The sequence below is a fragment of the Anarhichas minor genome, unplaced genomic scaffold, assembly GCF_050575085.1.
Source record: "Anarhichas minor isolate MPS153535 unplaced genomic scaffold, ASM5057508v1 ptg000026l, whole genome shotgun sequence".
Lineage (NCBI taxonomy): Eukaryota > Metazoa > Chordata > Actinopteri > Perciformes > Anarhichadidae > Anarhichas > Anarhichas minor.
The window spans coordinates 13,919,138-14,063,316 of record NW_027466472.1 but is presented as its reverse complement, the minus strand read 5'-3'; the positions used below and the strand labels follow the sequence as shown (position 1 = coordinate 14,063,316).

The 144,179-nt window shown below is 42.5% G+C and overlaps 1 protein-coding gene across 1 annotated transcript; it reads left to right on the top strand.

Annotated features, from left to right (window-relative positions):
* Positions 1-51,765: 51,765 nt before the first annotated feature.
* On the top strand, positions 51,766-106,167 carry dph1 (diphthamide biosynthesis 1). Its single transcript, XM_076100269.1, is given in 13 exon segments — positions 51,766-51,797; positions 51,799-51,857; positions 53,374-53,523; positions 61,199-61,262; positions 82,352-82,473; positions 85,659-85,813; positions 87,400-87,521; positions 90,259-90,327; positions 91,031-91,187; positions 96,403-96,503; positions 101,575-101,653; positions 105,451-105,585; positions 105,946-106,167. Coding segments are annotated over 13 exon segments (1,311 nt in total). The 5' UTR covers positions 51,766-51,780; the 3' UTR covers positions 106,027-106,167.
* The last annotated feature ends 38,012 nt before the right edge of the window (positions 106,168-144,179 follow it).

The window sequence follows — 144,179 nt, the reverse complement described above, 5'->3', positions numbered from 1 at the left end:
AAAAAAAAAAAAAAATGAATCTCAACGAGCTTTTGCTTGTTAAGTACGTGCTCTGTCTCTGGCTGAATGACAATGACGAGGCATCCGCTTACCATGATACACATTCCATTGTGAATAAATGAATATGTGAGCACACTGCAAAACAAAAGGCAAATGGAGGAATTAATTCAATGGCATGAAAAGCCGGCATTGCCAGATAAGCCATAAGGCTTCGCTGCCGAGGTATGAAATATAACAGCGTTTGCTTGAGCCGCATTGATACGATGACTGGATCTACATGTCACAATCTATCCATGCAGTGTCGACTGTTGGAGGCTTCTAGCTCCGGCCAGAGTGTCTTGCATCATTAATTCAGCATCTCCCTGGCGCGGTGTTTTGGCTGCTTCCTCTGCATATGGGCAAAGTAAATGCCAGGACAAACGGAGGTCAGAGTACGACAGAAAGAAAAACTTTCACGAGAAATCTAACTTTCCCTAACAAAATGTACACACATTCATGCTTTGCCTTGGACAAAAAAAAAATAGTTTTTTTCCATAGGTATCTGTAAAGTGAACCCATGTGTATCTGATGAACCCAAGCCTTGCTCTGGTTTGAAAAGTTTGGCTGAGGCAAGGAGCTAAAGAATAAATACATACCTATGTGTGTCTAGTCTCAACTACAGTGGGAAAGATCAGAGAGGGAATCCAAACCAAGATCCACATTCATCCAGACCTTCAGCAGTGCATCAGAGCCAGCAGCTGCACAGGGGGTGGGAAGCTGCACGCCCAGCTCCAGCAAGGCCACTCGGCTATCAGGACCGCTAAAACTGATGTGTTGATGGGGAGGTGTTAGAAATGGACGGTCCTCCTGCTGCCAACTACCTCTGGGTCGTGAAGCAGGGACGAGTGTCGGGGATGGGAGAGCTGCAAAAAGAAATATTGCAGCAAGACAGAAAGAGCTGTATGTTTAGAGTATGAGCGGCACTGAATAGCTCTGAATGCTGGGTAATTGGAATTGGAGAACCCTTGATGAGAGGGAGAGGATCCTACTCACAGCTAAGGGAGACATTTTCCACTGCCACATACTTTATTTCATACTGTAACCACCCTGGACTGCTGATGGAGCCCTTGCATTTGCTCTGGCTTTGTCGCAAACAGGATTAAAAGTGTTACAAAGCGCTGAGGTGAGGGCAGCAGGGCAGCATTCAGTTTTTTTTTTTTTGTATTCTTACTCCATAGAGATGATGAGAAAAGAGAAGACAAGAGTTTTAAGTATGTGACTTGTCCACTGGACACGCTGCTTCGCCTGAATGAGCCCATACGGTGACCAAAATGGAAAGAGTCCTTATCACTCCGAGTAAACAAAGCCAGCTTGGGATGTGTAGAGTTTCCAGGACGGAGAGACTTTTCTTGAAAATGAAACTGATGTGAGGCCAGCAGCATGACCTTGACATTTGAGTTTGCTTTTCTTTTTAAAAAGAGAAAAACGAATGGGCCTACAGGGCATCGGCAGTGTAAATATGTTGACTAAAGCAGCAGCTTAAGTGGACAAACTGCCAGACATAATTTAAAGAAAATACACATTAGGAAAACTGAAGACGGTTAACACATTATTTTTCCAATGACTGATTTTCTTCATTGTACAATGAAGACCCAATAATGGATTCTTTAAAGAAAAAGGAAGAACATAAAGGTAAAAACTCAAACGATAAGTTGACACAGGAGGCCACATTAAAATGCAGCTCAGCAAATACTCACAGTCAGAGAGGAAGTAAAAATATGGGGGTAACACTTCAGATTAGTGGACTGAAAAGAAGAAAAAAAAGCTAATTTGAATGTGTTCCATCTATGGCTCTCTGTTCTTCCCTCTGAAGTGTTTCCAGAATGAAGGGAAGGTACATGGAATAAATATTTAAGCATGACAGAGGAGCTGGAATTAGTTAAAGCTACAAAGTACTGCTGTCAGAATTCCTTCTGCTCGGTCACACAGCTTTAGCCGGGCCTGCAAGTGACCTTGACCACATACATACATAAATGTATGAACACATGGAGAAAATATAGAAGTATTTACATTTAGATACACTGGTGGTCCGCTCGGGCTTATTCTCGTATCTCATGTCTCAACACACAACTTCAATATTTAATTTCTCAAGTGTCAATTGTGCTCTGGGAACACCGAGCGCAGATATCTGTCGTGATTACCTGAGCAGCACTAAACAGGAGATTTTTTTCTATCAAATGTTTAAAGATTGTACAGTGAGACGTTCACAGTCCACAGAGACTGATAACAAATCTCTCCAGTCTCCGGTTCTGAAATGGAGCTTTTTACAACTTCGATGCATAGAAGGGATAAATTATGTTATTATACTAGATGTTTTTAAATAAATATGGTGTCATGTTCAAAGAATCATGTACTACTGCATCTGTGAAAAAAGTATAAACCCTTTTTGTAAATTTGAACTGCTTGTTTTGGGGTTGGTGGTCTGACAGAAGCATTGAGTGTGCCTGCTGTTGTGATTGTATCTTGAAATGGTTTGCATGTATCGAATTACATGAATCGTAGCTTTCTAAAGAGATATCGCATTAGTACCTACCTTTTACATAGCAGTTGTGTACATGACACAGATGGCGGGCGGGCCGTCAGAGTGGCAACAGGTTAAGGCTTCTTAATTATGGTCAAATTATTTTGCAAAGCAATGAATACAGCCTTTATATTTATATAATATAAAATGTACACATACATTTGATGCCTGCGTAACTTCGTGGTTATCGAGTGTATGTTTCCGATGTGTGACTCAAAGGTTAAATTCTCAACACTGCCTCCTTACAGTGTGGTTTGACATATTATTTAGAGCTGTACGGCTGCACTCCATTTCTCTGTTGCTCTCACTGCACATCCTTCATTTCATTTGTCCATACTCAGAGAAAGACTGAGCATGCTTGCCCCTCTCTCTACAGTGGCCTGCCCAACAAGTCACACTGCTCCTCATATTTCTACCTGGGACCTGCAAGGTGCGACTGCAAACCTCTGCTATTAGACACGACGCCACTTTGAGGCAATTGTGGGTTCACCACATTTCTCAAAGGATCATTAACAGTTATTGTTAGAGCAGGGAAGAATGCACTTGATTCACTACTTCCCCTTTTAGTCTTTTATCTGCTCGTCAGGGGACATTAACCTTCTTTTGGTGACAAGTCCTTTCTAGCTGCTTGACCACCTCAAAGCACACACACTGATAATGTATAAAATCATTATTTTTACCTCCAAACCACACATTTCCTTCCAATTATTCTCTTCACATCTAATACATTTTAGTCCTCTCTGGGTTACCTAAGACAGTAATCAATTTGTGTTATCTGCCTCATGCATTAAGACTCGCATTAACACTATCATGCAGCCGAAACAATGGAAAGCATTAATTACTATAGATATGACCTTTAAAGTATCCGTTTCCTTTTTTTTTTTTTAACTCTGCTCGCTGTCTCTCTTGCCGATGGCACTGCTTTTTGTCCCTTATCCCCATTCCATAACTATGTATCATACCATATCATGCATTCACAATGCACTCTCGGTCCACCATCCGTTACATTGACCTTTGCCCACTGCGCAAGCGAAAGTCTAGCATAAAAATCTCTGTGGGGTCTCAAGGGGTAAAAGGCCATTAAGTGGTCTACTCGGAGTCTTAAACTCTGCCCCCCTTTGCCCCGTGCGAAAAAAGACGAGGGGCTTTTTGCAGATGCCACATGCATTTTCCTCTATAGGTCCCAGAAGAGAGCTTTACACTTTCAAGATCTTTACAACCCACTGACCACAGAGTCCACCAATGCTTGTCTTAGTCACGAAAAGACACAACCTTTTAAACCATCAACCGTATGACTGCAGACCAGCTTCTTAAATGTTTACAGTAAATGAGTTGTTGGCACAGAGATGCCATCCACCAAGAGGAAGTACTCGCTTTTATATTGTCTCCCCCTGTCTTCATCGTTGTTCAAAACTTAACTGTAAAAGTTAGTGGAAAGCTGTACAATCCACGGTCACAAGAGAAGCTGCTAACTTCTCTTTGTCTGCTGCTGGCAGACAAAAGATTGCAGCTTAGACTGATGGATCAAATCATGTTGAAAAGCACTTGTACCACAGAATAGAACCAGTTTCGATACAACTGCAGTCATTTTTGAAATGATATTGTCAAAAGTACCTTGCATGTGATTGTCAGCATACCAGATTGCATAAACTCAACATATCTTGTCGGAGCATAGACTGTGTAAAAGAAGTGGACGTAGTCATCGTGACATCACCTTTTGGTTTGTGGACCGCCACTTTGAAGCCTCAAGTTCGGAATTTTGGCCATCGCTATCTTGGATTGTGGCCATCTTGGATTTTTGCAACCAATGAACGGATGTGACCATATTTGGACTGCTGAGGAGTGACGTAGGGATGCCGTATACGGCTCTGATAGCTGTAATGACCTGTCAAATACAAGGTGGCCCGCCCTAAAGCATACCCTGCTTTATTGTTTATTTTACTCTAAATAGGACCACAATAAACTAAATGAACATCAGGCTTTATCGAAGAGGACTTGAAACTAGTTATTAAGATCATGAACTAAACTTCACAATGTTTTTACTGAGGTAATAAATGAAGTGAGAAGTTGCATACAGTCTGACTTCCTTTTGCAAGCAGAGAAGTCGCCCCCTGATGGCCAATCAAGATAGAGCAAGTTTACGGCACTTCTGCATAGGCTTCACTTTACAGAACCCGTGGTTGCCGCCTAGTCAGAAGATGCAACTCAGCTGATCCAGTTTTTAAAAGAAGGTGGGACATTCGCCACAGAACATACCGTAATTCAAATGAGTATTTCAGTTATTTAGCTTTGATCAATACACATGTGCATGAAGAAACAATGTATGTATAACACTTATACAAGCTTCAGCCAGCAGATGCTTATACGGCTAGGTATTAGTAATATTAAAACAGGAAATCTCAATTTTTTTTCTTATTCAGAGCCAAAAGCTTTGATTTTATTCCAAACACCTCCACCCACACTGATGCAGCAGAAGTAACCTCTGAAGTCAGTGAGATGGTGAATAGCCTCCAGTATGAGGAGGAAAAACCAAACTTGATCCAGCAGCCCCCGGGGCAATGGGTGTGTGTGTACTGGCCTCACCAACTGAAGAGCACGAGTTCCCTCTCTGGATCATTCTCTCTGGCACAGGAGCTCCCTGTATACTGTTTTTAGTATTTAGCCAATAGTGGTGGAGAGCTATACAGCTAACAGATAACTGTACACCTTCTCCTCATGTTATTTTCGGGCTTTTAAAGGTTTATTCAAGTATCAATCTCAATTATTTAGGCTGGCCATGGTCAGTGGTTGGCAAAAAAGAAGTGGACATAATTTATTCATGACAAAGTGCAGCTGTGTTGTAATCAGTGGAGGCTGGTAGAAACAAAGTGAGAGGAGGGTGTTTTGCTCATGGTGACAATGAAATGTACTCGGAGATGCTTTGTCTCCATCTCTTCCCATGTCTCGCTCCCTTTCATTACCACAAAATCGCACAGAAAAAAAGAAATGCCCATCCTCAGATGCTCTTACACTGCTCGACATCATCAATTTGTGATGAAATGTGGTAATTTTCAATTCAATTTTCGCTGTGCTCACTTTGTTTCAACTTGCCTCATCTACTTCAACAGTCAGTGGTTTCCCAGAACGACTTTAACCAGCTGCCGGAGAACGCCGTCTCATAACGGACACAACCAATGTTTCCCTTCTCTCCAGGTGGGACAAGGCTCATTCATTGTAAAACTATTAGATACGTCATCACACCCAGCAAATCTACATATAGATAGTTATGTTGTCTTAAAAATTAGTCAAGCTCACCCATCTCTCCATTTAGCATCATCATTGGCCAATACATGTATTGTATCGTGATCATTGTACTATATGAAGGATAATATGCTTGATATACTTTACATGCATAAGTAACATACCTGCATCCAACGTGGTTGGATGCGTTAGTAAAACTCACTTTTTTCTGTACTCGCGCACACACATTTGGGTATCTGGAGTGCCTACCAACCCACAAACAAATAAGTTACGAGCGTGGGCTGCCTCGATCAGGAAACAAATGATTCAACAATTCATTTGGATTTGGTTCTCCTTCCTATTCACATCATAGGAAGAACATACCACCCTCCATCTGTGTATCTCCACCCACGGCTTAAGAACTACCTTTACAAAGATGCATCATATTTTTCTTGCAAACCAATTAGAACAGACTGGGCTTCTTCGGGAGGGGGGCTTAAAGAAACAGGCGCTGAGACGGAGCGTTTCAGAGAGAGGGTGAATAAAGGTATAATCAGCCGGAGAGTATGAGAAAAAGAATGTGTTTTTTTTAACAATAAGGTATTTAGGCATGTTCTAGTAGAACCCATAATACAATTACATTAGCATAATATGTCCCCTTTAAGACAATAAAGACACTAATGGGCCTGATGGGTACAAGAAAAGGTCAACATTTCCCATTTTATAATTCACAGGATGAGGCATCCTCTTAATGATGGGGGTGGGGGGCTGCATTACATGAATCTGGTCGAAGTCACTTCTCTTTCTCGGCATAACCCTCTCTCAGTGCTGCACTTTTCACACCCCAGAGGACACACTGTAAGCAGGTATACTGCATACATACTGTCCTCATTAAACACCTTTATGATGGCGATGAAGGAAACAAAATGTCATTGAAGGAAAACATCAGGACGTAAATCAAGACAGCTCTCCAGAAACTATGGTGCATTACACAGGTGGCACGGCACCATTCATCACTCTCCCGATCCATGGCCTTCTGACGCCTTTAGGTTGCCTGACATCCCTTTCTCTCCGTGTTTCACTCCCAGCACAGTCAGCCATGTCATCTGTATCCAGCCCAGAGCCAGCGCACCAGAACAGCACGCCACAATGCATATACAGCCACAAAACACCTGTATCTCCTTTAATTAATCGTAAGAGCGGAGGGGGAACTGGGAGAGAATCATGTTTATGTATAACTTCTTTGATCGAGTGTGACGGTACGTGTGAAGGTAGCGATCAAAATGTAGACTGCTTTACGTTTTGCTGGCTATCCATCACCTAGATGTAGACAGATCAGATGATTAATGTTGTCTCCACTCAACACTGCCGAGAGGAGTAAGACATGCTACTCTTGTTTCTGATCAAAACACTGTTTTGTTTCTGATCAAAACACTGTTTTCTGATCCTCCCTACTGGTCCCAGTAGGGAGGATCAGAAAACAGTGTTTTGCAGTGATATTTGCAGTATTTGATGTGATTAGATATTATCACAGCAAAAATGGCAGCTGAAAAGAGTCCAGACCTAAGCAGTTTATAAGACCAGATATGTTTTTTTCTTTTCTTTTAATACACAGTATTCATTTAACTATCTAAACCTATTCAATTCCATTTAAACATCACGAAGTGGATTTGCTTTTGATGATGCTCCCGTGTGCGGGTCAGTTCTTTATATAATGATGATTAATTAGAGGCCCACACCCACCTAGCTTTGTGATGCTCAATGTTTCACAGAAGCATCACTCCAATGTTCTCTCCTTTCTCCAGAACCCCAGCTTCTCCCCTATGCTCATTCCTCTCTTTTCTAATCTAACAATAGACGGTTCCTATAACACAGAGATTGGGTTCATCAGCCCTTCTGTTCAGCAGTACAATGTCTCAAATTGCCTACTGTATTCCCATGCATTGTGTTTTTGTAATCACAGAGGTTAGTAATTACCTCATAGAGTAAATGGATGAAGTGTCTTGGCAGAAAATCCTGTTAGTCATTTAGATTGTGCACATTGTGTGAAAATTGTCCTTTAGAAGGGTTTATAATGACATATTCATGGCTTGTTTTTGTGACATGCATGTAACAAACGTTATCTAAAAATAAAATGATTTTTTGTGTGTGTCCGTAAATCCAATTGGAGTACGTTATCAGTATTTTACAACTGTGTAAATTCAGCAAACAAGCAATAAATATTGTTCTACTTTAAGAGAATGAAAAATAATCGAGCACATTCACTAAACTCAATCCACACGTACTTCACTTTTCTATATAAATCATGCTGCACAGAATTAAGGAGGTAATGAGGTTAGTTTTGTTGATTTTTCATCAGATAATCTGTCATAAAATGGTCATTGCTTTTGTGCCACGGAAGCTTTGTACAAAGAAAAGCGTTAGTTGTTCTCATGTTTGTAGAATCACCTCTGCGTGCTCTCGAAAAAGGGCAGCCTTCTTTTGGTGATGGAGAGAGAGAGCGAGAGAGAGAGAGAGAGAGAGGGAGAGAGAGGGCCATGTCTCTGTAACCCCTTTACACAACACTGCGTATTGATTAATTGCCAGTACCAGGGCTCAACCCCCTTCCAAGGACAAGTGGCTTCACACGCCCATCCAGCACACACACATACTAGTCACTGCCACTTTTGCTGTGAACAGGTCTCTAAAGTACACCGTATACCCGCCTTTGTGTTTGATGACAAATTTGGTAGAGGAGCAGCTGCAGTCAAAGCCTTCCTGTATACTGTAGCATGGCTCTAGACATGTCCACATAGTTTTCTCTACTTTTGGTGGGGCTGTTTTCCATTGTTAGGCTTAGCTCCAATTAAATGAATGTTAATGTTACAGCATAAAGTGGCATTCTTGACAATAGTTAACACAACAATGGCCCAGTGCACAAAGCCAAGTCTGTAAATAAAAGGGTTTTCTCCCAGTTTGCCATGGATTAATTGCACCCTGACCTCAGCCCGATCCAGCAGCTCTGAACTTCAAAGTTGACTGCGAACCTTATCGGCCTTATCGCCCAACATTGGTGGCCGGCCTCGCTAACGCTCTCGTGGCTGAATGGGAGCCAACTGTGGCAAACCGGTTTCCACAATCTCGTGAAAAGGCTTTTAGGAAAGAGGGAAGGCTGTTATCAGATTAATGCCAACTGTTTTGGAACGAGACATCCAAGAATCACATCTGGGTGTAACGTATGGGTGTGAACATATATTTGCAGTACAGTTTCCATTAAATGCATGACAAATAGCCTGCCTCAGTTTTGTGTACATCTGTCATATGCGCTGATGAATGTGCCTTTGTGTTCACGAGGGACAGGATTCTGGCACATAACATAGTGCAAATCGATGGTTCCCAAAGGCAACGATGTTGAAAGAATTAAGTTGGCCTACAAACTTTAAACCTCTGCAGAAACCTCAAATTATTTTTGACAAGCAAAACAACACCGCCTTGTTTCACAGTACACTGCTTTAATACATTGCATTAATCTTTGTCTCGTCAAGCAGCATTTATTTGTAAAAAATATTGTGTACATATAATCAGTGGACATATTCACTTTAACTTCAGCATTTCTTTCTCCCTCTCTCACCCCTCTCTTTTGATGTTTTCCTTTTTATTCATTTCTTTATCGTTTCAAAACACTTGGTTTTGTGTTACTATACCTGTGCATCCATATAAACGTCTAAATTGATCTGCGTGACCAAGCCTGCTATATATCACAGAACGATCCCAGATATCCCACTGTCTGCCTCACCCACCCACACACACTCACACACATGCCTGAAGGCATGTTTTGATTGTACAAATGCAAATGCACAAAAAGAAAGGCCCAGTGATCTAGGGTGTGTGACTATATGAGTAGCGGACGTGACGGGTAGAGTTATGAGGTTATGGGTGGAGGCTGCAGGTCAGGCGGTGGCAGGGGACGAGGGGGGCAGTGGAGGGACAGACTGCCACCAAGCAGCTGTTGGGCTCTGCTGGCCTGGTGTGAGTTATTTATTGCCGCAATGGTTAGGATCTCAGCTTGGTGTCTGGAAAGTGGGTCAGCATATTATCTACCTCCCTCCTTTGCGCCTTCTCTCAGTAACTATCTCACCCTCCTCATCATGCAGCCCTTGCACTAACACTGACTCTGTCTGACATCTGTGTCATCACATATCTAACATCTCTATTGCCCATTTTACCTCTCATCCCTGCCCATTTAGCCTCTTTTGTTTCCTCAAACATGGCTTGCTTTCTTCACGCCAACCCAAGCCCTTTCATTGTCACTCTAATCCCTCTTGTCCTGGCAGTCTCCTGATCGTCCCCTCATCATTGGTGCATCTCTGTAGTTTTACCCACGTAGCCTGAGCGAGAAAGCGCGGGAGAGAGAGTGGAATATGGATGGAGGTATAGCCGGTAAACAGCAGGAGAAGACTTCTGTGGCCCAGACACCCAATGAGCTTCATTAGCAGCCTTCCACCGTGATTCAAGAATCACATTAAAAATAATAAATGCATAGTGCTTGCAGGAGGGTACACACTCACATGCATAGCCTCACACTTGCACACTGAAATACACACAAATACAAACAAAGTCCCACGCTCAAAGGCTTTTCAACAAACACAAGTTCATGGACTCACAATTAAATCCCCCTGCTGTGTAAGAATATGCTTAAACATGCTATGAAAATCCATTCTGACTTTGTGAATCCTCCTCAAAGCACATGATCACCAGGCCATGATGCTATAAGTATGTAGCCTGCTGAGTCATCAAGGTTTCTCTTGGTTTGGTTTTTGGACCCTCAAGGCTCGAGAGCTGCCAGGTTCCCACAGGTCTGAAGAGCAATGCTAATGATTTGCAATCCCCTCTCCGACTGGCCTAAAGCCTTAATCAGAATCTCAATCGCAGCAGCCCCTGGAGCATGGGCGGGACCGGCCTATTCCCACAGCTTGGTTGCTAGGATACAACTCTTGGATCTAATAAAAAGGAGCACCTGTTTATGACTTGCACCTGCTTCTTTATGGGAGGACTTATTAAAATATATGCCAGCACCTGTCCTCTAATCTTTCTTTCCTATTAATCCTCATTTGATGAGAGCAGGTTCAATCTTTGCAGTAATTCAAATAGTTCGCAAACACAGTCAATCCTTCTTCCTCTCCAACGTCAACACAAATACTCCTATCAGTCCCTGTGCTTCTAAACAAGCTGCGTCTAAACAGTTTTTTCTTAACCTTTCATGTTTCTGGCCTGACTTGAAAAAAAAGAAGAAGACAAAAACATTGAATCTAGGCCATGCAAAGTCTGGATGTTTCATATTCTGCTTTTGGAAAACACACATGCACGCACATACCCAGCAGTGACGTTATGATAAAGAAAATTACGACACTGCAGCAACTCTTGGAGTTGTTAGTTTTTCAGATGCATCCTCTTCTGCCTCTCCTACTTTACCCCCCCCCCCCCCTTCTTTCGACCCTTCCCCCTCAGAAAAATACAGAACATGTGCTGGCCGTGTGGAGAGAATAGCTTTGGAGGGATTGCAACCAATTAAAAGGAGCAGTGCTACACTTTGAAGAACTGCTGCACACAAGACAAAGCGGTATGTTTGTAATCTAGCCCAGTGTCTCCTTGCTGGCCAGTGCTCATCAATCCTGGCTACAGCGGGTGGCAAAGGGGCAGGGAGGATTAGAAGCGACGCTTTGCACCAGGGTCACTTCATCATCACCCTGCACCAACCTACCTCTGCATGTCACGCCCCTATTGCCTCATCCACACACTGCACTATAAATGTCAGCATTGCCCACCTCACTCACTGGTCTGTGCCCATATACTGAGAATCAATCCCCTGTGACTTGATACATGTTTTTGTCCTTCTCTGTCCACTCTGCCGCTACCCCAGAGAGCACAAGGCTGCACTCTGCTGCATAATGGACATCAGTCATGGAAGCTCACTCATGCTGCGATGAGACTGTGACGGTGTTTATGGTGACATGCATTACAGGTGCTGGGACTCAGACAACCAATCAACACCACCTATTCAATGCAGTCCAAAGACATTTTCTCCAAAATACAACAGTGCAGTTATTCTCTTTGCATTATTAATAAACAACACCGTTCGTCAATAGAGCTTTAAATAAACAAGCTGTTTTATGCCCTGTGGCATGGTATGCTTTGCTAGTCCTGCTTACAGATAACATCTGTTGAAATAGCAGACCTGCAGGGCAGTGAACAGCAAATGAAGCCCAATGCAACAGGGATGGACCTACTAGCCATGCCGTGGTACATTGTCCCATTAGACCACTGCTCCTCTCCTCCGCTCCTCTCCTTTCTGACATGAACTTGCCACACGCCTGTGTCCCTTCCTAATATGTTTAAAATAAACTCCCTTTCCATCTGTCACCTTTTCATTTTGTTCTATTCTCCTAAAGGGCAATGGGTATTTGTATCCATTTGTTTCTTGCTTGTGTCCTTTTTACTTTTTTCTGCTCCTCCTGCTCCTCCACAGAAAGGAGCGTGTTTTTGTTTTTTGTTCAGTTCTGACATTTTCTAGTCTAAATATTTAATTTACTTTAAAAAATAATTAGACAGATTAATGAGTTGTGAAATAAATGTTATTTGCAGCCGTAATTAAAAGACATATGCCGACTGCAAACAAGCAAGCAAAACCAAGATATGCATGCTCGCTTCCTTTGAGAGCTGTGCCAAAGAACTACTGCTAATGCAGGACTGTCAAGCCCACTGAAAGACTGTATGTGATAGAAGACTATATGGTATACAAATAAAATTGATTTGACTCCCCAGGTGCAGTTCTTACTGCCTGTTCTTGACACAGCTGAATAACTAAACTAACATTGATTTCCTCTCTCATGTTCATTCATATGGATGCCTGTTTGCGTGATCACATTTGCCTTGCTTGTGCTGTCTAAGAGCCAGTGTGCTTGCTTAGGTAAAAGTAACCTTGTTGGCCAATTGATATAATGTCATTATGTTAAGTGTCGCTTTGTGTGTTATGCAAACTCTGCTGTCAGGCTGCGACAGTGACAGGTACTGAGAGAGACGGGAGGAAGAAAGCGAGAGACAAGGGGCCCTGCCATCTCTCTTATTAGCACATCCAGCTACTGCATGAGCAGCCATCTTGGACAAGTCAGACTATAGACACATGGCATGCCGATGGCTGTAGGGGGTAAGAAAAGCTTAAATCGTGCGAGAGCTGCATTGTTTTTGTCGGGTACCATGGACAGCTCCAGAGAGGATTTGAGGCCCTGTTCTTTCATAGTGCTGAATACGAATTGCAATGCTTCAGTCTTTATTTCAGTGAGTCAGTGTTATGCGTATGACAGAAATGTGAGTGTATGAAAGCCTAAACCAGCTGTGGCCTGAATGTGTCAGGTTCAAACGTCACTTTGTGTTTTGAATAAGGAATAGAGCATGAGCATGGAACAAGCACAGAGCAGCTTTATGGGGGCGCCATCAGCCTTAATGGAGCCTGAGAGGCAGCTATGTACACCACGTCCTCTCGGATTGTTCTAGCGCTTTTCTCTCCCTATCCCCATCATTTTCTCTTCCATCCCTCAGTTGCCTAAACACACATTTCAGAGCTATTAGAAAATGTCCGCCGGAGCAGGCACACGGGATAACGCTCGGGCACATCAATAATGACTTGACACCCATTTTGCTGCACACTTTACGACTATTATCAACGCTGTCATATTGAGAGTAATTTCATTCCTCTAGTCATAGTTGTGTTGCCTTCTTAGAGCAGATACAGTCTCAGTCCATTTTAAATGTGGCCACATCTCCTCAAAAGTGAACAAATCAGACCATTGTCCAGCTTCATGTCACTGCATGTCGTGACATTATTTTGCACAGCAGCCAGTGGCGTTACAACAACAACAACCTACGACTATGGCTGCCTCTTGTCTTGTACCTCACCATTCCTGTGTCTCACTCCCTCACCCTCTATAGCTCTATGTGCCTCTCAAAAACACATGAACATGTACATGTATGTACATACATACCCTTACAAATACCTCCACCATCACCATGACTACCACCGCACCACACATGCATACTCTCACAGAGGTTTTCCTCTGATGATGTTATGAAAATGCACATTTTTAATAGGCCAAACTATACCCGGCATTTTCATGTTGGATTTTTTTTTCTTCTCATCTCATTAGTATCTCCCTTCCTCTGCCTACGTGGAGGAGAGAAAAGAAGAAAGCAGACCGTGTATTGTTTGGTGCCCTTGATGAGGCTTGCTGCCATAAATGAAAAATAAACATGTCTGTCTGGCTTTCCTACTGCAGTTCTGACATCAACTACAAAGCCCCATGGAAAAGGGGAGAAAAAGGAAAATTAGCTCCTCTTGACATGATTGTGGCAATTGAATCGGGGATTGCTGTTTGCCTTCTGTCGCACAACAAGCAGTTGTCAGAAGATCATGTTTGGTTCTGCAGAGCTGTGTCCCGTGCACCCAAACACAGAGGGATGTATGACAAATGCCACTGAGCTCACCGCAAATACAGACCAAAGACAGGCTCTGTCTGCAAACCCAGGTGGAAAGCCCGCCACTGCTGGCTGGGTGATGAGTGCAAACTATGAAATGAACAATAAAAAAATGAGTGAAGTGACCGGCAGTGCTGATGATGAGTCTGTGGTTGGTCTGATAACAGTTGGTGTAATGCAAAAAAAAAAAAAAAACCTTCATTTCTTTAGTGGTCTACGGTGCAGACAGCACTCTCTTTGATGCAAGCAAAGGAGAAGATAATGTGAATAGCTTATTGGGCTACTGCTGCACCATTCTTTGAAAAACATATTGGACATGCATTTAGTTTAAGCTCTGAAGCTCGGCGGGGCTTTCTTCCTGGAGTAGAAGGGCCGAGTTCAGAGAGACATGAAGATGAGTGGCTGGAAGCAGACTAGGCCACACCAAAGAGCTTCCAAACTATAATGGCTGATTGAATAATATTGAATATTATCTTCAGACATAGTCTCACTTCCAAATGCTTACTTTAATACATAAGAACATAGAAAAAAAAACATAGTGCCATTTTATTCAGCATGATGTATTCAAATTATTCCTCGCAGAGATATGGTATGTGGGACAGAAATGGGGTGCTTTCAAGTAAGGCTGCAGGATCTCTGCTAAAATGATTTTTTAACTGACAAAATACTGTCATCAATATATAGATACAACTTTCTCCAATAATCTCCATAACCCTGTATATATTCTCACATGACATAAGTGCGTCTTCTTCAAGCTAAATATAAATGAAACTAGTCTCAGTATTCGTTCCTTCACAGCATGCCTCCAAATAAAGAGGATTCATCCCTAAATAGAAAATGTGGTCACAACTTGCAGGTGTTTTGTGAAGTGAGAATGCTCGCGCCTGCAGCTGCAACTGTGTCTGGGAAGCACAGACCAGTTAATCACAGCATGCTCCAAACAAATGGCTGCGATAGGTCAGACAGTTTACCTACGTGAGTTTAGACACCAGATCAGACATAAAGACACGATATTGTAGCAGCCCAGGTAAAATTGCAGTAATTGCGGGATCCAAAAACGTGATTATCAAAGCATTAGCTGTGAAGCCCAATAGTCAAGTAATTGTCTCTCTCTTTAGCAACACTTCACTGTGTGGGTATCTCATCATATTCCTTTCTATTTGTGAATGCGTACGATGCCTCTATCAGGGTAGATCATGGAACATTTGAAAGAGAAAGAAATCTAGCAGAGTCTGTTGGTGATAAGGAAGAATGCACATTTGACGTTTTACCCAGTGTCTAACCTTTAGCAGGCAGACTACAAACTATACAACATTGAGTATCACACAACCAGGATGAACAGATGCTGATGAGGAGCTGGTGCCGGATCAGGTCTAATAGAGAGGATTAAAAGTGAGATGAATGTGTGTCTATATTCATGAATTGAGGGTGCATCCACCCATGAGAGGCCTGCAGAGGGGAAAGTAAAGGAGGAGCGGTTGGTATGGTTGGCAGATGTGCGGACCACAGGTGCAGATTGGTTTAATGAGCAAAGGGAGGCCGTGTGGACTAAACTCCCTCATCTGTTGCCATCACACCTATGATGAGTCCATTCTGGGGTCAGTTCCGCTCCGTTTATCCCCCTCCAGGACAAACTAGATTTCAAACTCGGCCATATGGAGTCCGAGGCGGGATAGTGGAGCCCTTTTGGCTCTGACCTGTTGGGAATAGACCACTGATGGGCGGGGCTTACCTGTGCTTATTAGGGGTGTTAATATCATTAGGAGAGATTAATGAAGGGGATGGAGGATGCTGCTTTCAAAGGAGCTGAGTACCGTATGTGCCTTCTCAAAATAAACAGCAGCAAGTTGTTTATCATGAGAGGAGGGTCAAACACTGCACATGCTAGAAGAAACTGCACAGAGGGTCAAGCTCATAATGAATGGATATGGATGCAGCAGCAGGGATACTATCATGTAATCTTGCATAGACATGGCTTCTGTCTCGCCAAGTTCTGGTCTTTCAAACACAAGTAGGTTAAAAACAGTGTCGACTCAGTGGAATGTTTAAATCGCAACCAATGATGTTATGTTATGTTGAATCTGTTTGTGCCCAACTAGAGATGCCGTTTCCTGAGGCTAACATTTCAAAATCACAGTCAAGCGAATAGCTGTCTCAGGTTTACAGTACCTGAGGTCTCGCACTCGCACATTTTTGCTATAAGATTTGCGCCAGACCTCCGTGAACTTTACAAGACAAGTTCTGGCTCCTCGACATCAACACCCGTGTAGCCCTAAGATACTGTACTCCTCCATGGGATATTGACAATGTTGCATGCCAAAGAGGGCAGACAAGAGCGAAAGTGTAGTTGAGTAGGGCTGCTCGGGCTGCCTGGTGTGTGCACACACTTCTGTGCCAGCCTCTCGGAAGGCCCAGAAAGTAATTACATGGATTCAAAGTAGTAATGGGAAATATATGTCACCCACTCAGCAACGCAGACTAAGGTTTGAAATTTGTAATCAACCTGAATTTCCCATTAGATCCCGACGAGGCCTTTGTTGTGCCAGCGGGCTGATGCAAAGCTAAAAGTGTCTGGGCACAAGAGCTGACCTGGAGCTATCATTACATCTATTGTTATGCTGCACTGTATGCTATTTGTTTTTGCGCTGTTCTGATTTACTGAACAAACACATCAGCTGTAAGATCGTCGTTCCGCTTGGGGTCACAGGGACAAACGCAGGATCGGCGGTGGGTTGTTGGAAGCAGATAAAACTGCATTTGCGTTTCTACCTTTTGAAGCCTCTCTTGTCTGACATGGCTGGTATGGATGAGTTGCACAGCAAATAGACTTAGCCAGGGCAGGGCACATGTGGGAGATCACGCATGGGCATCGGTAGATGAAAGGTTTTGGTACCCTGCTTGTGACAACAGCAGTCACAGATCTCTGCTTTGATGGCGGCACTCTATCTTCAACACCCGCCCCATCCTGCTAACCTCCTGGCATTCTTGTAGAGTAGAAAATCGCCTCATCTCTCTCTCTCTCTCTCTCTCTCTCTCTGTCTCTCTCCCTGAAATGTCCGCGGTGCTATTTACCACTATCAAACTCCTTACTAACACTATATAGTGAACCCTCTGATCCCAAGCATCACTGTTCATTACCATCAGCAATTACAGATATCTGGGATTATTACACTGGGAGAAACCTTGCTCAGCATTGATTACAATGACAGTGAAATCGGAGAATTAATGGCTCTTAGTTATCGCAGTCATTTATCAACATCATGTCTTGTGTCTGTGTCGACGTATCAACATCATAGACTGTGGACGAAATATTGCTTGTTATAAATTAATATGTATCAAAGTCCATTTGAAGCGGGGTTTTCTATATTAGAGACAATATTGTCTATCTGGGGAATGAGGACTGGGTTACATCGCATTTTGGGAAACACTACCCTCTGTTTTAGAGCTGCCTGGTTTAAATAAACCATGGGCCCTTTTATGTTAGCCGAGACTCTCTCGGAGTCCGTTTTGAGCGTTTGAATTTAGTTACTCTCCGTGGATCCGGAGATGCCGATAGGATACAGGATCACATGGATAAATGGTCTTGCCCTCGGTAGGGGTATGGGGATTTATACGAGAGGAGATAGTGCAGGTCATTTAGGCCAAAGAAATAATAGCAGCCCTGTGGTTTACATCCCTCCCTGCATTTGACCTCTGAGCGGTAACACAGTATTCACTACAGATGGCCTGCATGCGCCTCGCTGCTCTTTGCTCACCCAGGTACCATCGCTGTCACCTTGTTACCCCAAAGTCACACACACCAGTCACACAGCCAACTGACAGGGCTGAGAGCTGCCGTGTGTGCCCAACAAGCCCGAGGCACACCTCAGTGCAGCTGGGGAAGCTCTTACACAACTCATTAGAAAAAAGCTCTTGTTCAATACACCGATGAATGCCTTCAAATGCAAATGTTGCCTTTGACTGTGCACTAAAAATAATGCTGTGTATGGCTACTTACTACTCACCTTAAAGTACCATGTGGAACACCTGACCAGAGAATTGAAGGGCAAAAGTGGATTTTTTTTATAGAGACAAGTCATGGTAATCTTCTGCAAGTCACACAAATCGTACAGTATACAATAATGTCTGCGCTTGATTATAGTGATAATATATGGCATGACCACCCTCAAGCCTCTTGGCTTGAGGTTGAGTTGGTCCTTTTGTTAAACATCAGAAGGGAGTTGCAATGTATAGTATTTTTCGAAACAGCTCGACTGGAAAACGAGCCTTGTTACTCTTGCTGTGTGTCAAATTGCATGATTAGAGAGCAGACATTTTTTAACTATGTGTAACTATAATATCAGGTCAAACGACAGACCAGCTTTGAAAAAATGAAATGAATGTCTATCGTGTTTGTAAGTCGTGTGTTGTTGTTAATGTCTGCGTGTTTGTCTTGCTCTTAATGAGATTAGCCATTTAAATAAAAGATGAATGAACTATGAATCAAAATGACTAAATTTACTCAAACATAGTTTTCTGACTAAATACTTATACTGCAATTTTGCATTGATATCACAAAATATAGGCACTTAGGTTGAATCATATAAAAGATACGTGACATTTATGATGTGATTTTCAAAACAAATCACATTGATTTAGACACAGTGGGGTACACAATATAAAATTGTGATGGTTATAAATATGCACAAAAATTGAAACACTTTTTTGTTTGCTTGTGTAATACTTTGCTAATGATTAGGAGTACAAATAACAAGTCCCTTCACATTCAGTTAACTGCCTACAGTGTAATTATCTACTTTATCATTACTGCAGGAAAAAAACTTGCAAGCAATTTGTGTATTGTGGATAAATGCTGTGTATTTTCTCTTTTTAAGATCCAAACTGTTCTATCGCCCACTCGCCTCCTCCCTGTCCATCACACCACCACCAACTTCCTCTCTCTGTCAAATGCAGTAACACGCCTCCTCGGAAGATATATACACACGGTCAAACGTATGGACACCCTGTGCCCTGCAGTATTTCAATCTGCAGAATCACAGCAGTGGAGAGAGAGAGGGAGACAGAGAGAGGGAGGGAGAGAGAGACAAAGAAAAAGAGAGAGAGAGAGATACATAGAAGTCGTTTTGCTCACAACAACAAGCATAGAGCACTGCTAACTGCAAGGAGCCTCCAGCACAGATAAACACAGACACGTATGCAGCCACTAGAAAGTGTGTGAACTAGTCCACTTGAATGCACGTCTGCATTATCTAATGCAGATGTAGCAGTGATTGACTAAATAGATGTAGCGGCACCAAATTGGATTTGTGATATACGTTTATGATGCGATGCGTTCCTTTCCATATGTTGGGGTTCATTATGCTATAATTGGTCTGTTTGCAGAAGGCTCGTCTCAAAAAAGCCAGACGGGATTCTGTCTCTCCCCGGTGAGAGAAGATGACAATTAGCTGAAACTGTGCTTGTGGATCGCAGGGAAATCTGGTGCTGTCAAAGCTTTGCCAACAGGCTTTTGATCCATGTTTTAATCATCACCCCTACCACCTACACAATGTGTTGGAATGTTGAATAACGCTTAAAGCTGCACTCATCAATAAATCAGTTATTGCTGCTGTAAACCCGGTTTACTGTTTTTTTTTGTTCCCACCCACATTCAAGCCCAAAACCCACTGCAGCTCGTCTGGCAGACTACGAGTGACTTTGAGATGTGAGGCTATGTCTAATTAGTGTGCTGCATGACTGCATCAGCTTAAACAACTGTCTATGTCAACAAAGCCAAGGACCTAATATGATGTTGTTTTCGTGCAAATGAAAACCATACAAATGACAATATAACAATGATAGTATTCTTTCTCTGTCTGTCAAGTCATCCTCAAGCGGGATTTTGCGTTGCCTCCCGCCCACATCCTGTGTTCGTCTCAAAACATTTCCCCTTTTGATGTACTCTCCCAGTCAGTGAAGTCGGCAACGGAGTGACAGAGACAAGAAGAGCAGGCTCTCTGACATGTACGTTCGCAAACTGGTGCCTCTTCGCGGTGTGTAAATACGCTCGACTGCTCACATGCACTTGTGCGACCGTACGCTAGGTGGAGAGGAGCAATGGTGCGAATAACTTTTTAGGTTATCAATAGTGTCCCCGTTGACATTCACCCATAATGCATGTGAGAGGAGATGCGTGTGTGTCTGCGCCGTGTGTGTGCTTTTAGATGTTTGGTTTAGTGTGCGTGCGTGTGCGGGGTGTTAATGTCAACACAGAGTGCAGTGGGTGAGGCTCATTGTCTTTGAAGATGTCAGAAAGAGATGAAAGGGCTTTCTCTCACCTCTCAGTGGTGCCGCCCCTCCGTTACCCCTCTCTACCTTTCTCTCCCTCCATAATCCAATGACGTGCCTAGCTTCCCTCCCCTACACTGTCGTATTGACATGCATAGGCCATACCACTCTCGTCTTTAAAGGAATATGGATTGTGCGGAAGTGAGTCCTGAAGCACTTTTGCCATGTTGAATGTCCCACAGGGTTTCCGAATGGATAGATCTTTCCTAAGAGAAAGTATAAAGAGAAGAACCCCCCCCCCCCCCACACACACACATGCACACATGCACACATAACACTGTTCATCTTTTAGCTCTCAATCCAGCTGCTCCCTACACTCCCCGAGCATCCCAACAACTGCTGCACTTCTACTTTCCAAGAAGATGTTTGCCACTTCCTTTTCCTACGTGCAAAGGCAAGGTTACCAAGGTAAAGATAAAAAATAGATAAATACAATTCAGTGTGACATGCTTTCAGTGCAGTCATTTGTTCCCGGTGTCCTTCCCTTATAATCCAATTGGTCTGCTGAACTAGTGCAAAATTACCCAATTGCTGGGCAGAGATTTCAACACGTTTCAACAAGGTTCCTGAATGGTAAAACAATTTACATCAATTTGTGTACGTGGGTACTTTTGGGTTTGTAAGATGATGAGATATTTTCAGAGCGAATGAGAAGCATCTTTTAGAGGTATGAAAATATATATGTAATTGTGACGTCATGAGAGGGAGGGTCATCGACGGGAGATACATCCCCTCCCGGTGGTTGCAGCAAGGACTAGAACCCAGCATGGCATCTGGGTAATGAACTACAATTCCCATAGTCAGCAGGGCAGCCGGGGCCAAGGCGGCGGCCCAGCTGAAAGAGAGGGGACTGATTACCCGGGAGAAGTTGGTGTGGAGAGAAGGAAGGAAATGTTTTGAGAGAGGAGGAGGACAGGAGCGCACAAGGAGGAAAAGAGTTTTATTTTACATTAAAGACAACGAACCCGAAGAAAACGGAAGATACTTATGTTTGGTTTTTGTAGCGGCTTTCGGCTGGAATGAAGTTTACCTTTTGTTTAAAGAATCTAAATATATTATTTTGAGTTAGAACACAACTGCTTGGTGTCTTCATTTATGCACCCACACCTCACAAGCTGATCCCGACCTCTCAAGACATCACAGTAATAAATATGCAAATTTATACCGGGAGGTGTGAATAAAATTTCCTTTTGGAAAATAACCAAAAAGACTGGAGACTGCTGGTAAGTTTTGAGGTGAGTAAGAGGCTGAGCTATTACTAAAACACAGCACAGAGGACAGACAGCACCTGCATGGTTGGTGCATTCGTTGCTAGTTAGCTCCAGCTAATGTCTGTACAGTCGGTGCTCTGGCTTGTTTGGGGTGAATGAACACAGGCAGCGCAGCAGTCAGATTTGTGTGATTTACAGGAGGTATAAAAGTTGCTTTGCGCTGTCTGAACAAACATTCACAGCTACTGGACTGCTTAATATGCTGCTACCTAGCATTTAGGTCAATGCACCGAGGTCTGCTAACAACTCTTTTCTATCTGTCTGCTTACCCACTGCAGATGAGACAGCCTCAGCTGTTCAATTACTCTGTCAGCAAAGAGGCACTGGGACAGAGGTGAAGGAGTAAAGGGCTGAGGATGGGCCCACCTCTTCAATCTTTGCCCGACTCAAAGCCGGGCCTCCTATATTCAGCAGCAGCAGCGTGAATGTCAGAGAGGAGAAGAGATTAGCGCAGTGTCAACCCTGACGGAGGTTAACGGAGGAGCAGCTCAACCATTTGTAACCCAAAGGGAGATTAATGAATGGCAGACTGTGCATGTGTTAGCTTGAGCAGGGACTATTTGCTTTGCTCACTTTTTGTTGTTGTTGTTGCTTTACGTTCTTGTTTCATGGCTTGAAAATCGAGCTTCACTGTGGCTCATCGCTCGCTCCCTTTGCTCTGTCTTCCCTCTGTGCAGAGCTGCCTCTCTCCTTGAATCGGCATCCATTTTTTTTTTTTTTCAATTAGAAAGGCCATTTCATTTTGGTATTTCATTTGTTTTTCAGATTCACGGGGAAAGCGGATTGGAAGCTATAGAGCCAAAACACACCCACTGCTGCACACTCTGCTTTACTGGGCAACATTTCCTGTCACAATCTGTTTTGATTTTCTTTAGTATTTACCTGCGCAGCAGCACAAAGTAACCATAATGCATGTCAGGCGAGGACAGTGATCAATTTCACAGAATGGAGGATTGCTTTGCCAGGTGCAGACAGTCTGGCCTTTCAAAACTCACTTTCCAGCACACGTTCTCAGTTTTGGCAGTTCACTCACCTGCTGACTCACTCTGCACTTTTAAACAGTGATCAGTGAAAGACAACCAAAAGCAACCATGCAATGCAAGACAGTTTAGCATGCAAGGCTAAACATACTCAGTGATTTGCATGTGAATGTCATATGCATCTCTCACCTAACTACTGAGCTTAAGTCATTCACAAGCCACCAAATCTCAATGAGAAGAGGGAGGTTAAAGGCTGCGCCAGAGAGTTTTGTAAGAGGAAACCTTTTACAAATCAAGCAAATCCAACATTCAAGAGTCAATATTTGAAATGCTCCAAATGTCAGAGGTTTGAAAGGATGTTAAAATTGTATTTTTACTAATAATTTTCATTTTATGCCAGAAGGGAGCTACAGGTGATGCATGTGAGGGTAGTTTGGGTTCAAGGAAATATCCTTTTGTGACAAGATTTGAAAAAAACATCATGTCGTATGCATGCTTTCACTGTGAAGGACAACGAAGCTGAAGACACGACTGAGAAAACACAGGTTATGGGAGGTCAGGAGAGTTCGGTCCCACTTTAAAGCTCCAATCCCTAATCTGATTTGTTGTCTAGGCACTGTATCGCTTCACATAATGCTGAATTATGTGATGGCTTAAATTAGGCTTGAACATACTATGTAACTATCTCCCCAGGTGCTGCAGTGGTCTGGGGTCTGTGAGAGTGCCTGCTTTTATTTCCTATGGGAAATGGTCTTTACAGTCTTTACGTTTTCATATTTTGGCATTTCATGTGAAATAAACTTATGTTTCGCTGCAGAAGGGAATGTGAGATTCCAAGGGCCCAAGCTCTTCAAGGTCATTTAAAAGACAAGAAGCCGACGCATGACAGCAGATGAAAAACTCTACAGAACAGGAAAACATCCTCTCTTCTGCTGCCACTATTTAAGAGCAAATAACAAATTCCAACCACCCGTCATGAGCTGCAGCTATCATCAAGGGAAATCATGCGCAGGGTTGAATTACAGCTCACAATAACCTCAAGGTGCAACGCATGTTTCCAACACATCACCTGTAGCAGAGCAAAGATCTCGGTAGTAAAGCAATTTGTACCCCGTCACATGCTGATGTTCTCTGTCTTGTTTTATTCAGCGGAGGATCTCTTCAACTGATCCGACTGTGACACGGCGGAGTCACGTCTCACCGTGGGGGGATAAAGGGTAGAAGATGGAGGAAGCCATCCATTGCAAGGATTGCATGGGGGGGACAACTTTGAGAGAAAAGGCTCAGGGAGGTGCAATAAGTTGAGCACTGTCCCCGTTGTGACCCGGTCTGATGAGAACAACAACACTGCTAACTGACCACAGATGTGCCCTCACATAGTTTTCTAACAGAGAAATGAGACAGCAACCTCTTCCAGCTCCCTCCCTGTGTATACCCACAGGCTCTATCTGTGGATCTGCAGGTTATCCTGCCATCATCCATCCTGCATTTAGCAGGTAATTGGTTAAGCTACTGCAGCAGCTGGGGTAAGCATCCTATCAGGGCTACAATCGTCACTTCAATCCACACATCCATTGTGTTTTTCTGGCGTTAACATTTCCTCGGAGTCGGCCGAAGCCAGGGCTCATTTTCACAGTAAATTCTCATTTCAATTAAGTGTGTCAAAGTGGTTTAATCTAGAATCAGATATGGCTGTGCGTTTGAGGGCTGCGTGTGCTTATAATTAAGGCTCAGTGGGAGGGGTGGCCCTGGAGGGAAGCAAGGTCTCTAAGGTCGCACTACAATCGCTGCCTTCACATGTGGCCTGCCTTGCCTTCCTCCGTACCGCAGAGAAATCTGAGCTTCCAGCCAGGTGACTTTATTATCAGCAGCCTAATTGGGAAAACATGGTTTTCATTGGCTGGTTAATGACTGTGAATGGTTTTATAGCTTGTCAAACAGCAGACTATTTTCAATTACCTGCAGACCCGAGTGTTCAAATGCCATGAAATTGAGCCATGGAGGAGTTTAGAAATACGCCTGCTGATGTGCTTGAATCTGTTCCTTTTGAGATTGGACCTCTGATGGCAATAATCACAATTGAAAATGTAAAAGCCTGACTAGATAATGACAGCAACAGGTATGTTTCCATCCACCTGGTTTTGTGCACATTTTCAAACCAAGCATAAAACAATGCCAGAAATAAGCAATAAAAATGCACAAATCTGTCTGTGGTGGAAAAGTTAGCAAATTGATAAACAACGGATACGTTCAAGGCTGTTGGAAACAGATTTTCTAAAACCTCCTTGATGTTTCTATCCCTGCTTCTGCTTTGTCTTTTGCATGTAATATCTAATATGGAATAGTTGATGGAAATGCCCTAATTCACTTATTATTTAGCAAAATGTTCACCAATGTCCTTGTGATACATTTGAATGGAAACTTGTCTTTCACAGGGTTTAAAGCAGTTAAAGTTTAAGGATGACATGAAGACTTCGTCTTGACCTACAAGAGCTCCCACCTGAAATCAATGTTTCTGCCGTCTTGACTGCCAGCACACGCAGAAAAGTTCAAGCTGAGTTCCTAAGTCGTCTCTCTCACTCTCACTCATGCCGCATTTTTTTTATATGACACTGTTTAGGTTCACTTTCTCTTTGTCCTCTTAAAAACATTGTTTTTTACAGCTCCATGTGTTGCTCAGCTATTCCTACTGGCCCCCTCGTTCCAGCTCTCTGCCCTCTTTCTCCATCCTCATTTCATCAACCACTCCCTCATTTCTCTCTTTGCTTCGGTCCCTCCATCTAAATCACTTCCACCCTTATATGCTGTCGCTCTTTCTATCCCCTGCTCCCCAGTTTACATCCTCTCGAGGCTGAATTCTCTATTAATAGAATGTAAATGTAAGGAGAGGGAAAAAAGAGAGAGAGAGAAGAGAAGCATGCACCACATGACTCCATGTGGAACATGGATGCATGTTGCAAGGTGCACAGCCATCCACAGTCTGCACACCACAGATCGTACTATTACAAAGAGCTGAGCCCCAACCCACACCCTCAACCCCTAAAGGCAGTCTGTACCATAGCACTCCTATTTAAACGAACCTGTGTGGGTTCAACAATGTGCACAATGGGGTTTAAAATCCAGGCATTCCCTCTGGACATGGTGATTCACTGACGGCAACAGCTCGCATTGCGGTTGCTTAAAAGCTCAAGCTACGAGCTTAGATTTGTCTGTTTTTCAGTTATATAACACTCGTAAAGAACATTAACAGAATACATTTGAAGCATCCCTACATTACAACCCTTCAAGAGGAAACCAGGCTATTCTAAACTTGGAACTCAATGGCACCAATATATATATATATATATATATATACTTTTCTTTTTACACTTTTGTGCGTTTGTTTCTACTGTGGGGAATGTTTACTTCATTACGCCTTTATCTCACAAAGACAGACACAGTATTCTTATCCCTTGCTAGTGTTTGCTTACAATGGAGAAGCCATTGGGAGAGTTGAGCATGGCAGTGAGTATAGTTGTGAAGGAGCAGGCGGTAGAGACTGTGTCTTGAGGTCAGCTCAGCTGGAGAGTAGACTCATTCAATCGCTTGGACACAGGTCAGGAACGGTGAGAGCCTGTCTTTCTTGCCCTGAAATTAATTGGTTTCCTTTTGCTATATCGAGAAAAAAAAAAAAAGTGCAAATAACTGGCTGCCAAGTAGCGTGAGTGTGAGGGGCAAGGAAGAGGGCGAGAGGTTAATTTTTCTTCCACTTATTGTCACAGGGGATACGAGACTCGAAGAGGGCAATGACAGATCCGGCAACGGGTGAAATAAAAGAAAAGAAAAGAAAAATAGGAACAACTGGGGGAGATTGTAATCACAGTACTGCAGAGCTTGAGGCATGACTGAATGTCATATCTATCATGATAAGATAGAAAGAGAATGATCCCGTAAACTCATTCAAAGTCTGTGATTGCAATACCCAGAAAGTTTGTGTTTGTGTGCGTGCGTGTGCATCTGTGTGAGGGTCTTAATTCAGATGTGTGTAGCCGGTAGCTTGTTTGTCTTAGCCAATCCACAGGCTGCATGACAACAATTTAAAACGCTCATGCCATTAATCAAGTGTTATTAATGACATGCACAAGTATTTGCCTCCATCTGTTGCCTTTTGTTGTGTTTGGATAGTGACTGTCACGTCTGTCTGTTACTGTCATAACTCTGTATTGTGTATGAAGTGTTGCTTTTACCCCGAGGAACAACACTTTCCCCCGGATCATCACTGACAAAAAGGACCACAGGACAATAAGAGTGGTTCACTTTTTTTGTTGTTGTATTAACCACAAACATGTATTGACATTATTGTTTCCCAAGCAGGTTTTTAGACTGATTTCCTTCCTTCCCTGATCTTAGTTCCAATATTTTCTATTGAAAATGAGTGGTACTTTAGGGGCCATTATAAAAAAAACTTGCTTTGGTGGGGTGCTTCGAAAAGAAAAAAAACAAACAATAATTTGAGATAATAACAGAAATGAAGCCTCAGAATTGAAGCTTTCATTTGATTACATGTTGTTAAGGGGCTGTGCTCAGTTGAGCTGGTGGGTCAGCCCTGTGCAGACAGTTTTTCAGACACTACATTTCTAAAGGATGAAGAAATAAAGAGAAGACATTTAAATATGGCATGTTGGGCTCTAGGTCAAGTAGAGCAATGAAAGCAAACTTTTCAGTGTACTTCACCTTGCTGATTACCTGTGGTTGCAAGGAAATAACTGTGCAAAGGCCGTACTGTCTCAAACCCTTTTAGCATTCTTAGCCCATGATTCTGAAATTGCTTGTGAATTATATGATGGAATATGTGGTTGATGAGACACTTGAAGAGGTCGGAAAAGGGGCTAGATAAAGCAACAGCTAGCAGGGCTAGTGCAGCTAGCAGACCTTACAGCTAAAAGAACTAAACGCACAGCTGGACTGGCAGTTTCTATTGAGAAGAAACATTAAACAGTCAACATGAAGTATTACACAATGAACTGCAATTTAGCTGCATGGAGCCGGTGCAGACAGCTGTTCAGTCTCGCCTGCCTTTCACTCTTTCTTTCTTAAATGCCTTAAGACATCTGCATTGTTTCATACTCACCACCCTTCTCCTTGAGGGTCGTCTGGTACGCTTGCGGTCTCGATGGGGGGTAGTGCAATTGTGGTTTGTATTTATTCACTCAAACAATATACAGCAGTGATAATTGCAGAAACACTAGGCCGAGATCTGTATTTTGTGCACTGAGGACACTTTTGTAGTTTATTTTGTGTTCATTTTTTCCTCTACGCCGGCTGATCTCACACACTTACATGTTGTCTGCAGGTCTGGGTTTATTTTGTTATTGCAGCACTGCTGCTGTTTCTTATTAATGTCAGTCATGATTGCTTTTCTTTCCTCTCGACAATCTGTGCCCTGACATCCCACCACTCATAACGGCTCACAACCTCACCCTGTTTATACTTCAAACCCTATTAGTCAGCCCAGAGTCACAAGAGGCCACGCTTTCCCCACAGTGGACTGAATCTGCTATCGCAGGTTTATTGCACTTCTGTGCAACATTGTCCAGCATTCTGCCTCTACAACTCACGTAGGCACACCACCTAGATGCACCGACTATCACATAATCGCATACTACACACACACAAACTCCAGGAGGGGAAAGGATATGGAGCTGTAATGTATCACCCCTGCTGGCATGGCCTTTTCACACAATCTGTTATGGGTCTCTTATCGCCCACACTTCTTTCATGTGCAGTGGCAATATTTCTACACTGAATGGCTTGGATGTTACCGTACATCAGCTGAAACTTTAAGGCCTCTGTAGGAGCGAGCGTCCGGGAGGACAGAGAGGTAAACAAGTTGAACTGCAACATTGTGCGGTTCTTTAGTGTCCAGCTTATTTTAGACAGTGGATGGACTGACCTGTAATTCCACAAATATTGATTGTCTATGAACTTGTTTATACTGTATAACGTCACTGTAAAATAACACACGCAGCAGAGGAGGAGGGATGCTGCTTGGCTGCTGTAAGTGCAAGGTCAATGAAGGAAGATAATGACAAAGTGTTTTCTGAAACTAAACAGTTTGCTAGTGCTAGCTCCCATACTTTATGCATGCAAACTATTGTATTCACAACTTCACATCCCACCTGCTTTCCACTGTTGCCAAAAGTAGGTTTGTTCTAAATTCCTTTTCCCTCGTTATGCAATCTTTAATACTTTATCATGACTATGAAATTAAGTTAGTATTATTCAGAAACTTCTTCAAAAGAGCTACTTACTTATGAGTTATTTTGAGAAGTCCACATCATTTGCTGTTCAAGTAGTCTTTCCACTTTAGTTTTTGAAATATAGATCTATATACACGTCCCCATTGGATTTTCTAGTTGTGCTATTCATAGCCATGGTCTGTTTGTGTAACCTTATATTTCATCTATTGTCATCCTCTTGTTAAGATGACCCTGAGATTGTGAGAGAAATGAAATAGAAAAGGATACACTTTTTGTTGTTTCTTCATTCTCAGCTGACTTTCACTCTTTCTTTTTTTAAATCCCTCTCTATCTGTTTAGACATCTGCGGTTCTTCACATCTACCATCCTTTACCTCTCGGGTCATCTGGACATGCCTGCACTTTGGACTTCACCCCTTATCTTCCTGGTATCCTACACATTGCTTCCTGCGGCGTTATAGCCAGACATGGAGTTGGCTGCCACATATGCCATCTGGTCCCTTGCGTCCCTACAGAGGTAGTGCCTCATCAGGGTCAACCAGGTAATCCAGTGGAGCCGAGCAATGTCAGCTGGTAAGAAAGCCTTTTTATTTTTCAAGTTATTTCATAACCAGTTGCAGTGGGACAGGGGCATTGACAAATATATTGCTGGACTTTGTGGATTTACTGAAAAAATACAATCAGGGGACATTCTCCTAGCAAACAGGAGGTTTAATGTTGTTGACACACTTGGCCTTTTACACGAATCTCTTAAAGTATTGGCCTTCACAAGAGGGGAATGCCTGCCAAAGATGTGGAGGACACCGAAGACCTTACATGTCTTTGAACTTGTGGAAAGCGTGTCTGGACTTTTGAGGGGAGAGGTTTCAATCTTGCATCTTTCCAGTGACAGCTACCTCTCTGACTCTGTTGTTTTTGGTATGTAAAAACAAATGGCAGTAGTATTATTTTGTTCAGCCTATTTAGAGGTGTATTCAATTGAAACCACATATTTGCCCAGTAAAATGTATTTTTTTTCCAGTAGTTATTATTTTTGATATTGCAGAAAATATGTATGCATATTCGATCGGTTAAAGAACAATGCATATAGCACCAAAAAACAATTTTATATAGTGGTGCCATTTACTATACATTGCCTTAAAAAGGCAAATCCATCTTTGTCATGGTTTACATTTTTTGGGGGTAAAATAGTCAGTAGCAATCTAAATGACAGATATGCAACTATTGCTGGGTATTATTTATGTTGCTGTTGTCCAACTTCAAGTCTCTATTTCATCACGAGATGGTGTGTGTGTGTGTGTGTGTGTGTGTGTGTGTGTGTGTGTGTGTGTGTGTGTGTGTGTGTGTGTGTGTGTGTGTGTGTGTGTGTGTGTGTGTGTGTGTGTGTGTGTGTGTGTGTGTGTGTGTGTGTGTGTGTGTGTGTGTGTGTGTGTGCTTCACAACTAGTAGCTAGTGTGCACTGTGGCCCAACGTAAAGTTACTTACGCCACTGCCTAGATGCCGGCAACATCTCGAAGAAACTGAACTATGAAGTCACAGTATTTCACTTCGCAGACATCCAACTGACACTGCACTTGATGGAAGTTGTCATGGTAACAGGCCAGTGCCAGTCCTTCAGTCATCAAGCTGCTTCTTTTGGTTGTTGTGTCGTCCACCAGTGTCATACATTTGGCTGTGAGGGGGCACTTGATCTCACGTATTCCAAAGCAGAGACAACTGACCGGTCCATCTGGGGAGGCTGCAACAGGGGGCCACTTGACGTTAGTGTCTCTCACATCCTGCACGGCCATCCACAGTTTTTGGTAGCACATATTTTCTGCCTTCTCCATTTTGCAGCCACATCAGACCTTGAGATAGCAGCTGGGAAATCATGTCATAAGGTCTTTTAGCACTGCATCATGACTAGCTAGGTCAAACTCTAAGTTCAGGCAGAAACTAAAGAGCTGTAATAAACCTCTTTTGTCGGGGAATGACATAGAAAAGCGGATTCAACTTTGATCCCCAGTGAGTCATGAAAGGAGCAGAAAGTTTGTTCCCTGTGGAAGCGAGCTGTGTAATACAAATGAGATAGAGTCTCGATCTCTTCACTACAGACACTGTCAAGTTGTCAATTTGAATGTGGGTGCCTGTGTGTTCACACGTGTGAGAATTGCGGGGCTTCAGGGCTCTGCAGACTGAGTCGAGTATGTCGTTTGCAGTGGGCAGACCACGGCTCTCTGACGGCAGTTAATTATTGCTGCTGGATGTCGGATATACTAACATTACAACCAAACTCTTCTTCACTTCCCTGGAGTCCATAAGCGCTGAGCAGTTCTTGACAACACTGCGGGCACACGGTGCGAATGGGCACGCCCCCCGACAACGCTGCAAGTCGTCTTCTCACTCTTGCAGAGTCATCGTGTTGAGATTACAAAGATGCAAAAGACAGAGAATTCTTTGAGAGAGATCGGAGGGAGGAACTGATGACGACGGCTATTTGTTCCACTTTCTAGTCTAGCCGTTCAGAATATAAAGACATTATCACCCACAACAGCTTTCTGACAGTGGTGTAGACTAATTGTTTTCCATTTGCACCATACTTGGATGCAAGATCATTGTGCGGTTTTGGATTAATAGACATAAAATATAACCAAATAGTATCAACACATTGTCTGGATATCAAAACAAAACTTGACGCTGCAATTATTGCTGTACTGAATGAATTCTGCCTGCATCTCTGACCACCAGAACGCAATTAACTTAAGCATACATTTGGGAAGTCTTTTAGATGCCATGTTAATAGCACACTTCTCTCCTCACCCTCTCTCACAGCCTGGTGAGCGTGCACAAAAGAAGACATCACCTGTCTCCAAGATGCCTTCTATTACACCAAATGTAGGTACATGATGAATATTGGAGCATATTTGTGACGGTTCCCTATCTGGGTTACTTATGTATGTTCCTTTAAGACAGCAGGTACCAGAGGTGGTGATCGCCTAAGTGGAGGCACCTGGGCCCGGTGCGCTTCCCCTATAAGGCTCCGCCTTCCTGGCAACCTGGGGGCCCTCTCCCATCACCCCGTGGAGGAACGAGAACGGCTCGTTCCAGACACCATTTGACGTTGGACATATTGTTTATGTTTAATAAACTCTGTGCTTTGTGGCAAACTGTCTGCGTCTCCATGATTGGGTCATGGCTGTCGGAGCCAGGTCGTGACAATATTAATTCAACACTTGAAAAGACTAAAGAAATGTCCTACATACATAGATGTCCCATATCTCGTCTACATTAGCGCTAGCAGATATACTTCTCCACTGCTTCCTGAATACCTGATGACTGACAGCCAAGACGGCGGATTTAATAACAAGAAGGACATGTTTGTATTCCAGGAATTCTACATAAGTGAAAAAATGTATTCTACAGTTGGCCTTTCCTATTAAACTTGTCTCTCATGAGACATCAAAGTGTGTGAATTTTAAACGGCTATTATCCTCATATTAAGTCTGGGTTTATGACATTCACAATGGAGTGCTTTTTGATTGCGTTATATTTAAATACTTTGCAGCCTAGCGCTCATTTGCATGTGAGTAAACGGTGAAAACAAGTAACGGCACAGGCGAAGTCAAAGCATTGAGACCTCATTAATCTTTCTCAACAAGATGCCATTTGTAGTTGAGCTCCATGTACACACGCAACTGCAAACCCAAACATACACATGATCGCTCATATATTCGCTCTGTCTGAGGAACAGACAAACAGCTAGCCATCACATCACACTGTGCAGGATCAGCGCCTAGTTTGTTTCATACACACAAACAGCAGAGAAGAGGAGGTGGTAGGAAGAAAGGGAGTGCAAAGAATTACAATACTTCACTGCAGACCCTTTTCTTTCAGGCGTATGACATTTAGTCAGTTACCAGAGCTGTCAAAACAAGTGTTTTCTCCACTCTGCAAGGCGGAGTATAGGTGATGGTGTGGGAGACAAACAGGGAGGGAGGAAGGGAGAGAAGAGAGAGCTAAGTTAAGCCCACATTGGGGATCTATGAGGTTAAGAGGAGTTTGAACGATAAGATAAAAGAAAGATCAAACGATATTTAAATCATCTGATCGAGCGGCGCAATACAGAAACGTTGCAACGCTGAAAACGGAGTCTCTTTGTTTCTGACATTAACTTTCTATCCTACACCATCCTAATACCACGGCCATCTATCATTACCTCCACTCCATCTACCACACGATAGGCTCAGTACAGCAGTCTTCTCTGAACTGAGGCTGATCACAGACTGCCTCACTGTGGACACATCCAGCCCTGGAGGCATGCCCTGGGGAGGAGAGGCCTCTGGGTTTCACTGCAGAGCTGCGATTTAGCTGGTCCTCTGATGATCTAGTTCAGTATTCTCTGCTCCTGTCGGGGTGTGATTAGGTGCACGCAGACAGCTTCTACTTACATGCCGCTTGCAGCCAGCATGAATAGATGCTATCTAATATTGCTTTGAAAGACTACAGAAAATGCACAGCCGTGAGATGCCTGTTGATTATCATTCAGAGTAGTGAAGCAACAGGCTATCCCCAGAGCAAGATGGAAGTGTTATCAGGGCACTGCTCAAAATGCTGTCCTTTATCATAACCCGTTGCCAAGCAAGCCCCTACTAACTGCTTTAACAACCTGTAACCTTGTATTAATTTCCCACTCCTTCTGTTGGACAACCTTTTGTTGCTCCCTCATTACCATACATTGATCGAAATAAAGGACTCCGCTCTGAGTTGCTCTGGGCTGCACGGTCCCACTACATCCACCTCCTGCCTTATTAAGCTACTATTAATAATCCTTGTGACCTTTAATGCTAAATGTATCCCCTTTGTGTTTTTTGTAAAATACCTTGCTTTATGGAACACTTGAAAAAGTTAATACTCAAAGCAAATGTAAATTCAAAATGCTAGTGGTGGACATAATGCCACCATTTCTTTTGACTGTATGTTTATGTCGCATGTACTGTAAATCACCGAAAGCCCATATTCTGAAGCTACGGAATGCATGTTGCTGCCAAAACTACAGCTCATTGAATACGGTTTATATTGTGTGCCTGCCTATTTTTCAAGTTATTATTGTCGTTTGCTGCCTATTATCCATCTTGTAATAGATTTCATTGAAATTAAATGAAGTTCAGAATGGCAACGTGATTCCATCAGTAAATTATGTCGTACCAAAATACATAAGTTGTCTCTTCCATCAAGGAGCACAAAGTATGCATCAACCAAACTGACAACATTTTGCGATGTCTTAAGCTTAAAGCATACTGAACACTGCAGCTTTTAACTCAAACACTCTTTGGCCTGAATGAAGACTTCAACTATTTCTCTTTACTTGGTTAGAGTAGAATTTTTGCAAGACATGTAGATCTCTTCGACATAGTATTATATAGCTTTGCTTTGAATATGTAGATGTGTGGGTGTATATTGGACATAAATATGAATGGAGGAAAGAAGGACATTTTAATTGTTGCCTGCTTGGGCTTACAAGACACCACAAATTAATATAAGCCAGATTCACGTATACATAAAACTACATAAAAGTCTGAAAATAAAGAAATCCAATTCAACTCAACACTTTCTTATGTCATCATTGTAGAGACGTGTATATATGTGTATATTTAGGAATGTAGCTTTATAGTAGATTCATGTAGTCTCATGAATAAAGCCCTGTATGAGTGAAGTTAAATCATCTCTCTGAACAATATCATATACATCTCAGGCTTATGGTATTATGTGTGTAACAGAACTTACAAATCCAGTACTCATAGGCTTTATGAGCCTAAAAACAATACAGATTTTAAATGATTATTTGTGTTATAACTTTCTGATGGTTGTATCACAAAGTATTACAGAGCTTTTTGACCTCAGATACAAGTAATTGAGCTCATTAAGTGGTGAGCATCCATCACACTGCAAGTGTGTCATGGGTCTGTAATGCAAAAACAACAACTGGAGAGCAAAAAGATGGTGAGCACTAAAGATTTGTGAGGAGATACATGTATGCTGGGAGTAAATCGGCACAGTAGCTCAGCTACAGCTAAGACTCTCTTAGCGATAGAAAGAGCTCCTTTAGCCATCCGTATCTCTCTCTCTCTCTCTCTCCTCTCCCTCACTCCATATCTTGCTCTATTGTTCTCTCTGAGGATCCCTCTCATGTTTCCTGCACTGGCCCATTAGAGTGTACATCCAGCCAGTGCCACATTAAAATCCCTACAACCCAGTGCTTGTGGCTCAGATAGAGATCCCTCTTTTTAGTTTGATCCATCTCAGACAGCACACAACTACATTAATATTCTCCCACAGATCAGAGACAAAAGATCCCCAGACCCATGTGCTGTACTGGCTGGTGTGTCATCTGTGCATCATCCAGAAAGAGAGAGGGAAAACGAGAGAAAGCGAGAGGGAGAGGATAAGGCGGGGATACTCAAATATATGGTAACGCTGCTTGCATTTTTTATCTGCCAGCAGCTGTTTTCATAACCTTTGCTCAGGGCAGCCACTGTGGTTTCTGCAGTGCCAGAAAGTCATTGGCACGTCAAGCTTGGCAGCCATGGGCTGAAGGATCGCGAAAAACAGCAGAGGTGGGGTCGTTGGCCACTGTGGCAGGTCAGCTGCGGGGGGACGAATGTGTTGGTCTCTTGGGTCTTTGGTTTTGTATGAGAAGACAACGGGCATGTGTGTTGTGGTGAATGGATGTCCCTGGCAGGTTTCCCTTAGAGGGAGCCAGTCAAGAGACAGCATGCTTATCCCTGGAGAAACTGCCCAACCCTCTGTGCCAATTTGGGTCCTGCCGCTGGTGCATGATGGGAAAGAAAAATATCCCCCCCTCCCTTTTCCCTCCCCTGTGAAAAGCACCCTGACCTGAATACAGATTCAGACGAATAATACTCGCTCTGTCGACGAGGGCAGACACAACTTTTTGAGTATTCATCATCTACAATCCCCCCTCTTTCTCCTTCAAGGTGAGATTTTGGGCGTGAGGACTGCAGCATCATGCTCCGGCTTGTGAACCAAGTGAAAAAGCACGAGAAAATACAGGGCAGAACACTGTGAGGAGTGAGAAAAACAAGCAAATGTGACTGCGCAGTTGAGTGCTGCAGCCCCAGATTCACAATCATACTGGGAATCACAACACTTTTTAATAATTCAGGATGAATAGGGGAGAAAAAAAAATTATGCAGCAAGTAAGGAAGCCAAGGAAATGACAGGGAGGAAAAGACACTCTCCGTGCCAAATTTCCCAGTCTGGAGACACGTCTGAATGGCTGCTATATGGTTACGCTATATACAGATCTATAGAGAATTATTTTAGCATCGAGAATTGCTGTGCTATTTGTTATTTATGACCTTGGCTCACTCACACATTCTCGAGCAACAGCCTACCTCACCATGATGTCTTCATTTTACGTGTGGCTATGCTTAAGAATGAGGGAATTCTTAAATGAACTTGCCAATTGACTATCAATTTCACATTGTAAACATGTAATCTAAATACTCTTTGTGGGTGGTAGCTCTGCCCTGTACCTGAGGACACATTGCAAGCGCCAAACTAAATGTACAATTATTGTGGCTCAATTTTTCCAATTTGTCGAGGCACCTGACTTTCCTTTTACCGTGGCGCTAAATTCTAATTAATTTAGTCTCAAATGAATCAGTTCATTTGGTTGTTTTACTTCTCCCGACCCTGGCCCAAACCACATCTCATTATGTTCCACTATTCTTAATTTCTTACCACTGGCAACAAGGTAGCGAGCAAAAAAAAAAAACTACATTTGCAAATTAGTCGGAGCCCTTGTGATTTTGCCACTCTTGCTAACAATTCCAATTTATATTAATTATTCATTTTGAGGCCGCACACAGTTGTCCCTGCCAGAAGGGCTTGAAAGAGAGGAAGTGCTGCGGTGAGATCGAATCATTTGTGTTGATGCTGTTGTGTTTCAAATACTACCACTTAGCATGTCTGTCTTCCTGTTTTTCCTATGTCAGATTATTTTATGTGGATAATGTTCTGTAGGCGTCATGTTAAAATCTATGATGTAGAGTCCTGCATCAAATGGGACCATAATATCTTCAATGTGTAGAAAATAAATGGTTGGATGTGTGTGGAAATGGCCCCGTGTCTGTCTGCAGAATGTGACTATGTCTGTACCAGGTGCTGCTTGGGGTTTCCGTGACCTTAGTTACCTGTTTATTCTGTCCTCGTAAATCTGCATTCACAATGAAACCGTGCAAATCATCCTGCAGTCTTCACAAAAAGCAACGGAGCAGACAGAAAACACCTCGGCTGATTGTTCAAACCTCCATCTCTTTTCAACAAAGCCTTGTTTTTTTTGTTGTGACTGGAGATAAGCCAGGGCTCTGTGAATGTTGTGCTGCAGGGGGTTGAGCATGCTGAGCTGAGGGGTCACCGGACTGGTGCTGAGAGGTCACGGCCCTTATGTTCAGACATACTCTTCAGGGGAAACTGCTTTCTTTGCCCAGTGTATGTCTAAACACAAATACTAAAACACACAAACACACACACACACACTTCTTAGATGTGTCTTATTAATCACAAGCCAAAGAAGAGGGAGATAACTGGAATACACACAGCAGGACGGAGCTAGACCTGCAGGCCCGGGGAGCAGACCTGGCTGTGAATCAGCACCAACCCAGACAGATGTTGCGTACTTGTAGCTTCTCCAGACAGGAGACTAATTTGCACAAAAAGGGATTGAAAAAGTCCATCAGTGAGTTAAACATCAAGTTGGGCACATTGTTATAATCAAAAGAGAATCCTGACATTCATTGGTGAATGAGATTTTCTAGGATGTTAAGCTTTGAAATCTGATAAATTGTGTGATTTTATTTCTAATCAGCAAGACTTTGACTGACATATTTTTTAATGTGTAAGCATTTGATATATGTGTGCTGATTTACATCATAGATGGAGTGAACATTGCAGTTGAAACACTCAATAAAAATCCTTGTTTTAAATTAAATGAAAAATGCCCTCTACTTGTGCATTTGTCGTAGGCCCTTATTCAAGACATCAACTCCAATATACTGTAACTCTTACTCTACATAATCTCTAACACACAAACCTACTTTGCTTGTTTGGTTTGGTTTGCAGAGCTGTCTTTCATAATGGCATCTGCCACGTCTGTCATTTGTCTGCCGTGTCAACTTCAACTTATTTTGGCACTGAAATATTTGTGAAGACAGAGGTACTGAATGCCGCTACCTTCCAGGCTAGATCACTCGATATTCCAGAATCCATGCTGACAGAGGGTCTCTGCTAACATGCATATTGTCTGGTGTGCCACAAACCGCAGTGACATGGCAGAAGGCGGAGGGGAACGTCTTAATACAACTCGCCATCTTAACTCAGTCAGCATATTTTCCCCTTATTAAAAGATTACCTCTGCGCTGTATTGTTAAGATGTGCAACAGAACAGAAAGATCTGGCCACATGCTCCAAACAAATAGGGGTAAGCATTTCACCTTTACTCCTGGGTCAATGCAATCTACATTTACGGTCATCAGTTGTATATAAAAAAAGTTGCATATTAAAAAAAGCCAGCTACAAGAATAGGCAAAAGTACACAAATTTTGACCAAACTGCTGAAACTCTGAGAGCCTGTTTAAATAACACTGCTATCTTATAATCTTCACATGTGGTGTTGGCCTATAGTTTACGTTAGCCATCCGTGTCTGTGCACCTAGACGGCGGCTTTACAATGTACACTGTGATAGTTTATTCATTGCATTTAATCCATATTGGCAGAAACAGCTGTCAGCTATAGCAACTCCCCTTCGGCCAGCGCAAACCCCAGCCGGCTGGCGCTTGGTCTAACAACAGAGAGTTTGCTGATGCGGCCGGGGAGTTAGGACAGTCCCCCGGGATCAGATCCCGGCGCTGGGGTTTGCGCTGGCTGAATGTGAGTTGCGACAGTTGACCGATAACTGAAGGTCCGACTCCCGGAACCGCCCTCCACCCGGTGAAGTAGTCTCTCGGTGGCGGGGAGGATAAAAAGAAAATACGAGTCGTTTTATCATTTCACCTTCAACGAGATTCTAAGTCTTTGACATAACATGAACACTGTTACCTCTTTACATTCTGTTGAAAATGTTATTTCATTTTTTTTGAAGGTTTTAAACTGAAATGCTGGCCATATCTTACACATTGCACCTTTAAAGTGCAGCTGTTGGCTCAACTACAGCAATGTGAGTCATCACATGAACAAGAAGAAAGTTTCACTGAAAGTTGGGCTTTTACAGTTAAAACTAAATACTTAACACAACAGTTTGATGTCTCCAGAGACAAAATTGTAGTACAAACTGTTTTGCTTCACACATACGTGATCATAACACCACAGTCTTCAGGAGGACTATACAGGCCATGGTGAGTAGATGAGTAATGTATGGAGAGAGAAAGCTGAAGCCTTTTAGTTCTATAGAAGTGCTTGCACCTGCTAGGTGGGAGGCAGAGAGCTGAAGAGGGCTCCTACATATACTGATGTAACAACAATGGTGTGCCTCTCCAAAAGAGAGGGTGAGACAGAATGTGTGTGTGTGTGTGTGTGTGTGTGTGTGTGTGTGTGTGTGTGTGTATGTGTGTATACCTGCAGCCAGATCGCCCCAGCTGCTCCCACACAGCGCCAAGAGCTATTCCGATCAGCAGGATAATAGTGCCATCATCGCATGGTTTCATAAGCCGAGGCACTCCGTGCAGAGATGAAAAACGGACTAAATGTATGCATTCCATCAGACAGTTGCAAACTCGTGCAGTGTGTGCGTCTGGCGGGGCCTGCTGTGAGGGGCCCCAGACAGATTGGGCTGTGGGCGAGCCTTCTTCTTCTCGCTGCATGTAGCTTGTACTGCGTGGAGACTTGGGGACAAGGATGATGTTTTAATCAGAAGCAAGGTGTGACATTTGGAAACAAACAGCTCTTTGAAATCTAAGGAAGGGGAGGGTGCACTGATAGAGTTTCTTTTCAGATCCTCCATGTTAATTGATCATTTTTGTTTTTCTTTATTTCCTTCCAGCTTATTTTTTCTCTCTCTTTCATTCAATCTTTTTCTTTTTTGTTTCCTGGAGGAATCCAGGAATTTGAGGAGGAATTCATCGACCAAGAAGCTGATATTTCTACTATAAACATCATACCTTTCAAGCAATCTTGCAGCAACACAAGTGCTTCAAGCATCACCTTACATACTTTTCTGTTTCCATCAATCCTCTGTCTCACCATGTTGTCAAGTGACACCAAGCTTAACACCTTTACCTTTGTGTCACGGTTAACAAGCATGTTTGCATGTTTTAGTGTGTGTGAGAGTGTGTGTCCTATGTTATGTCCTGGTTCAACAGGGCAACATACAAAGTAAACGTCTGCTTGTTCCTTAGAGTCTTAGAGGTCAGTGGGATTTCCATGTCAATGACACCATCTCAGACACACACACACACACACACACACACACACACATATATTACCTCAGACATCATTACAGCCCACTTTATCTTCCTTTCTCTCCCTTCCCTTCCACCCTCCTCCTGTTTAACTCTCTCCTTACCAACTCCCCATTTCAACAACTCTTTGTACTTGTTGACAATGCAATTGAATATATTAACTTCCCTTCGACCAGTGCGTCACAGGCTCTCCCTCTGCAACACAATCTGTGTTTTGGAAAAAATGAATACCACTGGCATGCGTGCAGACCTTATACCTCTTTGGCATGCTTTGTGGTTTCTCGAAGAGAATGTCTCACATTCCCCAGAGAGAGCGAAACAAATATGTAAAGGGATGTAAGCAGAGTAAACAACGAAGCTTGCCAAACACAGCCACATAAAACATGTCAAAACATATACTACTGGGACAACGTGGCCAGGTTCTCGTTTGTTATCACAATCTAGGGAAGCTAGGTTAAAAGTTAGATCCAGATTGGTTGACTGACTGATCAGCAGCTACAGGAGGGCTCCGGCTGAATAGTGGCTCCAGTGGATGTTGTGCCCTCAGCTGCCTGACTCACACCGACTGTTAACCTCGCCATCCATCAGTGGAGAGAGCAGCCGCGACACAAAAAACCTACTTCTTCCATTAGAGCCCTTCTTGTCCTTGCACTCTCTCCCTTTCTCTTTGGCCTTGTATCGCCCTGTTACAATAATAAAGTCTTCAGCCCCTCTCTGCTCCTATGAAGTGAGCAACTAAACAAGCCTTTAATGACATTTTTTTGTGTTACCTTATCCTCAGCGCCTCTTTGTTTTCCCTTGATGCCCTCGTCTTTGAGGGATGAGGGAGCTCACGTTGGCAAGAGTGCAAATCAGCACGCAGACGCATTGGGATGAAAGACCAGCTTTTATTATGGCCTAAACGCATGAGCACACTTCTGGGAATAGAGATGTGTAAATGAGCTGCACACACCATGTGCTGTCTTTTCTGGGCTGTTGTTTTGCTCTTTTAAATAATTGACAAGGCTGTGCTTGTGAAGACAGGGACAAAGCTGCTGAGTTAATGTCCCAGCCACATGAGTTTTAGCACCAAACGCTATCAATCCCCCCCTACCTAGAATTGTTACCACCATGGCAGTTCATAAATCTTACGTAACCCCAGATCAGCGATATAACAAGTCCATTCCGCCAGCATGTTCTGTTTTGTTGTTTTGCTGGAGAGCTGGCAGTGGATGACATCTATATTTACCCTCTAGATTACGTTCCATTTCCAAACAACATTTTATCGTCAGGCAGGTCTCTGCATTGGGGCTGGGGACATATTAGCGTGATTGCTGAGGGCAAACTGTTGGCTGTTCCCGGCCATCTGGGGAATAAAAAGACTTGTCGTTTTTGTAAGACTTGGAGCTGTCAGGGTTGCACACGTGGCTCAGACAGTGATCTTATACTGGGGTGTTGGGGCAGAGCCGTGGCTGTGTTCACTGTCAGACTGTGGCATCTGTGTTCCCCGGCCTCCCATGGGAATTGAGCAGTGTGTGATCTAGGCCTTGAATGGGAGCAGCAGCTATAGACACAACGAACATGGTAGTGACTATCTATTGGCCTGACCTTCTTTTTTTTTTTCTTGCTTCTTTTCTCTTTTTTTGTGATTGCAGCTGAGGCAGGATTCAGCTTTCTCTTCAAGGTCTCTTGCCAGCCACAGCAGATGGGTGGAAACCTCTCTTCAGAATAAAAACAGCTCTGAGCTTTCCCCTTTTGCTCGCCATTAAAATCCCAACAATAAAAAAACTACCCCTGCACTGCAAAAAAGTAAATCCACATCTGATGGTGTTTTCATACAAACTGGACTTACTCCGCCTTTAGACCACACTGTTGTGACATCTGTCCCTTTGTTGTTCCAAAATGACAGCCAAGAACAAGATGACAAAACGCTCTGAGAGCAGTTTGCTCTCCAAACAGTTTCATCTTCAACAGAAATTCACCTGGATTTAAGCCTGAGCAATGTGCAAAGGAAAGTGCTTCATTAGGATGCACAACTGAAACCCTGCAGGATCAAGGTGATTGGAATGTAAAAACGACCAGCTACAGGCTTCCCTACTTCTCACTACTGCCTCTACGTCTCCATCATGAACCAGGTTGTCCCCAGCCACACCACGTGCCAAAATTGAAGTAAATGGCACCGCAACATCAGTTACGGAGGCCAAGGATGTGATGCAGCATGTCAGCAACATACATTAAACATTCCTAACACATGCACCATGTGTCACAATCCACCTCAGCGTGTCATTCGGGTCCAGCATATGCTCTGTACTCTTTACCAAGTGCTGGAATAATTAGCTTATCTCTGGCACACAAAACCGCACCTTGCACCTCCATTGTGCGTTTGAGTTTGTGTTTATGACGCAAGGTCTTAATGGCTTGAATGGTTTCTACGAGTGAGGGCCAATGCTGAAGAGCAAAGCGCTGTTAAAGAGGGGAATCATACACATGTCAAGGACTTCACTCTCATTCACAGCAGTGAAATAGCATTTAAAAACGACATTTTGAAGAAAAGAAATTAGAGGGTAAATTGAAACTGGTGATTCCAATACATGGTTATCCCCATTGTACAAGCCTTAATAAGGTCAAAATACGGTTCCGCTTCTGTAAATGAATTTAAGACTGTAAGACAATTGTGAGGGATTTGCATATAAAAAGAAGTGTGATTGTGGAAAAGACCTTGGCCTATATTCTGTAATTACTACAAGTCCATCTGTCTCTCACTCCTGACTTTTAAATAACACTCATCCATCCTATCTTTTCGATTCCAGAGTAAATCCTCTTGTCCTCCTCTAGCCATTATATAAGACAACATCTGGTGCCAGCCTGTATCTCATCGATTCACTCCTGAAATGTTTAGTACAATTATATCATGCTGCTTTCAAAGAACACTTGTATATACAGCAGTTCTTCCAAATGTTAGATGAATGTAAGGAAACGTCCAAGCTTACTCTGTTTTAGTAGACCCCAACAAGATTGCAATCGCACGCCACAATTAGCCGAATCACCGTGCAGTAGGTTAGAGTGGGGCTGACTTTTTAAGTGGTTCTGCAGTTGCAGTATCACAGGCCACAGCGTGCATTAACATCGCAGGACTGAATTAATTCTAGCGGGCTGCAGCAATTACCTGAGCCCTGACTGTTCCTAAAAGTCAGTCTGAGCCGTGACAGACGTATGAGCACAGATAACATTTGCCAGAACACAGACACGGCAGATATTACAAGCACTAAGCTCAGATGTGACTGTGACACTAGCCTGTCTCATTAAAGCCATGGACGAGGAGGCCGCCTCTCATGGAGCTGTGAATCAGGAGGTGAGTGGAGCGACAGAGCCAAAGACAGGAGCCTTGGAAAAATGGCACGGAACGACGATTGTTGCTCTTTTTTCTTCATCACATCCCCCACTGGGTGTTTTAATTTCACTCGGCAGCCAGAGCAGAAACTTTAATTTGGAGGCATCTTCAAACATGCATAGTCCAGAGACTGAATTAGCCATTGTTTTTCACGTCAAACAACTTGAAATAAATGAGTTCTGACTGTGACTTGGATGGAGTGTGAGATTAATCGGAGTAAACAAGATGAATCAATGCCAGGAGTCAGATCAGTTCAGACTTAATGTCACACACGCTTTTGAGCTCACATACAAACCAAACTACAAATATGTCCCTTTCTTTGCTTGATAATAAGGAACAGAAATGCACATGACAGACGCTCCCTTCTCCCCTTGTCTTAACCTCTGCTCTGTCTCGCGATGATATGCCACTCCATCTTGAGGACTTGCTAACTCTCAATGCCAAAAGGGCAGATGCCCAGGTGCTGGCGTAGCTGAATTGCTGTCCTCAGCACACAAAGGCAGTGTCGCCTGGGGAGGATGGCTCGGGAAGGGGGGAGAGCTGTCAAAGTAACAGGAGAGCACCTGGGATTACTGTCAACAGTCTCCTGGACTGTCTCCCTCTGCCCCTCCCCCACATCCCTCCTGTCTCCTAAGATCCATGGCATTCGTATTGACATTGACCTTTAAACTCCAATTAGCCACTTAATCAGAACTTAATTATTAATATTAGAAAAACCAACAGGGCTTAGGATGTTTGTCTCTTTCACCTCATTATCATTCGCTAATGACCATCCTTGCATCTCATTTCCACAACAAAGGCTGAGGAGATGGCGTTTGCACAAGAATCAGGTGATTTGTTTTGTTTTTTAAAGGTCAAACAGAGATGGACAGATTTTTCCGTGCATTCGCAACAATGTTGAGTCCCCTCCAAGTTGGAATGTCCTAGTGATTTAATCACTCAGATGTGTCTTCAGACTGCATAAATAAGAAAGTCCTCAGCTGCATAAGAGCACTGCATCCACTTCTGAGCTCAGAGCCCTCATGCTGTAATTCAGTGTGAAATGGTTGACAAGGGAATTGTGAAAATGGCTCCCAGAAAGAAAAAAAGTTCATGGCAAAAAAATAAAAATAAAAGTGACATGCACACCAGTCAGTGCTGTCGTCGCCACACAAACACACACTTGTTAATTATTTGTCATCTTCTGCTAGGTGTCACGTAGCGAAACTGTGCCAGAGGCTTCCATGGAAACACTCCTGAGTATGGGCCACTAAATAAATAGCTTTTGGATTGGAACAATCTCCTTTGGCTAAATAAGATGTTTGGAATGCACTGACAGAGCCAGTGCATTGTGTGGCTGTATAATGCATGTGACTCAGCTATCCAATAATTGGTAATGTTCCTTCGTCAATTACCCATGAGGCTGTGTTTTCTGGGATGGATCTACAGACTTCACAATCGGTCAATTTGTTCATGCTTTTGGTTGCCTTATCTCACTTTCCTTTATCTACTCGATGCTTGATTAGTCGATTCCAGCATTTTAAATAGAAGGTATTTTTCTTTTTTAAACATGTGTCAGACAGGAGTAGAAATGTTGTCTTCCTTTCAGATTTGCTTTTCTATTTTTCAGGCAGCTTAGATTTAGGGGATCAGTTTGAGGTTTATACTTTTGCTCCTCTCCACATTATCCTCTTCACTTCTCGTCAAACCTCTTCTCCTCGAAACCCTCAGTCATCAGACCACACTGCCTCTCACACGCACGGAAACACAAGCTGAAAAGTACAACAATGCAGAGTTGACATGAAGGGATAGCAGAAGGCTGACACTGCGAGAGGATTAGGAAGATGATAATATGAGTGGGGAATCTATTTTCTTTAAATAGATCTCTCTCTGGACCCTGACGATGGCTCAAAGTTTGCAACATGCAGACACAGATGGGAATGTATTGCTCTTGTGCGATGTCACGTAGTCATTTCAAATCACTTGCATGAGGTTAGCTTCCGGGCGCTGCCCGTGTATCCTCATTAAGAAAAGCCTCTGTTTGTTTAACAACAAAGATAGACCATTTGTTTTTATGCCTTCAACAAGCACTTGTGGCCTATGAGTCATATTATTCTTTGGTTAAAAACATTTCCCTGACAGAAGAGCGCAGCCCCTTGATGTGTGCGGTTATTAGATATTGTGGAGAGCAGAATTGGAGTTGTGTTGGCAGAAGAGCCGCTCTGACGCCACCATGAGATGCGGCCCGCACAAGTGAGCAGCCGGGAAGCTGAAGAGCAGAGGCCACAGGTGTTTCCCTTGTGTTGCATTCATTGTGCGGAACTCATTAATGGCAAAGCCCCCAACCCTGTCTGCTAGCACTGGAAACAACATCAGCAAAATGCTACTTTAACATCAGTGCTCTTAATGGCGGTTGATTTACAATGTATGATTACTAAATGCTACAAGATTGCATAATAACTACAAGTAATTATCTCTGCATATTGTCTGTCACTGGAGATGGAAGATTAAGGACCCGAATGTGGTGCTTTTTTTGTTTTGTTTTAGATGACAGAATCTTCAAAATTTCAAGTAATTAGTGTTACCATTGCTGATGTGTTTGCCAGCTTGCACAAACATAAAGCCTGCCTGATCTGTAATGTTCTTACAACCCCCCCTTTGTTCTCTCTGAGCTAAATTCCATTAAAAAATGCTCATCACGTTAAATGAAGTCAATGCAAATGCATTTCCCAATTAGTCTTATCTTGCAAGTCTGACGCTTCCAAAAAGCAAACCGTACTATAATTGTGTGTGTGTGTGTGTGCGCACACACACACACACACACACACACACACACCTACCCTTCTGCTTTTGTGAGCCCACTTTAAGGTTAAGAATTTAGATTTATGGTTGATGATGGATTAGCTTAAAGTTCAGGTGTACGGGTTGAGTTAATGCATGTAGTGCTGGTTCTGCATGGTTAAGCCTGTTAAGTACACATTATGAGTATATTACATTGCATACTAGTTTTACAGAGTAGTGCGTGTAGGTTTTGAGTGATTTCCTAGCTGCCAGGTAGCCGTCAGTTTCAGTTCATGCAAGTACAGTTTGAAGATCTACTTGTAGAGACTCAAAACTTACTTAAGAGAAGTAATCCATCACAATGTAGATTTAAGGAATGAGGCTCTGAAATGCTCTGTAGTGTGCACTTTGACTTGTACTTGAAAGCACCAAAGAAAAGGATTTTTTTTATAGTTTCGGCCTTGAATAGTCATGCAACAATGATGTAGTAGAGGATTTTAAAAAACAAGGGCAAATTTATGTCGCGTGTGACATTCTCAAGCACGTTTCCTGTCTCTGCGAATTGATCTTCATGCTGTTCTGAAATTAATAGAAAACAGTGGCTGCCCATCGGAGTGAGATAATCTATCAGGTCAGCAATACATTTGTCGCAGAGCATCCTCATGGTGATAGAAATACATGTGTACATATGTTCGTCTCACAAGTGTTTCTTTTTCAGCAAGGACGTGAGAAGCATACCAGTCTAACACTGTACAATCCAAAAGGTGGCACAAAGCAAAAAAAAGAGCCCCAGCTGAGCCTCCTCCTATAATCCTGAATATCATGTAGCAGGAATTACTGCACTTGGTAGCACGGTATATTCAGTGGACATCTTGTCCGTTCCATCTTAGAGCTGTTCTGACAGATCATCCCTTGTGCCCACTCCATGGCTGACTGGTTTTGAGGAAAAGAGAGATTGTGAAAGCGAGACAGAAAAAGCCAATACAGAGATGGAGTGACGTGTATGCTTGCAAGGCTAGGTAAATGTGCCCAGAGACACACTCAATCACACATGTCGTTGTCCTATAAGCCATAGAGAAGACACACAATCGGAATCACAAACACCATTCTGACTGTTCAAACAACGATATGGGGACTATGTTGTCTCACCTGCAGTTGAATACACGCTGCAAACTAATGCACACGTCTAGACATATTTGTGGATTGCATGGACATGATCACACCTTGTCGCAGCATTGATCAACCTGTACAAACTCACGGCCCACAGATGAAGAGATCAGCAGCCGGTGACTGTCAGACAAAGTGTGAACCCAAAGGCCACTGTGAACGTGTTCCATTGACGTGGTAATTATGCACAGCAGGCCATGATGTGAAGTCAATTTGGGAGGTGCTGCCAGTGTGTGTCAACTAATACACTTTCTTTCTATGTGTTTGTGAATGGTGGACCTGTGACAGTAAATGCTGTGGCCGGTGCATCAGCCAGGCTCCCTAGAATGTTATTTTAGGTGCAAAAAAATTGAAATTCACCAGAGAACCTCTGCGCTGTTCCTGCCAACGCTGACGCATCTCTGCCTCACTATTGTGGACTCAGACATGCTGGCATACTGAGCACTTTTGGCAGACTGGTGAAGTCTGTACTTTGAAGTCGTTTGTCTTGAATTAAGTGATTTTCTGTTCAGCACTGGTAAGACAGTTGATCCACATGCAAATACCTTGGACAGAGCAGGGATGGAGCATGTTTGGAGTACAAAATCCCCAAATGCCAATCACCTCTCCATTTGACCCTCAACATAAATGGAAAATGAATGTGTGCTGTGGGAAATCATCTCCTTGAGGATCTGTTGATGATAACGATTATCAACAGTGGTAGCATTTACCAGCATGTCCATTAGTTTGACACAAAACGGACACAGACATGTTTGCTCATACATTAAACGGTAAAGAGCCTCTTCTGGAACGCAAACGGTGACTCACCCTAAAAAAATCCAGACGAAACACTTCTCATAAATGATAAATAGATCCGTTATGAGAGGCAGTCAGTTTAGACAATATAGGCCTTCCCTAAAAGCCGTTATAGCTATAAGCACTCATCACCATGGAGTGTGTCTCATCTCGACTGTTGGAACAGCAATAATCGATCTGATGGCAGCAAGAAAAACATGTTGTTTTTCTCTGCCCCTGAGGCACCCAGCAGAAACACACACACACACACACACACACACACACACACACACTCTAAGCAGATGGTTTTTCACAAGACAGACTAAATAAAAACAAACATAAACACAAGCAGCAATTGTTATATGATGACCCTAACCAAGCACGCCTCAGTTTATGTGTGTGTACAAGGTTTTAATTTACGAGTCGCTCTTAAGCTAACTTTGCTTCATATGAACTGCATAAAATAACAAAACAAAGGAGCAGGCTTGTTCTCACTCCTGCATTGTTCTCACTAATGCAGTGGTTCCTAAAGTGGGGTCTAGAGACCTCCAGGGGTCCCGATGGGCGCTCCGAGGGCTCCAGCAAAATGAAGAACAGTTTCTCACTATTATTCCACTCCCACGATAATAGCACAATGGGAGCATGTATTACTGTAATCTATTCTCATTAGAGATTAGAGTTGTTACTCTCCGTACTGTTGTCAGACATCCAGTGCAGACAGTAATGCAGCTGCATGGCCAATTAAAGCCGAGAAAGAAAGAGGCTGTTCCTTGGGACAAGAGATCATCAACTGAGAGTCTTTTGTGTCATGTGTATCTATCTGGGGAATCTTGATATCAAAAGTTTGAGGAGCTCTCCCCTTTTATATGAGGTGCCAAAGGTCTTGAGTGTTCATATAGTGTGTAGCCAGGGGAGAATAACCCTGTGAACTGAGGTTTGATCTATCACATCTAGATGTACTGACACACAGCAAATAATAATGCTTCAGCAGAGCGCAATGCTGGGAGAGATAGCCTTGTGACCCGGGTACAACTCATAAACTGCAGTGCGGCATCAGCTGTATTAATAGCACACAGACGTCCCCATGCTTCCTTACAAAAATGTTTAATTCCCATAAATCTTGTTCTGCAAATTAAAGATGCGCTTGAAATGGCGCATCGCCCGTAATAACACATCGGCGCGGCAACGTGGTGCATTATGGATGTGTCATATTTAAACATCTGTTTCATAACCGTAGAAAGTAGCCTACCAGCATTACATTTACACACCTTACGAGAACGCACAATTCGCCTTATAGGCTAAATAGGCTACTGAGAAAAGTTGAGTGTTACTCACCCCTTTTGAACATTTTGTAGGCTTAGGTGTATTTCGTCTTCTGTCCTCTGATAATCATCTATTCTTATATTCCAGACTTAAAACTTGTGCGCTTCAGTTTTGAAGTTGATCAGGGGCTTTGGTGGCTCGTCGTGTAAATGTCAGCTGTCACTCCTCACGATTTGCTTGCGATCCACTGTATTGAGTTGCAACGCAGACTGCCGTGGATTTGATAAACATTGACAACAGACAATAATCTCCGTTTCCACAAAGTCTGGCAGACCGCAGTCGGACCTGGGAAATTAGGCGACAATCATCGCGGAACGGACGCACTGAAATCATCCCCACGGTCCGAAATAACGGCAACTCCGGTGTGTATGATGAGCATAAACGCACAGTAGTCCGATTCAACCTCTGATAGCCAACTCCTTTTTTTAGACGCAAATTACCGTAGAGGCTGCAAATCAGTTCTGGGGGCAAGTCAACGGTGAACACAAGCAGCCCCCCCCTCCAAAAAAAACAACCAAAAAAACACCACAGATATTTTAACTCAAGTGGCCGATCTCAAATTCTTCTCTCGGTGCTTCAGAGTCTTTCAAATCGCATCATATTCGTTCAAATCTCTAATTAACATAAGTTATTTGGATTCACATTCCGCCTCTGATGTCGGATTATAAACGCAGACTCCTCAAATCCTCCTTAATAGTGTAGACTTTGATGGCTTCGGTTTCCTTAAAATCCCCTCTTTTTCTCCAGCTCGACTCGCGATTGTTACATTTCTGTGATCTTGTCTGAGAAGATCTCTCTGCTGTCCGCTTTATGGATCAGAGCTCGTTGCTGCGCTCAAGGAGTGAGAAAGTATGTTGTACCGCCTCAGCACCTCCACCGGGCAGCATCCTGCTCCATCCCTCTCACTGTCTCTGTCCCTGTCTGCCCCGGCAAGACACACACGGCTCCCTGACACCCGAGGTCTTCATAGTAAATATGATGTGACACAACAGGACCAAATCTACATGTAACAACATTATATTTACCCGTAGACCAAACACCAGGGGAACATGATCTGTGATGCTGCTCACTCTGCAGGGGGAATAAGCTTTAATGAAAGCCGCTGATTTATTGATCAAATAGCTTCCACCCAAATCAATATCTTATAGATAATGGACTGATGCATTAGATAAACTGACGCCCCCCCCCCCCTCTCGCTCTCTGCATTGCACATTTTAATTGATTACTTTTCAGTTGAATTACATTTATGTGTTGTTTTTTTCAGCAATTGTAATTAATTAATTATTCATTCATTTTATCCCAAGCCTCACTTAGTTAATTGTGTTACATAAATTCCCTTTCCTGTTTTATTTCATGTTATGTTTTATTTTAATTTCATATTTATTCTATTATGTTTTACTTTTTTGTCTTATACTCTTGTTTTTTTATTTGTATGTAGTCAATAAATTGAAATATTGTGTACATGTTTGGCTACACAATATTTCAATTTATTTGTATTAATTTCATGTTTTACTTTCAGTTTATTTTTGTTTTGTTATACTTTTTTTTCTTTACATGACAGGCCCATGTAAAGTACTTTAAAACTGCCTTAGATAACAGATTTGGCTGTAAAATATACATTTTAAGTCTTTCTTTTTAAATTGTATTATTGCCACTGTGGACAATGGATATTGCACGTTAACCCATAGAAATATACCGTATTGAACTGTCCTATCTATCGCTAAGGTCCTGTCTTCCTGTCCCGTTCAGTGACATCGGTTACATCGGTGCTCGACTTCTCTCCACTGACCTCTGTAATCGATTGGTTTCGCCTTTCTCTTCCTCACATGTTTCATGTTTGGGAGAAAAAACATGGCAGCGCCCACGACTGAAGTGCAGATTGTTCCGGCAAAAAAGCCCACAGGTAACAATTAACACCGAATTGGAAATATTTTAATGATAGCCGGAATATTTTATACAGTAGACAAAGAAATGTGTCACTGCTGTGAGTACTTTATAGAGATATCTGGCTTCCACGTCGATGAGGAAACGTTACAATTAGCTGTTTTCAGCACAACTACTCAGCAGTCTGGCTGCAATGCAAACAAGAAAATGTTTAACCACCACACGTCTGGTGTGCATGGTGTTTAGTTATCCTGCTATGTTCGGTACCATCAACATGCTCGTTTAGAGCAGCAACAGACTCGTTAGCATCCAATCAGCGTCCAGTGTTGTGACGTCTCACCCGACTTCATGAGTCTGACAGATGAGTTGTGTGTTTTAAGGCTCTATGAAAGCCGGTGTGTGTGTTTCATCGTTACCGCGAGGATCACAATTCCTATCACATAACAAAAGGGAAAACAAACCGGTGCAGTCCCCAAATGAGATTGTACATTGTGATCGAAACTATTTGCCTGTACTGTTCCCGGGGAGTGACTGTGCTTTTTTCGCCTAGCATGCCTCCGTGGATCGTGGTTGTACCTGGACCGTGGCCCTGTCTGACACCCACTGCTGCTATTATTATTGTTATTAGTCACATTTCCTTTACTAGTACTGCTTTTATTATCATTCTATTATATCCATGGCAAATGCTGTTTTTTATCAGTGGTAATCCTTTTCTTTTATTATTTCTCCTCTTATTTTTGCCCTCAAATTATGTATAATTTCTTTCAGATGGATTGAATATGTTGACATTTTATTGTGTTGTTAATTGTGTACACATGACATCCATTGCACGTCTGCCCATCCTGGGAGAGGTATCCCTCCTCTATTGCTCTCCGTATGGTTTCTTCCTTTTTTTTTTTCGTGTACAGATTGTAAAGACCTCTGAGGCAAATTTGTGATTTGCGATATTGGGCTATAAAAATATAATTGTATTGTAATTGAGAACAAGCGCGGCTACGTCAAGCTTAAAAGCTGCCAGTAGAATATGAGCAAAATCTATCTAACTTCTTTCCATGTTCAACCGACTGGTTTGATTGGTGGAAAGTGACATAAGGGGGCTGAATTTAGACTGTTAGCTGTAAGAACTAATACTTTGGATTTGTTGTATGTTGTGCTCATTAAAACACTTCCTGCTGGGTTGCAACTCCAATTCCACGTCTCTTCTCGTCATTCCTGCCACAACAGTTTTTCTTGTAGCTTGTAGAAAACAATTAAGATGCTAAATTGACAAATTTGTGGTGCTCTACTATTCCATCGCTGTCTCCCTCTTAAAAGGTGCCTTGATCCTGTAGATCAGAGACACATTTGGACAACTTTCCTGAACTGTATTACCCGCCCCCCCCCCCCCTGGCTCCTGCTGAATAACTACACTGATTCAGCTTTGACGTTATTGTTTGACTCTGATCCTTGCGTGATGGTCTCTATTAGGTCTGATGGATATGCTTGAATCTGTGTTCGCCGCACTGCTAACAGCTCAATCATTTGACTCTCCTCAGTCCGAGGACCACGGCGGGTAGCCAATCAAATTCCAGATGAAATCCTGCAAGACGCGGAGTTACAGGAGGCGATCAAAGCCCTGCCTGCAAATTACAACTTTGAGATCCACAAGACGATTTGGCGAGTGAGACAAGCGAAATCTACGAGAGGTGAGCTCGGTTCTTTCTTAATACACTTGATTCAATTTGGGTGGAGCTTGCAAGATTTCAGATGGGAAGAGCAATTGTAGAATAAGCTTCATTGCAATGGTGAAATAGGGTCTGGGTGGTCCTCGCTTAAGAAAAGCCAACTATGCATTGTGCAATATGCTCGCGAGTGAAGTCTAACCACGGCATAAATTGCACAACTGATTTCTAAAAATGAATTGCATTAGCTGAATTGGAGCGTATGCTGGTTTAAGTTACTTGGAGGTAAAGGTTGCAATGAATACAGTCTTTGCGGAGCCTGTACATATAAAATGAATAGCCCTAATTTATAGTCATATTAGCAGAGATGGAGCACAAATTATGCTTTATGAAATGAGATCTCTGTCCCCAAACCTGACACTGACAACCATTACACTGTGCCACCATACCCTTCCTCATCTTGATTCAAAAATATATACATAATAAGAATATAATACTCGCACCTCATTTACAGCTGCTTTTCAAGTTAAAGAGTTAATGTATGATGAGCACACGGGATGCACGTCGCGTTGAGCATCTCATACAAAAACACGCGTGCAAGCATTCATTCAAAATGCCATCCATCGGTGCATCTGTGCTGTGACCTACTTTTGACGACTTTATTGTACAATCTGTAACCTGCGAGGTTCACACAGGTTTATCCAGTGTTATAACAAATCAAAAACAGGCCCGGTTTCCAAAACGCCATGTAGGTCATCCCACAGTGACTCTGCCATTCAATGTTTTTTAATGTCTTTTTGACCCATACTGAAAGCAGAACTTGGCCTCATAAACAACAAACACTACAAAACTGGGCAGCAATTTCAGTTGCCTCTCTGTTCAGACTGTTCAGACTTCATGTCCTTTGTTTGTTGGTGTTATTTCAGGATGGAGGTCTGAATAAGATCTGAGCAAAAATCTGAATTGAGTAGCAAGGCCTGCAGTAGGACTGTAGCCTCAGGACCAACTCAGGGCACAGTGGGAGGCTTCACTGCCTTCACTGACATCGACTGCTACTGTATTATGTGGTCTATGGCAACAGGCGAATCATTTTTTGTGCTGCTCTAAAACAGATTTTTGTAATATTTAACGATAATAATACATTGTTTTAAATATATATCGGTGTGTTAAAAACCTAATTCAACAGGTCTTAATTCTCTCTCTAATATCTTATTTTTTATATTACTGTGAAAACATCACCTTCAAACAACTGTATTTAATCAAGTTTCTTGTCAAAAACGACACTTTACAAGATAACAGCACAGCATGTGACGATGACGTAATAATTTACCTTCGCCTAATTTTTGCTGAGGAGCTTGAGGGACAAAAAAAATCGTCCTTCACTAATGTAAATGTCAAAATATATAGTCCTTCAATCTCCTTGGCTGAAAATATGCAGATGGCATACCAAGAGGATTGAATCATTTTTCAAATATCCCTGTGGGAAGCGTGCGCTTTACCGCAGCTTGCTGGCTCTGCTTTTTTTGTTGTGTGACCTTTTGTTTTTTTGTATCAGAGCCCACCCTCCCATACCCTCTCTCCCCCCCCCCCTCTCTCTCTCCCCCCCCCCTCTCTCTCTCTCTCTCTCTCTCTCTCTCTCTCTCTCTCTCTGAACTCAGAGAGCATAACTCACCTATCACCCCGGTGTCTCTCAGTTCCTCTTTGTGTCCATCTGTTTCTTTGTCTTTCAACTCCTCCTGAGTGTCATACACTGTGCTTTTGAAATAGAGGACTCATTATATTTCAGCTGCCCAGCCTCTTTTTTTTCTTTTTTTCAGAGTTCATAAATGGCCACACGCTTTGTGTTGCTTTGCCTAGTTTTCTCATTTTAGTCAAATTGTGTGTTGTTGTGATATAATCTGTTGCACATCACCGCTCTTTACAAGAGCAGCTTGGTTGTTCAGAGTTGTTTTAACTGCTGTCTTGATAAACGTCGCACAAATCCTGTTAATAATAACTAGCTGGCTTGAGTCTAATGTTTTGTTTATAGAGAAGCAATTGTTTGAGTGATGCTTGGAAAAGGAATTCAGAGCAGCCAACAAGCAGGATGGAGGTTCTTCATGTTAGCCATTCACAAATACGTTGGAAGCAGTGTATTTGTTTGAAATCAGGGCTAACCTTTTTTTTTTGGAAAAGACAGAAGTTTGGTAGAAACAAGTAGATTTGCACTTTCCAGCTCAGGTTTGTGTTCATTACATCAAAACTATCATATGTGTTTCCAGGTAATGACATTTACCCTTGGTGTTGAATTTTAAAATAAACAAGCTCTTTTTTCTTAGGATTGCTTAAATGTGTTTGAAAACAATGTCCAAGATATGTGCCGAACCAGCTGATTCATCAGTCGGCTCTAATGAAAATTACCATATGTGTTTCCTCCAGGTAAAAATCTTTGACCCTCTGTGTTTAGTTTTTAGTCAGCCCTGCACTCAACTGGTAAATCTTACTTAGAAAAACAGAATAATTAGACAAGAAGCAAAAAGCAGTTCGGTCTTGAGTGTCTTGGGGGACCTTGAATTCATGAAAGTGTTCCCCTGCAGGGATTGTGAAATGCCCGGGGAGTTGTTCTGTTTTCCAAAGTCTTCTCACAACTTAACTACAGACAATCAAACGATCAGCACAGCTGACAGTTTATCTTCAGATGTTTCCTTGAGTTTCAAGACAACAAGCAACATGTAGAGCATTTAGTTCCTCCTTTTAGTTTCCATGTTACAGTAACCTTTATGAGAGGGTGGGGTGTGGGGAAATAAGAGAAACGTTGTAATGATAGTGATATTGTAATGGCAAAAATATTTAGAATCCTAAATTCAATTTTGATTTGAGCATTGCCTCAATGCCAATGTTACTTACTCATCCAGCTAAGCCACAGATGGCCCACCCTGCTAAACCGAGGCAAACAAGTGGCTGGTGATTTGCTTTTTCTTCCCATTACATAATGGTCCCTCTCTGAGTAGTGTCTTTGTGCGTCCCTCAGTAACAGAACTACTGTTTTCATTCATCCCTTAACACAAAATGACTCCCCAGTGAGCAGTCCAAAATGTCCCTTTCTGCTCTGTCTGAACAGCGTGTTCCTTTGCAGAGATGACAGAAGACAGAGCGTTGGCTGCCAGTGTTAAGTTAAAGCAGATCACAGTCGGTCGTGTCTACAGATACTGAATAGAGTCTCATTACCACTACATTTTTACACACAATGACATATCCTAGCAGAATTGTGTCTATTGTGCCCAAATTCGAGTCGACATGCAGGTGACTTCCATTCACTCCTAATTCAGATGTGAAGTCACGTTTACGTGTGCAAACACAAACTGTGAAGACTTTCCAACTATAGACGATTCCAAAATGAAAATGTATGATTAAAAAGTCACGAGTTGAATTTGGAAAGGTTATTGAGTCATTTCAGAATGTATTGGTTCATTTATAGATATATATATATATATCTATCTATATATATATATATATATATATATAATGTTAGACTAAATAGTGCATACATAATGCAATACAACACAATATCACTGCAAACTGTGGACTCCAGAATTAACATAAAGTTGAATCAACACATTTCTTGAATAATTTCAACAGAAATTATAACCCTACCGAATGTCTGATTTATTGCAGCACTGCTGTATTAGACTTTATTAGTTGGAGCTGTGTGTTCCTAATAAACCTGATTCCTTATTTCATTAAGTCCCCTTTTTCTAATATTGGCCATTTTGAAGTTCCATAACATACATAGTGACACAGAGGACTGAGATGCATTACCATCTGCATACACACCCACGAGTCAAAATAAGTTTATTTATATAGTGCTCACATCATAACAGAAGTTATCTCAAGGCACTTTTTATATAGAGCAAGTCTAGACTGAACTCTTAATAATATTATTTACAGAGGCCCGAGAGAGACAGATGTAATCTACTACAGGATAAACCCTGTATATATCCCTATCCCAATCTTCCTAGTCATAACCCCCCTTTTGGAAATTCTGAGTAATCCCTTGGCTTTGTCCGTTCAGTCTGCCGTTCACTGATAAATTGGTCTTTCCAGTGCTTTATAAATTTACCTCCAGTCTGTGATAGTTAACGTAATCCCACATGTAGCTTCCTTGCAACCAGTACTGCCTGGAGCGTTAAAACAATAGGTTTGCATACAACGGCATCATTAGATGATCGGGGATTGACAGTTCATGTCAGCCTTTTGTCACTGCACATTGAGAAAGCTGCATGTCTGTAACATGTAGTGATCCACAATACGTAACGTGTCCAAGAATAAGAAACCTTCCACACTTGTTTCTTGGAGTTGTTGAACTGTATAAACATGTGACACCCGAAGCCTCCAAACGTCCGTGTGGTTTAGGTTCTCTGATTCGTAGGGGCAGGAGTGCACTTCCAAAAGGTAGAAGCAGCTTATCATTCTTGTGTGAAAACTCAAACATGCATTCAAACAGCCGGTCCCACCTCCAGCGTCTAACTCACCTTTCGCTGGGGGCAGCAGATGGAGAGAAAGCTCTTTGCCTCTGTCAGCTGTGGCAGAGGTGTGCTCTGAAACCTTTCTCTGTTAATAAACTTGCCCTTTTCTAGGCAATTACCTGTCTCTCACTGTCTGCATGAGTGCTTTGTGATCCCTTAACCTTTCATCAGTAAGAATTGCTTTCGCTCCTCCTTCTCACACTGCCCCATCTATCACTCCATCTCATGGCCATCCACCCTCAACCTCCTTGGCCTTTTTGTCTGTCCCGGCTTTTATATTGTTTAATGCCGTCTGGCCCACGAAGTGTTGAAATTGTTTCGGGCCTAGTCATGTGAAAACCCTGCGCTGAATTCGGTGTCTTCGAGTTGTAAGTGTCCACTGAGACATTGATGGATTTATTGAAGTGAGGTGCGGTAGAGTTTGACTGGGAGAAAATGTCATGGTTGATTGAAACAAAGCCTTTGTCTCTGTGGTGCTCACTCAATGTAGCTGCCATGGTAGCTGGGACGTCATACTGAACTGGTCGATACCTTATGAATGCATGTTTATGATCATATCAAATCTAGCTACATGGAACGTAAATTCCTGCTTCTCAAAAGGGTCGATGGCAAAAAGAGAGTGATACATGTAATGTAATCCCAAAGCACAACCCCTGTATTTTACATCGCAAACAGACAAAATCACATTATAGTAACAATGAGCTAAAGATTCATTCTAGTTGAAAACCACAAACTCCTTTAGAAATAAAAGATGTTTAATGTATGTTTGAAAGGAATCCCTTGTTGCCAAGATCTTTGGAAACAAACGCTTGAACACATAAACACTTTAAATGTGTTAGATGGGCTTCTGGGAAATAATATTTCACCATTTTATGATTATTTTATAAACAATGAACTGGGAAAGTGCACTCTGTAGCATGCAGATCTCTGCCAAGTGTGTCTGCAACGACCACTGCTTTAATGTTGTATTGAATTAGTACAAACCACAATTACCCCCCATCGAGACCACAAGTGTATCAGAAGCGTTTTTCACTCGCACGTCTCATGCAATAATTACACTCTCATTTTAATCTATGCAGCTGTCTGCTCCGGCACCATGCAGCTTAACTGCCGTTCACTGTGTAACACATCATATTGACTGATTATAGACTTCCTCTACCTGTCCTCTAACTGTCAGTTCAGCTTTGTGTTTAGTTCTGTTAGCTTTATTATTAGCCCCATTAGCTGTTACCTCTGTTAGCCAACCGCTAACTAGCTCTCCTCCTACAGGCCATAGACTTTGTATTAGACCGTGACGTCACCCTTTGGTGCGTGAACTTCCACTTTGAAGCCTCAAGTTCGGCATTTTGGCCGTCACCATCTTGTTTTCTTTGCAACCAGAGGTGACACAAAAGTGTGGAGCAACCAAAACTGTTACAATTAACTTTCACCCACTGAAAACACATTGTGAAAGGGTTAAAGTTCTAAGATTATTGTTATTGTTTGTAGTAGTATGAGGAAGTGTGCCATGTCACCACACCATATTTGCTTTCCTCATTATTCTCCTCTCGGTCACTCTTGTCTTTTCCTTCTCATCCACTTCATGCACTGATTCCCGTTCTGTTACTTTGCGAGGCTACTTGACAAGATCAATATCGTATTACTCTCTGATACGAATGTGTCGTCAATTGTATTTGATGATCCTATTTATGTGTGCTAAATTCTTTTATCTACCACCGAATATAAGATCCTTGATGCAATAAACACAAGACATCTTGCTTAAGAAATTCCCAAAGGACATTTAGATTTTCATCTTCTTTGAATTCAATATATTTTTTAATCATTTCACAAAGGTTAACACACTACCATAGGAGAGGTGGCTGATCCATAAGGTCCAGCAGATACTCCAGCCCCGATAAGTACACATGTCACCATTGAGCCAAAGCTAAAAATAAATACAAATGACACACATTTTTTTGTGGTTGTTCACCGAACGCTGGAAGCTGTATCGGCTGATATAATTCACCGATCATGGGGTCTCTCTGAATCCCTCTATTTATCGTGTAGGATTATTTATTTATTTTACTACATATATGTAAATTAAAAGCGGGGAAAGTATCATTCATTTATTGGCATGCAACATGAGCAAAATATTCCACTCTCTCTTGGAGACACTTTCTCTCATAGCACCTTTTTATACGCAGATCTCGCAGTACTGCTGTTAATAAAATGGCCCCTCATTACACCGGCTTTGCTTTTTTACACTCAACCAAACCAAGCCGGCATAATGCTGCATAAGTTGCAATTTTAGATCGCATGCCAGGCTTGACTTGAAACACAACAGCGTCAATGTCTAGTGTGCATTCACCCCCACCATGCCAACTGTCCCTTTTATACAGATGTGGATATTTTCTCTGTGACTACCTCCACTGCCGGCTTAGCGTCGGAGCAGCAATGCCCCCACCTTTCGTGTCCCTACCTTTCGTACAGAGCAGCAGGGTGGAATAACGGCGCAACAGTCCCGATTTGAACAGGCTGTGTAAAAAGGGCTTTCGAGACACAACTCACAACTGCAGTGAAGCCATTTTAGCTGCATGTAGACAAATTGTCTCGCATATTTTGAGTCATCTGATCGCATGGTCTGATTGGCTGTTATAGAGACTGTCAATCAAACTATTTAGAATTCATATTGGCCGATAACGATCAGTGGCCGATCAATCAAAGGACTCTTAATTAGAGTTCCTTGGGAAACACATTCCTTTGCCCACTGCAACCTTCCTTCAATATACCTGCAACTACTTTTTAGAAGTCGAGCATCTTTCATGCAATACTGATCCCAGTATTTAGCTGCTAGCTGGGGGGTTCAGTGGCAAAGAGAGTAAAAGTGTGACCCAGAGCCAGTGGCAGGCATGGAGACGGACATGAAAAAGAGAGAGTTCAAAGGTTCCGTACAAGCCATGAGCTGAAGAGATAGACCTGTGGTTATTGGTTTGGAATATATTTCCAACCGCCCGGCACCTGCTGAAATAAACCCAACGCTGTGGCAGAGGGGAAATTACCCTGAAATGTCACTATTTGCTGTCAGTGAAGTACTCTGAACCAGTAGCAGAAGATATGAATAACTGTGCTGTCCAGGATTTATTAAATAACATGTTGCCGTCACTCTAACAGAAGTATGTAACTCTCTGTTTTGCCTTTTTTCCCGCTCTCTCCAGTGGCTCTGCAGCTTCCAGAGGGCCTCCAGATGTTTGCCTGTGTCATCGCTGACATCATTGAGAGGTAAGGAGGTTATTTTGATTGCTTAACTTATTTGAGAGTCCGTATGAGTAGGAAGCAGGCGTAGAAGTCAAGCCAGCAGAGTAGGAACTTTAGCTGCTGCAGTCACCTGGTACTCATTAGGAGAGCGAGAGCTTTATCGCAATTCCCCGCCTTTGACCCAATCGGGGATTCAGCAGAAAATGAGACATGATTGCGCTGTTTTAGGGCAGAGCAGATATCACAGCTTCCCCTGCTCACAGTCGGAGGAGGCAAAATATATTATTCTTGTTAATTACATCTTGTTTCAGTCTGCATATGCCCTACTGCACAGCGGCACTCTATCACACAGACACCACAATGTTTTTATTTTTCTTCATCCTGCAGTGAGAAGTGCTTTAGCATTAATGTGCTCATTTATACTACGCTCATTTATACTACGCCCACCCCGTGATAAATAAGATGTCTGCTTGGTTAATAGTAACGCACATTCTGAAAAAAACTTTTATGCGAGGGTCACAATAATCTTAAAAATCTGCTGTGTTTTTTCATATTTTTCTCCCCGGTTTCTGTCTCTGTGGTCTCATTTCACTCATTCAGATGGCCTCGGTTTCTCAGGAGCACTCTCCGCTAAGTGTTTTCTCAAAGAAAGCGGCAGCTATCATTAAACACCCAGAGTGGTATCTTTTCATAGGTGTTTAGTCAATACTAACCTGATTACGAGATGAAGAATAGAGTGGCTAAAGCTGCCATAAACTTTTCAGGCTGGGCGGATATTTGATTTCACACAGGAAACTTGGATCACATCAGTTGGACTATATTATTGTGCTCTTCGTGCCTATGTGGCTTTATATAACTATGCCAAGACACATTAATTTCCCAAATAAATGAAACTTATTACTTAGAGAGGTGTTGTGGAAAGTGGTTGTCTTTCCCCCTTGCCTCAACTATTTTATCTATCTTGTCTTTTTACTTTTTTCATCTTTTCTCCAGCTGTATAAGACCTTTATCGCTTAATCGATCCATCTTTACTGTCATTCCTACGTTTTTTTGTTTTTATCACGGGAAAGATGATGGAGTAAAGTTTTGATGATATGGTCTGTTCTTATCAGTTCTGCTGCTATCAGTCTGAGAGGTACCACTGTTTGCTGAATGGCTTTTAAACCGCATGCCCAAGCAGTCCACATTTATACGTTTGAATTGTCACCGTCCAACATGGAGTCTGCAAAATCGGCCCCATCTCTTCTAATGAGAGCAATTAGCGGACACTAATTGCTTCTCTCACCGTATCCTCTATCGCTCATCCCTCTGCATTTTTCACCCTGTCTTCACCATCCACATGATTTCTCCCCTAGCAGAGAAGATGGTTCTCACGGTTTCCCTTCATTAGCTCCTGCTATATAGTTTCCCTTAAGCTATGTTGCATCTGTCTGTGCTGTCTCACTAAATACGTTTTTTTTGCAATTCTAGTCTTTCCAGATTTAACAGATGGGTTCTTTGAATCCTGGATGAACATCAGAGCCTTTGTGAAGTACTAAATTACTTTCTATCTTGTGCACCGACTGACGGGTTGAATATATAATTTGAATGGTATCAGCTGTGTTTGAGTGCTGTTGCCCCCCTACACAATAACAAAGGTCTTGACAAACCTTCAAAGATGGATAAACATGTTGGTCATCTAGGATCACACAACAGTTTCCTCCTAAAATAATATTTCTGGTTTAGTACGACTTGGGTATTATTTTTGCAGCGTTGACCTTTCTTTTTGGTTATGATAACATTTTACTGACCAAATCTGAGATCTTGGAATAAATCCATATAGCTGCAATGCAGACACTTTGTAAAAAAGATGAGAGTTTGGACAGATTATCTAAACCACTTTATTTGGAAGGTAAATTCAAATAGAGCCCGCACAAAATGCTGGCATTATTCCCAATTGCAAAGCAAAACTATCTGTGCACAAAGCTACGGCTGTAGATTTATTGTACATCTATTGTTTGTTGTTGATCCACTAGATATCAGAGGTAGGCGACCTTGGTGGCATGTGGCAGCTCATCCAATGGCACAATAACAAAAGGTGTGCCGCAGATTTGTTTTATCATACGCATGCCAAATATTGGGATGATACTTTTTCAGTCCCGATTTAATACTTTTGCTTTGTGAATCGGCCCAAACAGAGTACCAATCCAATAGCAATGTGTTCTTAATAAGCTGTATGCCTCACTGTGTGGAAGTGGGATCATTCTTTCATAAGTAAGAAGACATCAGACTCGACTTAAACATTGCTTTCATAACTTTGTAAAACACAGTGTAACAAATACATACCTAGATATAAATGTACTTAATTCTTATTTATAATTACAGTAGTAAATTACACACCAGCAATGTGTTAAAAGTATCCAGTATACAATGTTTAAACATAGGATTGAATTGAATAGATTGGCCTCATTTGTCCAATCCAGCTCTTTGAGTCAGTATCAGCCTGATATCCGATAACGGTATCATTATCGGTGCATCCCTAGCAGCTTCCACAGCCATTGACAGTTGTGCGGCCTGTTGTTTACGATAGTTTGAACACATCATGATAGCGTTATAATCATAGACTGTATGAAATATGGATGTTGTCTCTGTGACTGTCACCCATCGGTTTCTGAAGAGCCGTTGTGAAGCTTTGGCCCTCGCCCTGTTAGCAGTGACAACAAAGCCGAACTCCTGGCTAATCTAAAAATGGGCGAAGAGGTTGTGTTTTTAAAGGTTTTTCCTCCACGGCTTATTTTGGACAGACAAATTGCGAGCTTTATTATGTCTTCACGCACGCTGAAGAACTTCCACCCCGACAGCACGTCTACACGTGTGTTTGTGGCTGTGATGTTGCTGTCTGTGTCGCCGATATACGTTTAACTGAAATAATGCAACTCCTGAAATTGATATGACATAATCGGCTAGAGAGAGGACATATTACTCTATTGAAGTGGTTTGGACTGCAAAAACCATCAACTGCAATTGTACAGTGGTGTTGCAGCGTGATGCCTCTTTTATCTTAATAACAATCTTTGGCTGAGTGCAGACAGCAACTCGCAGAGAGCACACAAACCATCGCTACTCACAGAATTAACGTTAATAAGCGACAGTTGACATGACCTGCTGTGGCCGATGTTTGTCATTTCAGCCTGTTAAAGCACCAGCTAAAAATGAAAGGCTGCTACCTGAATTTCTTGTATTGTAATCTTTCCTATTAGAGGGACTGAGGAGAGATGATAGATTTGTTACCATTTGAGCCGAGGGGATTTTGGGAACCTCGGTGTCGATCACTGGTGCAACCAAATAATTTTCTTCCTTTCACACGCTCTAATTTTCATACTCTTATGCACTGGAATGCTTGCAGTGTAGAGCCTGGCTGTCGTTAAGGAGAGCAGCTCTGCAACAGCAGCAGGTTGAAGTGGATCCGTTTTTTAGCAGATATTGATTCATTTAAATTATGCCCGGATTGGATATGCTTTATTTCCTTCCAAAAACAGTAATTTTGTTTAATATCTGTATTTGTAATTGTTACCAAAACTTTAACTTGGCAGATATAATATTTTGTTACTGATAACAAAAACTGGTGGCCAAAATTTGAAGATAAGGGATAAAACACAATTCTTCTTTAACAGGGTTTGTTTCATCCGTTGCTTGACCACTAGAGACATAACAATGGTAGACGCATTGGAACAGGGTCGCCATGAATCTGTGTACATACCTCAGAAAACACAACACAGGGTCTTTGCAAAAGTGTACACCCATAAGTTGGGAAGCTGCAGGGTATAGCTAATGTGAGTGCCACAAGAATGGCACTTTACAGTTGACAGTCACAACACGTCCAAGAGCTTATTGCAGCAAACCGTGAATAAGGTGAACAGCATCTGGTGGCTCCTTACCGTATGATCTCTGATCCTGATGTGGGGATGAAACTGCAATATCTGTAAGGAGAAGCTAAAGGAACTCAAGGTCTTGGTTCAAGTGAACAATCTTAACACAAGAGCTCAGCATTTGGCTGATCCCTTCTAAGGTTTAACCCTGTCTGTCTCTGGTTGTTCAATCTTCCCACCTCATGCAACTGCTTGTGTGGGAGAAACCAGGATGTTCTGCCCAGAACCCTGTCTGTTGCATTGATTGAAATGTAGCAAATGGGCATGCTAATCATAATGTGGATCTAGCATAGTGGAGGGTGGGATTTGGAGAGAGTGAGCGACGGTAACCTTTGGATGTTGGCGCAGCAGGCAGCTAACCTCGTGTCACCGAGCTTATGTTGAAGGTTACCAGAGGTCCCAGGATTTGGGCGGCTCTGCCATCACCATAACTGCCACAGTCCCTCGTACTCGAGAGACAGGGCTGAGGTCCATATCAAAATGGGGATGAAAGGGCTAAGCTGCCCTCAGAGTAAGGCGCTTCAGTGGTAGGGACTGCTAAGTCCTAATGAGGACAAGCTGCTCCGAATTATGGCCATGCTGCATGTTAATACAAACCACACGCCCTTTACATGTGCGCACATGGCAACACATTTCCGACTTCAAATAAACAAAATAAGACAAATTAAAGTGGCAATAAACAAGTTTTAAATTTTCCCCCGCTAGCGTTTCCAATTGGTAATATTTTTGACTCCGCTGTCGCAAAGACAACCAGATTATTTTCTTAGCAACTGCCAACAACACAGGCGACTTTCTCACTAGATTTAGCGACTTCAGCGACTCTATTTGTAAAAAAAAAAACGACTAGCGACAAATCCAGCGACTCATTCAGACCATCAGGGAGAAATCCAGAAATATATTGAAATATATTATGTTCATTACCAATGCAGCTCAGAGTAATCTAAGTTCACAGCTCTTCTGCCAACAGCATGGAGTCTCTCCCTCTCCTCTTGTTCTGTGCTCTGGCAGTCTCTCTCTCACTGCACCTGACACAACCACTAAGCTTTATGTAAAGTAATGTGCGAAGACCTCCCCAATATGCAGATTAGCGCATGATGTCATCTTGGCGACCTTTGGAGCTAGTGCTAGCTACTTGCATCGGAAAAGAGTTGGCAATAATGCACAAAAAACACTGCATTTTGTTTTCCCCAGTGACTTCCGTTGTTCCATTGTCAACCTTTTCCGCTACTGGCGATAGTGACTGCGAATAACTTACATTAATACTCTTTGGCAAGTGGGGATAAAATGTAATATATTTTACAGCAGCGCCATGAATGCAAAGAGTCAGCCAATCCAATATGTTCCTGAAAAAGTTCCCCTTACTTTTCAGAATTACTTTATTTGAGTAGGGTTCAGTTATTAAGTTATATTTAAAACAGCGTCCTCTTACTGCACATCCGTCAAAATCTAGATGAGAAACGCTCTTCGCCTTCATTATTACTGTGCACTCAAAGCAAATAAGCCTGTGAAAACACATTATTCGTGAGTTTAAAGGTTCATTGTAAATGTTGGGATCAGTAGTTTGAATTTTTCTGTCAAACATTTTTGTATAACATTATTTATCAGGTCTCTATCAAGGAAACTACTGGCTATTAGAGGGTTAAAGCATTTTTTGTTGTTTTTATTTATACTAACACTATTATGGACAGCATGCTAACTAATTGTATCTTTGTTATATGCAAGATGATATACATGTAAAGAAATGCAAGAAATAGCATTTATTTAGCTATGCTTTTTTCAGCCTTGGCCTTGAAGATGGTTATTTAAATATACATTAAAACATACACATATCTGCAGAGATGCTAACATTTGGGTTAAGACAATGCACTTTATAAAGGTAGGGCTTGGTTTAAGTGTTTTATTGAATTAGATTATTTGTAGGATAGATGTACCTCGTAGACAGCAAATGAATAGAACCCCATACTGACATTACTAACTTAAAGATGTTTTCGCCCATAATACTCCATATCATATATTAGTCTTTCATTGATGTCATGCAGGCTACATGAACCTAAGCACTTTGAGATGGGAGCCCACTTGATACTTTGTGTAAATTGGTCTGTGCTGATAACTCCACTAATCCCTGCCGCCTAAATAACCATGTCATAATATGTAAAACAGCGTTCAATTTCTTCACTGCCATTCTCCTTTATCTGATTCTCATTTCATTCTTTACTCTCAGTGTTGACATTGTCACAAATTGAAAGACTTGTGAACTTTGCTTTCACACGTAAACAAGAGAAAAAGCTTTCAGTATAAAAGAAAGAATTGGTGTCTTGTGCAGGCAGACAGTGATGCATGTGCTGTCACTGTACCTTATGTTTTATTGCCTTTGATGGTATGCCAGCTGTCTAGTCCTAGCTTTGGAATGATACTTTTATGAACTTACGTCAGTATTTACTGCTGCTGCTTTTGTGACAGTGGGCCGGATATAAAGAGAGTAGCAGGGTATGTGGGGATGGCGCCGTGTCCCAATCCATAAAGACAAATTGGCTGAGCACACAAGGCCAAAGCCTTTTGCTATTGAAGCAAAAAACAATATGGAAAAATGAAACATTCTTTTCTCGTACTGAGGAGGAATTACCTTACTATGTATCATAGATCACAAGAGACAATATACATGATTGAATAGTGATATTGTTTTATTGTTTGTTTCTAAAATATATACCAAGGACTTCCTGTAAAGCAGTATTAATATGGAGTGTTGTAGAGTTGAATTGACTTTGCTGCAGTTTAAGAGGCACAGACGATAGGTATAACGTTACCTCTCACGGCAGCTGGATTCTCGCAATATCATGAAGTCACGCGAGAATCCATCTTTTCAGGCTTAGAGTAATGCGTTTGTGTACGTACCACAGAGCTACAGAACAACCAGCGTCCTGTGAGGAGCTACTGGTAGCTACGGGCGTGGTTCAGATGTGTGTGAAGCGACACAGAGGCAACTGTTCATTCAAATCAAAAATCTCCTTAAGAGGTTTAGCGGAGAGGCTACAATCAGAGCCGGAGAGTATTCCTTCATTGAAAAGAGAGCGAAGAACGACACTGAAGGCTTTCTCGATGGAAACAATGTTTTCCGCCCATCTCCTGACTTGCTTCAGCAAAAGTTTGATTGGCAGATTGTTCATCCAGTCACCTGCCAAGTATTTTTTTAAAGTGTTTGCCCTTTTCCAAGCAGTTTCCAATGACGGCTTCTCAGATGGTTCTGTGTGACAAACCATCTGGCACTTCGGGTTAGGTTTAACCATGATCGTTGTACCTATCAATATTTTTTTATTCAGAATCTTGTTTGTTTAGAGATACATGGACGTCAGAGGTGCAATACAGTAAACAAAATGTTGCAATAAAAAGTAGTTAAAAAGAAAGAAAGAGGAAGATCGAAGAACAGAGAGAAGCTGAGGCAGTTCAATTGTGATGTATGAGTAATGTGTGACTGAAAGCCTCGATGGTCACCGCCATTTTTATTTTCCCTAGAACTGGCAGTTGCCCTAAACCCACTCACCAGTTACCAATTCCCTTAGTTTCAAGTTTTTCCGCAGAATAACAGTCAGCAAAAAATTGCCTTCGTCCTCAGACTACAGTATAATGAGGCCCACATTTGTGATTAACATAGAAACAGGAGTAGGAAGGAAGCTTTCCCAAAAATGGCCTCATGAATAATGATAGTTTATTAACTAAGCCTACGCATTGTCAGAGATGGCCAACCAGCCCTGGCATTGAGTATAAAGTGATGAGTAAGGGATATGCAATTTATAACAATCTTTAAGGCACCTACATAAATGCTGTCCAACATCCAAAAATGCTGAGCTGATCTAGTCGCAACAAAAAAAATCGTACAATAGTTTCTTTTCTGGCTCTACAGAAACACCCCAACACTTATGCATGCTTTTTAGCTTGCTAACAATATTTTCAGTGTAGGCCTTAAACAAATGGCGGCCATCCATTGAAATATTGTCTGAAAAAAGTCGCCAGCTTCCAATACTTTAGTTTATGACCAAATACCTGCGTAACTAATTACTTTTTTCATCACACTCTAGTTTCTGTTTAGTGCTAATATGCTGAACTAAGAAAGAAAGTAAGAAATTATGTATTGGACTAGAGTGTTTTTTGACGCTTTTCCAGGTTATCAGGACTGGCCGGCTTTTTGAGACGCAGTTGTTTTTTAGATGTGTGGAAATTTCTCAATTGTAAGATGCATCGCGATGCATTCAGTTCATTGTGAGTTTTTACTGCGTTTTTCTGTCATTTACTGTCGCACTAGTTTCTCTCCACTCCTTTGATATATTTTTTTGTTTGTTATTTCATCCTTACTGATCACCAGAGGCAGGGCTTAACACTGGATATCTTCCATCTCGCGCACGTTGAACCTTTATAGCAACAAAGTCACGTGTGACTTCGGATGACCCCAGCCGGGTATAAGTTCCGGTGTGAGCTGTCTTAGAGCTGCTATGTTAAATGTATGTGGATTAAAGCACACTTGTAAAGCACAGCAAATTTGGGGACATTTATGGATCTATTGAGATGCATCGAGAATCGTCGACATGCGAATGGTTATTGAATCGTTGAAGATTCACACCTCTTGGATGTTTAACACTCTATGGAACTCTGAAATAGAAAAGTGTAAAGAAAAATGTCTTAAAAATTCAGTCAGGTCCGATCAATAAGGAGAGCTGATGTGGAGGCAGTTGTTCTTCTGGAGGAGTTTTTGTGCTTGTACGTATGATTCAACACAACATGTGATGGAAAACGCTCACTTAGTAAACCCACTGACACACCGCGCCTGTTTTCTGTCTCTCTCCATCCTGTACTATCCTAGATATCTGTCAACATAGGCCCTAGACAGCTCAAGTAACAGTCATGTCAGATGCAGTGTGTTGGTAAATTAAGGTACAGTATGCACACACTGCCCCCAGACATCTCCAGGTCCTTCACCGTAGCAGTCTTCATCCATCAGAGTATTTCCTCTATATTCAGCAAGGCAGGTTGAATCATTTCTGTGGGAGCAGCAGCCACAGCCCACAGCCTCCCAGGGTAAATGTCAACTCCACCATTAGGAAGGGGCCTGGTGCCTCCAACGCCTTCTTGCCCTCACATCGTCACAGTCCTCACGGCGCCCACAGCACAGCTGAGCTGTAGCAACAGATCTGGGTGTAAGTGAGAAAGTGAGTGTGTCTTTGCGCCAGCATATATGTGCGTGTGTTTTTGTGCATTTGTGCACCATAGTTGTGTGTCTGTTCCGACTCTTGCTTCTGTCTGCTCTTTGGCTATAGGATATATATATATATATCCTATAATAGGTATTCATATATGAGCTCCCAGCTCACACACAGAGCCATGTGCTGTCTAATTAGCTCTCCTGCCAGGCACACCCTCACTGCCCACCCGAAGCTTATGTTGAACTCCAACAATATCTCATTGTCGGCGACCGCCTGCAGACCCTGTAGAAACCTCTCTGTTTTTTACTGTTCCACAGTGTGGAGAGAGACATGCTTGAAGACTAAATGAAAGAGTCTAAATGAAAGACCAGTGCCCCTTGCCAAATTTGCATTTTAAGTTATATAGCGGAGAAGAGGCCGAGCCTTTTGTTCGTATATTTTCTGTTATATTTGTACAAGCTCATAGATATTAGATCTTCAAACCCAGCACCAAACTGTGTATCTGTCTTGCGTACTCAATTTTCTCCGTGACTATATTCAAAACTGCATGCTATACTATCCATACATGTAGCATGTAGAATGCAGAATGCTAACCAAGCAAAGTCTGTTGTATGCAAAAAAATGCCACAATATGCAAACAAGGGCTGAAACGCCAACAAAAATGCCTGTAGCTATCTAAAAACATCAGATTCCAGCATGTCAAAGGATTATTTTAGCATCCTATGTCTACCGCTGGTGGAGTTGATGACTAAAATAGTAATAAGGGCAAGGTAGCAAGCTAATGTTAGCTATGTCGGACTTGCAAACATAATGCTGCATAGCTTTCTGATTGATCTACATTCCACTATAAAACAACATTTGGACAAAATGCTTGCTGCACACATAACATTAGACATACTGAGTATCAGGATCCCAGAGTTTTCCAGTCTACCTGCTGACGCCTCACTTTTGTCTTTTTTTAAGGCTCAGTTTTTTAGCTCGGCAGCTTATGAAAACTTAGTTTGGGGTTCTTCACCCTGTTGGTAGTGCGTCCCACCACACAGCAGCTTTCAGGCATTTTTTTTTGCTGCTTGCTAGTAGACGATCGGAGCGGTGCATTGTTCCCCCCCCCCCCCCCCCCCCTGGTGTGGGCAGGACTTAAATATGCTCTGTCTGTATACTGCCAAATTAATAAATTCAACAGTTTCGTACTGCCTACTACTGACAAACGCAGTATGTACTGTGTACTGGATACTGGAAGAACGCAGTAGTATGTAGTAGGTATGATATGTTACTGATGCCATCTCTGGTGAATTTGATTTGTAGTGCCAGATAGGAGAGGGTAAATTGAATCAGTCACACTTCCGTCCCTTCGCACCTCACACACAAAGGCATGGAGGACCACCAAGATACCTGCTGTTTCCGGCTTTGCTAATCACATCTGTTCTAGGGGGACATCATGCCCAGGCAGACCAGAAATCCTGATAGGTGCTGACACTGTCGAATATGATATCTTGGCAGATAGCACCTTGAAAATTGCCTGAGCTGTCATGAAAGTACAATTGATTCCCTCAAGAGATGCAGTAATAATATGCGGTCGCATTGGCTATAACTTGGGCAAGACTGGGCGAGCCGGACGGAGGTTGTGAGTTGTGAGTTCTTAATGCCTGGCCTTTGACTTCCAAAATGAAATGTGAAGATGGTAATAAAAACACTTGGGTGAAGGCCGTAGATGTTCATTTCCAAAGGTGAAGAGACCGCTGGTGTTATCTTGGACTGGATACTTTTAATTCATGAAGTAATGATACAAACACGTATCCCCTCAGCAGGGTGTAGAAGAGATAAGCAATGCTTAGTGCTGAAGGTTGAAGTCCTTATTTTCTCCTCTGTTCTGTCAGACCGGCCATAATCACTCTCATTTTGGATGGCACTGTACCAGGCACATGTCCATGTAATTGCATTCACTGACAGCTGTGTAAAATTATGCACAGCCTGGGAAAATATATATACCGGGAGACTACATATGCTTTTAAAATGTCCTTTCACAGTAATTCCACTGATGTTGCTCTGGCAGTTGAAGGACACAAATTGGAAAGAATGAAACAACAACAACAAAAGTCTGACAGTATTGTGATGTATGGCTAGACTCATCTTTTCTAATCCAACATGAAACGGCTAAGTTTCTGTGGTGAAAACATGCACTTATTTTCTAATATTTTGCCCTACTTTGTTCATAGATTTCTACAGACGTCTACATATATGCTATGTACCAAAATAAAAGCACTTAAGTATACATCATGGAGTAGTGGAAAAGACAATATTACTCGCACAAAGTGAGATTTAAAGATTAATGTAACCATACATCCTATTAAGGGAAGGGAATAGAGAGAACAGCAGCTAATATGAGAACATCCTTTTTCGTTAGGGGATAAATGAAGGACAACTCAATCACTGCGACCCAGCGCAATTCATCAAGCATTAAGTAGGCGTTCCCAATAATTAAGTGCACGATGTAATGATAGACAGCAGCTCAGATAAATTATGACAAGGAGCATAAGAAGAGAGGAAAGGAGTCAAAAAGCCTAAGAAAATATAGAGAAAGGAGAGAGATTGTGAAACGACTTGAGGGAGCAGAGTGACAGACGATGGAGGGAAGCCTTAGGGATGAATGAAAGAGGGATTAGATGGATATGACCTCATCAATCGCTACAAGATATAATCTATATTTCCCTTAGTTTACTTTTATGTCATGGGGATTGTGGCTAAAAGGGCAGCGATGTACTGTGTTTGACAAATATTGTTTGCAATGATATTTTTTGACTACTTGGGGGCAGAGGAAACGAGCGGTTAGCACGACACTGAGATGTTATCACCTTTTAAGTTGATATATATATGACAAACTTGTCAGTAGGCTTGTGCCTATTGGTTATCGCATCGTAAATGGACGATTGAAGGGACGATTGACGATTGTTTTTCTCGATATTAAGGCGATTTTTCTATTTTCTATCAGAACCAAGATATTATTAATAAAATAAATATAATATTTAACCTACTGTGCATTTACATATGCTTCTGGTGGAACAGCATGTCTGCCCGCTGTACCCTGTTAATCAGCACGCGTGAATTTTTTATTTCTCTTTTCAGTTGATTTGATCATCTTTGTCCTCCAAATGCCTGCTCACCAAACCTTTCCAAACGCCAACAAAATCTTGTACATTTTTGGGGAATTATTACATTTACCTTTTTTTAATAAATTTGAACTTTTGCACTCATCTTGACGAGGGAGCCGTTGTTTGAATAGGCGATAAATGGATTTACAAATATTTATTCACTCAGGCCTTACTTTGACAGTGGTTGTGTTAGTCCAGAGCTCCGTCAGAGCTCAGCCACGCCGCTGCCTCCCTGGCAATCCGATCGTCTGCGATCTTGAGTAACCACAATTGGACTATATGAGAATAGAAAGGATTGCCCCACCCTACTTGTCAGCATACAGTTTGCACATCCAGCAGATACAGCACAATATCAGCATTCATTTGGAGTCATGTTTCTGTCCACCTGATAAATATAAGTCATTCACCTTTTTCACTCTTCACTAAAAAAGACTTGATCTGTGATTCGTAAAATATTGATTATAGCCGCTTTATAACATAATTTATTTTCAGAACATTAACTTTGATGACATATTTTAACCCTAAAACAGTTTTCACATGTGTGCTTTCCCTGACCCCCATGTATTCTTAAGGTATGATTAATTGACTTAAGGCTGAACAAGAGATAAATCAATTGTTTCAGCCAACAACAGCAGCTTCAAGGAAGCTTTAGTGTGCTGTTCTTGTAGATACAATACAATAACACTTAATACTACCATTGTCTGTCCTCTTAAGTCCCCTTATCCTGTTCCCTGTCTTGATACCCTCACAGATCTGATAACCACTGTGTCAAAGATTTAGTTTTCTGTATTGTGTTTTTTGGAGCTCCATAGAGATTAGATCTGTTCCTGGTTGTAGGCCCAGCCCTGAGTTTTCACCTCCTAGAGCAATATCTTGTAATCTTGTAATAACTGTTGCCGCACGGTCGTTTTGTTTCTGTAAATTGCATTGCAGCTCTTTTAAGCGTGCTCTGCTTTCCTGTACATTTTAGGACTCCATCTTGATAAAGGCTGTAGACCTTTCTATAATGACCCCTGGCTCAGGCTTTTGAATAGATGCCATGACAAATAGATTGGATACACTCGTGAAATAGCAGTAATGATCTTGTTTTTCAGGGTGTTAAAGGATTATCTAATGGTATTACTGAAAACATCTGTGTAAGCGTCAACCCGCACTCGCAGCCTCACGTCTCTCATTCCTGGCATATGTTCAATGACTGCAGTTAGTCATATTTTGTAGGGGGATTTGACTCCAATTTTGTTCTGTTGAAGACACAGAACCCTGTCAATATGACATATAGTAGAACAAGTTGGGAGAGACATCGAATGGAAGATATACATAACGGGAGAAGGAGTCAAGATCATTTAATCCTCCTGCCCAGTGCCCCTTGCCAAATTTATTTTTGGAGGGGAGCACTCTGTCAGGATATTGTCTATGTTGTATGCGCAGAAAGCAGATTATCGATATCAGATTTGCTAATATTACAACCCCGGCAGCAAACAGCTCATCTGTTTTACGTAGTCTGCCCTCCTCCTAGTCATGATCACCCCTCTCTCCTTCTCTCTTCCTCTGTCTGTCCCCATCTTTTTCAATATGTCTCTTGTTGACCCGTTCCGTCAAATCACATGTTCTCTTGTTTTCCCTCCTGTATCAGCTCCTACTCAACATTATCTCTTCCACGGGGCTTTAATTGTCCTCCTTTCTTTCCGATTTCATCTTTTTTTTCCCTTAATTTACCTAAACTGAACTCATTTAGGAAGGGAAATAATGACGGCTCGTGTATGCAGAGCTACCCTGCAACCTCTGGGAGAGAAGCCTCTTTTCCTGGGCCAATCTGCTGTGCCCCGTGCCAAAGCCCACTCACTGACACACTGATGGGGGCTGATGTCTGAAATGTAATGGAATAAAAGATGAGCCTCTGCCAGATGTAGGAAAATAATTCACACATGTATTTTGTGTTCAGGGAAAGGTGAACTTGTGTTGTGTGTGTGTGTGTGTGTGTGCACGCGCGCGCATCATATGCTCATTTGAGCTGTCTGACCACAGTGTATCAGTGGCAACTGTGCAAGAGCAGTGCTGCACCTGTACCCACCCTGCTGACCTGCTTGTCACTTTGTTTCCGAAGAGACCGGTCCGCTATCTCTGCTATTATTAGACCTCGGATGTGAAGATCTCACAGGCAGCACAGTCATATGGACAGACAACCTACTGTAGAGGGTACTGCAACCTTCCTCTTTGGCGGCATTCACACCTAATCAAGCGTTGCTGCGATTAGCACAGGGTTGTGAGGAGTGCCACTTTAAATGGTCTATTTGTACGTCTTCATGCTGCCAGCATGCCGGGTCCTCCGACTGATTGTCTTTCCGCGTGCACATATACAAAAAAAAAACTAAAAAACATCTACTTTTATTAAATAACCAGGATGCAAGACCTATCAAGATGTTGAGTTTTAAACGGGTGCAAATTGGGTGGCTACATGTGAAACACAATGTTCCACTCCATTGTGTTTTGGTCATTCATGTGGATTCATGCATTGTTTTGTCCTACATAAATCAAAATGTTTTAAATTTGTAAAAACTCCTCCTGGGAAGTCTTTGTGTCATAATCTGTTGCTCTTGATTATTTACAGTACCATGATACAAGTCAAGTTTAAGCAAACTTAAATGCCAACGTTAGATACACTTGTAATACATCAGCTTCTGGTTAGATCAGTTCTATGACTTGTTTACTCACCTAACTAACAGCTTTTACAAGCTTCATTAAGTTACTGTGATCAGAGCCCACAAAAGCAAAGTAGTTTGTCCTCGAACCATTTAAGAGGGATTCAGTTAAGACTCTCATATGTTTTCAAAGTTCACAAAAAAATAAAAACTTAAGATAATCGATGCACTATTCACCAATAACAAAGTTAAAAGGCATTTTATTGAGACGTCTGTTTTATTTTGATTTATGAGCAAAGGCAGAGAGGATAGAAATTCTTTGAAGAACAGCCAGCTGGATCGGAGCAGCCGGTTAGATCTTTTGGAAACTTCTGACACTCCTTCGTTATATCCCAAATAAGTGCAGGAGCAGCTAAAAGGATCATCTTAACTCTCCCCATGCAAGTTTGGCACATCCGGATGTCTTTATCGGCAGAGATCATGTCTTCATACCATGCTGTGGCAAAGAGAGAAGTTGTCTGAGGTCACAAGCATTAACATTTGTAATAATGTGGATTTATTTTGTTATTAATAGTGCTCTTTAACCATTGGCTTACAGATAATGCTGATGTGCGCATGCCAAAGTAAACTTGCCTCTTAACAACTGCCGATGAGCTATGATGTGAGAAAGATCCTGATTGCATTCTGCAGGATATTCTCTCATACTTATTTATTCAATTTAATCTCATATAAAGTGTGATTCACTGTTTTATCAATACATCATAGCACAGCCTGACAGACATATGGTAGCACTGTGTATTTTAAAAGCACAATATAGAGGATGCTAACATAGTCTGGAGTCCATCCCAGCATGCACTCAGTGAGAGGCAGCCTGAATAGATTTCCAATCCATCAGGGTCAACATATTCACAATCCCGCTTGGCAATTTAGAGTTCAAAGCCATTTGCATGTGAGCCCCTGGAGGAAACCCCCACACCCACCGGAAGGAACATGCAGACTTGACATAGAAAGAGCTTTGGCCAAAGATTAAAACCAGGACTCTCTTTTGTGAGAGGACATTGCTAACTGCCAAGCTGATGCACGAGCAACATGTGGTTGGTTGCAGGTATCCCCCAACATGATTTGAATGACTCAGAAGGATGGCAAATGCCTATTGGGCACCATGAAAAGTACCATAAAAGTACTGTGACGTTTAGCGCTGACCCCAAGCGATGCGAAACTTAAAAACCTGGAAACTGTAATTGTTTTCTCACCCATGTTGCAAAATTGCTGCTGATAAACAAATACAATCATGTCAGTAGGGAAATACGGAAGCATGCACATTTACTAATTGGATTAGCCTGATGATGGCAGATGACTGTGAAAAGTTCAATTGTGACCAGTTTTTCTTTTCCTTTTTTTTTTTTTTGTCTGTCAGGCTTGTTGACCATCCACACACTTACTAAAGCAAATGATTTTTAAATGCATGACAAGCAGCACTAATGCAGCTTATGAGAGCTTGTTGTTCTTCTTAAATGGGCTTCATTGCACTCCACTCATTAGTATAGTGAAGCATCATAGAATCATAATATTTATTTTTTTTGTTTCCTTCCTGCGTCCTTTACATTAGCAGACCGATAGGAGAACATGAGTGTATGGAAGATGAGCAGTAACATCTTCCCTTCATTCTCCATTCTGCCTTGCCCTAGAGCAAGGCACTTAACCCACTTTCTGGGACAGTGGAGACGGAGTGATAGACTTGACAACATAAGCATTTGAGGATCTAAGCCTCGACATGATGGCCATTGTCGTGCTTTTCAATACTGAAAAAAGTATTGTTGACTCGGTACTTCAATATTGATGTAATTGGTGTGTTACAGTTTTTTGAATATGACTATTGTTTGTGTTTTCCTGCAGCAAATCATGTAAATTAAGGGTGAAGCATTGTAGATACGATATTGCCAAGAGGGTAGACTGATTAACAGTTCAATCAAATTAGCATAAGCATCGGCAATTATCTAGAGGACAATCCAGATATAAAAAAAGTTTTCTTTCGACCAGTTATATTCCCAGATTTATTTAAAGGGAGGTTGGTATGGTGGCTACTGGCTTTGAAAGTAATTTTGTGCCCGAGAGCTACTGTTTGGCTACATGGCTGTTTTTGTTATTACAGCCGACGCTTTTAAGCTACAGCTATACCGCTAATGGTTTAGAGTGAAACAAACCATGGCTGGCAATTATACATATCCTGTACCATAACAGGTACACAATTACAAAGATATGACATATGCATGGCTACTGCTTCAAAACATAACTATCCAAGTATCAAATCTAGACCTTTTACAACATTAAACTTGTGTTTCACAGGGATATGAATGACATAATTGATTTGTGTATGTCCTGAGGGGCCGTGCATCAGAGTGAAGCATCACATTTTGTGTGTGACCCCAGGAATATCTGAAACACAACTGTTTAAGTTGATGTCTGATATTGTACATGACGCCTCCCGGTTATGAGTTTCTGTGAACATATCATAGTGAAGCACTGTTGCCTACAATACAGTCGGTCTGCTTTCTCTGAATAAATAAACAACAAAAACATCTGCTGTTAGCAGAAATGTCTTCCCACCAACATATGCACACTCGCACTCCTTGAACACACATCAACGGGGAATTTGCATGCAGAAAAATCCAGAAGAAAATGTAAATCCAGTAGAATACATCATCTAGCCTCATTGTTTAGTCAGCCCAAAAAATATTACAGCATTTCAATTTTAAGAACAGAATGCTGTAATTCTCTATGACCTGTTTGAATATAAAGATGCAGTTATAAGAGCCTTTTAAACTATTATGCTTCCTCAAGCCGATGGGCCCAAGACTAATGCATCGAGTGTCGGTGTACAAATGACCTGCAACTTCCCCACACCTCAAAACACAGCAAACCTTTAATCAACTGTTATTCAAACACATGGTGGAATCCTTTTCGTTTAATTCAGTCCAACACCTTTCATCAACAGATAAATTGGCAACAGAATGGCTTTGTGAGGGCTAATGGGAATGTTCTGAGACAGGAGACGTTTTTCACTCTCTTTGTCTGCTGCTAACATCTCAGAGCTGTTCCTCTTCTAAGCCGGCATCAGAAAACACTCCTGTCAAAGTCAGACAAGTGTATGATCTCCAGATGACTGCAGCAGGAAGATTAGTATAAGTTTGTGTGCATTTACCGCCGCTAGGACAGCAAGAAAGTTGTCTCGGGGCCTTTACTTTTTTTTTTGCTTACATTAATGATCTTCCACTTCCATGTATGCAGATGATACAACAATATGCATGTAAACACCCACAGTAAATGAAATCACTGCAACCCTCAACGAAGAGAATGGGTAATAGACACATTTTAAACATATCACAGACTATCATAAGACAAAGCTTCTTGGTGTTATTTTTCGACTGTGGACTGTCGTGGACGAGGCATTTAAATCATCTTGTTGTAAAGATGGGAAGGAATTTATCTGTTAGGAAAAAGTCTGCAAGTGTCTTATCCGTCGTGAGGATTTTATGTTTTGTGTGGACCCCAGACAGAGTCAGCTAATATGGATCTTAATAAAATCCTAAATAGTGGAGCCGAATGAAATGCTATTTAACCAATGATGCAATCAGCTGGCATGCACTTCACAATCTGCGTCAGTGTGCGTTTGCACTCATGCTGGCGTATGTGTGCATATTTATACTGCACTCTGCTCCTAGACTTATGTTTGCGGCACACACTAGCGCAGTGTTTTTTATAGCAAAGATTCGGATCAGTTGGCTATTTCTCACACATACTGAGCCGTATGCTAAAGAGCTCATTAACAAGGGCTGTTATGGAGTTCACAAGCTTCTCTGACATCTTAATTAGATCTTAATGACATTTCAGTTGGAATGGCTGAACTGAGCACCCTGAGATGAGGCAAAGCCAGTGCTGATATACTGAAACGGGGAAGTGACTGACACTAGAGACAAGCGCATGCAGGACGGGAGAGAAGGAAGGGTAGATGGAGAGAGGTGTAAATGGAAACGAGAGCGTTTGTGCTCTATATGTACCCACCAGTCATACAGTATGTCTCATATGAGATAGCGTGCGTTAGAAATGGGATTTGATTAACACTGATGTACTTTTCATTCTGTCCTTCTTGCTCTGACGTTCTTTCATTCTATCTTCCCTCTCTCCCTCTCGCCCTCTCTCCCAGTGAGATATGAGACTATATACGTTGCCCAGTAATTACTCTGCCCATGTCCCAGTAGAATCACATGTCTCTCATGGGGCCTCTTAATCGGATTCTTCGCATTTATTACAATGAAATTTCAGCATCCTCTCTCTGGAAATGACTAACTGTATTACCAATGAAGATAACATGATAATGGTATTTCTGGCAGATAGATTGATGATTAGATACGATATTTTTCTGTGGCGCTGTGTTTTGCATTGTAGACGATTCCGCATGATCTGCAGTGGATTGCAGCGGATAGTCTCTATGTTTTTCTGGTGGGCAGGCTGTGTATTTTTAGCTGAAAGGTTCATGCACATTTATGCAACTCAAACAAGTCAGTGGACTGCGATGAAAGAACAATGGGCTGCAGTGAATAAGGAATCTAGTGCACAAGTCCACATGCCTCAAACTGCATAATTACCTTCCTACTGGCGACTGTATGCATGTGTACGCAGTGCGGAGCGGCACACACCGGCAACAAATCAAAACCTTGACAAGAGAGAGGGTAATTGATTCAAATCTTCGAAGGCAAATATTTATTTACCAGATGAGTTGCTCCGTCTATGTTTGTCTATGTTTGCCCGTGCTCAGCTGGCCGGCGCTGCCCTTCACTTGAGAGCAACCATTAGAGGAGAAGGGACAGCGAGAGTGAAAGAGAAACGACGTAGAAAGCTAGGGGCCGCTGATGAGGGGCCCGGAGAGAGTGCAACTCAGAGATTACATCAGAGAAAATGAGGGAGGAAAGGCTAAATGGAAACTTTGTCGGAAGCCCCTCGCGTGGCGCAGGGTGAGGAAATAAACAGAGCGAGTGGATGTGGGTTGAAAGATTGGGAAGCAGGAGACGCATTACTAAGAGCCTGTTGGTCGCTACAGATGCTGTGCTGCGAGCAGCCATGTCTGTTTATCACTTTGCTCTTCTCCCCGAGCCCTCTGTCTCATCTCTATTCTACCCCTTCTGTCTAGCCTAAATCTGTCAGAATACAGCCACAAATACCTGGCAACAACCACCATTTATAACCACCCCCTCGTCTACCCATCTTTCCTCCCTGACAATGCCTCAAGCTTTCTGTTCAATTGCTCTTCCCCCCTGCTACTTTCAGCCTTTTATTCATTTTATTTAGCCTTTAAGGGTTTACTTAGCATTTTATTTGGCCATAAAGGGCGATAAAAGAAAGAGCTTGTTTTTCTGTAATGCGATCAGCAATTCATTCTAACAGATCTGGGTGCACAGATGCCTGTGTAATTGGGTGTTTTTTTTTCTCTGAAGAAGGCCATGAATTTTTTTTTTCTTTTTCTCTATTACAGGCGCAAAGTGGAACATTAGCCCCACATGAACAGTGCTACGCTCTCACATTCTACTTGTGGCATAAAACATCTCGTCTGAATAGTGTTTTAGAATGCTGCAAGCGTTCACTTTTGCTGAGGCTGTTTCTCCTCTTCCCAGACAGATGTGCTATAAACCCAGGCCCCTACAAACTCTGATCTGCTTATGTGTACCAGTCCGAGCCCTCGTCTCCTACTGCTTCTTCTTTTTGCGAAGCCTCCTTTCTGTGACCAGGCTGACTGATGACCTGTTAGCCCTCGTCTGGCAGGGCTTTAACTACCAGACAGCTTGTGCCGCACTCAGGCCTTTGGCTGCCGGTCATGAGGAGCAAAAAGAAGTGTGTCATGCTGTGAGTCATTCATTGACTGACAATGCTGTCAGATACTATATAATGTACTCTATCTGTAGCAAGTAGATAGGGATTGATCTAATTCAGCTTTCCCATAATCACACCGTGCTTGGTATGCTCTGTACGAACAACAGGATGTGCATGTGGTCCATGACTGCACTGAAATGTGTGTGTGTGTGTGTGTGTGTGTGTGTGTGTGTGTGTGTGTGTGTGTGTGTGTGTGTGTGTGTGTGTGTGTGTGTGTGTGTGTGTGTGTGTGTGTGTGTGTGTGTGTGTGTGTGTGTGTGTGTGTGTGTGTGTGTGTGTGTGTGTGTGTGTGTGTCCCAGGTTCACGGAGGCAGATACCATTGTGATGGGGGACGTGACGTACGGGGCCTGCTGCGTGGACGACTTCACCGCTCGAGCCCTAGGAGCGGATTTCATGGTGCACTACGGCCACAGTTGTCTCAGTGAGTGCCTACACTGTCCGTGTGCACGTTTGTCTGTGTCTGTCCGTCGCTCTGCATGCATGATTGTACCACACAAAGGAACGTGAAGTGGGCGAGCATCGTGGACTACCACCTACTGAGAGTGGGCTGCACGAAAAAGAAGTCAGGGACGGACCGACAGACGGAGCTATCGATCAATGTCAAGATGAAACTAGGTAGTTGTAGCCCGCCCAGCTCTAGTACAGAAGGCTTATCAGACCTTCGGAGCCTGGACATCACATCTACCCAGCAGATCAATAGGGAACATGCATTAGTGCCGTCCTTTGAAAACCTCAAGCAGTTCTTGAGGACCTTCACGTTCGCCCCCGCCGTCTGTCTCTTGCAGAACATGGGAAGAAATGCTAAATCAATAGTTTTGATATCTATCCCCTCCAGAACAACCTCACCTCTCCCAAATACCAGAAATGACCAACAGAATTTTAATACACAGAAAAGCTCTCTCTGTGGTGGTTTTTGTTTGTTTGTGTGTGTGTTGTGTCTTATGTGCGCTTTCATTATTTGATCTTTGCGGAAGAATTATGTGATTGCGTGTGTGTGTGTGTGTGTGTGTGTGTTTACAAAAGAGATGGGCTGTATACTCGGAGGAACCCGAGGAAAGCAAAGGTAAAGAGCCCCAAAGATCAATTCGTTGTGGGTTGTGAAGTTCGACCAGATATTAATTGATAGAAGGGAATTTCAAAGAAATGAGATGACCTACAGATTCTCAAAGAATCCGTGTGTAAGGGCGCCACTGTGTTTGTGTTCCTGACCTTCATCACTCAATCATGAGGACATCATATGCACTGTTGCCCATGATGTCAGATACCGGTATCTGACATCATGGGCAACAGTGCATATGATGTCCTGTGTTCTTACTGACACTGTGTTCTTACTGACTCAGAGAGAACCTTTCTCTCCTGCATCCCTTTCATTTCCTCTGCAGTATCTGCTTTTGCGAATATTGGTGCCATCTCATCTTTTGTCGTCATAAAGCACCTCCATCTGGTGCAGGGCAATATGGGCAACATCATAAAACCATGTTTTGAAGTAATAATAATATTTGCTGATATGAGGGATGGGTGTTTTTTATCTAAGCTCCTTGATGTTTAAACAACATTTTTGTGTGTGACTCGTCTGAAAAGAGAAGGGAGTCAGAGCGAGAGGAGAGAGCAAGCAAAGGGGAAGCAAAATAAACTTATACAAAATAAACTTATACAAAATAAACTTATTTATACTTTCCACTTACATTGTGGTTATTTGCAAAGGCGGAAAAAAGCACCAGGAGAAAAAAGAAAAAAAGTGTCAGGCCTGCTGCCACAGCTGTTGGTATTACTGGACCCGGTCTCCATTATTTTAGCTGCACTCATTTTGCAAAGCAAAGCTTACCCACGGCACCCACTTTAGTCTGAGCTGGTGTTATTGACGTGGTCCAGCATGATGCTTTGGTTGACATAAAAGGCCAGTAAACAGTTAGCCAATTACAAATAATTTATGGGCTTCAAGTCTTACTTTCACCCACAGAACACCCGTTACGGCTGCCCTCAATGCTTTTTGAACAGCGGCAGCTCAGGCTTACGACAAACGTTTGCATTAGAGAGACGCAGAAGTTTAATTCTGATACGACTTCGGCCGTACCGCCACAAATTGGACATAGATCAGTTCAGACACCAAGTGATTGCTGTATTATTCATGAAGTTCTCCATGAGCACAATATAGAATGGAACCTGTTAGTACATATTGATTTGTAAATAAGCCAGTATACCATTATGTTCAAACCTTTTCTCGGTCTCACTTGCAATGAATGCGGCTGCGTATTTGTTTACGATTGGCTGCTAATAAGCAGCTGTACTGAGTGACCTTATTGCTATAACGCATAGATGTATAAAACCACCGACGGGGCAAGTGAGTCCTGTCCATCTCATTGACTGTGTCTCTAATTGCAGCGTCTAAGTGCTCTCAGGCTACCAAGCTGATGTGAACACAGATCGATGTCACTTTTCTTTGCCCTTTACGTTTTGGGAGTGCCTATAAACAAGCAGGCTGGAGTTTTACTTAACTCCTCCGGTCCTTTTTAGTTTCATGATATATTTAACTCCTTGGTTTCTCACTCAACATGTGGCCTGAAGCAAAGACCCCCCCCCCCCACCCCCCCTTTTTAAAATCCTTATCCATCTTCTTACCTTCCCACTCTGCTGAGATGTGAGCCCATTCATCACTTCTCTTTTCAGTTAATTGACAACCCCCCCCCACCCCTCCAAACACACATCCACACACAGTATCCTATTACTTTTTCCTTTCCTATCTCCCATGCCCTATCTTTTGGAATATATACAGTACATTATTAAACCGCCTACCCCCAGCCTTAAATCGAATTTCAGTGTTTTCCATCCTACTTTCATTGGAATTTCCCATTCCTCGGTCTCCATCCCCTCTGCCTTCAACCCTCTTTAAAGACGTGTATCTCACAGATCTTCGGTCTCTCCCTGTTGACCCATCTCTATTCACCCTCTCTTTTTTCTGCCTCCTTGTCCCACTTTACTCCACTATCCCTCCCCCCCCCCCCCCTCCCTCTCTCTCTCTCTCTCTCTCTCTCTCTCAAAGTTGCTTTAATCTCGACATCAAGCTGCACTCACACTCATAAAACATTCGCACCATAATGGGCCATTTGCTTAATCATAACAAAAAAAGAAAAAGTCCCCTCGCTCCTGATCTCCAAATTAGATTTAACACAAGAGGAAGAGTAATTACGCTGATCAACGGCAACGATAATTCCCCTTTGGCCCTATTTTCTTGGACTCTCGCTTACTTCTTCAGCATCTAACTCGGCACGTGTTCTAGCTACCTCTCCTAGGCCCGGGTGCGTCGTAAATGGCCTGTGAAATTAATGGCGGTAATAGTAATCGCATGTGTCCCTCTCCTTCCTTAAATAATTGAGGTTTTTTTTTTGCATCAGTTGCTGCATGTGCTGGAGACTCACGCTGAATGAGCTTCAGTTATATCACAGCGGTACTTGCTGAGATCTTATATGTATGCATGTGATGTGTTCCCATATAGTGGTTTCGCTGAACGTGTCCTGCGTGCTAATGTTAGAGCCAGCATCAATAGTGTACCTGACATAACAGAGTGAATTATTCATCCGTCTTTCTTTTGTCTTTGTCTCCCTGCAGTCCCCATAGACTCCACGGCAGGTATTAAGATGCTGTATGTGTTTGTGGACATCCAGATGGACAACGCACACTTCCTGGACACGGTCAAGTTCAACTTCCCTGCTGCACAATCTCTGGCACTCGTCAGCACTATTCAGTTCGTGGCAGCACTGCAGGTGATTAGGCACACTGGGTCTGTCTGATTGTGTGTGTATATGTGGATGAGTCCATTTCTCAGTCAGAGGCAGCTGCCATGATGTGGTTCTGCGTTTTCAACTGAATGCTCATTGCCACGTGTGTATTGTCTGTTTTACTTCTATTTATATTTTGTGTGTACAGTATAGGAACACACACACACACATATACATTATTCTGTGCATTTGTACAGTATACCTTATCTGGTTCCTGGCTTTTTTTTGAACAAACCCGTACTCCACACTTAAGCTCAGCTCAAGTGTGGGTTTGAGAAATCTGGCAGCAGTTATTTGGGATTTGAAAGGTGGAATGAACTAGGAAGGCCTTCCCGGTTCAGCGTCGTGCTCAGTTCTGCTCTTTACATAAGCAGTGGAAGCGGCCGCAGCTATAGTATTGAGCTGCTTCTTCTTCTTCTTCTTCTTTTTCAGGCTCACTGCCTCTCCGTTCTATATTGCATTCTGTTGCTTTCATTTACCTTGTTGAACAAACACCACTTTGGGCCTTCACTAATGTAACTGTTATTTTTACACCACGCTCTGGCCATGTGGGTCATATTTATATGGGGTGTTTGAGTGCATCCATGTGTATATGTGTGCATATCGCTGTGTATTGAACGCATCTCACTCATGTCTTATGGTGTGTAGGCTTGTTAAGGTCACACAGTATGGGCGGGAGAAGCTGCGAGTTCACCCGTATTCGCTGTGGACTGCCTTAAATTAGATCGTTTCATTTATCCTTCCACCTTCAAGCACACTTACTCTTTTTTTTTAGCTGTAATTGTTTACTCTCTGATCTTCTCACTTTGCTAAAATGAACGTAGGTGTATGGAAGAGTTGATTTTTAGAGTTGAATATTAGAACTCGCTTGGTAATGTGTTGATATTCTTCTTATCTATATCTTTTTAATGTCATTATTTTTGTCATGTGGTAGTCAGTTTCTTAGTCAGTGCTCTGCAGAGTCATGAATCCACACATTTAACGATGAGTGGCCACATTGGGAGTTAAATTTATGTTAAACATGACCCATTCAAAATCACACTAGGGACACATTTCCAGTGTCATCTTTAGGGCTGTCCCCTCTAATTGGTCGTTTTGGTCTTTAGTCGAATAAGATTGCTTGATTGTTTTTTATGCTTTTTTCATCCTGGATGACTCATATCCAAGAAACCTATGAGCACATCTCTGGTCAACTCAATATTTAATGTGGTGCTTTTATGTGATTCACAAGCTCAGTTTTACAGATCTGTTTATTAAATCAACTAACCAAGTAATCAACAAATTAGCATGAGTGTTTGTCTACTGTCTTGGGGAGGGGAGCCATGAAATGTGTAGATGTGAGAAAGGGAGGAAGTGACATTATATATATATATATATATATATATATATATATATATATCTCAAATGAAAATACTAAAAACTGACGATGTAAAAAATAAACTATATACAAAACTTTATAAAGTACAAATGCATTCCAAACCTAGGGCTACTCTAAAACAAGGTAACGGGTGAGCACCCCAAAACATGTACATTTCTAACTATCTTTCCTTCTTCCCTCCTCCATGCTGCAGGGTGTGAGTGCAGCCCTCAAGCCGGAGTATGACGTGCTGGTACCACAGTGTCGACCTCTGTCACCAGGAGAAATTTTGGGCTGTACCTCACCTCGCTTGGACCGCCATGTAAATGCCATAATGTAAGACACCTCTGTCCTCCTGTCTCCCACGTCACAATTTCAGCACAGGTTCTGTTCATTCTTCCTGTTAGTCAGCAGCAGAGAGGTATCCAGATACCCAAAGACATCCAGCCATGATTCATCCAGATCCCCCCCTCCCACCACGTGCCATAATTAGCCCTGCCATTGCCGTGCCCACCCATGTGACACGTGGAATAATCAGTTTGACATCACACCATTAACACTCGGCATAGCTAGCTGTGACATCTAGCTGTGTCGGCGTGCTTCCCATCAGGCTTCTATTGAATCCAGCCAGATGCTGATCCTGAACAGCAAGCCTGAAAATACCTTCACGCCGTGCAAAGCATCGAACTGTGTGAAGCCAGACAGAACCGTAAACATTTGGCTGTTTCAAACCAACCGCACACGTCCACAGTTTTCTATGTTTTAAGAAGTGTTATCACGGTGTGGCTCGTTAATGGTGAGGATTGATAAACTGTGCCATTCGTCTGTACATTTGTTTCAGCTTTGTTTTATAACTTCTTATTTCCTCTAAAGGGGAAGAATATGATGAATCATAAAAGACCAGCTCATCTGTGTTTTTACATCAACATGAATGGTGTGTGCATGCAAGACTTGTCAAAGGGAAGCTTAGGGAAGAGACTGCTCTGGCAAAGAAACATGTGCAGGCAACAAACAGCAACACCTCCGCAGCCACAGAAAACAGAACCCTGTGCTCTGTGGTGCACAGTGAGTTGAAGCAATTCCCCGGGTGTCTTAAGTGCATAACCTGGTATGTCTGATTTGCACACATCTAGTGTTAGTCCATGTGATTACAACCTCTTAGTGCATGAGATTAAAATAGCTACACAAGGATACACTTTGCCATATGCATAAGCCAGGCCCTATGGGAGGTAAAAGTGGTGTGTGTGTGTGTGTGTGTGTCTTTCTTAGTGTGTGTGTTTGTACGTGGAAGTGGAAGGGTTAGGGTGTGCTTCACCTACTAATCCAATGTGTGTTGTCTTTGATGTGTGAGTCGGGGTGTGTGTAGTGGTGTGATGGGAGAAAGAATCGATTAAACTGCATGAGAGTTGGCACGTCTCTCTCTCTCGCTCTCTCTCACACACTCAGAATCTTCACATGTACAAATTACGGACGTCGTCAGGACTTCAACCCTACTGACGTGGGCTGTATCTACCTCCTTCACTCTCCTCCACTCCTCCAAACACAATGTACAATTTTAATCATAGACGTAAATGGAAGAAATGTTTTATTAAGCTGTGAAAGCATGTCTCCAAAGCTTAATTACTGAATGCTAGTTCCCCTCTATTAACTAGCTTCCTTCTACTTTAAAGAATCACCGTTGAAGTATTGACACAATTGCAGCACTGAGCAGAGAGCAAGCTCTTTTGAACAATGCATGATTTTTTTTTTTACCCCCATCACCTTTAATCGTACAGTAAATTCATATTTAACATTGGGTTATCTTACATTAATTAGCTGTGAGTCAGTGCTCCAGAATTTTCTTTTTTGTTGTAATTGCATTTTACCTAGGATTTGAGCTACTTGAGCATTATGGAAAATGAGATGGGGTGTATTAGTCTCTGAGCCCCATCTTGACGCTTTAGAAATGGCCCGAGCTGTCTCATTTCTATAATGAAGAGAATTCTTTTTAAAAGCTGCAATGAAAAGAGCTATGATCAGTGAACCATTTCTATCCGCTGCCTCCACTCCAGCTCCCGCTCGTAATGGAACAATATAAAGATGTGAACCCGAAGATATGGTGTTGCATAATTCAAAGACGCAGAGCATTACCATCATCGCGAGAGCACTCTTACAAAGAACAATAGAATATGAATGGAAGGACTGTGACGGTAGCTTTAGAGCCGAGCACACCCCAGCCTCTTGAAGCTACAGAGAGCTGTGGACCACCACGGCCAAAGTGCAGCAGGTGTATTGTGAACATAATTGTATAAAGGCCTTGGATGTTGCTAAGCAAAGAGAAGCAATGCAACAGAGGCGCTGCTCGGGTACATTTTGTGTTGTCGTTCATTGTTATTTGTGACAGACACGCACAGTGAGAGATGCATGTGTACTTTGACACACACACACACACACACTTAAAAATAAAGTATTGTCGAGACATGTCTCCAGGTAGCCTCTATGGTAAATCACCCACAGCCTGATTCAAGCTGCTCTAAACGTTGACCAATTAGTGGATTTAATTGCAAGTCAATAGGCCCACTGAGACCGTACAGTAATGAGCAGGGGTACCGACCTAAGCCCCCTCACACTATCAGCAGGATTCTTCTCAGCCCGACTCTGAGAGGGGAGTTTATGAGGCCGTTCCGCCTGAGCTTGTGTTTTCAGGCACCTACATTCCTCCGTGTACTTGTGGTCGGTGAACTCTGCTTCCACTCGGTCTCTGGCGTATCCCCAGCACCAGACCCTGGGTTAATTGCAAGGGCTTGCATTCTCTGTAAACAGCATGCCCCAATCGTTGGGGTCATGTTCCCCGACAGCAGAGATGGGAAGACCCTCCGCCCCAGGCCTCAGGCCTTCTGCCTGGTAACACTTTGGTCTTCTGTTAAAAAGGCTGCAGAGAGAGGAATTGATTTAAAAAGAGAGCGAGAGAGAAAGCCTGTGTAAGAGAATAATAGGCCAGTATTTATTGTGGTTGCACATAGCATTTTATTGTCGAGAGGGGGTTCCTTCGCACAAATTGTTTGAAATTGAATTGCATGGTGTTTTTCTATAGTTATCTGGGAGATGGAAGATTTCACCTGGAGTCAATCATGATCGCAAACCCAGACATCCCTGCTTACAGGTATTGTGGAACAAAATGATGCCATTTGTCATGAAATATTTCCGTTTCTCTGTAAAAATATTGACGTCATCTACAAAATGTTCATTCTAGTGAGTTAGCACCACAGCTTTATTGTGTTCACACGTTTTGGGATCTGAATAAAACAAATTTAACAGCAGAAATTGGCAAACTAAGGAGAAAAGTCATGTTACAAATGTAATAGTGTTCATTTTTTCATATCCAAAGAAAAATGTTTTATGCATAGAAAATATGATGTTTTTCACATAAAATAGTCCCTTGCAGTTATGATCACTCATCGTATTGCAGTGTCGTGATAACATTTTGTGAGGATGAAGTTCTGTTTTGATGAGGTCTTGTTTGTATGCAAAGTGACATTTTGTCGTTATAGACATATGCACTGCTGCACAGATCACAGGTCTCGCTCATAAACAAGATTCTAATCTCAAGGGAACCTCTTGTACCGGAGAAAAGGAGATTAGATGCTCAGAAATACCTCAATTTTTCTTAAGATACACCAACTCCTGTCATACTTGATGGCTTTTCATGATTGGATTTTTTCATCTTTTATTGCATTTCTGTCTTCAAGACAGATAGCTGAACAATAGTTGGTACTTGGTAGTGTGTATGATATGGTCATTTTATGTGTATACGTTCCACTAACATTGGTGCGTCTTTGCCTTTTCCTGCCTATATTTGTTCGTAGATATGACCCCTACAGTAAGGTCTTCTCCAGGGAGTACTATGACCACGAAGCCATGCGTGCATTGAGGCTCCAGGCTATTGACAAGGCTCGATCGGCCCAGAGATGGGGCCTGATCATGGGCACGCTGGGCCGGCAGGGCAGCCCCAAAGTCATGGAGGTGAGAGTCTGCATCCTCACAGTCTACATGTCCTAAGGCCACTTGTGCAATGGCTTGTAATATTTAGCAGTGTGAGTTTCTCTGACAAATGGTTTGGTGACATGAAGTACTAATAGGACCAGCAGTCTTCACACTGGGAGCTTGTTATTTCACATTTAGAATGATGCTGCCAAACAGCCTTAGAGAGCCCTATGTTGATCTTGCCGTTGGCCTCAAGGCTGGTTGTATTAGTACTAGTGGTTTTAAGCAAGTTATTTTATTGATTCGGCAATGTATGTGAGAAACAATTACAAATCAATATTCAAAGGGTTAAAAGATAATATATGAAATCCCTGCTTTTCCTCAGCAATTAACAATTCCCAGCACAACATATAAATGTGTAGTCAATTAACTATTTGAATCCTAAATTCAATCAGAAAATCTGTCACTCAAAATTGCTTCTCATGTTATAATAATGTCACTGTAATAATCCTGTGAAACGTATTCATAGGTACTTTGTGTTTGTACGCTACTGCTGGTCCAGTAGTGTGTTGAGTGAGGAACTCAAAGTCTTTGCGAGTATGAGCTGTTACGCGTTAGCATGCCCACAAGTCCGTCTCTGACTGGGATCGACCGAGAAGTCCTTTCTGGTCACTACTAACCCATTGTTTCTCCTGCTGCTGCTTTCCCCTCCACTGCCCGTTCTCTTCATTCTTTCTCCTTTTTTCCTGTACTGTTGTGTGGTTGACTTTGTTTAGTAGCTATACTGTCTTCACATAATCGGTAGAATGCTTGGACCTCTAGATGTAAAAGGTTAAAAGAAATCTCCAGAACTAGGCGTGGAGTAAACATTTTTTCGGCTTATATTGGTGCGCTTCTCCTGTTTGAATATATCCAGACATGAAAGATGAAGTTACCATTGATGTACAAATGTCAACCAGAGAGCGAAAAGTTTCTGTTTCGATTGGCAGGGAGAGGATGTATAAAAAAAATTTGGATTTGAATAAAAAGGCCCACCAGCTCTACCATAACGATCTGTCGAGATTAAGAAGTACAGTGTAAGATATCCTCTCAAGTAAGGGGACAGAACTATCTCTGATAAGAGCACAGTTGTAGAAATGTCTCATGATACTCCCAAGGACAGTGGATATCAGCAACTCTCATACCTTTATCTTACCAAAAGAACATTTATGGGATTTCTTCCCTTGGTTTGGCTGACTCTCTGCTCCCCTGAATAACACCTCAGTTAATGCCCAAAACTTCAAGGCAGAGACAGCAAGGAGAAGAATCCCTTGAAGTGGCTAAACAGTTTAATTTATTGATATGCCATATAAGTGTCTAAGCTTGTACCCAAGGTGCCCGATCCAGCTCAATATGAGGAAGTAAAGTGGGCCCACCTCCACATGGGCCCACTATCCCCACCAGGGTGGTGTAGGAGTCTGGTGACTTGCAAAACATAAGGCAAGGCTGAGGGCCTTTGTGTGCTAAACCCTTGCTTAAAAAGATAAAGTTGGGCTCACCTCTACACATAGCATCAATTCTGGAGCCAAACTCCTGGCTGAGTACTCAGAGTTGCCTGAAGTGTAATGCTAGGTTCACACTACGAGCGACAACAGCAACAAAACGACCAAGATGGCAAGCTACTTTGTCGGCGAGTCATTCATTGTCAAAGTGTTTCTCAGGCACTCGTTGATGTAGTTAAGTCGTTAAATGGCACTGGAGACTGGCTAACGGCATTTTTTTAGATGGTACAGAACGGAGTAAAACAAAAACCTGTGATTGGTCGTCACTTCACCATGTGTCACGCATCCGTTTGAAGCTAGTAATCCATCAAATCTAGATCCAAGATATTCTCTTACTAATACGGAGTGACAAATAAAGGGTTTATTGAAAATGTTGTATGCAAAAGAAGTCAACAGAAGTAAAGCACGTCATGAACACAGACGATAAAACTTGATGATAAAACTTTGACTTCTCTCTTTCAAAAAATAAAAATGCTCTTGCTTAGATTTTTTTTTTCTTATGGGTAGTTTGATGTTCTGTTCCAGATTAATTCATTAATTACTTTGCGTTTGCTGTTCAGTTCCAGCTTCTTATAAGCTATTTATTGAGGTATAATTTGAGTTTGGTATTCATTTTGGCTGATTAATCGTCTATCTGCTCTTTCGTGCTCCAAACTATCATTATTATATCGGCCTTTAAAAATCCACAACGCACTGTTTTGCATGTAGAAAAGGAAGGCCACATCTACAGTGCCTTGCATAAGTATTCACCCCCCTTGGATGTTTTCCCCTTTTGTTGCTTTTATACATGAAATCATGGTCCGTATAATTTGGCTTTTTTGTCAAGAATTTGCAAAAAAAGCTTCTTTCATGTCAAAGTGAAAACAGATTTTTACAAACTAACGTCAATTAATTAAAAATATATAGTGTAAAATAAGTGTTTGCATAAGTATTCGCCCCCTTTAAAGTGACTGACCTAATTCAACAGAAGTCCAGCTAGTTGATGCCAGCAGTGTCACAAGTAGTGAAATGGAGATGACCTGAGTGCAGTTGACCTGTGTGTCAAGTGAATTTAGTATAAACACACCTGTGTCTGGGAGGTCCACTCTCTGGTTCATCAGTATTCCTGCTACAATTGCAACATGAAGACAAAATAACACTCCAAGCAACTCAGAGAAAAGATCATTGAAAAGTACAAGTCAGGAGATGGCTACAAAAATATTTCCAACTCACTGGACATCCCACAGAGTTCAGTTCAGTCCATCATTAAGAATTGGAAGGAGTATGGTACTTGCTTAAATCTCCTAGACCCTAACCCTCACAAACTGAGTGAACGGGCAAGAAGAGGACTGATGAGGGAGGCCACCAAGACACCTAGGACCACTCTGAAGGAGTTCAAAGCTTCAGTGACTCAGATGGGAGAGACTGTACATACAGCAACTGTTGCCCGGGTTCTTCACCAGTCGAAGCTGTATGGGAGAGTGGCAAAGAGAAAGCCACTGTAGAAAGAATCCGCCCAAAGGCATGTGGGAGACTCCAAGGTCAATTGGAAGAAGGTTCTTTGGTCTGATGAGACACAAATTTAGCTTTTTGACCATCAGACTAGACGCTATGTTTGGTGAACACCAAACACTGCACATCACCACAAACGCACCATGTCCATCTTTACTTTACTTTATATATTTTTAATTAATTGACATTATTTTGTAAAAATCTGTTTTCACTTTGATATTAAGTTTTTTTTTGCAAATTCTTGTCAAAAAAGCCAAATTATATTGACCATGATTTCATGTATAAAAGCAACAAAAGGATGAAACATCCAAGGGGGGTGAATACTTATGCAAGGCACTGTATATGACTGTGAGTCACGGACTATAACGGCTCATCAGCAAACAATAGACCACCCCTTTCCTAAAGTTCACACGTTTTATGGACGTGAAGGTTTATGATTGTGACCTCAGGACGTTGTGAGTGGCACTTCAAAAATAGAGTGGGAGTTGTGTCTATCAGCAACAAATAGTAGAAGTTTGTTCTCATGGGAGTTGGACTGGGTTTTGCTTTTTTCCCCAATTCTATGATGGATATAATCTCTAAGTGCATCCAAGGATTTGAGAAACCCCAGTTTGGTGACCTAAAGATTGCATATTTGCTGATGATGTAGTGCTGTTTGCTTCATCAGGCTGTTACCTCCAGTACACATTTTACTGGTTTACTGCTGAGTGTGAAGTGATTGCGAGATTCAACCCAAGTCTGAGGGTATGATACTCAGTCTAAAAACACAGGATTCATCTCTTTAGGTTGACAGTGAAATTGCGGTCAGAAGTGAAGGATTTCAAGTATCACAGGATCTTGTTTATTTGTGAATGTGAGGTGTAGTATGACATTGACAGGTGGATTTGCTCAGTGTCAGCAGTAATGTGGGCATTGTGAAGATGGAGTCTGAAGCGGTGCTCGGTATGAAGTTCTGACCTCCTCCCCCTCTCCTGCAGTTTTGAGCTCCGGGTAGAAACTGAGAGAAACTGAGCTGACCCTGTTTACACTGTTTTAAAATGCGTCTTGAGAGATCGGAAGTGGACAGCGCTAAATACAAGTGTTGATGAACACCAAGACGCATTGTGATCTGATCACTCAAACCGCTAGCTGAGGTGGTCTGGGACCACATATCTTTTAGTAGTGTAAACGCTAATGCATCCTGATGCATTCCCGTCAATGACATGGAAGTAAAATGCGTCATCAAAGCCACGGCTCTCCATGTGTTCCTCCATTTTCTCCTCTACTTTAACTCTCTCATTAAACTAAAATTCCGGATTGGTTGTTTCATGGAGATTGAATCTACTTGTTTGCCTTCATGGCTCGCTTGTGTAACATACGGGAAATTCCGCAGTTTTTGTCATTCTCTGATGGTGCCGAATCTAATATCCACTCTGGTCTAATGGACAATCCTTGGACAGTAACCAATCAGCATCATTTCCCATTGATAGGGATTTTAGTTCCATCTTCCCATAACAACGTGCTACTTGTCATCAGTTGTAAATTTCTAATTCTAAATAAAGCCTAGACTTTGCATTTCCAAACATGAAATCAGTGTCAAATTTTGGGTCTTCAGTAGACTATCATGACACTGACAGTACCATCAATTCTGTAAACTTGTACACTTTATATTTCAAATAAAAAAAGCACACTTTGTGACATTATCTGTCAAAATGACTACATTGCCAGTTTTTAACTAAAATGACCCAGCTGTTAAAACATCAGTCAAGACGTTTAGTACATTATTGTTCGAGTTATTATATTATTGGGTTTTATTACATTTTAGATCAGATTAAGTGCAAATTGTATTACATTTGTAGGCGTTTTTACATTGAGGTTATTATTACATGATTGGTGCTCCAAGGATTACACATCCCACCTGGCGTGAGAGTGCCAGGACGAGGCTGAGGAGCCAAATCTGTCTGCTACCTTGCAATGGATGCGTATATGTTGCTTCAGAAACTTAGAGCTGGATGAAATAGTCTTCCTGCTGTGATTAAAAACACTAAAGCAAAAACATCAGGACAACCCTAGATTGCATATATAGATTACACCGTCTGTGTGTGAGGGAGTCATGGGTTTTGTGATTTGTAGCTTCTCATTTGATTCTGTTTAGTTTCACAACACTGGAGAGAATTCTGTTTGATGTGTGGATATTTAAACCTTTCCCTTTGTCATTTTACTTTACTTCTTTCTCCTCCTAGCACCTGGAGTCAAGGCTCCATTCATTGGGCAAGTCCTTCACTCGAGTGCTTCTGTCTGAGATTTTCCCAGGCAAGCTGGATCTGATGCAGGAAGTAGATGCGTGAGTATTAAGATGCACATAAACATAAGCTGACACACCCCCAAATTAGGACACGTCCTATTCAGTGAATACGAACAGCTTGGCCTTGGCAGATGGATTATCATCACTGGCCCATATTCTCCTAGCCTTGCAGAAGCCAGTGATTTTGGTCTGTTCTCCCTGACGACACCTCAGAAGCTTTTGAGCCACGCTACAATGCATGAACCATTGGAGGCTGAGATTTTTTCTTATACAGTCAAAAGGTTGCCATGTTATTTTTGTTAATGCAAAGGCTTGAAGAGCCTCATTTGGTCACTTTTTCTTTTCCACCTGTCATGGCTTCCTGCAACCTTAAAGTCTGGATTACTTCCATTGTCTTCCACACGTCACTAAAACACTTCCTTTGGCTCGTTGTTTTCTTCATTTGCTAATTCTTAATCACTGCTGTGCCTCTTTTGTTAACAAGTGGCTAATTTATCTTTCACATCACGGATACCGGCAGGTCTATTATGTTCAACAGCAAGTAGTCGCCTAAAAGTTGCAATCAACAACTTTTGAAATGTATTCTGTAAGCATCATTGCACACAACTGGTGGTTCAGCATAATTTACAAGTGGACACTACAACAAGCAGCAGAAATACGGGTGTTTAGCTTCATAAACAAAATTGGCATTCATGGCTTGGTGAGATTCCATATTTTTGCCTCCGCAGCAAAAACAAATAGTTGAGCATAATGCACAATTTCCTCAGCTTTGACACAAGGGCATAGAAAGAGGGATTGTGTTCTTGAATAAGCTAATAAGTGCATACTTTTTATCATGTACTTTTGTAAAAAATATATATATTAGCCTTCCCCTTGCTTTTTCTGTGTTTTATTTTTTTCTTCTCATGATTAAAAAAATATCTTGCATTCCCGCAACACGTAGAAACTACAAACCACTCACACATAATCAACACTTACCCATTTACTCACATACTTTGACATTATTACATTATTGATGTACTTGCTGATTTTCTTATACATGTTCATGCATGATAATCAGAGTGGCAGGTTCTGAACTCAGCCATGTCACTTAACGCTGTTATTTAGCCCGGCAACACTCATTGCAGTCTTAGAAAAAATTCACTCAAGTTTCTTCAAAGAAATATCAAGTGCTCAGGCTTCAAGGTGCACCTTCTCCAATTTATCTGACTTCCAAACAGAGGTGAAGATGGACAAGCGGTTAGTGAGACATTGATGTGCAACATCTCCAATCACACACAGGCACACAAACATGCTCCTCACACTCCCTCGGATTGGCCTCTCACTGTGGAGTAATGAGAAGTGTGATGTGTGAGGGAGGAGTGGGTGAGAGGAGGACAGAAGGTCTCAGAGAGATCGAGAGTGAGTTGGAGACAGAGAAGAGAGATGCAGAGGTAGTTGAGGGGGCTGTTTTTGGAAAGCGCGCGATTGTGGTAGAAGTAATGTTTTTCTTTGTTTTTTTTGGCTCTCCTCTTTAGACTGACGTATGAGTGGAAGTCTGAAATTATGTAAGTCAGGCACGATTCACCCAACCAAAACAAACCATTACAGACAAAAGCTTTTCAACAAGGTCTGTTTCAGTAGCATTTATGGTGTTGATGTCAAGAAAACTAAAGTGTTAAGATACTAAATGTAGCCCATTTCATGTGTGTATTGTAAACTCAGAGAAATACACTTTATAGTGTTATACCCAGTGGCCAGTTTAGAAGGTACACATATCGCTAATTAACTTTTAAAATCCTTTAATAGCCCTTTGTCAAATTATATATAATGTATATGATTATCTCAGTGTGACCCAATAAAATGTAATAACTCCTAACACCACAGCCTCCAAAATGTCCGTGAAGTTGAATTAACAGTTTCAACAAACACTGAACATTAGAACCTTCGTGAACGTAGCGTTTGCTGTGGGGCTGTTGTTGTAGACTGCATCAGTTTTTAGGTCGGTGTCGCTAATAAAAGGGCAACTACATTCATCAGGATGCAATGCAACAATAATTCTTTCTTTGTACTTTTAAAGAGTAGGGCTGGGTTTCATCTGAGAATTCTCAAGAATTTGAAACGGTTTCCATCGCGTTCATAAATCCATACTTTTTTTTCAATATCTCACTTGGAGTGATATACACTATAGAATCGAATTAAAGTGAGAAACTCTCTCATCAAAGTATAATAAGAAAGAGGAATCTGAACAACCAAATTTTGGTCGAACGCGAAACACGTAGGGAAGTTCAATGTCCAGCTGTGTTGGATACCATTACATTTATTTGTCATAATAATGCCTTTGTCGATGTTTAATTTGTTTCCCCTCACAGCTCAGAATAGTCTGTAAATACTCAGGCATCTTACCTGAGGCTACCATAGATATTACAAACCACCAGGTGTGTGAAGCTGTGTTGAAGGAGGAATAGAAGGAGAGACGGAGAGGGCGAAAGAGAGTCAGACAGTAGGGTGGTAGAGGACGCATTAGTGCTCAGCACACTGTACAGAGCCCACCCCCCAGGCTTTTATATGAGTCATTAGACTCATATAAACAGAGAGACACTATTAGCATATGCTCTTAAGTGTGTAATTAGGCTGTCCCCAAGCAGGTTTTAAACTATTGTACAGATATCTGTACACCCACACACTTATCTCTACTCGACTTCAAATGCCACCCTGTGCATTGCAGTCTTTTATCTTTCTGTTTGAATTGTATTTTTTGACCCCACTGAAATGGAATTGTTTGTTCTCATCCAATTAAGTTTGCGATTAAAGGTGCGCATTTTACATCCCCCCCCCCCCCCCCCCCCACCCCATACTGCTTAAAGGTTGTCTGTACGCCCTTTTGCCGGGTCAAGACTGAGTGTAATTGAATCGCAGCCATGCAGGTGGAGGTCTCCCTAATAGTATCGGGGTGTAATGGGCCACAGCAGGTAATGCGGCTTGGCCAGGCCTGGAGCTCACATTGCATAGCAGTGCTAAATGTCATGCTACCTCACCTTTATATATCACAGCTTAATCTGCACCAGTCCTGCATCCTGTTCCTCTAATTCCTTGCATGTCTCGAACGGTTCCTGTAGGGACTGAAGAGACAAGGTTTCCGTCAAAGTCGTATTCATACATTCCTCATTTCGGTAAATCTTTGCTTAGAAATAAGTTGTGAAACAAGGCTCCACTGCCAGAGACAAGAGCCCACATTTTTGCTTTGTCTCTGCACCTCTTTCTCTGTTCTTTCCTCCAGCTCTCTCTTTGTTCCACTGCACCCCATGATGTGGGATCTCTACTGTGCTGGCTAGATTAAAGGCCAGATAAGGGCTGGAAATACAATTTGGGCCACATTCTGGGGGGCAATACCAGCCATGGCACCATACATTCTACTGAACTCAGTCACTGTGCTAATATTAGAATGTTCCCTTCTGGGTCTGCGTATGTGCCAATCAGCTATCTGCTCTCTTTCATGCTTTCCATCTCGCTCTCCTCTCAGACCCTCCTCTCAATGCCAGCCCCAAGGATTTAGTGGAGGAGTCTTGGTTTGCTTTATTAATCACTGTCCCTCTTTTAACCTCTTCCAGTGTTCTTTTCAGCTCATTCTACACACTACACACAGGTACATCCAGAAGAAGTGCATATACATGGCTACACACATTCAAGTGTGCACACAAATGCAAACTGTCAGACTCCCCCGTTATGATTTGTTCCCCTTTCCTGTGTGTTTGGGCGAAACTGGTTTTGACACATGTGCAGTGTTCGGCTCTGGTTATGAATAGCAGCCGACGGACGTAAAGGTCATATCTCAGATTCCACATCGCCATCTCTACTCACCAAACCTACTGTAGGTCTCAGGAGATTGGTTCAAATAGCTCTGACTCAGCTGGCTCTCAACCGATGAATGAGTTGAGAAATTGTGTGAAAGTTGGAAGATGAATACCAGACAGATGGGGATTTTGACGCATTAGCGTAAACATGAAGGTATTCAAGTGATTAGGACAAAAAAAACATTTATTTCAAGTGTTTTCCATCTACACTGCTTTACTCGCTTTACTCGCCTATATTCCTTTGCTTAAATCTCAAAAAGATGTATTCCTTTTGACATTTACCAAGATTTAATGTTATCTACAGAGTTCCTAAATGCACTGCAACTCAATTCATATTTGTCAATATATCTGATGGAGCTCCATCATTAGGTTTAGGGACAAGGGAGGGTCCGCTCCCTGAGTGAAGATGGAGCTGCGGATAGCATTGATCCGTGAAAGCTAACCCCTGTAGCCCCGAACGCTTCTCTCCGTCTCCATTTTCCCATTGTTCATTTTTTCCCTCCAGCTGTTTACATCCACGCCCTCCTCATCCCTCTCTCATGCATTTTCTAGAGTAAACACTTTTCTCCCTGCCAATCTTCCTCCTCTCTTCTGCCTCTGTTCTCTCTTCTCTTTGAGCTTGTGCCTTCTCAATCCCCCTCCCTCTGTTTTCATCTTCATTGCTCTTTCTCCCTATCGCTGTATATCTGTGTCCTTTTTTCCTCACCCGCCTCCCCATCTCTCTCATGTACAACACCCCCCACCCCACCCTGTCTGCCAGCTATGTAGGCTACCTCCGTGGAGACCGGGCTGGTGCGGCGTTTTTTTATTCACACTCACCTAACCTCTCCCTCTTTTCTTTCACTGCATTTCTTCTCTTTTCACCTCCGTTCACTTCTTTTCCTGTTTTATTGTTTATGCCTCCTGCAACCAGTCCCCCCCTCCCCCCCCCCCCATCCCACCACCAACACACAACTTCCTCCCTCTCTCTTCAGCCTCCCTCTTTCACTGGGCGGGCTCTGTATTCAGACTGTGTAGCGTGGCCGTCTTTAGAGCTTTTGCAAATTAGGACAGATCTCGCCAACAGATGCTGGAGATCAGGTGGAGGGAGGTTCCCTGCACGACCCATTACATCACGTCTCCACATGCAGCGTGCAGTCACAGATGTGCCCTGCCTGTCGAATAGGACCCTCGGTCTCTCGCCCTCTCTGACTGCTTCTGTTTTACACACGCACACATTTGCACTCTTGTCGCGGATGTACATTTGAGCACAAATCTATACCATCTCCTCCCTACAGGTGGATCCAGATCGCTTGTCCACGCCTTTCTATCGATTGGGGCACAGCCTTCTCCAAGCCCCTGCTGTCTCCATATGAGGTAAACATGCACCTTATAGTCTCACAGCAAGCTCACAGCTGTCACTCACTTATCAGTGGAGGCTCATGGATTGCACACACAAACGCAGAAACACGCAGACCTTCCTGCATAGTACACAGACCCCCTGACAGATGTCCTGCTGAAGCCTTCATCGAAGCACATGAGATAAAGGAACTACTACAATGTTATGGGGAAGCGTTTGCAAGGGTTGTGAGTGTGTATAGGACTCATCAAGGCCTGCTTGTGCTGGGGATGAGGAATCGTGCCTACTCCCCTCCCTCTTTCTTTCTCTCCCTCTATCCCTGCTATAAAACACAACAGCACACACACATGCCCAGAAAACAGCATCTGCAGAAGACTAGCCCCCCCTACTGGCCACAGGATCACACAGACTCCATCACCCCTCCCCTCCTGCAGCTGTCTTGTTTTTCTAAAGAGAGAGAGATAGATTGGACAGCAACCCATAAAGATCCATTTCAAAGCAAGCGTTTGTTTGTGTGCCGCTGCAGCTGGTGTAGACACTTTGTGATGTGCTGGCAGTTATGTGCCATTATGTGACTTGGCTGGTTAGCATTTGATGTCGACTATTAATTCATTCAATGATTTCCCTCAAAGATATGCTACTGATATAAAACCTTGTGAAATGGCCGCGAGGGGAATTGCTGTCTTGGATATTGGAGTGTGATTTCAAATGGCCGCTGTCTTCCTCCGACTGCACATCTGTGTGCACCGCTTGTGCTGCTCATACATTTCAGAACGAGGCCATTAAGAATAATGATAGCGTTCACCTGAGGAGAAAAAGTAATGATTGTTTTGTTTTCTTTCTGACTGAGGTCTATCCTGGTTCATGTGAAGTCTGAAATCACCCCGCTGTAATGAGGAAAGCAGCAATCTGTTTTCTTAAGCCTTTTTAGTTCGAGCTCACTTTGCTCTCCCCGCTAGCTATTTGGGAACAATGTCTGTGCATTTAAATAATTTGCGGCCGCACGCGGTTGTGATGAGTCTTAATTCACCCACATCTCATGCCTCTGAGTGTATGTCTCAGCGCACTGTGCTTTTGGCATTTATAATGAAGATGAGGAGGAACGAGATGGGAGGGTGGAGTGAGCAAGGAGAGGGGAGGAGGGGGGGGCAGCAGCATTTATTTTCAGTGCGTCTCATGTTATATTTATAGTCAATAAGACACACTTGGCTCTCCTGTCAGAGCAGGGATTAGCAAGAAGCTAGTTCCAAAGAGAGAGGCAGTTGGTGCGAGAGAGGACGAGAGCAGAGGGTAAAAGCTAAGGAAATGAGAGCCGGGTGGAATCGGGGCCGAGGAAAGAAGAAAATGAAGAAAACTCCACCAGAAGGATGTTTGGGGACAGGAAAGAAGGATTTATCCCAGCATACAGATTGTTTGTTTAATTAGGAGAAACGCTAGGGAATTTCATCCACATTATTAGCTGGATATTAAGGAAGAACTTTATTATTTTGTTGTACCTCAAAGACACATACATACATACATACATACAGTAAAAATCAGATATGTGCTACGATCAGCCTTTTATATAAACATCTATGCAGAGAGTGAAGCAGAGAAAGCAAGACAAAAGTGCTTTGCGGTCAAAGAAAAGAAAATCTAATTAAAATAAATACAACAAAGATGAAAACATAAGACATATAGTAAGAAGTTAAAACACAGAAAACATGGTAGCTAAAAGCCTGTCTGAACAAATGTTTTTTTAGCTGCTTTTAGAGTCCATAGAGCCTTAAAATGTGCAGGAGGATAACGGACCTAAGAGCTCAGCTCGTGGTGTGGGGACGCACAAGATCCATGATGTACTGTGGGGCCAGGCCATGTAGGGCTATATAAGTAAGCACCAACATTTGAAAATGAATACTAAAATGTACTGGAGGCCAGTGCAGAAAGGTTGAAATAGGTGTAATATGTGACCATCTGTTGGATTGTGTTAAGAGCCAAGCGGCAGCATTTTGTACAGTTTCTAAACGGTGAAATGAAGACATAAGGCAGGTAAACTGTAGTCCAAATGGGATGAGATAAGAGCGCACATAGCATCACCATTTCTTTGACGGAGCAGACCTTAGTTTGGCTATGTTTCTTAGTCAAAAGAAATTTGATAGGAGTCAGCATCCTAATGTGAGCATCAAAAGTCATGGATTGGTCAGAAATCACATGAAGATTACACAGACTAGTCCAAGAAGATGAGGATATGGTGCCAAGATTTTGCCTGATTGCTGAGTGAAGGTTATCTGGAGCAGTAATCAGGACTTCAGTTTTATCTGCTTTTAACTGCAGGATGTGCCATTCGGTTCCTAATTACATTTCAACAGTCAATTCAGAAATGCTATGAGGCTCATCTGGTTTAAATGACAATCACAACTGGATGTCATCAGCGTACAATGAGAGGAGATGTTGCTGAAACTACTGATAATCTGCCCTAGTGGCACCATGTGCTGTATATGGAAAACAGAATGGGTCCCATGATCGATCCCTGGGGAACACCACATGGAAAAGCGGCCGTGTCCAGCACAAATTCAGCTGTAGACACCAACAAAGTCCTATCTGAGAGGTAATAAGAGAACCACTCAAATAAGGTCCCGTAAATATTCAAGATTTAGCCTGTGGATTACAAGGTTGTCAACAGTATTGAATGCAGCGCTAAGGTCATTTCAAACCAAAACTTTACAATCTACATCATCTGCAGCAATTCAAATATCATGTTTGACCCCATGGAGAGGTGTTTTGGTGGAGTACAGTTTATGGAAACTAGTTCATTTATATAGATATCAAACACCCTGTGCAGCTCCAGTATTTGAACAAGTTGCTTTTCTTTTTTTTGATGCGACAAGGGGTCTATGTTTGGTGGACACCTGTGTTACACTTGTAAAATATGGAACAATATAAAGAATAACCTCTATTAGATAAATCTTTGGTACTTCCTTGGAAAAAGTAAAATCATATCTCTATCTCCACAGCCATTGCAATTATCCTTTATTGTTTCTTGTTCACATGAACATGTAAAAAAAAGCATGTTTACGGGAGTATTGTGTTTCTGTTTCTATTTGAAGATACAGCCGGTACACTACCTTCGGTAGTAGTGTCGGTGTTGGTACACACCACAGCAACAAGCTAACAGTGATGAATTATGTCCCACTAGAATAGAGATTTCATCACTTTCAAGCTGCATTTTCTCGTTTCCTTTGAACTGAATTCTCTAGTGCGTCACATGACTTTCTCATCATATTTCCATACATCATTGAAATTATCCCAAATTGTATGACGCTCAAGTTGGATCTTGGCGTCGAACTTGTCTGAAAGATGTATGAGGAGTTGGATGAATTAATAAATGCAATAAATGCAACAATCAAATGATTTGTTCCTTCGTTCAGCACGCTTGTTTATTCATCTGTTCAGTCGTTCAGCTGCTCCTTCTTTCATTCAGAATCAATATTCACAGGCACTTGTCTTCCATACGGAGCAGTCTGCACTTATGTCACTGCACTGTCATGCCTGTGCTGTTGCTCTCCTCTAACAGATGTTGTGTCATGCAGTGCAGCTGCATAGGGATAACATGACAACTCTGCCTGTTATCCAAGCTTAATATTATGACACCTGTCTTGTCTGTTGCGACTTCTCATCACTGTGTGGTTTCCTGCAGCTGCTTTGCCCAAAAACTGCAAATACAGTACTAAATAACGAGGGGGGGGGACTTCAGGATCGTGTACGGCCATTTAAGTGGGCTGGTATTGCACTTTTTTTTACCTTATTTGTGATTATCCGTCTCACTATCTCTCAGGCAGCTGTAGCTCTACAGGAGGTTGACTGGAAGGAAGTCTACCCCATGGACTTCTACTCCAATCAGAGCCTGGGACCGTGGGCGCCCAACCACCCTGACAACCAACCTGTGCGGCCCACGCGCAGACAGACTCGGGTAAGCAAGGGGTGGGAGATAAAAGAATGAATGGCAGAGGAGAACCACACTGTGTTCAGCATGTGTGTGACTACTTTTATCAGTATGTCGCCACACTGACACCCAGTGGCAAAATAACAACAAGACCATGTATCTGTATGTCTCCCCCAAAAGGGCGTGGTTTTGACATTGACCTTGATTTGCATCATGAATGTTCTCATTTATTTGATAAATGTATGAAAGATAGTTAGATATGCAGTTAATTGCTGTAGCGTGAATACACGCTGCAGACGCCATATTGCCTCATATTACCACTAATCTGTCTGAGGTAGGTGCTGTCACTATTCCAAGTGTTAATGCCATCCCTCTGCCTGCCTGCAGAAACAAGGCTCGGAGCCAGCCCTTCCTACCAAGCAGTGTGCGCAGAACCAGTGCGCCCCCTGTGGCTGTCAAGGGGAATGATACATCGTGTCCAGCTCAGTCTTTGACTCGCCTCGTGCCTGCCAGTGCTTCTGCCTCTGCTAGTAGCTGGAGGGAGGTCAGGCCAGAAGAGGAGAGAGCGGGTATTTGTCCAGACAGTCTATCAGTAAGCAGAGCTAAAGCCAGAGGAGCCCTTCAGCCGCTCCTCAAATGGATTACCAGCCATAAATAATCCCTCATTTTACAGAACAGCAGATCAAACCAAATTCATTTTCTCTTATTCACGTTTTCGGCATGTGCTCAGAGCTCACAATGCAAGCAACCGAGAGAAAAGCTTGTGTGTCTGAGGTCATGCATGTTCATGCGAGTCACATTGCCATGAAGGAGCCGCTCTCTGCTGTGTGCTAAGAACGGAAATTATTCCTGCACAGAAATGTGTGGGCATTTCTGCAATGCACACGTGGCTTTTGTGATAGAGAGAACACGTGAGGTGACCTTGTTGAATAGAATGAAAGTGTTAATGTGGGGGGGGGGGGGGGGGGGGGGGGGAATCTAGCCAAACGCAGTCAGCCTGTCCTTGGGTAAAGCACTGTATGTCTCCCTTCATGCTATGCTTCCAGTCATAGATATATTGTATGATGCACTTTAGTTTGGTGTGCAGTCAAACTCTGAAACAATAAATCTGAAATGGAACCTTGCTTCTTGTGTGAGTGTGTTTGATGAAGTCGGTGCCATGCTGAAGGGACGGGCTTGTTTTTAAGCCCTCGGTCTTAAAAACAGTGCGAGTTCCTATAGATGAGTGCAGTGCTACTGTAGTCACGACTGCTCTCCATCCTCATTATTTATTGATGGAGGAGCCTGTCAATAAATAAATAGATAAACCCTCTATTGCTGGTCGGCTGCCACCGCAGACGCTGATTGACAGCAGCGCGCTGTGGCTCCAGCTGATCCCGAGAACTTGCGAATTCTCCCCACATTGCGGCACATAGTCTCCGGTGGGGATGATCTTCTGTGAGTTTTGTTATTTGCCTACAACTACTAGGCTTCTCTCGTCAGACCCTCCTTCTGCTTTCCACCATCGTATCTCCTTGGCAACAGAGGCCAGTGTGATGCAGCCCGTCCCGCCAGATGTCTTTCTCATGATGCGTCTCTCGTGCCCCTCTAGTGGCTGTTATTTTGAAGAGCTCAGTACTTGCTACAGTACAGTGTGTGATGCGGCCAAGAATAAATTATTGGGCAGCAGAGCTCTCTCGCAGCTGATGTTTGATTTATTTTTTGACGCACTCTATCGGGGGGGAAAGAGGGGAGAAGTTTAATAAATCCTCTCTTCCTCCTCTCCCCAATATGTGCAGTTTTTAATCTCCAAACCTAAGGATTTGTTTTGCCTTTAGATATTAAATAATTGCTGATTTGCACACCGGAGAAAAAGGATATGTTTTAAAAACTGTTTAAACCATTTTAGACACAAAAGATGGAACTAAAGGGGATTTAAATATTGTAATTGTAAAGTCAAATAGGGCCCTTACATTGCAATAAACAATAGTAGAAGTCTGAACACGTTAATGTCTGCATACAACTATAGAATGTTTTTATTATCTTATGAGTATTTCTTATGAGTATTTCACAGGTCTCTTCCTCTTTTTTCCCCCGTTAAAGGGTTTTTTGGGGGAGTTTTTCCTGTTCCGATGTGAGTGTTCCGGGACAAGAGGATGTCAAATGCGTACATATTGTAAAGCCCTCTGAGGCTAATTTGTAATTTGGGATTTTGGGCTATACAAAAATAAATTGAATTGAATTGAAATGTGTGACATTATAATGTTTAACATAGATGGTGTTTCTTTTTGGTAGATCATTCATAGACATCTGTAAAGTAATGAAGATCACATTAAATACATTCAGTTTTTGTCTGTATAAATGTGTTGTATCCTAATTCCTTCTCGCTCTCATTCTCCTTGATTATTGATTTGGAACCATCCCATCGATTGTTGCTTTGGCAACATAGATCCATGTTGACAAATTGCAATATAATCAACAAATGTCTACTCTTACTCTACTCTTACTACTCAATAGCCTTCACCAAACGTATGGTATTCAACACTTTAAATAAAAGCTTGAAATAAATAATCATCTTTATTCCGTGCTTCAAAGAAAGTCAAAGAATACTTATTTTGCGGGCCGATCTTTAAGAATAACCTCTTGAATTTTACAAGATCAAGATAAAAAAAGACACTAAAACATTGGGCTGTACAATTAGAGTAAATTACATTAATTTCACAGCAAGTTACTGTCGCATTTTTTTTAAAATCACGGCTCTATGGTTTGACTTCACAGATAGTTATGGAATCTTACGTGGATTTGATTTCCCAGTAAAATACCCATCAGATGATCAGAGCAGTATGCTGTTGTAGAATTACAGTACAGTAATCACACAATGCTTCACCAAGTTCAAACTGAAATGTTTTGTTTAATCGTTCCCCCCTGCATTGATATCACTATACAATTCTGAGTACAGCATTGTGAAATATCTCAGTTAAATATAAAGATTCTGTAAATGTAATATACAATGTATGGCTGAGTAAGCCAGTGAGACATGGCTCTATACATGAATGTCTTGTTGGTGTGTTTAGTCGTTGCATTGTCCCATACTGATGCAGTGTGTGACCCAGCCTGACCTACTTATCAACTTGCTGCAGTCTTCTTGTTTGTAAAATTGTTCAGTAGTGTTATTAAAACAGTCATAATTGCTCCTGGTAGAGCACAATGTGGAAAAAAAATCATAACCCTGCATGTGGGAAATAGAGAAAACACCAATTCTCCTAAACTCCATAAAAGTGAATTTCGGAGCAGTGGGGTGGATCTATTTCAAAGCATATTGTGTTTACTTGTCTGAGGCTCTGATCTGTTTTTGCTCTGCCAGTCGCTGACAGACGGCTTTGTGAGTAATGTAAACCCCAATCAGTCTCTTCCCTCAGATTCCGTACCAGCTATGCAGACAGCTGAGTGACCACTAGGTGGCACTGTTTGCATAGCTTATTTGCAGTCCTGCAAGGCATTCGAGTCACACACTTCTTCACTGTGGAAAGGCTCTGCTGGGCATGGCAGCATGAGAGTGAGTGTGCTCGGCACGGTGCAAGAGCCCAGCGTTCCTCTGTAACTGGTGTATGCAATTCTTTCCAGATGTGGTAGGAATTCGATTCCCCGCTCTTTCATCCTCCTTGGCGTCCCATTTCCTTCATTCTCCCGGGCTGCTCCCTGCCTGCTCTGAACGTGTTAGCCATCACACGTCCTCTGCCATCAGCACCCAGTTTCTTGTCCAGAGGGCGCAGCTCGCCATCGAGAATTTGTGACATGTTTATTAGGACTCTGCAGAGGTGGCGGGTTTGAGCCTGTGCTTTACACAGCGGGGTGCTCAGGTGATGCACTGCTCACGGTGATGCCGATATATACCCTGACTGCACGGTCAGCTGGTTGCCATTGGTGCCCCAGCACTTGTTTGCGTAGCAACAGGAAGCTGTGATATGACTCAAACGCCATCAGCTAATGCCCTCTCGACAACCACACGTCATCACACAACCAGAGATGTAATATATGTAATATATTTCAGTAAATATGAACTGGTTGCCTGGGTCAATGTTTTTTTGTGGCTTTGTCTGCTACCTGCGAGCCGGTAAAATACTGTATGTAAGCACCCGAGATGTTTTTAGTTGTTTAATTCCTCTAACCAGGGAAAGGCTGAGTCACAGCAGTAGAGTTGCCTTTCTGAATGTCAGGCAACTTTACATTTACCCACTCGCTAAGTAAATGCACTATCCTAACCCTTTGTTTATCATAGTCTATAGCATTTAACTGCTTCCCATATGTTTGTCATTATTACTGAACTTTTCTGACAAATCTGGCATGGGTGGAAAAAAGACATACGTTTTTGTTTTTTTCAAATATATGTTATGACTCACTACAACAACAAAAAAACTGAAGAGGAGGAGTTTTTTCTTGCACATTTTTTTTTTTTTCCATCAGTGTTGCTTTGAGGCAAACTGTGACTTCAGAAGGCCACATGTGACTGGGGCTGAGCTGGGAAAGGAGTGTCAGTAGAGGGCATGTATATAAGATACACAACAGAGTGATTAGAAGTCTGTATGTCAGCGCCTGCTTCTCTCTGTCTGTGGAGAGAAGCAGCCGTTCCCCTGGATTACACTAGAACTTAACAGAAATGACAACAAAAGATGACAGCTTTGGTATTTACCTCTGTCGAGACACTAGGTGGGTGAGAAACTGCTTAGGGAAATGTATGAAGGAAAAATAAATCTATGCTTGGTTGCGGAGGAACATGCTGTTTGATAGGTTGCTTTTGAGTGGGCTTTGGCGATAATAATGGACGTCTCATGTGACAGTGCGTGTGTTATTTCAATTCCCGAGGACGGTACTAGGAAGAAGAGCTGCATGTTGTCAGTGTACAAAGTGTGTCTGCATGATCTGGATATTTCAGTCAACATGTTTCTGAAGAGGCATGATTAATAGAAAGCTCGTCCTTGCTTTTGCACATATTTTACAGCATGTGTAACTCCAAAAGTAGCTTGTTCTTGAGTAAGCTGGATTTGCTGAGCCTTCGTATTGAGTCTTGTTTTCACATTTTGCTCTGAAGCATCAGGTAGGCAATGTAAGAGCAAATTAGTTTAGCAAGTGAAGGTAACAGGTCCCTTGAAGGGAGAATTAGACAGAAGGGAGAACAGTTAACTTAGTCAAAACAGCCTGTTGTGTTCATGTTAAAACTAGTCTAATTGCAAATGCTTCTTTTGATTTAGTTGGGTAATCCTATCCTCGCGGTGGAGATTAGCAGCTATGTGTTTAACAACCCCTTGATCTGCATCCCTGTGGACATTTGAACAATAAATGATGATGTCTAGAGGCTGCTGACTCTGTGTGTGTGTGTGTGTGTGTGTGTGTGTGTGTGTGTGTGTGTGTGTGTGTGTGTGTGTGTGTGTGTGTGTGTGTGTGTGTGTGTGTGTGTGTGTGTGTGTGTGTGTGTGTGAGAGAAGATGCCTGGGCGGCCGAACAGCAATGTGAAGGAAGGTTGCTAGAAGGTTGAATAAGATTCTTTAGTGGGCAAAAAAAATAATAAGTGGTGTAAAGAGATGACTAATTCTGCGTGGGAGGTCAGCCTGTCCCTGATCATCCAGCCAAGAGCCACCCCAGCACAGGGTTGTGACAAAGTCACCTTCTTCCTCAACCCACTCTGTCCTGCCGTGGATTGTCTGCGTTTTCCTGTCATGCTGTGATCTTCCGTTTCTGTGTAATTAATGTAGCCCCTTCGTACTCAATCTAGTGGGAAGGGGCCACTGATTTTTCTTTGTTGCTTTACTTGAAGGTTTTTCTTCTAATAGAACTCTGAGGTCATAAACTTTAGAGACATTATTCTGAATTCTTGGGATTCTTCTTCTTGACTAATAAATTGATTTAAGATAAATGAAAGGTGCAGTATGTATTGTTTTACTCTCACTTTACACAACATAACCATGATTAGTTTGCTGTATTCCTGCTTAACTCTAGTGAGATGACACATTTTTTTAAACAAGCAGAAGCAGCCACACTCTGTGTACATAGTTTCCTCACGATTTAGGCAAATTATTCCACTGCCAAATACACCACCCCCTGCTGTCTATTCTTTTCTTAATTTTATCCAAACCCAAGTCAACATCAGTTCTTAAATACTGTACGGACATTATTGTACATCCTGAAGCTACTTGGGAAGATCAGGGATGACACTGACACACCGATGGACTGCTCTACATACTTACATGTCCCTTTACCAGCTCACCATTAGTGTGGCTGTGTTGGCTAATAATATGCCATATGGATGGAAATATTAATGTAAATGTGCTTTGAACATGATTATTCATTCCACTATCTGTCTTGTGTCATCCACGAGTGATGTACTGATCCGTTAGAAATCCTTAGGATGTAATTGGTTAATCAAATATACTAATAAATATGAAGGAATGAATTGATAGTTTATTATGAAGTCATCATGAGCTCATTGTTTACTAAAGACTCATTAGAAGTTCTTGTTAAAAGTGATTTTAAAGTGATAGTGCTGCGACATATTTAACAAACACAGGAGACTTCACAATGTCGGCACTTTAGGATTCGCTCTCTCTTATCCTGCTGAGTTGGATACCCACCAACAGCCACGTACAAGGGAATCCCTGGTGTTACTGGATGAGGTCAGTTTGTGTAAATGCTCTGACATAAAAGTTATGATGCATGTCACCTCTGAGAGCAACAGGTTTGAACACTGAGGTAGGAAATGTGTATAAGTGTGATCAAAATGTACTTAACCTGTGCCTCTTCAGCTTAACATCTCCTCATCTTTGATAGTTATTGGCACATGAAATCCTTGGGCTGAAAATAGTTACACCCTTGAGACCACTGTTTAATAAGTAGAGTACTTATCACCGTGAACTTTTCTAAGCAGCTGGCCACACAAAGAAGAATTCATGAAAAAAGAGGGATTGCTAGAGCTTCATATCATGTCATTCACGTACTTCATTTCTCCTGGTTGTGTTGCCACTAAATGTACAACTTGAACTTTTTTTGTATTTGTTCAACATCTGTACTGAGACACATGCTTTGTTACACATTACTTCTTCCACTGTATATGTATATTGTATATTAGCATCTACCTCGTCTATTATTGTGTTGCCAAAGACTGCTGAAAAAGCAAGACGCAATCTTTCAAACGTTACCGAGTAAATCGTGGAAATTAAAGTCAAGTTGATTATTATAACCAGCAATGGTGCCAGTTTCATGTTCTGAGTCCTGGTCTCTGAACAGTAAGAGTTTATGTGCTGCTGGAAAGGAGTTCAGCATGTGGAGTCTTACAGTGCAGAGAAAATGACGTTATTACTGACAAAGATACAAAAGTCTCATATGTTAATGATTAATCAATTTATTGATAGGAAATTAGACATTACATGGGACTTATTCAAATATGCATATCCATGAAAGGTGAAATTAGTTCAGGAATCATTAAAGCCAACAACTTTCATAAGGAATTTGACAAAAAAGAAAATGGACCTCTGATGAGGAGTGAATATCAGCATCAACAGCAGTTTCAGGAGGTTCCCTGAGCTCTTTTTCTGGCAGGAGTGGATTAGTTTTCATTAGGACTTTACAGGTAGCCTTTCCCTGACACTGCTGCTCTGGTACAACTTCAGAACCCAAGACTTTCATCTACCTGTCAAGGAGTCTTTCCCCCCTCCAGGATGTGGGTATACTGTAATATTCCGTCTCAAATGTGCAGCAGATATGTGAAGCCTTTTTTAAAGATATTCAAATATGTTGTCCTTTCCATAACATCTCTGCCTCTGTGCTTAAATCATGGTCAGGTTCATAGAGTTCAGTTACTTGTAGTTACTCCTCTCTCTCTCTCTCTCTCTCTCTATATATATATATATATATATATATATATATATATATATTGATGTACATCATGTACTTGTATTTTCTACCACCAGGATTTAGGTGGTTTGTTGATCAATTGAACGAGTAAATGATACACTCCACATCAAATGCTGTAAAATATGTTCTTGTCAATTAAATTCTTTGTGTGATTCCAACGGTACACTTCTTTTTGCTTTCACTTTCCCTCTCTTGCTGATTCCCGTATGTCTTGTGTCTCTTTTGCACCACTCGGGTTCAGATGTGTGTTTTGCCCCCTAGCGACCATGGCTGTAGACTGTTACCAGTGGTGGTGTTGCTACAGTAACAATCTAATGCCACGGTCACCATGGAGACAGCGGGAGAAATATGATTGGCTGTGGTAACCGCTGACGTCCTCGCTGGTTTGATGATGCTGGTGATGCAGCCTTCAGTAGTGCTGGGCTCCGAAAAGGAAACTTCATACGGCACAGCAGCATCTTCCCACTCGTCTTAACTCTTACGGTCACAAAGATGAATTTTAGCACACAGAGCAGAGGTTTGCCAGACGTCAGTAGCCATGACTGTAGACTGTTACTGTACTTTTGGAGGAGTTTTAGCAGTAAGCAGTCTAGAGCCAAGGTATTGATGCACTGACTGATAGGACAGAGCAGCAGCATGTCATTAAATTAGAATAAGAAAGCATACAAGCTGGTAACAACATGCAGAGGGAAAGGTGGGGTGTGCAGCGCGAGAGAGACACCACAATGCTGGCCTTTGTTCAACAATTAAATGTCATCTATGATTGCAATTCATAAAGAAATAAATGTCAGGTGCAAAGGAAAATTAGCACTTTAAGTGCTCTTTATAATCACCTGGCATATCTCTGAGGTGCACTACACAGCCATCAGCCAAATCTGATTATACATCATGACACAGAGCTCACAGTGGCACACATAATAACCTTTCCAGCCAGAGGCCTGAGGCTACGTGTGGCCAGACTGATGGTTACATGGCCCACTTGTTGTGTTTGTAGTATTGATTTCCATGCCGATTATCTATGAGTCATCCACAGGATATGGACGGACGGGAGCGCAGGGTGGACTGGTGGCTTATGCAAGCTCAACTCAGTAACTCCAGGACTGACGTCAGCAGTCCGGAAATTTGAGGACTCACAAGCGCTCATCTGATGTGTATGCTGACTGTTTAGGCAGTTTGAAGCTGTGTAAAGTCTTGACTGTCGGGATTTGTGTGTTTTCATGTGAACTATTTTTCTCCTAAAGGAATCTAGATAGGCAAGGATGAAAGGGAAAGGAGCAATGTGAGTGTGCAAGTACAAAAGTTGCCACTCAAGTGTCACCAGAAGTTACCACAGACTTGGACTTGTTCCTGTGTCATATTTTTGTCCGTGTCACTACCAGTTAGGCCCTACTTCTATTAACAGTTATCAAAGTGCAGCTCTGAACTACATTTGAAAATCTGATCTTTGTTATTCTTATTCATCGAAAGTAGACCAATTTGCTCTGTGACAAAGTATCTGGACTCTGTCGCTGTCCGTGGTCCTGAAAATCTTCTGCTGACCGACCAACAGTGCTGCTGCGTGAGCCGTAAAATGTCTCTAGAGATGCGCCTCTCTATTAGTCAGAGGCATACACATGCTCGGTAGAGGCTGGAAAGTTTACAATATTCCTACTCGTGAACTGATAACGAACCATGGCAACAAAATCTCATATAACATTTTTAAGACGTCTGTAATATTATTCTGTATGGAGAAATCTTGGATGGTTCACTGACTGCATGGACACAACGTCTTATTGTTAATGTTTGTGTATTAGAAACTGCAGCTTCCTAGTTTATCACAATGTTGTTGTTTTTAATTTAGCCCCCATGACGGTCAACCCACAGACCACGGTCAGCACCATGGACAGCGCCACGCGGCTGTCGGAGCCGCTGGTTATTCCAGCGCTTTGAAAGATCTTCAAAAGTGTATCGCTGATCTTTTTTTTATGCCCCATGTTGCTTCCGCTGTGAATGTACCCTGCGCAGCTGGACACGAGACAGCTGGAGAGGTTATTGAACCACGCTCATTGTAATTCTGGTCATAGCCCCCTCCAGGAGTTACACTGGGGAGTTTTCATCAGACCCCCTGGGCTTCCCACCCCCTCACCTCCCTCATCTTCTCCACCTAGTATAGAGACACATCGCAATGCAGGCTGTAGACGTATATAGGCGACTCGCGCTGTGTCTTTAAAGCCATCTGACGGGTGATCGGGAGACGTCTGCATGTGCGCAGGAATGACGCAAAATTGACTTCATCTCCACAACGCGTCACGATGTCATTTCAACATGAAAAAAAAGGGGAAAAACAGCTGCCGAACCAGGGAGAGGAGATCTGCCCGCCGAAGCTATAATAATAGGTCACTTTATTTAAAGTAGGTCTCTCCACCGTAACACTAACGGATACCTTACGGTTGATTCTATGTGTTTTATGTTTTGGTTCAGCTTAACTCTTACAAGCACTCTTGGCTGTGTGTTAGGTATTAATGAGTCATAGAAGCAGCCCGACAGGACACGTCCCACAACGGCTGCTACCCTTGAAAAATATTCATATATATCATCCGCATGTCGTGATTCGCTATTGACTTTCTGCGGAGATGCAGCCTGGTTAACATGCAGTCGGCGCAGTCTACACCCTACAATACATTCCATCCTTTTCTACAGTTGTCACTGCCCATGTGCGCCAAAGTGACTCACACTGCAGTAACTTCCAGCCGCCGTAATCTACCGTAGACTCACGACATGGCACGCAGAGGGAAATTCGCTGACGGGAAAAAGAGTGACCGTACGCCGATTTAACAAGCTCATTCCTTGTTGTAATTTATTGCCACACGTGGATCAAGACCGCCGCTGTAATCAAAATGTGCATACGACAAAAACAAATGGCACAATGAAAAGGACAACTTACCTCTTGGTCTTCTTCGGCCCAGCTGAGATGTCTTTAGTTTAAGACTTGATTAAAACTAAAAAGAAAGCACAGTTTTACCATTTCCTACCTCGTCACATTATAACTGAACGGCGGCAAATGTGTTCACATATCAAAGTCTTATCCTACCTAACCTCATGGTCAGCACTGGTGCGTAATTTTCGGCAGAAGTAGTTCGAATTTTGATTTATCTTTCAATCTCGCTTCCCGCTCCTGCACCTCACGGCCGTCATGAAATTCAGCGGGCTGTCCCGGCGATCTGCTCTTATAGACATCCCGTAGTATAGTAATGGAGATGGGAGGGGACACTCATTCATTCAGAAGCATCACTTACATGGATGATGATGTACGTGGACTCTGACGTCATCGAGGAAATTCAGTCAACAGGAGGATGCTCAGGGTTCCGTGAGGGGCGGGAGGAAGAGAGAGAGAGAGAGGAAAAAAAGAGGAGAGAGGAGTGTGTAGGGGTGATGGGGGACATTCTTTGACTTTTTATTGGGTAGTTATGCTACTTCGTAGTCGTGCTTGTCTTTGTCAAGCTCGTTTCAGACTAGTGGATTAATTGTCCCCCAGGAAGTTGCTTTAGAAGGGTACAAGCGTGTGCGCCAAAGAGGCATGAACATCAAATCTCACAGGAGGAAGCAGGAAAAGTGAACTTAACTATTAGTCACCTCGACCATGTTGTTGTTTGGCTTTTTTTAACTATTTGTCTACTTGACTTGTGTGTATACATTTGTGTGTTTGTGCCAAGTAGATGATCAGTAATTATCTTCCTTCCCTGAACCTGCTATGTAACATGTGCCCTCCTCTGCTCAAAACCATATTTGTCATTCCTGGATCATCTCTGAGAGGCACCATGGAGCTGTGGGACTCCACTGTATCTGCTCTATCTTGCCTTTAATTAAAGGGGTAGTACAACAATTTAGTATTTTACTTATATCAAGTTGGGATGTTTGTGAAAAAGTGATTTAAAAAGTGAGATAACCTGACTGACAACAAAGCCTATATACATTCCCATAATGTCTCTGACCTGATTACATCATCACGGTTACTTTCTCAGACTTTAGAAAGCTGTTTAGAAACTGTTTATCCAGGCTGACTAGTATGACTATATAATGAACAGCAAACCGATGTTCATGTGTATAATCGGATCACTGCCCCTGTTCAATTCTGATGTATGTGAGAAGCAGTGCAGAACAAATACTGACTCAAATGTGTCGTGATTTTGCCTTTAGACAGATGATCACTTCAGTCAAAACCGTTTTCTCGTGCTCTTTGGAGACATTTTGCTAATGTATTTAGGTGATATAGAAGCTGGTGAAAAGAAGCTCCAGAATAGGTGATTGAGCCATCAGAATAATGGAAACTTTGAACATCTACAGTTCGATGATAGATGAACAACCTTCATCTGCTAATGAAGGCTGTACGGTAGTGGGCCTTGAGTGGGGAGAGCGTTTGGTCATTAGGTCAAGAATGAACCTAAACTTTGAAAGGTGGATTAGAGGTCCTGAAAGGGTTTAGAATAATGAAGAAGAATAGCAATAGGAGCAAGATACATTGACTAAAATAAGTAAACTACAATAAAAAAGTATTACAGCAACATAAGAACAAGAACAAGAGTAAAAAGAGGTAGTGTTAACACCAGGGCATATTAGAACAACAGTAAAGTAAGATGAATTTAGTAAAATAAGTCTAACATAATAGAGAAGTAATATTGCACATGATTGGAAGCTTTAGAACAAGTGAGTGGAGATTGTTGCGCCAATTTCAGTCAGACTTTTCTAAACTCTTTGACTTGGTATGTTTAGAATCTTCTCACTGCACTCATTTCTGCTCGTCACAGTAAAAGCGCTGAGAGTGGCTTATTAATAGCGTATTAACATCCTCAGTTACACCTGTGTTTAAAACGAGTCACATTGTCTGCTTTTGGAAAGGCCTCTGCTCTCTTTATGGCCTAATTCTGGTGTCTCTCTTTTGGATATTAAAGACAATTTTTGTTTGGGAGAAACTCATGATTAAGTCAGAATCTAGAACTCACTAGAATCATCGAGTTCAATAGTTTATGCAGTAATGGAGCAATATGACCCGCATAACAGATTATTGTGCCCCGAGCATCAGTTTCACACACAGTTGCAGAGTCTGCTGCCAGAAGCAGGCAGTTTGGGATGATGATTCAGCCAATAGAAACGCATGAACCAAAACTTTGAGGATACTCCTTGCAGCCTCTCTCCCTCCCTTACTCTTTCTCTGTGTTTCGCTCTGACTGTCACCTCCATCCTTTCCTCGCCGACCCAATCGGTCACTGTCACAGCCTCAAACAAATGCTTCCACCACTTGTGACACTCTATCCACCTGCACCAGTCCACGATTGTGTCGTGCACAAAAGTTTATAACAGAGAATACATGAAATGATCTCTATGTGGTGTGTCACTGTTCAGCTTTTAAAAAGTAATTAATATCAGTGGTTATATAGAGGATTCTTTTTCCTATTGAGGCCCCTAAAACATTACAAACAAAACAACCCGAGAAGAAGAATTCATGATCATTCATGAATATGTGTTTGAAAGTATTGTCTGTAATTAAAATTACAGCAGTTGTGTGTGTGTGTTTGTTTTTTTACAATATAATCAACATGATGTCTTTACAGGACAGTTAAACATAAACTAAACTTCGTGAAAAGTGTTTTGCTGTAGATTTTTGGAGGATGTAAGCTAAGAAGATGTAAGGTAAGCACCCATCAAAAAATGACTTGTAAATAAGACAAAGGTGTAAACGGTATGTGATGATACAATGATCAACGATAATGCGTTCTCAACATGTTCCTATCTTTGCAATATCTTTCCTATTTTCTTTTATTCTGCTTCTCTCACTATACTTCTCTCCTTCTCATAGGTGGTGTTGCTTGATTGGCTACTGATGGCTGATTTTCCATGTGTGCGTGTACAAGCGAGAAAGCTGCAGTTAACGGAAGAGGGAGGGAGTGACAGCGATGATTCACTTGTTTAGTGAGAGCGACAAAGAGGAGGTACATTTCCACGGGATGAAGAGCAAGAGTTACACAGGAAGGATTGATGAACAAACACGTTGTACAGGCGTTATTATAAAGAGGGGCATCGCTTGTGGGGTTGACGGAAAAATACTGTCCGTGGCCAGTATGTCAATGACCCTACAGTATGTGACTGACAGGAAGTTCATCCTATGGAGCTCTTAAGCCTGTAGCTTAGCTTTTCATGTCAACAGTATGTCCAGGGCAGCTGTCTCTTCACCTGAGTCAAATGGATTACTTTGTGTTCGGGATATCCATGGGCTGGACAAAATAACAAATACACCTTACAGTGGAACAAAAACCCAACACAACAACGCAACAAAACCTGGTTCCAAAATTGACAGTCTCAAATTGAACATTATGAACTCCATAAACATTGTATAGTATTTGCAGAATCAGAACAAGAATTACAGCATCCCTGTAACGTTATAGTAACCAGTTTACTAACTTGATTACGTATTTGATGAATGTTGATTGAATATCCCACTTATGATTTAACTATATTAATAATTTAGATTTAGGTTTTCTACAAGCTATTTCTTCACCATCTCCATTAAATCCCGAGGCCCAAATCTCTCAGAGGTCCAGAAAGTTATCAAGAAGGGAGACGTGACGATGTGATGAGTTATACAAACTAATGAACCAAACATTAATAAGTCATACAGTATCAAAGGTAGCGTTGGTCCGTACGCTTACGCACACACAAATGGCAAAAGCCATCAATGCTCTCACAGGGGTGTCATGAATTAAGTATGAAAAAGTAGTACGTCACTGGGAGTAAAAATCTCAGGGCAGCTCGTGTTCTTCTGCTCATTTCACCCCCCCCCCCCCCCCCCCCTCTGCCCCCACAGTTTCACCCTAAGGCTGTATTTCACAACTCCTCGCTTCAGATTCCCTCTTTTCTCACATTGTACAGTATCATCTCAAGCTCCCTCCCCTGCTTTAATTATAATAATAATAATAGAAGAAATCTGCTCTCCAATGCAGCAGTCAGAGGGAGAAAAAGAAAGAGACAGATAGTGAGAGCAGAAGCAGAAGGGAGGGACTGTGGGGATGCCACTTTGATGTCCAGGGAAGGTCTCTGCACACATTGTCTGATCCCTTGCGTCATTTTTATTCTGCAAGTGTAAGTGATTCTCCCCCTCCACTACTACCATCTTTTAATTCTCTTGCTATTCTCCACACTCTATTTAGTTCCTCATCTCTTCCCATCCGGCCCATATCTGTTCATTTCTCTTCGTGCCGGTTACACGAGCATCGTTTTGCAGATAGAAAGAAAGGGAGAGCGAGACCCCACAAGGCTCAGAATTCACCTGCAGAGTGCAGCTTCTGCCCTACCTCCCCCCCCCCCCCCCCCCCCCCCCCCCCCCTTTTCTCGCACACACCACTAATCAGTATTCTGCTTTACCACTCTTCCTCTTCCTGCTCGTTCCCCCTTCTCGTTTTTTTTTTCTTCCTCTTCCATTCCCACTCAGTCAGTCTCCAGTTTCCTTCTTTCCTCATTTCTGTCCTTCATTTCACCACAGCTGCATAGTTTTACATGCACTAAACATTGACAATGATTCAGCCTGGTTTCCAATCTGCAGCTTGTTAGAACTGAAGGCCTGGAGCATGTCAACAGTGGTGCTCCAGTACGTTGTCAAAATAGGGAATTACCCGTTGCTCAGTGAAACAATAAAGCAAAGCAATGAGGGTACTCTCCCCACTATATGCTGTTCCACATACTCGTTCCTCTGAATTATGTGCATTGTGATGCATATGTATGTGGTTCTCATGCATATTTACTTGGGGAATCATGTGGTCACAGCATCCCTTTCACTAACATTGATAGAACCCCTATCCTCATTCTAACATCACCACTGCTCATGAATCTTTCATCACACCCCCCCCAACTCCCCTCCTCCTCCTTCGTAACTCACCCCCACCCCCTCCCCCTTTTAGAAAGCCAGTGTAAGTGGGTGAGAATTAATTAAACCGGATCACCCGAAGGCAGTTTGATTCCATCAGACGTGACTGTTCATTCACCGGTACAGGTGTGGGTTCTGTAGAAGAGAGAGTGGGGGGAAAAAAATGTCTTTTTAGCCCATCAGAATGTGTCGTCCTATCAGCAGCCAGTGCATCGTGATGCCTGATGTTCACCCCCTTTTCTCTTAAGTCAGATGCAGCGTGTAATCTTGATGCTCTCCTGCCTCGTGCGCATGGATACAGTATGTTCGTCATTGAATGTTTAAAGGCAGAGGGCTGTTGGATCGAGGTACAGACCAAGAGTCTTCCACTGACTCACTGAGGATAAATCCGATACATTCGGACAAAGTCGTCCGTCTGACTCAGCTGATCACGACTCCGCCAAGTTACAAGCACACCTAAGAAAATAGTTCAGTACAGCTGCTGTCCTTACTTTCATGCCTGCCAATCATTAGAAACCCTAATTTTTTGTTCATGTAAATATTTTTATTTGTGTGCGGTATGTTGTTTGAATGAGTGACATACATTACCATGTATACCGTAGGTTATAAGGATGTGATGGGAAGTGAGAGGCGTATAGCCTCAGGGAAATATCTCTTTGATGTGAATTTATTCTCTAAGGGATGGAAAGGACCGTGGAGAGAGAGGGTGAGAAATTGAAATACTGCTACGACAATTTCCAGACACCCAAATTCTCTGAAGCAGCTTGTCTTGAAAACACATCTTATTCCTCTTATCTGGCTGCCTTTTTCTAGTGAAACTTTCTCACAGTCCCTAGACTCTTTCTGTTCCTCTTCTGCATGGCTCCCTTTGAGATGATGCATATTCAGGGGCCCCCTGCTGGTTATAAACACATACTGCAAGTCGGAGCTGGTATGAATGATATTAAACTGTATTCGTCATTCTGTCTCTAGGGAATACATTAAAAATGTATCAGGCAGCAATACAGAATATAGAATGCTCATTTGTCCAATGACCGCAACTTAACATGTCTGTTATCTTTAACCATGGTTTGATTAAGTCACATGGAGCACCGAGACACTTTACCACTCTGGCCTCCACACCCCAGTCTGCGTCTCCCTATCCATCCTTTACCAGAGCTGTCCACACACACCGCACATGACTCATCCAGATGACTCACCCCCCAACCCCCTCTCACACGCACACACATCTTTGTATTATTTCCCCGAGCTAACCTTGACAGAGGAACACAGAAAGGTGCTGCTATAGACGGAGCTGGAGATGTGCTGCTTCATGCCACCTCCATGTTTTATATAAGTGCCCCGTAGATCGGGCCCAGAAATATTAGCATTTTTATAAATGTATCTGCACACATCACCTTCTTAAAAATAGCTTATGTTGTCAAACATACTTTGTGATATAAATAATGGAGGGGACAAATGCCACATTTTCCACGATTTCAATAACACCGACCAAGATGATATAGATTTATGATTATTTATAGCAATGCTTCAACCAGCAATCATTCTAACAGAGTTGAATTAGGTGTTGACTCTTTGGGCATCTGTAGCAATATTCAATGTTCAACAAAAACAACTCAGATGTTCTTGGACTGCGTGTATTAAGAACTGAAACATATTTCCAATGTGGTGAATGTTACCCTAACCTTTGATTTATTGCCATTTAAATTCCCTGGAGTCAAAAGACGTCTCTGTTCAATAGTACACTGAGTGATCTACTTGTATCTCCAGTTCACTGTGGGATGTTTTTAAAACCCTTGGGATACTACATTTCATTAATTCATTATTCCTTGTCATAATTACTTTTTTTAATAGGGCTAACCCCAAATATGACCCAATGTTTATGTAGAAGCTTTGATGGAACCTCTTTCTTTCTACATGTTTAGAGATAAGGCCACCAACAGATGTCAGTGTTGGTCTGACAAAATCTTACTGACAGCTCCAGCACATTATTATGTTTTAATACATCCCCGTATAACAAATAGGCACATCGGAAACACATAGACCTTTTTCAATTAGTTATTCTGCTTCTCCTCCCTCTCCTCAGGGGACCCAGCCTTGCTTCTTCTCCACGACTTTGAAAGCTTCAGTCTCTCTTCTTGGAGATAAAGATGTAATAAGTGGATAATGGATGGAATGGATGTATGTTCCACTGAGACCAGCTACGTGTTGTTTGGATGCATCTTGCAAGACCTCTGTGCTCTCAGCACCTGCAGTGGAAATGATGTCACCGTCATGCTGAGTTATATTTAATGCACGTTGCAGGTATATGTTGCTACATGTCACTGTGTCAGCTGTTGGCCTAGCTCCTATTTGGAAGTACCATACACTAATTCTTTATATGTGTGAATAGCTTGAATTTGCTTGTTAAAGTTGTTGAAACACCCAGTTTGTGTAATTGTACATTCCTGCAGTGACTGTGTGCGTCGAGACGGTTGTTGCGGCTCCTAACTGCCATGGGAAGAGCAGATATGGCTACGATATATAAAATGATTTAGTTACAATCTAAACCACTGCTGGTTGGCTGCAGCACAGGTCACCACACACTCTGGGTGTGTAATCTATCTCTGGTCAACCTCACACAGGATATGCCAACACACACTCAAAACCCACCGAACGCTTCATACTTTCCAATCTGAGTCAGGGAGGGGTGGGGGGGGTGGTAGATCATGGTGATTTGCGCTCATGATTTTCACAGTACTGTCAAGTATTTATCGCTTTTTATTTAAGTACCATGTTGCAGAGAAAGCATAACACGGAAACCTCTGTTTTAGTAAAGTATATGGCACTTGACTGTGTGACCGTCAAGAAAGGCCTCTGGAATTCTACACGTCCACCCTTCATAGATTTATAGACTAGTTTATACTAGTAGGGAGCAATATTTGGCCAGAGTTCAGGTACAAATGACTCTCACATGGTGAGGGGGCCAACATTTTCTCGTTACCCGCTCTTCTTCTCAACCAGAGAGTATAGTCCTGGAGCTCAAAGGTTAGGTAGCGAAAGAAAGTCAAAGAAGCACGGAAAATATCAAGTATGAGCATCATACTTTATTTGGCGTCCTGATATGGGGACATTTTCGTATGTATCATGCACATTGTGCTATTACTAGTGGTCATAAACTCCATGTGGTAACTTTAAGTTGCTATCTAAACAGATGCTGTCAACTGATAGTTTCCATAGCCTCATGGAAAACCTCTTTCAAATGCAGCTCTGAAATACATAACATGATCTATAGTGACCATTTTGTCATTACTTTGGCCTTTTCTCTTTCCAATACAACATTTTTATAATTTCCTTCTTTTAAATAAAGATTTGGTTGCCGTGATCAAAATCGTGACCAAAAAATCAATAGTGAGTCAGTCAAGTCCGACGTGATAGTCTGGGAAGTAAACAAAGTTACATGCGGGGGTTGACTCATAAGTTATACCCCAAATAAAAAATAGAGAGAACACCACAAACAAAATGAGCAGGTGCAAAACATACAGGAAATCTTAAAGTGTTAGATGAATAGATAGCAGATTCTGATGAAAATGTATATGATTTCACACAAAATGATGGTGTACATTGAGGATTAGGTTTCATTTTCGACCCTCGGAACACATGCCTGTGGTAAAAAAAAAAAAAAAGACTAGTAGAAAGAAGAGCAAGTTTCCATTTGCTGAAGAAGGCCAAGAGATACAACTGAAAGCTCCAGAATAAGCCAGTTAGTGAATCTTGACTTTAAAGCACTTCATCGCGTAAATTGACTTAATCCAGTGCCTGATGATTCATTATTCCTCATTAATTAAACAAAACTAGTGCAGTTTCTCGTGATTTTATGGAGAGTCTGGTGAGTCAACCCTTCTGCCCCAGTCTGAAATGTGCACAAATACATACAGTATAAGTATATGTGTGTGTATGTGTTATGATGCACGGTGCATGCTGCCTGTGGTCTGGCTGCAGCCGCTGCGTGGCCAGAGTCACGTCCTACAGCGCAATGCTTGTGGGAATGTGGTGAGTTTGGTTGAGACCAGCTCATAAAACATTGCACCCTGGCACTGTCCTGCTTCCCCTGCAGACAGGGAAGCAGCGACCGATGGGGAAGCCACACAGGCGGCCAACGTCAGGAGGCTTCTCTCTACTGCTGCTTTTTTGAGTCCCACACATGCTGCAGCTCAGCTGACCCGGGGGTCAGGACCTTTAGCTTTTGGCTGCTGCGGTGTTCTGTCTCTGTGACCAGTTTCACTTCACCTCCATAGAGAAGAATGGAGTTCTTATGAAAGCTGCTTTTGCTCACTTCACTTGATCAAATCATTCTAAAAGATATCTTTTTTTTTTCTTTTTTTTGCTAGTGTGGTCAGATTTTGTAATGCACTTGTTGCAACAGTAAAGTGTGATTTTGTGTTGGTTTAAAGGAATACTGAAACGTCTGCATGTTGCAACATGATAGATTAGTTCTGTACAGTAAGACGGTCACGGTCAGTGTCCTAAAGCAGCTTCTGAATGAGTGGAAAAGATATGAAAGCATATAACGAAAATACAACATATAATGACCAAGTGAGATTAAAAAAAATATTGATCTAAAAGCTAAAAACGAATTTAACCAGAGTCAAAGGTGCATTATTCTAGTTTAAGAATTAAGTTTTTTTTGCTGAAGTTGCCTTTTTTTGTTAATGCCCATGCTACAGTCTTTTTAAAGTATTGTAAATAATCTGCACATCAAAGCAAAAAATAGAAATTACATATTTTAGAGACAAGATATGTTGTCAAAGGGAACTGGACTTGACTGAAAGTAGGTTCAGGATCACATTTGACCTTTCGTTCCAGCAGAGGTAGCAGAAGTGACTTTGTGGTTTGCTGTTGTGTTGCGATGCACAAGTGAGGGTGGAAGTATCTCTGCCCTGTCAGTGCACTCTGTGGGTCCCGTTCTCACACTTTCACACACACACACACACACACACACACACACACACATACACTGTATGTGCCAAGCAATAATTAAAAGCAAAAGTACATCAGTGGTTGTTGGATGTTTTATGCATCATTACAGTCCATGGAACTCTACACCACAAGCGTAACTCATTGCTGACAGCTCTCATTTTCTCTGAAGTGAAGAAGCTAAATCGAGACTTCGCTGTACCCATATACTACAGTGTGTGTGTGTGTGTGTGTGTGTGTGTGTGTGTGTGTGTGTGTGTGTGTGTGTGTGTGTGCATGTGTGCATCCGTGTGTGTGCGTGCATGCAATGCATATGAAATTAATATGTTTGTTTGTCTATGTTGTTTGCTTGTGTGTGACGCCACATGCTAAGATTGTTTGCAGGTTTAAGTGTGAGTGTGTGTGTGGGTGTGTGTGTGTGTGTGTTTGTGTAGCTCTTGCGAATGTGTCAGGGCAGAAACCTAAGCCACCGCTGGCTCCACAGGGCTTCACCAATTCCCAGAGGTCCCAAACCCAGTCAGCTCCAGCGTTGTCCTGGCCTCGGTTACAGTCTCCATCTCTGTGCTTCTGCCATGCCCTCAAACCCTTGGAAGGCCTTCTTCCTGCCATAAATGTCACAATCCTCTCTCACGAGATAAATTAACCGACAGATATAATCTAAAATCAGCAGCAGCATCTCCTTGCACCTTCTATCTCTCTGTGATGTGTTCTTTCTTTTTTTTTCCACAGGATATAGTTAGGACTTGTCAATCTGTGTAAACATGCCTCTTTCTTTGTGTTTGCATATGCGTTTTATAAATGAGGATCTTAAGAGAGCTTTGTTGAGTAAGGAATGACGAGTTGGATTGCTTGGAGCAAGTTTATATTTCTGAAAAGATTCATTTATCATATTTTGAGGAATACAAATGTTACAGGTCATGTGGCTTTCAGTGTTTACAAGTCTTGTTTGGCCCTCTCGGTTCTCTACCTCCAGGCAAAAATATATAGTTCGTATACGGCTGAAAGTCCCGATAGGCAATTCGATTTCCTTCGCTGCGGTAGGGAGATAAATTCAATTGCACTGGGTATTCTATTGTTGGTATTAAGCAGCTGTTTAACACATCATCCATGGACCAAAATATAAATGACTACGCCTACAATTAGGCCTCCTCTTTTCTGCTTCATACTTTGCATGACACTCACGTGTGAAAGTATTTGTTTTATATAAGCCCATCTCAGCTGTTGCATGGATATATGTTTTTCTCCACTAAAACACGTTAGTTTAGGATAGGATAGGATTAACTTTATTCATCTCCAAAGGGGAAACAAGGAGATACACAACACATCGACGAAGACATAGACACAATATACATAACGCATCAGCTACACAGCAGATAACACCAGGTAGGGTCTTTGAAGGTAAACAGACAGTTCCACTGCAACAACGACAGGAGGGCCAGCAAAAGCCGGGGACACGATCAGAGGCAAAATCATTATAACAAGAAGTGCTAATGGAGTTTGATGATCTGAAGAAACCTAAAGAGCTATTTTTACCACAATAAATGTCTATCTAATGAAAGATATACAAAACAAGCAATGATGAGAAAAGTACTCAAATCCTTAACTTAAGTAAAAGTAAAATTACAACAATGTAGAATACAAGTAAAACGCATACATTCAAAATTAAGTAAGTCTCCCAAAAGTTCTCATCACACTAAATGGCCCCACATTTTATACTATTATAAATCAATGGATTATTAATATTGATGGATAAGCATCTAGCTTTGGCTGATTTTAACTTTATGCTGATGGCTGGTTACATCGATAGAAATGCATCATATTTTAGTTGTTGATAAGATGCTTTGTATGTCAAATGAACCGGCAACTAAAGCTCTCAAAACTGTACTTAAGTACAGTACTTGCATTACTCAGTTGCTTTCCTTTACTGAGAAAACTTTGCCAATAGTAAACATATGTCAGTTTCTATCAGCATTTGTCAATATTTAGGAAGCAGCAAGCTTGTATAATTATTTAGTGTAAGACACGATAAAGGTCAAAAACTGTACTAGCTAATGCAGCTCATGAAATAAACGCATCCATTATTGTCATAGATAAGACACGGGGAATTTCAAAGAATTTCAAAGCAAATTTGCAAACGTGCAAAAGACCTGTTTGAATCATTTGTGCACAAACATTTTGAAATTGTAGAAATAGACACGACTATTTATAATAAATACAGAAACTCTCAGTAGGTCTGGCACTTTTCTTGCATCAGCGAGCAAAAGTGCTCCGTTATCTCTGGGTGTGTCTGAGCAAAGGGAAGCAGTGCTGCCTTTTGGCATCTCTATCTGGTTCTGTGTTCACTTATCTTTGGTTGCATTTGGTGACCTGTTCCTGGAGATTTCTTTTTTTCTGAACTGTGCTCACATTTCGTGGTAGTTGGTCACACACACTGACACACATTTATACCCACGATCTAAACGTCCATTGCATTTGTATCTGTGTATCCCGCCAACGTGACTCTGAGAAGTCATTCAACATCAATGAAAAGGCACTGTGCTTCGGCTAAGACGCATACTTCTCATTCACCCTTCTCTCTGTTCCAGAAGCATGTGATTGAATCTTGAATGGATGTGATTATGATCTGCTGTCAGAGTCTGGGCCCAGATCAGACAGATGAGAAGGTGTGTATATGCCAAGCCAGCTGTTATTGGCCATGAATGGGTCTTGGCTAACCCGAGTGGCTAGCCTTTCAAACAGACCTTATCTTCTCTGCATATCGGATGCTGGAAATCCCTGGCTCACAGCGCTGGCTCCAAACAATATAACAATCTTCCACCTGTACGCATGTATCACACAAACGCATGGACAGCTGGTCTCACGAGGAAAAACCCTGGCAGGGTAAGAAGAGAGACGATTGAAATTGTGCAGGTATTCTTATGAGTGTGAGAGTATGCGTATATCATTATTAGTTATTTATTAATTGTGTTATTCGTGTTAAAGCTCACACATATGCATGTATTGTATGTGCAAGGGTCCAGTTTAGCTGTGATGCTTGAACCAATAACATCTTCAGTTGTTCATACGCACCACGTGTCACCTGGTGGGAAACGTCAGAGAAAGTTGAAAACCACATTAGAAGAAGTGATGTAGTATTGGAGACGTCTGAGGTCAACTCTTGTAAAATACTGAACTAAATCATCTCAAAGGTTTTTTGAGAAATCGTGAAAAGGTCATATTTTATTTGGAACCTACACACTGATTCAGTGACGAAGAAAAAGAGACAAATTCGTGATAAAACAGATAAACCCATAAAAATAGCAAACGTTTCAATTATTTAATATGTAGCACAAGCACATGTCGACACTAGTGCTCGACACAAAACATATCCCTGGTGCACTATGGGGGATCAGAGTGAGTTGTTGCACAGGAAGTTGACGAGCACCATGACTCACTACATGAGAGAGAGAGAGAGAGAGAGAGAGAGAGAGAGAGAGAGAGCGTGCGATGGGTATCAGTGGGCAGGCAGAGGAGATAGCAGCACCTCGGCAGCTGTTGCCAGGGTTACCGCCACTCGTCAGCACTGACAAACACGGACAGAAGAGTTGCTCTTACAAAGACAAGGCCGGCATGCTTCTGAAGATTGAAACATTGTGGATGTGATGTTTTGTCTGTATTGTGCATGTTCAGACGTGTTCGTGTATGTACATTTTATGTGGTTGTCTGTCTTTATCATTTGTGAAACCTTGCCTGAGTTTTACACTTTTTGTAACGAGGGCATTATTGTCAAACGAGATTTCCAATTACATAGGTCGGGGTTCATAGGTTAGTGTGTAAGAGCATTGATGGTTTTGATCTTTTCATGGACAATAAGAGAAATGTAGAATAACTCCAGCCTCGAAATGTAGAATAACTCGTGTTAATCATAATGACCTTTAAAGTAGATAACGCATCCACTCACTGTATTTTAAACACATGCTTTTGCGTGTGTGTGTGTGTGTGCCCACGTGTGGCGCGTGTGCATCTCGTACTTCTGAGGGCAGCGTTTAGCCTAACAGAGGGATTACCACCTGACTGTGGCATAAACAACCCTTGCCATTTGTGCTAACACTAAAGTGCCAGACCTGCTTGAGGGCGTCTGTATACACACCCACAAGAGAGTGTGTATAATCTATGGAAACACTCTTATGGTGTGTTGATACTGAAGGTGATATATAGCCGGCTCAACAAAGACTACTGCGTAAACTATTGTTTTAATCCGGCCTGCTGAGGGTCACTGCCTTGTTAATCTCTGTCTATATGACTCCGCATATTAAAGACAGCCATTAGCTTTTGACTAATGGCCGGTCCTCGGTGCCCAAGGCTACCTTTAAACAGACTCCCGAAGCAGCTTTGGCTCAGCAGTGTGTGACACATGAAGGTGCAGTATTACCGCTCGTGGCTGGCCTGCTTGTAGTTCAGTCTACTGAGAGATTGTCCTGTTAATAGGAGGGTATTTTGACACATTGTACTGCAACTACTGTGCTTATCTACTTCAGGAAATTACAGGGTAACCTTCTCCTGTTGCACAAAAACAAGAGTATTCAGTCAGTAGTATTCGTTGCGAAATGATCACAATCAGAATGCCAAATCGGCCCATCCACGGTGATTGTATATGCATTTCCTTAGAAATGTATAAAGCTCATATTTGTGCTCTTACCACAGTATTTTTATACTATTTCTCAAACCTTTATTTGACAAGTAGCAGTGCTGCTACTTGAGTTGTATTTGTGCTATTCTTTCCATCCCCTACACATTAGGTTTTGTGAATGAGTGACTACTGGTTATGTACCAGCCTAACTTTCACCAGGATTATCTCCCCGCAGACACAGCAAACTCAGCATTCAATCAGCAACAAGAAAAAATGTTCCCATGTGTCATTCTCAGGCTGTTGTCTTACCAAATCGGGGCTTTCAACTAAATGTTTGTCTCTTTTTGTTTCTGTGGCAATAAAAGGTTTTTAAAATAGTGTGGGCCAGCTGTCCTGTCAAGCGAGTGGTTCTCTGCGAGAGTTTGATACCAGAGATAAAGTCCTTCCTGTGTTTGCTACTTCTGCTTACAGCAACTTCACTCATGAGAACAGGCCCTCTCGTCTCACGTTCAACATCAAGCTGCGTATACTCGAGTTGAAGTGTTACAAATGTAGTTAAAGAATGCGGTCAGCAGAGGGCAGACTCCTCCTTTGACGGAGAGAAAGACTCTGGTCATGTTTGCAGCACTGGCTGCCTTGCTGCATTAACTGTGACACTGATTGGCACATTGACTCTTTGACATTCAGTGTCACGTTCATTTACACCCGCTCTGTCTTTACAGCTCGCTTTCTCTCTCTGTCCTCTTGTATTTGTGTCAGCCTGTCTGACTGCCTTTTGTCTCTCTTCCCCTCTCTCTCTCTCTCTCTCTCTCTCTCTCTCTCTCTCTCTCTCTCTCTGTGGTACGTGTGTGTGTGTGTGTGTGTGTGTGTGTGTGTATGCTGTGTTTGGTCTCGGTGACAGTGTCTGGGAATTAACCAATCACAAGACGAGAATATGGTCCAGAGAGGGCTCGGAGGCCATGAGAAAGACTCGCCCACCCCTCAGACGCCCGCAACCTCTCCCCCCACAACCAGCGCTGCTCTCACCCCTGCCGACACTCCGACACACACACACTTAGCCTGTCACATGCGCTGAACACAAACAGAAGCACACGCACACACACACACACACACACACACACACACACACGCTTACATGCATCAGACTGGTTAAAAAAAAAAATCATGGAATCTGCAGTAGAAGGCACATACTCCACTACTTCTTTGAGTGAATTCATTTCCATAACTAGATGTCGCAGGGTTACAGATGAGCACCATGGGTTTATTGAGAAATACTCTGACATAACAACCATGCAAATGAGGCACAGCAATGCTTCTGCTCATTTCCCAGGGTCAAGTTCCCCATCTCAGTTCAACTCTGAAACGTCACCACAAACACATTCTCTCATGCGCTTTGTTTCCCCTGTAGCAACCTGGGCTTAGTCTTAGCACTTTCACCAGCTTTGCGTGATGATTCTGACAGATTTGGTCTCTCCTGCTGAATATTGAGCGCTGTGCAGGCACCGGCGAAGTGATCGACACACTCCTCTGTCGGGTCTTTTTGTGTCCGTGGTGGTGTGTGTGCCTCCCTTGGTGCCCTGCTGGCCCTCTCACCATCTTCTATTGTCATTAATTGTTTTCTCAATGGTACTTATCAGGCACTTCAGATTCATACTTGTAATGATACATGAGTAGCAGGTACAGTATTACTGTAATGCTATTTTTGCTACCTTGTATAAACTGTGACTCCATAATTGCGTTACATGGATTCAAAATCATGAGAAGTTATTCTAAGTGTGTGTTTTCTATGTGTGTGTGTGTGTGTGTGTGTGTATGTGCCTTGACCTGTATATGAACCTTAACCCTGGTGCACTGGTGTTTCAAGAGTGCTGCCACACCAGGCAGAAGTGAAACCTGTGGGTGTGCGGCTTTGTGTCAGCCTGCTGTGTGTGTATTTCTAAACATGTGCCTATACGTGTGTGTCTTTTCATACCCACATTTGTACAGACGGCACTCTGCTGCACCTCTGACGCCTAGCCTCTCTTTTTGTTCTCCTATTCTCTCTTATTTTCTGCCTTTGTGGCGGGCATGTTCACTTCAGTGCGGTCACAAATACGTACACTGTTGTAGTCACACTGGGGCCAAAAGTCGCATGCACACACTTTCGCATACACACAGGTGGCAGGTCGGCACGTACTCAACCTGATTTGAGCACGTACTCTCTTTTGCCCCTTTTGTGTCGCAGCAGCCACCTTTGCATGGGGAGGCGCATGTGTACGCTGCCACATACTCATTTACTGTCAGTACATGTGATTATGAAAGCAAGTTCAACTCTATGCCTATTTCTTTTGTGTCCACAGAAAGATAACAGATATCATGTGTTGTTGTGGTTTTCAGGGACAAACATGAGATGTCCATTGGCCTCGATCAGTGTGAGAGCAAAGACAGTGGGAGACGGCCTCTGTTTCTGCAGTTTCGTTCAAACGTCATCTAGATCAAAAGAGAAAACATTTCCTCCAGGGAACTAAGGTAACCTACAACACAACCTGACAGTTGATTGAAAGTCTTCGTATGAATGTTTGTTGCCAGTATCTCTTGGAAACCAGTTGAGATGCGAGAGGTGTTTTGATAATAATTTGTCAAGTGTCAACCAAAGTTGAATTGATCTGATTACATGTTCACATGCTGTTGGGCGACCTGTGCAGACACATTTACTCAGAGGATACATTCACCTTGAAAAAGAACAAATTGCATTCACAGATCTGTTTTAAGATTTAATCTTTTCTCTCTTTTTGTAGATAATTAGTCAAATGTAGATTATATGACATCAAAAAATATTTCCAACATAAGTTGAGGGAGTGAAATGCTTCCTTGTTTTATTTGTTGAAAACCAATTCATGCTGCTTTGGTTTTATGTGGATATTTAAATCTTGTCTTCTGTAATTGATGTTGGTTGATAAGACGAGGTGAACTGTAACTTCCAATGCTTTTATGAATGAACACATGGAACCTTGAGTGCACAAGTGTATAAAAAGAAACCAGAACCTCACAACTATCTACATTTTAAGCCTTCACTTCCTTACTTGACTTTACTCATTAGACTTCAGAGTCCATAAAGCAATATGGTCACATGGTACTCTCGGTACTCTCGGTACCTGCCTTTGAGATTTTTGAAAAGACTAAAAACAACAAGTGTGATGTCACTTTTCGGGGGTTGTTAATTAATTACGATTCTTCATTATTATATGCATCCTCTAGAGATAATAATATTATGTTGCACATAATAGTTATAATAACCAATGTGAAAGCATCCCAAATTTCTTTAGGCTTTAAGTGGATCAACAATACAATCCAAAGCAGCATAACTCTCCTCAGTGTATGGACTGAGTTGGTTTTCCATATTTGGTCACTGGGATAAAGATATAAAGATATAAAAATTGGACAGACAGACAAATACTCGAGGGCGAGAAGTGCATGGCCAGCTGTTTACTTCTCAGCAAAGCGCAGCTGAGAGTGATTCAGTCACTGATGGAGTTTCCAGTGATAGTCCTCTCAGTTTTCTGCTGCCCTGCCAACAACCACCAACCCCTCTCTCTTTCCTGGCTTTAGCCCCTACCCGGGGGCAACCTGAATCGGGCTTGGGGAGGGGGGGGGGGCTGCAAGGAGGTCAGAGGGATCAACAGGAACCGGAGTGTCGGTGGCAGTGCCAAAGGATGGTCGAAGGGAAGGAGAGGAAGAAGAGAAAGGAGGGAGGGTACTCCAGAGGCTTGGGGAGGGGGAGTATTTACCAGCAACTCGAGTGAATCATTGTGTGACTCAGGCCTCAGTGGAAGTGGGCAAGAGGGCAAAGGGATGGAGAGGGAGACGGGGAGGGAGGAGGAGAGGCAAAGCGTTCGCGGAGGGGTGAGTTGGAGGGAGTGACGGAGCAGGGAGGGGTGGAGGGCTGACAGATGCCACAGTCCAGGCCCACAGCACAGGAAGTCATTCATATTGGGAAGTGCTTGTTGCTGGCTCCCACTGTCCACTCCAGAGCAAAGTCAGAGTGCGCAGTTACACAACTTTAGATGATCCTGTGACTGAACAGCTCCCACTCAATCCATCAGACTAGTCATTGACACATCGGAATATGACATACATCAATATACTCACTGCATTTCTAATGAAGTCATGCTGCAATTGCTCTTCAGTTCCTGATTAGAAAAGCAGGCTTCAGTGCCTCTCCACGATGCTCCTTCTACAGTCCATGCAATGGGTTTTTGGTAGCGCTCGACCAGAACTTTATTTTGATACGAATACTAACATTTTAAAGTTCACAAGATTAGATAATGCTGTTATAATGATGATCAGGCGATATGGATTTTTCAATTTAAACACAGCAACTAAACATTACATTTATGTTACAATTCACTCCGGTGTTATGTTAACTTCAAACAACTTCAAATATGTTTTTCATTGCTGTAGTGTAATTGTATCATTACCTACCAGCAAACATATGTGTTGACTGTATCTCTCCTAAGCTAGAATTGGCCAATAAAATTGGCCAAATGCGCTGATCGCACTCCAGTTTGGTAAACATCAGGCTTAATGTAACTAAATGCAAAAGCCATGTGGGTGTGAAAAGAGGACCCATCACTGTGTGTGTATGTGAGTGTGAGTGTGTGTGTGTGTGTGTGTGTGTGTGTGTGTGTGTGTGTGTGTGTGAGTAATGAAAGTGGATGGGTATAAACAAGGATTTTGGAGGGACAGATCGCACTTTGGCAAGGAAGTTGTGTTCTGTGCCAGAGAGGGGTCTGCTCATCTCATTGCCCGTTCGCACACACACACGCACATGGCGTACACACACATGCTAACCCCCTCTCTTAAGCCCATTTCCTTTGCACGGGGCATGGGAACTCCCCTGATCTCTCTCCTCCCACTCTCCTCTTTTCCTCCACATCATCCCTGTCCTCTTGCTCACCCTCTCTCCTCTTGTCCTCTCTCCGTCCCTCTCTCTTCCATATTTGTGTTTTTACCTCTCTCCATCACACCCTCACCTTGTCCTGCCCTCTCTCTGTCGCTCTCTCTGGTACACCCTTCTTCCCTCGTGGTCCTCCTTTTGCGCTCTTTTTTTCCTACTGTCTTCTCTGCGCTCCTTTTTATTTCCTGCCTCCATCTGTGCCCAATTTATCCTGAGCACGGCCTGTGTTTTTTCTCGATAATTTGTTTTTGATTCCTCAGAATTAGAAAAGCATTGTGTGCACTCTCACTAAGGCGAGCACACATACAAACACATGCACACACACACACACACACACACACACACACATGCGCTAGCACACACGTACGCACACATTTTTATTGTATTATTCTATAAAAGTTCCTATAAATCACTGGTTATTAATCGGCCCCAGACGGCCGTCCCCCTTTTGCTCCCCCTTTCCCTCTCCGCACAAACACAGACCAGATGCATAGGAAATGGGATGGCAAAAAGGGCACCCAAGAGACAGGCTGCACTTTTTTTCTTTTTTTCTCCCCCCTCTCCTCCTTCCCCCCCCCCCCCCCCCCCCCCCCTCTCTCTCTCTCTCTCTCTCTCTCTCTCTGTTTTCTGAGAACGTTCATTTATGTAGCAATGCCCAGACCCCAGACTCACAGAGGAAATAAAGTTTAAATTAAAGTTTAGAAGAAATAAATTAAATAATAAATACAAACGGTGATCTGCTGCCAAAAAGCCCGGTGTGTGGGATAGAGGTTAAACGTCCATCCTCTGGAGTTGAAGGCAAATGGATTCAATTCCAGCTGTTTGAATCAAGCCCAGTTCATCTGAAATGTGTTCATATGTGCAGTCGACCACACGCTCACCCTGCCTCTTTCTTCATTTCATTCAGCTCTTTATTGTCGTACACGACACTTCCTGCATTTGACTTGTATCGTAGCTTTGCACCTGTGCAGCCAGACTTATCTGAGAGTGAGTTCCTTAACTGGCTGAGACATCTGTGTGCCCCCAAACTGACACTTGTCTGTGAGACAGTACCTGCCAGACACCCGGTTTCCTCCCTATTAGCTCAGACACTTTCATATTAACAGCTTTCCCTCATCAAACTAACATATACACCCTCACACCTGTGCTCAGCTGGCTCACTCAGACACAGCGAAAAAGGCAAGCAACCACCAGAGAGAGGGATTTGGATAGAGTGAAAGTGAATTATAGAGAGACTTTGGAGACAAAGGAAGAGAGTTGGGGAGGTTGTGAATGTAATGTAAGCAAGAGGCCGTATTTGTCCCACCCTGTCCTGCAGTGCCTGGGAGCCTGGATGATGTGAGGAGGCTGAAGTGAACTGTTCACAGAGAGCAGGCAGAAAATGTAAGAAATGTGCACGTTAGCTGCAGGGAGAAGGGGGAGAACGCTGGTTTTTCAGGCACGTAGGGACAGCCTGCAGAGTTCTGCCAAGAGAAACACGGTGCTGTGTTCCTTGCAAGAGCTATGGGGGTGAGAGAGGAGGGAGAGGGGCAAAAGAGAGAGAGGAATGGTGTGTGCATGGAGGTGAGATGAGGGGTTCCCTGGGGCACATTTAGGGAGCCATCGCCAAAAGATGCATAAGATACGATAAGGCATGACATGAGAAAATCTTCGTTGGTGTAAAACCTGCCACATGTCATCGGGCATACACATTAAATAAGCCCTCTATGGCTTCCCAGTATGTTATGGATGATGATCATATATTAGGTCTAGTTCTACATGCCTAAGTTCATTCCAAGTTTTTATAATGATACAATCTTAAGATGTCCATTGAGCTGTACAAAGCTGTCAAATGAGTGATGTTTCGGCTGTAAGGGACGATAAGGTGATAAGGGTGAGGGAGTGAGCCGCAGCCAAGGCCCAGGCCCAGATGTCCACTTTCAGCTGTCCTGGCTGACCACTGCCTCGCCTGCCAACACTCGGCTGAATATCCCCACATCGCTGCAAATATGTAAATATGTTGACTTGGAAGGATGTCCTCTTTCTCTTCCGACCTTGTAGCACTTTTGGAGAGAAGCAAGACAGCGGAGAGGAGAGAAAACAGCTCCAGCGCTCCATATAAGGGCCTGCTTTGGGCTCGAACACCGGCTTCTCATCACTTTCTACTCCACTGGGCCATTACACAACTGGGGCAACACATACAGGAACCCTAACCTTCAACACTTAGTATACACGCTCACACACACACACACATACACATACACACTACTTGGTGAGATGTGGAGTTCTGGGTGTAGATTTAAATGGACACCTTGGGGAGCATACACTCTAAAGTGAAATGATGCTTGTGCTGCCTTGCTTTTTTATAAACACATTCAAACAACATGCAGAGCTGGAAAGTAACTAACCAAGTTTACTCAAGGATTCACAGTTTACTTTAAATTTACATTTACATTCTGCTGCACCACATTTCAGAATTCAGTTACTCTGCAGGTAAAGATTTCACACGATAAGCTCAAGAAATATGTTGAATTGCGATAAAATTGATTAGCAAACAATACATTAGTTGGATCTGGACCACTTTTCGCTGCACTATTCCAGAGAGATATATGTTTATTACTCCACTACACTATAATTAAAATAAATGTCTAACGTTGGCGCCCCCTTGTGGTTTGATCAATAAAGGTGGGGTGTTGACAAGCAATGCACGCTTGACACCCCCGTCTCCCCACCAAAGGGACACTGACATAAGGACACAGAGATGAAAGGGATGGAAGCAACAGACTGCATCGGTGTCTACTTCTAATTAAGTATTGCTACTTTCACTTGAACTATATCTGAATACTTCCTCACAAGGAGCACAACTGAGCATAAACACACACACACACACACACACACACACTGTCACCCTGTAAGAAAAGTATTTCAGCAGTCATCACCCCTGTTTCCCAGGCTAGGCAGTGTAGTATGTAGTAAGGCTGTTGCTCATCTCTGTAGCGGCACCTCCCCGCCTGAACGCCTGCTTGTCCCCGCTGAACTCTGAGTGCCCTTTCAGGCGTGCATGATTAAAAAGGGGGAATAGAAGGCAGAGGAAGACAGAAACCTCACTCATTCTCATTTTCTAGAACTCTACCTCTTTACTTGGTATGTGTGGTTGGTTGACTGTGCGTGTGAGTGTGAGGTGTGTGTGTCTGCATGTGTGTGTGTGTGTGTGTGTGTGCGTGGCAGTGGGTATATTCATCCAGGCCTCTCTGGCTTGTGGGTAATGGCTTGTGGTTTGGTCTTGGTGGAGAGCAAGGGTGAGGGTGGCGGAACACCATGGCTGCCACACTGCCACAGACATACTGGCACCACTGAGCCAGTACAAGTTCCCCTTTCCAAAATACGGAACCACCACTCTGTGTGTGTGTGTGTGTGTGTGTGTGTGTGTGTGTGTGTGTGTGTGTGTGTGTGTGTGTGTGTGTGTGTGTGTGTGTGTGTGTGTTAACCATCTTGAGATTTTAGTGTTTGCCTGTGTGGCTTTCAGTATCTCTGTCTTGAACTGATGAACTTTCTCACAGATATAATTATATGTGTTTTGCATGTAGAATCTCACAGACGTGTGTAGGAAAAAAACAGATCCTCTGTCTTGGGCAGCGCATTTTGCATGTTTTATTCAGAATTACAAACACATAGGCATGCATCAGTTCAAGGGGGTTGTGAGCTCTAATTTACAGGTAAACAATAGTAGGTGAAAGGTTAACAAGATGGAAGAGGTACATTTCAAAAAGTTGCCCTGAAGTCATGTTATTTTACAGATGGTAGCACTCTTGGCAGGCTACTCCTCCTGCCAACCCTTCTCTTGCTCTTTTTTTTTTCTTCTTCCTCTCTGTTTTTCTGTGTGTGTGTGTCTCCATTCTCCATCCCTCCCTGGGGCTGGCAGCGGTGTCTGGGCACTCGTTTCACTGCTGGCCCTGAACCCAGCAGGATGTGGAGATCAGTGTTTAAGTGTGTGTGTGTGTGTGTGTGTGTGTGTGTGTGTGTGCGCGCATGCATGCGTGAGCGCGGGCATGTGCTTCTGTTCTTTTCTTTTTTCCTCCTTTTTCTGATTTTGCGTCTTGGCTGACTTTTTTACCTCTCGAAGAATTTGGAAAGGCTGTGAGATTTTTTCTCCTGCATGACTTTCAGCAGTGCTCTCTCTCTCTCTCTCTCTCTCTCTCTCTCTCTCTCTCTCTGTTCCTCCGTTGCTCTCTCACTCCCTCTCACCCTGTGTCTGCTGTGGCTCCTCGCTAATAGATTTCATATGTTGCTGCAGTTGACATCAGTCTTAAACTATTTTACATGTGATCTGCGATATTTCCTCAGGAAATCTGTCAGATATTTATTAAAGGCTAATCAAATAAACCTCACTTGTTGTCATCTTACCTTTGTATCTCCTTTTTCACTTCCTGTCATCTTGCCCCACGTACTTTGTCCCGTATACTGTTGTCCTGCTCTCAGTAGCTTGCTTGATTCTATTATTATTACTCATGCTTTTTTTGAACAGGCTTTTTTTCAGGAGACAATTTCCTTCCATTCATAAGAAATGCTGTGGGTCAGCACACAGGTTGGGTCTGTGTGAGCTGCCGGGGGTCTTCCCCTTCTTCTGACTCCTTGTCCCATTTACTTTTTATTATTCTCCTCCTCATTTCATAAATTCCAGTTTTCCCCTTTTCATTTCCCATTAAGCTGATTGAATTCCACTCAGTGTGACAGTATCACATATACTCTGTCAGCTTGCTCCAGCTCATTATTGAAGCTATATGTTTATTTAAACCTAAAACCGTGTGCAACATTTTTTGCATGTTTTCCCAAAACTCAGCCTGTAATATTTGGTATCCTTGGAAACTTTGGGGTCTCCACTACAATTTAAAATAAAGTCGTGTGGGTTTGAACAATGTTTGGACTGATCCAATGACTGACCCAACCGGCAGGTCATTGGGTATACGATACCTTCACTTTCTTGTCTCCTTCTTCTTTTCCTCTCATCTCTCTGTTCTTTCCCTCCTTCCTCCCTTCATCCAGCTGCAGGGACTCATAGCGCCAAGCCGCCCTCTTCTCTCCCCATCTCTACTGCTCCACTGTTTCCTCCACCTCTTCCTCCGCCCTCCGATCTGTCCCATACATTACCTTACAGTGCCGGGGCTAGACAATCCAGCGTGCCTGGAGTTGTCCCTGCACGCAACAGGAACAACACACTACCTTATAAAGACAGGTATTCACACTTAGCATAAAGCCCTACTGCACAGTGTAAAAGTTGACAGACGCCATTGAAACGATACAGTAAAAGTCACGGTTTTGAACAGACGCCATGCCGTGAATATGTGCGCTCTGGTCAAGGCACCGTGATGGCTAATGTAACCAACACCACCAGTCTGTTCATGTTCATCTCAGCAGCTGCACGGCGAGTTTATGTGATGATGAGTCTGCTGTGAAGACACACTCACAGTTACGGGCCTACACATACGTTGTTTAGGTTTTCTTCTTTTTTCCTGTGAGCAAAACTATTAAACATTGTTTTGCAGTCACTTATCTGTTTCCAAGATTCCACGCGTGAAGATTTGATACAAAGAGATAACCAAGGTTTGGCGACGAAAGCAAGACACTTCCATCGTAGAATTATTGCTTTGAGAATAGAGTTGAAAGTCTGTATGTAATATATCAGTGTTGCCGTTTGTTTTCTCTCTCTGTCATTGCCCAGAACAGCAGTGATGGAAAACAAACACATCAGCACTTGGCATTCTGAACCTTTAAATTGCCCTAACTCCATCCCTCCCTCTTTCTTTTTTCTCTTTCATCCTTCTCCCAACAGTACGCTCACTCGATTCTTTCTGGGGTCCCCTGGCTGTAGTACCCATAACTCACCCTGAGACACCAACACCCACACCATGCTCTCACTAACCTTTATAGAGCAGCCAAGACACAGCCAGAGAGAGGGAGAGACAGGGCAAATACTTTCTCTGCCTCTCTCTCTGGGCCTCAGGCTGGAAAACAAGAGGAGGAAGATGGACAGCAGGAGTGGGACCCGGTCCACCCTGGGCACTGGAGACGGAAACCGAAGATAGATGATTTGGGGCGCAAAGGGGAGAGAGAGAGCAATACCAAGGACGTGAGGGATAGGGCTGCAAGATGGTGTGATAAAGGCAGAGAGAGAAGGAGGGACAGAGCAGATGTAGAGAGATAGCAATGGCAGAGGGTGCCTGTCTGTCTCCAAAACCGTCTATGCGTCTGTCTATGGCGGATTTATGTGTTTGTTTGTGTGTTCATCCTCAACTCTGTCACTTCCGTAATGCATTCCATATTTTCTGCCCGTTACCAGCAAGAGTTCACGGGCTTGCTGTAGCATTTCTAAGCGTCTTTCTCTTCCCTCTCTCCATATTCCTCTCAATACGCTGTAACCCCTAATTCTATTGACTTCTATAGAGGCAACATTTTTTTTTTAAAGCACATAGTAATTACAGAAGTATGCGACCCTTTAACTGCACACTCAGTCACACTGGGATCTTTTGGTTTTGTGTTATGACAGCAGTTCAGGCCATTGCTGGGATTTGGATTAGATATGTCTGTTTGGTCGTATTCAGGTATACTTTGTGCTGTACAATTATGTGGTTTCATTTGTTTTGGTGTAAACAATCTTGTATCATGAAGATACCACTGTTGGACCAGCTGTTGAATAGATGCCAGTAGCCAGCTGGATGGCGGAGGCCTTGAAAGAATAAACAGACACTAAATGACTGAATCCGCAGAGGACAGGATTGACTTTTGACTTGTTATCTCAGCCTGCACTCTACACAAGGCTGGACTACCACCTAAGTTAAGAGGGCAACACCAGAACAAAAAAATAGTATCTTGCTGAGAGTTAGATGAAAAAAATCTATGAAAACATAGCGTTATTCCAAAATCGGAGCTGGGCAAATAATGAAGCTACGCACACAAATAGGAACTTGAGGGTCCAAACAGCAAAGGTTTGCCCTAAGGCCCCATAACAGTCTAATCCAGCCATGGCTCTACATCAGGAAACAAACATTTCAGACTATCGGCAGATTTTGCTTGTGAGACCAAGCAGACCTCTAACATTGTGGCTTCAGATACAAAAGATTGCAAAAGCACTATAGGAAACTGATCTATGAGAAACTCACAGGAGGTACCAGTAATCTATCAGGGAGGCTGACTGTGGTTAGAGGCCACTTACTGTATAGGTTCCACCTAGGATGACTGAGCGGTGAGTATGGGCAGAGTTTTATCAGAATTACTGAGTGCTGCATAACAAAGGGAGTGTTTGGAGAATGGGTATGTGCTGTATTGTTGTAAATCAGTGTGACTGAGAGGCTAGATACCATATGGCAATGAAGTCATCTGGCCTGGCCCTTCCCTGGAAGCCCCACCCGAGCCCCAGCGAGAGACACAGGGCGCTGAAACTGAAGAGAAAACAGTTTTTAATCGATTATGATAACCACCGTCTAAATCAAGTCCCCTCCGCTCTCCCTTCCTCCCCTGCTGCACTCCTCCTCCACTCCCTCACCTCTCCCACTCTCATTTATTCCACCTCACCCCAGGGTATTCTGCTTTCTTGGCAGAACACCGGAGCAAGCCACCTGCAATCCCCCGCCCCCTCCTTAATCACACATACTCACACACAATGCAAAACATACACACACGGAAACGCAACTCTCTCAATCAGTCAGACGCACAAGACCAAACTCACAGGCATTGCAACATGCAGTGTGTGCACAGTGCACGTTGCTTCCTCTCTTGACTCTATTCTGAGATGTGGAGTTGTACACGTGTGTAGATTTTATCAGAACATCAGGGCCAGGATTCATGCTACTTTCTCCGCACAGTTTTTCCTTTTGAATAATTCGTTCCCTTGAAGTGACACATGTATTCACACACACAAACAAGTGCAGCTAGCTAAACTCATCTGAATATGCCTCCCAGCACATCAGAAAATCAACCTGGATGACAAAATGTGATGTTCCATAAGAATTTACCTCTTTTCTCTCAGCGGCCATCCTCCTGTTGGATTTGCTCTTCTCATCCCTCTCTGCTCAATCCCATTATCTGTGTTTATATGTGACTCTCCCTTTCACACGCTCTTTCTGCTTTCTCTACCTCTCACCCTTCTCGCAAACCCTGATGGATGCCTGGATATTTCAACTCGGTCCTAAACTGTCAAGTAAGGTCAGTTTTACCATTTAAAGCCTGCAGAGAATGTAACCTGATCATACTAATATCTGTGCCTGTAAGTGTCTGAGGCAGAAGAGCTACACTGTAAGAAGATGGCTGTAGATTTCATTTTCAACATCCAATCCAAGTTTTACATTACAAGCACAGAGAGGACTAAG